This window comes from Podarcis gaigeae (assembly GCF_964106915.1).
Source record: "Podarcis gaigeae genome assembly, chromosome: 3".
Taxonomy (NCBI): domain Eukaryota; kingdom Metazoa; phylum Chordata; class Lepidosauria; order Squamata; family Lacertidae; genus Podarcis; species Podarcis gaigeae.
In genome coordinates this window covers 39,716,681-39,838,576 of record NC_139680.1, presented here as the reverse complement: position 1 = coordinate 39,838,576, position 121,896 = coordinate 39,716,681, and the positions used below count along the sequence as shown (strand labels likewise).

General features: G+C 40.3%; 2 protein-coding genes across 10 annotated transcripts; one reads left to right on the top strand and one right to left on the bottom strand.

Annotated features, from left to right (window-relative positions):
• Nucleotides 1-18,850: 18,850 nt before the first annotated feature.
• On the top strand, nucleotides 18,851-82,126 carry PHIP (PHIP subunit of CUL4-Ring ligase complex). 9 transcript variants are annotated; one of them, XM_083729730.1, is made up of 40 exons: nucleotides 18,851-19,610; nucleotides 19,746-19,804; nucleotides 19,911-19,940; nucleotides 20,144-20,203; nucleotides 34,342-34,492; nucleotides 34,578-34,676; nucleotides 35,380-35,540; nucleotides 38,634-38,855; nucleotides 39,309-39,409; nucleotides 42,367-42,437; nucleotides 42,945-43,045; nucleotides 43,136-43,176; nucleotides 44,052-44,150; nucleotides 44,811-44,964; nucleotides 45,531-45,665; nucleotides 49,416-49,544; nucleotides 49,851-50,076; nucleotides 50,402-50,527; nucleotides 51,531-51,714; nucleotides 52,556-52,676; nucleotides 53,514-53,654; nucleotides 54,098-54,174; nucleotides 55,808-56,039; nucleotides 59,030-59,149; nucleotides 61,399-61,506; nucleotides 62,074-62,198; nucleotides 62,668-62,750; nucleotides 64,267-64,378; nucleotides 64,577-64,638; nucleotides 66,624-66,779; nucleotides 67,200-67,320; nucleotides 68,412-68,537; nucleotides 69,702-69,774; nucleotides 70,903-70,953; nucleotides 71,334-71,483; nucleotides 71,874-72,026; nucleotides 72,644-72,807; nucleotides 73,573-73,832; nucleotides 74,738-74,899; nucleotides 75,227-82,126. In XM_083729730.1, the coding sequence occupies exons 1-40, from the start codon at nucleotides 19,538-19,540 to the stop codon at nucleotides 75,898-75,900; spliced, it is 5,493 nt and encodes a 1,830-aa protein (XP_083585856.1). In that variant the 5' UTR covers nucleotides 18,851-19,537; the 3' UTR covers nucleotides 75,901-82,126. The 9 variants fall into 9 exon arrangements, with proteins under 9 accessions (XP_083585856.1, XP_083585852.1, XP_083585857.1 ...); XM_083729726.1 differs by having other exon boundaries at nucleotides 64,577-64,689; XM_083729731.1 differs by having other exon boundaries at nucleotides 52,553-52,676; nucleotides 73,573-73,823.
• Nucleotides 82,127-82,654: 528 nt separating this feature from the next.
• On the bottom strand, nucleotides 82,655-88,052 carry IRAK1BP1 (interleukin 1 receptor associated kinase 1 binding protein 1). Its single transcript, XM_083730835.1, has 4 exons — nucleotides 87,714-88,052; nucleotides 86,996-87,061; nucleotides 86,051-86,181; nucleotides 82,655-84,138 (listed from the first exon to the last, which is right to left on the bottom strand). Exons 1-4 carry the CDS (start codon nucleotides 87,984-87,986, stop codon nucleotides 83,856-83,858), a joined length of 753 nt encoding a protein of 250 aa, XP_083586961.1. The 5' UTR covers nucleotides 87,987-88,052; the 3' UTR covers nucleotides 82,655-83,855.
• Between the last annotated feature and the right edge of the window lie 33,844 nt (nucleotides 88,053-121,896).

Sequence of the window (121,896 nt, the reverse complement as noted above, 5' to 3'; positions counted from 1 at the left end):
ATTTATTGCCCAGCCCTTAATGCTGTTCTACCGACTGAAAATGGAGTGAGCAGAGATTGCCTTGACCAAGAGTTTGGAAAAGTATTCATGTGCTGGACAAATTAGGAATTAAATCTAGTCAGAAATCATAGCCTTCTAACCTTTTTGTGTCTCTGCTTTAATTTAGCTTAGAGCAGGTATGTTCAAATGGGTTATCCCCCCCCCCCAAGCAAGTCCATTTGGATTGCAGGAACCAAATGCTTCAGCTGTGAAACGCTAACTTAAAAGTGCCTGGTGCCTTAAGAGTGAATTCAGTTTGAAATAATATGTAAACCTCATTTAAAGTACTTCCTTTCCTGGAAATGCTATCTTGCCTTGAAGAGAATATGTAGGAGGCAAGGTCAAAGGGAAAGTGATAGGATGTACTCTGCATGGGTGAATATGTTCTCATCCATGCTTTTCTGTAAAACTTTGCAGTCTCTGTTTATGTTATGTCTGTTATAGCTTCTTCCCTAGATCAACATGATATATTGCTGTTACATAGATTTGTGGTGTGACCACACTTGAAAAACTACAGTTCTGGTCACCACATCTCAGAAAAAGCTATTGCAGAGCTGAAAAATATACAGAGAATAGCAAGCAAAATTAACCAGTGGCTAAAGTGAACTTCCACTATGTGGAAAGATTACAACAATTTCAGCTTTTTAGTTTGGAAAAGATACAGGGAATTTTTTCTCCCTTGGTATTAAAACCGAAGGTCATCCAGTGAAGCCAGATATTGGAAGATTCAGGGAAGACAAAAGGAAATATTTATTTACACAAATCTTTCTTTAAACTCTGTAATTTGCTACCACAAAATGCAGTAATGACTACCAACTTGGATGGCTTTCAAACCATTATACTTTTATTTTGTTTTACACTGTTTAGGTCACTGCAACGTAAGGAGCAGCTCTTGGTGTTTGCAGAATCTGAGTAATATTTAATTAAAGGTTTTATACCGTTAGCAATACTTTCAGACAATTTAACAAAAGCAAGATACAACACCGAAGTAAAAATAAAGCATAGTTTATATGTTAAAATAGCACTCAGTGACGAAAAGATTGTGCAGCTGGTGTCAAACAAACATGTCTTGAAAGGGAATTTGATAGACTGAGCACCACAACTAACAAGGCCTTCTCCGGGTGCCACCCACCTGATTTCACTAGTAAGGTGAATAAACCTCCCTCTCTAAAGTGGAAAAACATTGTCCATAGGACCATACTACCTAAATAGTGCTGAGAGAAATGAGGAAGAGGATGGTAACCCCCAAGATAAAATGGAGAACCCAGACCTTGGGATTAGGCACTTAAGAGTGCTAACTCAACACAACCTAGTAAGAGATGCCTTCCTGAAGGTGTCAGTACCCTCCAGGAGCCTCTGATGACTAGCATACAATCAAACATAACTGCATGAGTGCTAGTTAGTGCATGAAGGGATTAAGACTACAGAGCTGGATTCCTAGACTCAACTAGGTCACGCCCCCCTTCTCTGATGAGAGAGAAAGCCTTTCCTTCCTGTTCCTTCTCTCTCTATGTCATCTAAGTGACCAAGGAAGACTTGTCTAAGCAAGCACCAAGCTTGAACATGTGTTTGAAGCTATCTCTCTGTATTTTTGACCCAAGCATATTCTGCCTGTATTCTCCATTGCTGCTGCTTCGAGAAATGCATGAATTTGACCTTTGGAAAATTTTGTAAGTAAAGCATTTAAAACTTATTTAGCAGTGTGTGAGCTGTTCATTGCAAGAGGGGTAGAAATAGGAGCACTGTTTCGAAGCAGACTAAACGGGATAAAAGGGTCTAACAACCTATAGTCCCAGTTTAAACTCACAAAAGTTTAGCAGCAGTAAACTCTGCTACTGCCCCATGTTTTGAATCGAGGCACCCAACCGATCCATTTATTATACTATTCACTCCACACACGTGGGTCACGGGGATTCATCTTTTTCCTTCCAAAGATAACAAATTAATATCTTTGAATTGAAGCGAGGTGTAAATTGTACTTGGAGCAGACTCGTTTAAATTAGAGGGGTTTTAATCAATCACGAGCAACCAGAGTCATACTAATCCGCACTGGATTCAATCCATTGTGAGTAAGGAAAAAATATTGGTATCAGCTTTTCAAACAAGTAAGATTTAGTGGCTGTGTTTCAATGTACTATGAAACAATGATACTATGTGTAAGGAACAGAGCTGGAAATTGTCAGTGCTTTTTCTGGGAGTAGAGCTTACATTATTCTGTAGAAGTAATATGCACACACAATATTTTGTTGCATGGGAAATGAAGAAAGCTGCTGTATTTTGCTCATCCCCACCCTGCTTCCCAAATCCCTGGCTGTGGTGTTATGGGAACATGAACACACCAGACCCGCACCCTATCAGCTGCCTTCCTAATAAGGGAGCAGGTGCTGTTTATCTGCCTTCGCTTTTGTATCTCTGCTTTCCTGTCTGAAATAAGTCTCTAGCCAGACACATTAGTGTTTTTACCCTGGAACTCCCTAGGGAATGGAAGTTTTGAGTGTGACTGCTTCCTCATCGATGGTATAGCCTATTTTTAACTTAATGAAAGATGGACAAACATAAGAAACAAAAAAAAACACTGCAGCATTTTTGTGTGTGCTGAGTAGAGTGTGCCTTTCCACTTGCTTCTGTATCAGAGTATTGCTTAGATGTACATAGATGCTTCTTCTTAGGGTATGTCCTTCAGACCAGCTGTTTTGTATGTTACCAAAGATCATGCAAGGAGCTGGTGCAGCCCGCTCTGCATCCTAATCTTCAACCATTATCAGACTTTTCTAATTTTTTAAAAAAGATTTTAAGTAGGGATTCATGCCAACAGAGTTGTGTCAACGTCAACCTTGTCCCTCTCACTCCCTCTCTTTGAAAATCGTGGTTCAGGAGAGAAAAAGTGAAAACCAATTAATACATACTTTACAAGTGGCTTCAGACTAAAGGAAGCAATCAACTTTGCTGCTGGTCCACTCATATTGCACCATCGTCTCCTGCTGCTTACTGGTAAAATATGCATTTGCACATCCTTGAACTACTGCACACATATGACTGAGCTGTGCTTCCCATGGAAATGCATGGAGGTATTAAGGACCCAGGTTCTTCATGTTAACAAAACACAGGGGTCCCCACAGCAAACCCGATCCCTGTGTTACATATAACAGCTTTCTCCTTTGGAGAAGACTGCACAATAGGTCCAACATACCCTGCTGGCTTTCCAATTGCGTAGCCCAGAGCTTTCCAAACTGTGTTTTGCAACATGTCAGTGTGTTGGCTGCAGTTTGTAGGCGTGTCATGTGAACGCTCCCGTGTTCCTCCTGGAGCTAGAAATGGGTTAGTTTAACCTCCGGTTTGCTAGTAAAACTGAATTACTGTGTGGCTAAATGATGCATGTATAAAAAGTGTGTCACCAACATGAGAAGTTTGGAAAGCTGATGCAGGCCCTCTGTTGCCCCTGCCATTTTACAAGAGCTATTTACAACAAAATTGATTCCTCCATTGCGTGTCCTTTTTTTCTGATTTTGCCCTGCTAGTGCTAGTAGTTCTTTAAACATCGAAGGAGGAACTTCAAATAACAATGTACAAAATGTGACTGATTTGGGACACCTAAAATGTTACGATTTACAATTTTTTTGCACAACTGTAAGATTCTATCACATTTGTAAACACAAATTGAGGTAAGTACAGTTCTTGAAACCAGAAGTTCCAGAAAACCTTTATCTGGCCTTGACTTTCTTGAGAAGTCTGTTTAGTAAAGTAGGTTTTTATATTATTTTGTTAATAAGTAGTTTAATATATTTTTCATATTTTAAAAGGGAAAAAAATTAAGGATTCAGAACTACTTGAAAACATAGTTTTATTGCATAATGATGTGCACCAGTAGCCTGGACAATTTCTGACTTTGAATACACACAATAAGGCCTCCTTATTTCAGAAGACCAGTGTCAGGTAATTTGGATCCTACTATAAATGATGGATTCTAGAAAACTCATTCTGATATGTGATTTTGAAGCCAAGTATTATGAAAAGCTGTACTCTAAAGGTTAGATAGCAGGGGAATCTATACTCCTGCATCACAGACACTGGAAATGGCAGAATCTTGTAATTTGTATTCTTAACTAGAAATCAAGAAAAATCACAGCTTCTTGTTACCAAGATTGAAAGTGCAGCAATGGAAAGTGAAGTAAATCACAATTTTCTGGATCCAAGAGGGCAGCTTAAGTATGTCATGGAGCAGCTGATCAACATTACATAATTCTGAGTATGATCTCCAAAACAGACAAGATAACTTTTGACTTCTGCTTTGAAATGCCATAGAGTCCTTATGCAGCTCAGGTGGTTAGAAACCATTCTGCCCCTCTCCTGCCCCCAAAATCCCCCTGTACCTTAAAAAAAGAAGTTGCCTGTTTATCACAAAGGCAAGCTAAGTGGCATCACAAAACACTACTGAAAAATGAACTATTGTATAGGAGGCGAGGGCTGATCTGTGAAGGAGGCAGGCTAGATGTTGGACTCCAAACCCCTACTGACCTTTTCCTGGCCAATTGGCTATACAGTGGTACCTTGGGTTACAGATGCTTCGAGTTACAGACACTTCAGGTTACAGACTCTGCTAACCCAGAAATAGTACCTTGGGTTAAGAACTTTGCTTCAAGATGAGAACAGAAATCGCACTGCAGCGGCGTGGCGGTGGTGGGAGGCCCCATTGGCTAAAGTGGTACCTCAGGTTAAGAACGGACCTCCAGAACGAATTAAGTTCTTAACCTGAGGTACCACCGTATTGATTAACTGTCCTTGCTGTAGGATGGCAACTAGTGTGGAGGTTGTAGTAGTTGCAGACAGTAGCAAGTTGGATATGTAGTGTGGATGCGGCTTGAAAAGGAGATACATTTTGGGGTTTAGAATAGTGGGCTGTGGCTGCAGTAAGAATGGATAGATTACTCTGCAGCAAAAAATTAACACAGTCAATAGAATTTTGAACAGCTGAGGTTATACTAATCCTTTTGTACATCTGCGAACAAAATACCCAGGGGATTAAATATTGAATGGAGACAAACCTTTGCAGTTCTAGATTCTCTCTCTTTCTCCTACCTGAAATTTGCTGTCAGAGTTTGAGCACCCCGTTATATTTTTCAACAAACCATGTAGCTGATGGTTGTGTGTAGTTAGTGAGAGATATTTAAGGCCAGTGAAGAAGTGGGATATTTAGAACAACTAATTGTACACAAATGGCCCCTTTATACTTTGCTATGAAAGTAGAAGTGGGATTGTTCTAAATATCCCACTTCTTCACTGGCCTTAAATATCTCTCACTAACTACACCCACTTTGGCGCATGTGGCGCTGTGGTCTAAACCACTGAACCTCTTGGGCTTGCCAGTCAGAAGGTTGGCGGTTCGAATCCCCACGATGGGGTGAGCTCCCGTTGCTCGGTCCCAGCTCCTGCCAACCTAGCAGTTTGAAAGCACGCCAAAAAATGCAAGCAGATAACTAGGTACCGCTCTGGTGGGAAGGTAAACAGCGTTTCCATGCGCTGCTCTGGTTTTGGTGTTCTGTTGTGCTGGTCACATGACCTGGAAAAACTGTCTGCGGATAAACGCTGGTTCCCTCGGCCTGTAAAGCAAGATGAGTGCTGCAACCCCAGAGTTGTCTGCGACTGGACTTAACTCTCAGGGGTCCTTCCCCTTTTTATATCAAAGTTTACCAGGCTTGTGTGTTGAGCACACTGCTTTATGGTAGTGAGATGTGGGCAACTTAACACCCAGCAGGAGTGATGCCTTAATGCCTTCCTCATGCACTGCATCAGGAAGATTTTGGGCATCACGTGGCAGGACAGTCTGAAACAAAGATGTGCTCTCCCAAGCGCACATTCCCAGATGTTTGCATTTCAGTCTCAGTGACATCTATGCTTGCTTGGTCATGTCTACAGAATGGAAGATTGCAGGATCCCCAAGAACATGCTCTACGGAGAGCTGGCTTCAGGTACCAGGTCCATTGGCAGACCAACTCCGATGTCTGCAAATGTGACATGAAGGCTAGCAACCTTAATTTGACCGTGTGGGAATCCCTTGTAGATGACCGCAGAGTCTGGTGACAATCAGCCACGTTGTGTAAACACAGCAGTAACCAGAGGAGGAATGACCACTGGGAGGAGCGCAGAAAGAAGAAATGCCATGGTACACATGCACTAGCAGAACCGGACAGCTTCATCTGCCCCAGCTGCAACAATACATGTCTCTCCTGTATTGGTCTCTACAGCCACAGCAGGTGGATAACAGCTTGACTTCACCCCCAAAGGCACACACCTCCACTGTCTCCGGAGAAGAGACGGATGCCAGCAATATCAGTTTACGTCTGCTGTTTTTACTTTATTTATATTCTACAACAGCAATGGCTTTTCTTTTACAGCTCCGTATTTCACCCATATGGTGAAATGAGTTTCGTTATGAGTTTTTACATAATCATTGAACCTTTAATAATTTTTAAAATGTCTGTAACTATTACTTTATTGGCATTTAATTAGAGGGAAATGGAAAACACAATCAAAGCTGGTATACCTATAGCATACTACAATGTAAAAGAAAACTCTATTTTACATTAAGCTAAAGTACCCTAATTTAAGTTGAATAAACACTTCCTTTGCACATTTACTTGGAAGCAGATCCTACTGAAATTAATGGGGCTTTCTTCTGAGTAATTAGGTTTATGTTTGGATACAAATCCCATTGACGAGCCATCCAGCTTAAGTTCTTATTAGCAGTAGTAACTAAACGTGTCACTGGTTTATGTAGACTGCATTAAAAAACACCATCCATTTTTCATGGACTGCATCACCAGCCCTACAGTCCTCATCTGTATTTTGTTTCTTCGTCAAATGAAACGGTTAATCTCTGAGCAGCAACATGCATAGGTCACTAAGCAGTATGGCAGGCTTCTACGTATGATGATTTCATCAAAAGGCAGGGTAAAAATTTTGTTTAAGCATTCTTCAGCTGTTCAGAACTGTTTGTTTCTATTACGATGAAATGATAACTTAAAAGTAGTGTAGTGTTTGTGTTCAGTTTATTTCCCAAAAGCTACCTTCCATTTAGCAGAATTTCTTATATATTCTATTACCTTCATATTGTCTTTAAAGCTGTTTTGACACTTTTGGCGCTTTTGCCTGTGTAAATTTCTTGACCCCCCCCCCCCCAAGAGCTAAAGGCTTATCTCCTGCATCTCTCTTTGCAGTGCCACTTTAAAAGGCGTCAAGTAGTAGGACAGAGTGGGAGCTGATCTGAATCAATGCTTTTAACTTTTCAGTACAGATGGACTGCCAAAGGCTTCTCAGCCTTACTGTCTGAATCAACCTGTTTTACACACTTTGCCATCCACCTTCAATAGCAGCTATCTTTAGAAGGAACTTCCTATTACAATTAGACAGATCTAGGGGGCTGGGATGTTGACTGAAATATTTACAACCAAAGCAATCCTGTGCAAGAGGAGAAGTGGAAGGCTTGCTGGGAACTTCCTGTTGCACTACTTGGGGAAGAGCTGTGCTGAAGGGGGTTGGTTCAAACACCTGGGCCGCATTCCCAGTTCTTACCTGCTGATTGGGTTGAGACTGCCTATGTCAGAGGGGTTGCCATTTTGGGGGCCCAAGGAGACAGGGACAAGAGGCCCTGGTATGCTTTTGTTGCTAGACAGCCTTAATGAAAAGACTGAGGAGCACCCGAAAGAGAGTCTGGGACCATGGTTCTCAATGGGCGTGGTGTGCCACACAGGAGAGGATGGCAAGAGTGGTGGGAAGATTCAAGGACAATCAAAGCAACATTTAAACATTTCAGTGTAGTGTAGTATTGTATAAAAATAACTTTATTTGCAGAATATGGATATGTTTTCAAAATGAGAGCAAGAGCATCAAATGATACTGAGGACTAATAAATAATAATAATATGCTAGTTAATATGCTAATTAATATGCTAGTATGATTTATCGACTACTTTTAAAATGAGGCTGCATTTTAAATTGCATTTTAACCTGTATTTTAAATTGGTTTTTTCTTTTCTTTTTCTTTTCCGCCTATTATGTTTTTACTGTGATGTTATTGGTGTTAGCCGCCCTGAGCCCGGATCTGACTGGAGAGGGTGGGGTATGAATAAAATTTATTATTATTATTATTATTATTATTATTATTATTATGATCCAGAATCACTGTTCGAACATAGTACTAGAGACCAGCATTGTCTATTCTTCTACATTACCAGAAGTAATGTATTTAGTGTTAACTCCGGAAGTGTATACTCGATTCTGACCAAATCAAGCCTCCTGGTGTATATTGTGCTCTAGTTTGGAGGCTTAGTACCCACCCCTTATGCTGTCATGACTTAGCTGAATAGAGGTCAGGTGAGCGACACAGCCTCAATACTGTCCTCTACTTTCTAATGCTAGAGGTGCAGCCCTGGCCTTTTATATGGCAAGTCAGCTGTAGCTAATGTGTCACGTTATTTCACGTATAGTGCTGTATTGCCAGAGCAGACTGTGATGACTGAGATGCTGCTATGTTGCCGAACATAAATAACTATGTAATTCCTATCATCACACACTCTATTATCTACTGCACAACAGCAACATTTGCTGGTGGTGTTAAGACACATTCTGCTGTGATCTCACCAGCCAACTAGGGACACAAATATCGTGGCAGTGCTTTGACTCTGCGCAACCTAAAAGATGACCAGTAGACTGGATTTTAATTCAGGAATAATTTCAGCAGCCCACCTGCTGCCAATAGAGCTGACATTTCTAAAATAAAGCTCTGCCTCAAAATAATGTTTTGTTTTAGACGGCACTAGGACTATATGATATATAACAAAGGGATTATTATACTTTTACTTTTCAGGGCAAGCACAGAAGAAAAGCCTCACTCAGCAGGTTTCTTCACATTAACTACCTTTTGGACAGAAACCTGCAGCGAAGCTTGCAAAAAACACTTAATACATAATTTACTATTGAATGAATGCACCGATTTGGGTGTTCTAATTAGAGCATTTACTATACAGCAGTGGTGCAGGTAGATAATTTCGGAACCTGGACTTAATGGTCTTACAAGCTACCCTCCCCCTTTAGATGGCCACATGTATTACCTCAGTTGTGAAACAGAATTAACATTTCTCTCCCCATCGCCTCAGGTCATTCTATGCTTTACAGCTGCTTCTATATTCCTGATACGTGAGATTGAAACACAGACAGCCCCAATTTAAACAAGAAATATTCTGAGCAGGTGTAGTTTCATGTTTTAAACTCAGTTAAATAATAGGATCATCGTGACTATGGGAATAAAATGGAGTTTGCTTCTGTTGCCCTGCTGCTACGCACATTTTTTGTGAATGCATATCACTTTGCTGTGGGAAATATCTGTGTGTGTATAAAATAAATAATAATAAAGGTCTAGAACTCTGTAGACATACGCACTGTATTTACTTGAATGTAATGCACACCTTTTTTGGCCAAATTATGTCACAGAAATTAGAGTGCACATTAGATTTGATGGTGCATTTACATTTGCTAGTAAATACTTCTTTGGTTTCAAGGTTTTGAAAATTGAGGTGCACATTAGAGTCACATAAATACGGTATTAAAAAGAAAGGATATTGCAACAGTCAGCATCAGCACCATGCTGGTCCAGGTACTGACACCAGGCCTGTTTGCTGCTCCTATCACCTACCACTCACTAGTTGTTGTCTGCAGCTGAAATACTAAGAAATACAACAACTGATTATCAAATTAAACAAACACTACATTTCAATCTTTGGAAAGCAGACCATAGAGGTATGCATTTTTTAAAAAATATTACTGTTTATTCATCTATGCAGATAGAAGTGTGTTGTGCTGTGTGTGTGTGTGTGTGTGTGTGCGCGCGCGCACGTGGTTGGGGGGGGCCAAGGAAGTGCTTTCCACTATGAAAACCCAGTATCCATTCCACAAAAGATGTATTGATTAATTTATTATTTTAGGAATTTATACCCCAACTTTTTCATAAATATGTTTGGCTTCCAGGATAACAACAATAATTTATTTGCTTTAAAATGCTTTTTTACCAATAATAATAATAATAATAATAATAATAAATCACGGTAAATGCAGCAGGAACAAAGTCAGGAAAGGCTCAATATGCTGGTATTAATTGCCAGGCAAAGCCTAGAATAGGAAGTAGTCATTCAGCAAGTGCCAGTAATGAAGGAAAAGTAGACGCCTTATCTCAGAAGGGGAGCTTTTCTATAAACCATGTGCAATAACAGAAAACATCCACCACTTTATTGTTGCAAATAGACCTCCACTGACTGTGGAACAAACAGGAGGGCCTCATTTGACAATCTTAGTTGGGAGAAGGCATTCCCTTAGAGAACCTGGTCAAAAGTTGCTTACGACTTTATAGATAAATATCAAAACCTTAAACCTGGCCCAGTAGCATACTAAAACCAGTTCAATTTTAAAATAAATAAATAAATGGTATCGCAAATTTGCAATAAATTGCCCCAATTAGAAAGCTAGCCATTGCATTCTGCACTAACTGCAGTTTCTTGACTATCGACTAGCGTTAACAGCAGCCCCACCACAAATACAATTAAATCAACCCAAGAATGGCAAAATTAAGGAGGCAAAGATAGTAGCTAAAACAATTAAAAAATGCATTGCAATGAATGCATTTGCATAACAGGTGAATATAAAATGCAGTGAACAGGCAAATAAGTGCTGCATTAAAAAAATACTTTTAATTAAAGATTTTCGTTTACAAAAGCACATGCACTGTCACTTTCTTCAGGTTTTTTCTACAATTAGTTACATTTGCTGTGAGACATTGACGTTAGATGCAGTATAGGGTTGGGAAGAAAGGGGAGGGGGGACAGGATGAGAGAGGGGGTAGGGTGGTAAAATTTGTGTTCTTTTACTTAGTGTATGTGTGGGGGTTTTGGGTCAGCATCACTTGGGTGGGCTTTTTTTCTATTCGCTTATGTTTCCTTGGTGGTGAGAGGTTGAGGTGGACAACCAGTTGTTTTTCATTGGCTACAGTGGGATTTGTTTGTGCATTTGTCAGGGGGAGTTTTCTTGGATTAAGTTAGCCCTACTGAATCGTATGCTGTCGGTGGGTTCATGCTGTTGTCTTGTTGGGCTGTGTGTAAGTGCTGCATTTTGACTAATAACTAATCAAGGATGTTATTAGCAGGAGGCATAGCTGCTCAGGAGCCCTTCACATGCAAGCAAAATTGGCTGCTGCACATTACTGCACAGACACTGTATCAGGAAGTGTAGCCAGCCTTGTAAGTTCACATACATTGCATGCACATATGTGCACATTAAAAACGTGTGAGCTGCCCATCAGAATTTTTCATAATTTCCTTGCTTTATTTCACTCACATGAGATGCTGACCGTACCTGCTTTGTGGTAGTTTGTCACATCAATATATGTGTTTACTTTGCCCACCACCACTTAAATACTGTATTTAATTGGCAATTAATATGCTGAATTTTTACTATATTAATCAGTAGGTGCAAATGTTAAACAGCGAGGCTGAGGCTTAAACACACAGTTCTTTTTAAAGCTATTTTGGTTCTAGTGTAACTGTAACAGAGAATGAAAAAGGATATTCTGAGTGATCAAAAATGAATGTCAGCTTTTCCTTAATCCACTGTGTGCTCTCACAGTTCCTTCAATATCTCAAAAAGGCCCCTTCATTTATATCAATTTGAAATTTAAGTTTAAATTATTTTGTTGAAAGTCACGATGATTAATCGACTAAAAGGTTTAAATCGGTAGATAGCCCCACTTATAATATGTAAGCAAAACAATTCAACAGCTGCAAGAGCCAATTCCCAAGAGACAAGACTGTGAAAGCAGACAATATACTGTTCTAACCAAGTAGGAATAATTGATCCTTCCCCCATATATCTTATTGTGACAAATGGAATGTGTTTGTACATTATGTGTTTTACATGTACATTAAACAGACATATGATGTAAGGAAACTGTATGCTTGAATGCATAGTGAATAACTGATTTGGAAGTAGCTCATTTAGAGAATGCAAAAACAATAAATATGCGATAAAAGCTTTAGAAATATATTTGAATTCTTAATGGCTTTCAAAGAACTTCTGTTAGATATAACCAGTTCATATTAGTTTTATAAATACTTGATTTAGTATCAATTGTAAATAGAAATATAAACATTGAACTACCTTAAAATACCGTACCTACAAATAAAGGAACAATCAGTAGACCTTCCGAGTCACCAAATTAATCATTCTTGAAAGATATTGTTATAACTTTGATAAAGGAAATCTGCAGTAAAATATTATTCTATTCTTCCTTAATTAAGTTGCTTCCTAGCAATGTGATGCTTCAGAAAAAAGTACTTTCGCATCAGGAAAGGCTTGCATTATGTCCACAGAAAACTTTACTAATCTTGTGTGCCTAAACTCAGTTGGTAGTAGTTTGCAGCCTTATCAAGCTTTTATGAATATATATGATGCTGCCTTATACAAAGTCTTTGGGGCTTTTAAATCTGAAAAAGGCAAGTAAAATACAGGCATATAAAATTATACACATTGGCAGAAAGTAGAATGTGAATGTTTTCTTCTTCTCCTAATACTAGAACTAGGTAAAGGTAAAGGGACCCCTGACCATTAGGTCCAGTCGTGGCTGACTCTGGGGTTGCGGCGCTCATCTCGCTTTACTGGTCGAGGGAGCCGGCGTACAGCTTCCAGGTCATGTGGCCAGCATGACTAAGCCGCTTCTGGCGAACCAGAGCAGCACACGGAAATGCCGTTTACCTTCCCACCGGAGCGGTACCTACCGGTATTTAGCTACTTGCACTTTGAATTGCTTTCAAACTGGTAGGTTGGCAGAAGCAGGGATCGAGCAACAGGAGCTCACTCTGTCGCAGGGATTAGAACCGCCAACCTTCTGATCGGCAAGTCCTAGTCTCAGTGGTTTAACCCACAGCGCCACCTGCGTCCCTACTAGAACTAGGGCTCATCAAATGAAGATGAATGTGCAAAAGGAGGCATTTCCTCACAAAGCATGCAATTAAAAATACAGAAATTTCTTTCACAACATGTAGTGGTGGCCACAACTTGGAGGGCTTTAAAATTCATGCATAAGACTATCAAAGGCTACTAGTCATGATGGCTATGTACTACCCCCAGTGTCAGAGGAAGTATGTCTCTGAATCCAAGTTGCTGGGAACACAAGAGGGAAGAGTGCTGTTGCAGTCATGTCCTCCTGCTTATGGGCTTTCCCTAGTTATCTGGTTGGTTACAGTGAGAACAGGGTGCTGGACAAGGTGGTTTTGCTCTGATACCAAAGGACTCTCGATATATTCTGAAGCCAGGTTATAGGTCTCGCTAGCTCTAGGCAACCTAATGTGACAGTGGATGGGTCTTTTCGATTGTTGTTACCTGAGAGCCTTTAACTGGAAAGGTTAGGGATTGAACTTGCAACATTCCATGCACACCATATACACCTTAACACTGTTTAATCCTTTCTCTAGAAAGCTCCCCATCTGATACCCAGAGGATTCTTAATAACCATAGGAGACTAGATAAATGGTTATTTACAGAATTTAAAAAGGAATGGCATATGTTGGAAAGATACACAACAGCAAGGTTTTGGATGACCAAGGTTTATGATTCTGGGAACAAGTGCTCCTTCTCTGCCTCACCCCTCAAATCCTGGCTCATTATCTTGGCTTGTTAACTGACAGTAAACCAGAACCATCCTGTTCAGATATAATGGGAACTTGGGCTTACAGGAAGCCAAGAATAAAGCTGTTGTGTGAATGGAAGAACATTTGATCCAAATTCTCATTCCTGGCTTCATAAACCATGGTTCATCAACTTAAGAAATAGCTTGAACGCTGCCAGCAAATGGTAGTTTAAGATGATGCTAGTGATGTATCTTAAAATGAAATATCTAACGTAAGGAGGCTTAGACTTGAATAACTGTGTAGTATACAGTAGGCATACACTTCTATGTAACTTCTCCCCATGGGCTTATTATTGATTTTAGATTGTAGCAACTGATGACATTTGTAAAAGGAGAATGAAATATCATGCAATTCCACTCCATACCACCACATATTATTGTTAAAACTGTTCTACAGGGCAAGTCGCTCATCTGACCAATGTCTTGAAAGAAGCAACATATTACAAGTGCCCTGACTTAGTAACCCCTCAATCCATGTGGAACCCATCTTCCAAGAACTGTTTCCTCACTCTCTACAGATTCGTAGCAGATTCATTTGTGTGTATAAAAATTAACACTACTCAGTTATCCTCTCACATCCTACAGTTTAGGGACTGCACAAGGGTAAGGTAACACTTCAAAAATGTAACATTTAGCTGATCAGCTGTTTAGAAAGAGACAGAGGGTGCTTAATGCAGTCCTCCTGTCCACCAAACAGCCAATTTGGGGGACTCCCCCTCCCCACACCACCTTTGTATCAGGGCACTGGTTCTGAGCTGTTGATTAAAGGCTATGAAGTTCATTGAAAAAAAAAATGTTTGCAAGACATCTCAACTACAGACATCACCCCTCACATATATTTTCAGCACTAGTTCCCACTATAGAATGTGACAATTTAGGATAACTTTAATTCCCTGACTATGTTTCAGGCCTTTGATTGTGCAACAAACAAATTCAAGAATCTACCCTCACATATTCTCAGTGTATTAGCCCTGGCAACTTGCCCATTGTACTTGTTCCTCATTACTAAAACTGCAAGTTGAAAAGTACAAAACAGGCAAGGCAAGAGATGTATTGCTCTGGGTTTTTGCAGAAATGTATTTGTGTAGTCATTTTAAACAACTTTTCACAACATTCCTCATTTCACCACTTTCCTCAACAGGGTGTGTGCCAGCAAAAACATTTATGCAAATATATTGATAATGCACTATACGTGGGTCTGAAAATGGTACTGTATAACTTGAATTATCAATCCATATTCATTAGAGGTCTTTTACTCATACTGTGTTCTACTAGTATGTTAGTTGTGATAAATATGTAGAAACATTGCTATTTCCTTTCAAAAAGAAAATATTTCCTGCTATTTGATTGTAACAGTATGTTTAGATCCAAATGTGTTGTTCCACAAGCAGAAAGCATTTTCTGCTCACGGAAGGGCTATTTCTGACTTAGCATTATGTGACAGAAAGTGCAACACAGTTAGTGCAAATCATTGCACAGCCACTTGTGAAAGACAGTTTGCTATATCTCTCTGGTTTCCATTGGTTGGCATTAGAGATAGCATGAGCGTCGCTCTTGACTTCTATGAATGGAAGGGGGAATTTGATTCTTAAGGATTCCTTAAACCTCTGCTCCAGAGGATTGTGAAACCTTTCAAAAAGCATGGAAGGTGGCTCAGGTTGACTGCAGAAGGAGGGAGAAGTAGGTGAAAATCACATTTCCCCCCTTTACATTTGCAAGAGCCTCTAGTAGAATAAAGGCCCTTGCAGATGTGGAAGGGCACCTTTGCATCTAGCTCCAAATCTTCCAGAAATGCTTATAAGTTTAAATCACACATTTGGAAATCAAGCCCTAATGGATAAGGTGTGAGAAGCTCCCCATTGCAAAGCAAACCTTAATGGCTGGGGTGCAAAGAGTTCTGCATTGCAGAGTGAATATTGCAATGTAGAAATATTTGCACCCTAGCTCTTAGAGCTTGCTTTGCAGTGGGGAACACCTCTTAAACAACATGGGGCCCCCCTATCTCCCTATAATTGATCATATGCCTAGATGCAACACTTATACACTACAGTATGGACCATACTTCATTTGCATACTGTGGTGTACCTCCAGGTACTTTGTTCCATGAAGTTTTCAAACAGTTCATGAAACAATAATAAGCATAGTTGTTCCACTCATGTTTCTTTGGATCCATCCCCCAAAGTGTTTCTCAGCCTTAATAAAAACATTTTCCTTTGGGGCAATGCCCTTGATGTTTCTCACAATTTCCTGTCTTACTGAAAGAAATGTACATACAATGATATGCAGTTAATAATATCTATTTCTAATATTCCAGAAATACTACGGTCAGTGTTATCTACATTTGTTTTAGTTACAGCAAATATTTTTATTGTCAAATATTTTTCTAAAGAAGGAAAGAGTTTCATAAACTGCTACTAAAGGTTTTTCAATTTCTCTGTAAAAATGGTGTTGCATCTACCATGGGGAAAACAAATCTTTGTAAGTTTCCTGAAACTCAGCAATCCTACAGTAATGAAAGACATGCCAAACATTCATTTTCAGAAAGTTAAATTAAAACCATGTTACTACCACGTAATTATAACATGATTTTGTAAAATTAAAACCATAACGTCACTAGTTAGACTACATCGTTACATATTTTAAATAGCTATTTTATTCTGAAAAGGGGAATCTTACTTGTGTAGGACAAATCTCATTATAACAGAAGCACAAAGAACCTATTACATCTCAATGAAAGTGGAACTAAAATATTTCTCTTTAAGGATAATGCAACTCGACACAAATGCAGGAATTTCAAAATATACTACTGGAGACCGTGTGAGAGACTTCAGGAATACATTTTTCTAGCAAAGAAAACAATAACATTACTGGGACTTAGCACAATGCACTGCTGAGATATGACTGATAATAAGCTGTTACAATTAAAAGAACGAACAAACCTCAACATCCTCTATTCTAAATGTACAATACCAAAATAATTCTAAGACTTCTGTAGAAGAAAAAAAACAACTTGCATGCAAAACAAAATCCAATGATCTTATTGCAGAGAAATAATTTTAAAATGATAGAACTGCACCTTCTGCTTGTATTTTTAGTGTGCTATACTGGTGATTATAGAAATGTCAGTGTTTTTGCATGTGAATTCAATCAACAGAATTACTGTGGGATATATAATACAAAAAAGGAAAGCCTTTATAGTCACAATCATCTTTCTTCTAATTAAAAACTAATTTCTTTCAGAGTAAGTAACATTGAAATACTGATCCTAATATCAATAGATCATAATTTATATAAATACCTTAGCTATATTTGTACACATATAAGCAACCATAAAAAGAGCAGGATAAACTTGCAAATCTTATTAGCACTGCCTATTAAGGTCTTTATTCACATTCTACATCTTAAATATAAGGCTCCAGAGTAACTGAAAAATATAGTACTTTATTAAAAGATTGATTAAATTAAAACCATACAATTCTAAAATAAAAGTATCAGGTTCAAATGGGGGCCACAAAAATAGTAGGAAAATGAAATGGTGAAGATGCTAAAACAGAAAAGCTTGTAATACAAAATCACTTCAGTTCTAACTTAATATTAATCCTGTATTAATTTGTTACTCATCTCAGGATGACATGTGTACCTTCTAGATATCAATAATTCCAGAAATAACATTTTCCAGATATATGGTTTCCTTTTTGTGATAGGATGCAAAAGACTACTGTAGCAATTGCTCTTGCAAGTTTACTCAGAAGGAAGACCCACCGAGTTTAATAGGGCTTATTTCAGGGTAAGTTGGTGTAGGATTACAGTCTTACTACAGTTCCAGTTTTGTGCTGAAATAAGCATATATGCAGCCTCTTTTGTGAGCTGGGGCCTTAATAACTTGACACTTAAAAAATCATTAATACAACATATTATATAATTATTTACTTGAAAACTACATACCTTATTTTAGTTCAAAGCTGCAACTTTGGAGAGAGGAAATCATTTTAGGTTAGCATAGTTCGAGCATCTCTAGAACATATCACTGTAGCTTTACTGTATTTGATGAGCAGTTTTTAACTGATTTGCACTAATTGCTTAAATGGCCGCTTTTTCTTTCTTTTTTGAAATACAAAAATTGCCCTATGCCCAACTTTCAATCCCAAAACACTGATATATTACATAACAAATGCTGACCAGTTTACTCTGATAAAATTCAAACTGTAACACATCATGCCTCTAAAGACACTTCCCTAAGATGGAAATAAACACTTTAGGCAGGTGAGCCCTGTTCATTACCTAAATACAGCATGAAACACAATATGTAAATGTAACCATTAATCATGTGATAACCCTTCTGTATGTTATCGATCCAGCTGTAAATTACCTTAAGTCCAGCCATAGGTTGCATCCATTTTCATCCTTTTCACTTGTCTGCTTTCATAATATTGCTGTCTTAACCCGCCGTCTCCCACTATCTAAGTAATAAACCAGGGCAAACGCAAATGTTGACATTGCACCTTTTAATAACACCAGGAAGTCATTTCATGCTCCTCTTTAAGCCAGAGGGAGAGAGTCAATAACAAAGGAAAAGCTGTAGAGACAAGGCGTATGAAAAATATATATACATTTTTATTTCTTCCTTACACACACATACATATATACACACGCTCGCCCACCCCTAATGAGTAACACTTAGGAAAGAGAAAGAAAACAAACCAAAACCACGCATGACATTGCAACTTACAAGCAGATGGGAATCTGTAGCATTTAAAGGCGACAAGGAGGCATGTGGAAGAAGAGAGAAAGCCTGGAGAGGACGGGCCCGACCTGCTCACCCCCCTCCCCCAGCAGGCCCTGGCACGGCGAGGGCCGAGAGGAGCCTCTCACGCCCGCCTCGCCCAGTGGGGCCTGCGGTCCCTGGGGGCATTTTTTTTTGCCTCATTCGGTTCCTAGTTCGGCTACATTGAAACTGAGCAACTTCCAGCGCCACCGCCGCCAAAGGGCCTCTCGCGCACAACCCTCCCCCCCCCCCGCCTTCCATCGCTCCTCCCGCCTCCGCGCGCGCCGTATCCCTCCGCCGCCGAGGCCTCCCAACCCTTCTCTACAGAGAAAGCGCCTTTCAGCCGAAGCTGCCCGCCCACCCATCCACACCCCGCCTCTGCCAGCTCGCTCCGACATCTTCGCTCGGCTTTCCCCCCACTAGTCCGGAGCGAGCTTCAGCTCGAGCGCGTTGTTTTGTGTGGGGAGGGGAAGGAGGAGGGGGGAAAAGAGAGGCAGGGCTCTCTAGGGCGGGGATGGCAATACCACCACCACCCAAGCCCGGGGAAGGCGACCTGAAGGAAAGGGAGTGAAGGGGGTTGAAGGAGGGGGGGCGTGTGCGTGTTTGTGTGTGTGCGCGCGCCCGCCCTGAGGGGAGGGGGGCCGGGACTCTTTGTCTCGGCGGAGGGATCGCGTTCTCTACTCCGCCCGCTCTCTCGCTCGCTTGCGCCCGAAGCTGGCTGGCTGGCTGGCTGGCTGACGAGAGCGGCAGCAGCAGCAGCAGCAGCGCTTGGGTTGGCGGCGGGTTTTGCTGCGAGTTGTTGTTTCCTCCTCCTCCTCCTCCTGCTGCTGCCGCCGCTGCGACTGCCGCCCGGGGCTTGAATGGTGGAGCCGAGCGCCTCGCTGCTGCGGCTGTTGCCGCCGAACAAACAGTGACAGCTCCCGGGCGAGCGCCGTCGTCTTCTTCGGCTCGCAGGGCCCCGCCGCCGGGGGAGCTCGGCCTCAGCCAGCCGGGCTCCTCTCGCTCGCCATGTCCGGGGACGGCGGCGGCGGAGGCGGCGGGAGCAACAACAGCGGCAGGCACACGGCGGAGCTGCGAGCGGGTAAGTGAGGGGCCGGGCTGCCGCCGCCTCCTCCTCCTCCTCCAAGGCCGTGTTTCTCTCCCCCCCCCCTCTCACGGCGCGTGTTCGCCTTTCTCAACCCCCCCGTTTTCGCCCTTCTTCCCACCCCCCCTGCAGAGCTCTATTTCCTCATCGCCCGCTTTCTGGAGAACGGACCCTGCGAGGAAGCGGCTCAGGTAAGCGCGCTGGCGCCGGGGTCTGGGCCTGCGGGGTGGGCTGCCGCCGCCGCCGCCTCCGGCTTCTGACGGCCCTCCTTCCGCTCCTCTTTTGTTGCTCCCGCAGGTCCTGATCCGAGAAGTCGCCGAGAAGGAGGTAAGCGCTGCGAGCGCCTTCCAGCCCGGCGCTCTCCATCCGCCTCAGCGCCGGCGGCTGCAACGGCCTCGCCTCCTCCCCTCCCCTTTCCTCCGCCATCCCGGGCGGGCGGGCGCTGCTGGGGCGTCGGGAGGGGGGTGGGGTGGGGGGGCGGCTAGTAGCCCTCGGTGACCGGGTGTGTGTGTCTTTTTTTCTCCCCCCAGTTGCTGCCTAAGCGCACGGACTGGACGGGGAAGGAGCATCCCAGGAGCTACGAGAGCCTAGTAAGAGAAGCGGCCGGTCGGCGTGGTTGCGATGTGATGTACTAGGGAAAGTTTGTGAGCAGCCCTTTAAAAATTGAATTTCCCGCAATTTTTTTTTAAAAGCAACTTAAGAAAAAATAGGGGCCAGTTTTTAAGCTCCCGGTTTTTGCTTCCTGGACGTGGCGGTGTGTGTTGTTTATAGGAAAGCAGATGGTGCCTCCGAAGTCAGAAATCTGGGGTCCCCGAGTTAGGGTAAATAATAATAATCCTACTAATGCGAGAGCCCTAGAGTCACTATGCTAGAAATAAAGGTACGTCATGGATGTTGTGCGGGGAAAGCGAGAGAACAGGGAGGGGAGGAGCGAGCAGGAACTGCTTGCGAGAGACAGGCAGGCCTGTAGGAGATGGGGGCGCTCTATTCCATGCAGTCTCGCTTCACATACACAATGGGGCTGAGCAGATATTGAGCAACTGTAAGCAGGCTTTATTCAGGGAAGCCCCACAACTTCCTTAAGCTTTTATCTTTTGCTTGGAACATAACTAATAAAAGCTGCTTTGTGGTTGTAGTCTCAGTCAGTATATGCATACAGTAACCTGCTGTTTGTGTCCGAGTTCTGGTAATGTGGAATTTCAGAGCAGAACGTTAGTTTTAAATAGAGACCTGTTAGGCAGTGGCAACTTTGTGGACTAGTGTGCTGTTTTATTGAACAATTATTGTGCGTTCATATATCACTTTGGTTGCAGAATTTGTTTTTTTCTGTCCTTCATGTCATTCTGCTTGTCAGTTTTAGGTGGGCTTTGTTTTCTACTCTTGATTGAAGGAGTGCTTGCTTTAAAACAAGTCAGGCTAAACTAGAAGAGGCACTCAGATCTGGGGGTTTTTTTGGGAGGAAGTTCAAAGTAGGGACGCAGGTGGCGCTGTGGGTTAAAGCCTCAGCGCCTAGGACTTGCCGATTGAAAGGTCGGCGGTTCGAATCCCTGCGGCGGGGTGCGCTCCCGCTGCTCGGTCCCAGCGCCTGCCAACCTAGCAGTTCGAAAGCACCTCCGGGTGCAAGTAGATAAATAGGGACCGCTTACCAGCGGGAAGGTAAACGGCGTTTCCGTGTGCGGCTCTGGCTCGCCAGATGCAGCTTTGTCACGCTGGCCACGTGACCCGGAAGTGTCTCCGGACAGTGCTGGCCCCTGGCCTCTTAAGTGAGATGGGCGCACAACCCCAGAGTCTGTCAAGACTGGCCCGTACGGGCAGGGGTACCTTTACCTTTACCTTTACCTTCAAAGTAGCATTTAAGATGCCTGCAGGATATATTTTACTGCCCACCCTTTTCAGGCCAAGGAGCAGGTGGGTGAAGAGTTGTAGATCAGGAAAACAATACAGAGGTGAGAAGAGCTGAACATCTTTTCTAGCAATTTCACTCCTTCACATAGCTGCTTGTAAAATGTGTGAGAGAGAAATCTGTGAGAAATTTGATCATTTAGCCTTCAGTGGTTTTACTAGTTGTGTCTAAATCAACATTTCTCAAACTTCTAATAGTTAGGACACACTTTTTATGAGCTAAAATTCAAATTGTGCCATCATTTGTACACTCCCCAAACCATACTTTCATAGTATATTGGAATAAGAATTATCCACTTAAAGAACTGTTCATCTTGTGTGTTTATTTGAGTGAGTGATGTGGCCATGCCTCCCTGACTGAAAGCAAACAGGGCCAGAACAGTGACTCATACAGGACAGGCACAGCTAGCTGCAACATCCAAGGGCAGGTAGTTCTGCTTTGTTTCTCAGCAGGAGTGACTGAATGATAATCACACCCAAAATTTCCAGTGCCCAGTGAAGTCTTTATTACAAGGGCATAAGGCCAAAGCAGTGAATTATGCAGAGTTGCAGTGGTCTGCCTCTTTTCTGAGTGGGTACTATTGGCTCACAGAAGCTTTTAAAGTATTTTTGACATTCTAACAGTTTCTCATGCAATGTGAGTTTTGGCATGGTCCTGAATATTTTTAATATGCTAGTAGTTTAGATCAATAAGCTGGAAATGTTTAGTGAACGATAAATGACTGTTAAACTACTACAGTTGGAATGTTCTTCTTTATACATCCATTGCAGCATGTGAGTGATATCCCTGGAGAGATAGCTCACGAGTGCTTATGTTTTCCAGTGTTGTTAATACTTGAATGAGGCACAAAGGCACATGGAAGGCAGCAGTGTCTTTGGAAAGTAAAGTTTATGTATAATCACTTTATTTTTTTAAAAAAATAAACAAGTGTGAAGTCCTGGATATTTTTTGAATTGTTGGCTCCTGCCCCCCCCCCCCCCAAGATATGAAGTCAGAAATGTCTCTAGGCTCCTGGTTACCAGTACAACAGCAGACTTTTATAACAGCACAACATGATTTGAGGTCATGTTTGTAAAGTTCACTTTTAACAAATTCCTAAAGTGCTTTGACTTGACACTGAAAGAAGAGGTGAGGTGAGGAATCATAGGAGTGGGCTCCTGATAGACATTGCATTGATTTTTTTTTTTAATAGAATGATCTTATATTTATTTTAAATTGAGTGATACAGAAGCAAGGATGAAGTTAGCCTTTCCTTATAAATCTGATACACACATTACTAATCACATGAATTCTTGCTAGCCTGTCTGTTTGTATATACTACACACTAATTTCTGTCATATTAACTGCTTGAAGAAAGATAAATAATCAGACCTTAAAATTAAAAAAATAAAACCCCTTCCTTCTCTCACAAGAGTTATTCTTAACTGTAGCAGGCAGCCTGACAAGTAAGTGTTGTCAACTCAAATGAATAAATTCAGTAGTCATTGGGATTGGAATCCTGTTACTCATTTGGAGACTTCCTAAGCAGCATCAGACACCATTCACAGTAATGCTTATTTAATCTTCATTAGACCTGAATTGTGATGTGCCACTTCCTTGTCCTCTCACCCTAAGCTTATTCCTGGACCCCTAAGGTTTTGGGTGATGTTGTCCACCTTCAAACCATAGCTCTGTGGGTAAAGCTAAAGCATGTAGCTTAAGGCCTCAGGTTCGTGTGTGTCTGGAGACAAATCTTGAAGACACTGGAGGGAGCTATGCTGGTCAGTATGTTTGGATTTAACAAGTGATCCAACACAGTACTATTGACTCCTTACACCATTAGTCCCTTTCTTCCTCATCTTTCCACTGTTGTCCACTTGTGTACTCTTTTGGTTAATTTATTGTACATGGCTATCATTTTCTAAAGGTTCTAGATTCAGGTAGGTAGCCGTGTTGGTCTGATGCAGTAGAAATATATATTAAAAAATAAAAAAATTGTCCAGTAGCACCTTAGAGACCAACTAAGTTTGTTCTTGGTATAAGCTTTCGTGTGCATGTGCACGTCTTCAGATACAATGAAACAGAAGTCACCAGACCTTTATATATAGTGAGAGGGTGGGGAGGGGCATTACTCAGAAGGGTGGTGGGAATGGGTGATTGGCTGATAGGTGTGGTAAACCTGTTGGTCTTACAGGAAAAAGCAAGGGATGAGATGGCCAAAAATAGCTTTATCATGTATAATGAAATAAGAATCCAATGTCTCTATCCAGACCAGGTCTCTTCATTAGTTTTCTAAAGTTGCTGCCTTCATGGCATAGTGGACCCCTGCTGTTAATTCTTGGTTGCTGAATGAACAACACTGCATGTTTTATTGAGCATATGGTCAGTAATACCAGAAGTGGCTATTGGGGACTGCTTAGCCATTTTTTTTAGAGTCTTCCGTCTACTCAATTCAGTCACTGGGTTACTGATCGCTGCACTTCTGTGTTGCATTTTGAACATATTAGATGTGTGTTTTAAGTATAAAACATGTGTTCTGGGTGCCTTTAACCAAGTATCCCCTCCTTCTCAAGTGTTAATGTATGTTCACATTCTCAAGGTGATGGCTATTAGTAGTTTCGCTTCTCCATCTGCGCTTTCCGCAGTCCTTTTTGAAAGTCCAAACTTAGGTTATTTGATGCTGTTTGTACAAGGGATAGTAGAGATGCCTTTTGGGTTGGTTGTATCTATGGGGTGGAGTACTTGGTCCTCTCATGGTAATTTATGCTGTCCTTCCTTCTTTTTCTGAAGCCTCCCAGGGGCTTGTGGTGGTTTGTCTATGGAACTTTTTTTTACTCACTGTTTTATTTTTATGGTTGCAGTTTGTTTTTTATGAACTGCTGTGAGATCTTCATATGCCTTAAGTTGTGTGCATGGTTTGTGGTGCAGAATTGCATTGTTGCAGTTGCAAAATTGGAGTTTTTAGTAGCTGTTCATGTCTGCAAAGTGGAGAAGATAACACTGTGTCCATTTCTCATCACCTGTTTGTCTTCCACTCAGTGATCCTGTTGTGTATTTCTTGTTGCTTGCATTCAGTATTCACGATCAATTTTTCCATAATGTTGCAGAGTGTGGAGCAGAGTAGTGATATGTGTGTTCCCCATCCTCCAGCTGCAATTCAGATGTGACTGTGCAGCGTTGACTTATCGTGGCAATGTGTGCTGGCATTTGTTTTTAGTTGTGGTGCTTCATAAATATGTGTTACCTCTTGATAAAACATGGCTTCTATTTCCATAGCAGAAGCATTGTAAGATACATTGTAAGATACATTGAATCTGCAAGAACTGAAGTTGAGTAGGGATCTATGTAAAGTTTATGCAATAGAAATCCAGACCTGTTAGATGCTCAAAAAGGGATGCGCAGAATTGAACTGTGATATACTTTTTTTGTGAAATGTTACTAGACTTGGGAATTACTTGCTAGCATGCTTTTAATGTGCCACTTAATGTATTGGATTCCTATTGCTCACTGAGGTTTCTGAGTACTTCTGCAGTTTTCCTGTTCTTCCGTAAACTGGAAGGATATGTTTAGTTGTATGAAAAAATAGGTAAGTGTAAGAACATAAGAAGCCCTGCTGGTTCAAAGACCCATCTAGTCCAGGACCCTGTTCACATAGTAGCCAACGGGATTCCTGTGGGAAGCCTGCAGCAACACTTCTGCCACTTGTATTCCCCGTCAACTGGCATTCAGAGGCCTGCCACCTCCGATACTAGAGAAAAAAAATTCAATCTTGGGAATGCCAATGATTTAAATAACTATCTGATAAAGCTACATGTCCCAAGTGTAGAATGCAAATCTAGACACTGCCAAATGCTTCTAAACATTGCTTCCCTAACTTGGTCGCCAAATGGTCATTCATTCAATGGAAGGCAAAGATGGGATCTGTTTGTGTAGACTGGGGACCCTTATTGTGAGTACAGATTCTTGGTTGTATAGCCTTTTTTTGACTTTCTGCTAAAAATGTGAAAGTTAGGCGCACTCTGGCAGGTTCAATACTGCTCCCCCCAACCATGTTTTGGTAGAATGTGTGGCTGGAACATGTAAAGAAGCTGTCTGAAAAATGTAATCACACATCAGAAACCATTCAGTTTACATGCATTGTATTCATTCATTATGTTATTAATTTATTTTATGAAACAATGCCTTTTTAGAAATGGATTTTTTCTGTCAGAAAAATATATCAGTGGACAATTTTCTGGCACACATCTGTAAGTATAGTAAGAATTAAATTAGACTCTTGGCAGTGGTAAATGCACTTGCTAATTGTGCTAGCACAACATTGAGGATGATTCATATATGACCCTTACTATGATAGGTGTAGAGTTGTGTTGGGAAATAAATATTTGTTTAGAAGTTCGCGATAGTTGCTTTTCTGTCTGTGCTATAAGATTGCTTAGGGGAAGAAAAAGTTATAGCATTTGGCATTCTTGTTATGACGTAGCTGGCATAGTATTTTCTAGCTGTATATATTCTGCATACTGGATTGGAGCCAGATTAATTTATTTGCACTTTGATTTTGAGTGAGAGTGTCAAGTATTTCTCAGAAAGCATATACAGAACAGGAAAAGATATGGAAAAAGACACCTAAGCTGATTTAATGACTGGAGCACTTCCTTTGCAATGAAGTACTAAAGCAGTTGCATTTCCTTGTTGAGAAAAAAGAGAGCGTGAGGGAATAAGGAAGTTGGTAACATTTTCTTCTTTTAGATTGACGCTGGTAGCTTCGAGGTTAAGGACTTTCTCAGTGGTAGCAACTGAGGATGATATTGGTAATAACAAGCTGCAGAAAGTTTTTGAAAATTGCATGTGCTATTGCATGGTTTATTTTCCTACTATCTATTATGTTTTTAAATGGATTGAATTGTTCATTGTTTATATCTTTATAAAAAAGATTTTTTTAAAAAAAACTGTGGCCTCTTGAATATCTGAGTAGACCAGAAAATAGAATATGAAATAATGTTAAAAATGCTTTTATTTACACTTACCAAAGCTGCCCTTTCAACTTTTCTGTTGTGAAGCTCTGCATATCACACTGCTGGGCACATTTACTTGCATACCCACACTACATCATACCTCATACAGAAGCTCTTGAGTTGTCCTGTTCTTCCAGGTCTTGTTTACAGCTCCTCTCATGTTGATTATTATAGCTGCGAAAGTTCCTAAGCCCATGTTGGGATGCCTCACTTTGTCCCTACTTTCCAGTAAGTATTATAACCCTAGTTATATTTCTGGACCAGTCCAGACCAGAGTCTATTGTCCTGCATTCTATTTAAAGTAGTGACCAGCTGCATGGTTTGCAGCCTACTCTCCTATTAGTTGCTGCCTATAAAATGGGGATTCAGTTTATCACAATTATAATCCCTTTAGAGGTATTAACCACAGATTTGTGTGATCCCTTATACTGTCATCTAAAGCTAGTGACAACCATCATATTTTATGTGTGTTATACTTAGTCTTTCTTAACTTTTACTTCTAGATTTGTGTCTCTGTTTACCTTAAAATCATATTGAGTTTGTTTTTGTTTTCCCCTAAACCTTTTTCTGATTCCATCTGTTTGGAAGCATCTTTTCACTTTTTGGTTTTAATGCTTTTAGTGGCTGTGCTTGGTTATCATAGGAATGAGCCACACTGAGCTTTAAACTTGTGTGCTCCCTCTCCTTTGGCATGGCTCTAAGGAAGCTTTTGCTTCCATTTTTGATTACTTACTACTTGTCATTATGTCTAAATCCTAAACTTTTGTTAATCTTAACTATGGTTTGTTGCTTCAAACTATGCATACACCAGAGCCATGTTTTCATTTACTCATGGTTTTCTTGTTTCTTTAATTGTCTGTTGCTATTACTTTAATTTCTCCTGGCAACCTAGCTGTTTGAAAGCACATCAAAGTGCAAGTAGATAAATAGGTACCGCTCCGGCGGGAAGGTAAACTGCATTTCCGGGCGCTGCTCTGGTTCGCCAGAAGCGGCTTAGTCATGCTGGCCACATGACCCAGAAGCTGTACGCTGGCTCCTTTGGCCAATAAAGCGAGATGAGCGCAGCAACCCCAGAGTCGGTCACGACTGGACCTAATGGTCAGCGGTCCCTTTACCTTTACCATTACTTTAATTTACAAATTCTAGGGAGTAAAAACTACATTTAAAAAACAACTAGTTTAACTACTTAAAATAAGTTTAAACTGGTTTAGATTCATTGTTGCAAATTCAGGAATTACAACAAAAGTTTGTTGTTAAAAGCAGTTTGGGTGAGAGCTAATAACTGCAGGAAGCTCCTCTGCCACCACCAGTTCATGCTTGCTGAGAAGCTACTTGCAAATGTTGGAGAACCAGGAGCTATAATCAGAAGCATCAGTTGCAGAAATCCTGGTGCATGCACAAAAGTGCTTGAGGGGATGTATGGGGATATTTAGATGCTGTTGTTATTTGCACACTTGTAATACAGTACCACATTTTCAAGAATGAATTGAGTGCTTAGAAGGAGAATGAATTTCATCCCTCCAGATGATAGTTCCAATTGCGGTTATACCTTTCTCATGCAAACTAATTTATATCAGTTACGTTTATTTTTATGATTATGTGTGCATCTCCCCCATAGTAAAAAATATTTTTACCTTTATTGACAAGGAAATAATACTTTTGAACCTCCACCCATGAAAGACCTATGCATTTGTGGTGCTTGCTTTGTCTAGATCAGGCAAAGGCAACCTTTGGCCCTCTAGATGTTTTGGACTACAGTTCCCATCATTCCTGACCACTGGTCCTGTTAGCTAGGGATCATGGGAGTTGTAAGCCAAAACATCTGGATGGCCGAAGATTGCCTTTGCCTGGTCTAGATGTTTTGATGCTTGAATTGTCACACTCTTTGGGAACCTGATCAGTGTTACAAATTTGTATCCTGTCTTCCTGACAATAAGACTTCTAAGTTATCTGAAAGTAGATGAAAACTGATATATATTAACAAATTAATAAGATTGTTTAAAGAGGAAGGACTGACTTATCTTTAAAAAGGAAGAGGAGAACAGTGATGGCACATATTCTCTTCCTAGGCCTTAGATGTTGCCACTTCTGTGTCTGTTTCAACTGCTGTTCTCTGAGGGTTCCATGGAAACCATAGAGGATAATAGACCCCTCCCTTGTTTGTTACCTATAAATCAGGGCCAGGGAGTACCAGATGTTTCAGTCCCCAAAAGAATAGAGCATCTTCTCACATGGGCAGCTGGACAATCAGCAACTCCTAGCGTTTTCTGATAATGGGGGCCTGATGAAGGTTCTGGGGGGGACGGTGATGGAAAATGTCCTGTCTCTGAGCTTTGCTACTGATGCTGTGATTCTTTCAACTGCTGCTTTTAAAAGTTCCATGTTGACACTATGGGTGAACAACACCTCTCCTCAAAAAAGTATGCTACCTTATAACCCATGATCAGCTACTGCCAGATAGATTAGTAATCATCTGATGTTGCAGCTCCAGACTTGCTATAATTTAGTTCACTCTAATGGTGCAGTATTTTTACCCTGATTCCTTCAGTTCCCCTAGTCACTGGCAAATGGGTACTGATTATAATTTTCATGGGGCACATGACTGAGTTCTTCCCTCCAGCCCCAAAGAATTTTTTTCCACCCAGGATTACCTTCACAGCTAAAGAAAGGATCAAAATTCTTCCCTGCAGGGAAGCAGTTGAATTGGTAGCAAGTACTTTTTAACTCTACAATTTTTATTTGAAGTATTTTGGGATGTCTAACCTCAGAAGTTCAGGATGGTGTCATTGGATACAGCCTTTCTCTCATACTGGTTGGAACATGGTTCCCTTCAGGTAATTGATCATGCCTGATTCTCATGGCAATAGCCTCAGTCACAGCAACAGGCTTTGCCTCAGTTGCCCTTTCAGGCTGAGAGCATGGACAGAATTCATGATGAATAGATTAATCAGATGATGCTCAGTCATGCACATTGTCCTTCTGCACAGCTCAAATTACCACCCATGTCTATGGATCTGTGGAGGAGGAGGATGGATCCAGCTGGCTGGCTAACTGGATCCAGAGGCTGATAGCTTGTGAACTGACACAACAGCTAAGACTTCCTTTCTGTTCACCTGTTGTGGTGCTTCTTTCTGGAGATGATTTGGCCATCATGAGGCCCCTTTTATGTCTTTGCAAAAGCTATTCGACTGTGGGATCAGTTTTCCATCTTGTGAGTGCTCTTGGCAAGGTACTCTGCGAGTCCTGTTTGCTCCACAGATTTCTTTGGCGGTGGTCATCACATGATGCTCATCAAGGTTGGGGAGTAGGTTGTGGGAAACTCATCATTTCTTCTTTGTGGTATGAGGCCCTTGAAATGTCCATAGTCTTCCACGCATTTTGGCCAGCAACCATTCCCAGAATAAGTAATTAGAGAAGTATGGAATCAGGTCTCTTGCCTCTGAACTTTAGCATAGCAGTGGGGCGTACACAGTGGCATCATTCCTACAGCAGTTGATCTCTGGGAGAGGATGATGATCTCGCAGGCTTCTTGGTCAGATGGGATGCTGATTGCACTGTGGTCCAATACTTGTTCCACTTCTGGGGATCTCTACCTCTGCTAACAACGAGTACCTCTAAATCTGTTGCTGAGCAACCATAGGTTGTTGGAGAATGCATTTCTTTTCAGGTGGGATGAATATTTCCTTTCATACTATCTTGCTGATAACAAGGACCATCATAAAGATAAGATGGACAAGATAGACTGCATTCTTTCCAAGACCGCCATGGTTACTACTGTTTGCTGGACTTTTCAGACCTTTCTCCTTCAGATTAAGAGCAGACTTTCCTTCCCAACAATGTCAGATCTCAAGAGGATAGTCTATCAGGTCTTTCGGATGAGACTGAGGGGCACACAAACAGCTCATGTGGTCTTCTCTAAGGATCTCGCCTGACAAGGACCCGAGGGATGCTCTGGAAGAACAACAACCCTACAGAGAACTCCTTTACACCTGGGACCTGGAAGAACTCTGTTTCATTGCTGATTAAGCAGAAGTTTGTTTTTTGTTTTTTGCAGTTTTTCAAAGGGGCAGGGGAAACCTTAGGAGACGTGGAAGTTTATGCAGTATTTTCTTATAAAACAAAACTTCTCTGCTTTAACAAAATAAAATGTATCATAACTTAGAATGTAAAATTGCACCATTTAATATATTTTTTATGAAATTTAAAATGGTGAACTGCGAATATCCCAAGTTTTAGTCTGTTTCTGTGGTTGGTGCTCAGTTCTTACTCAAACTTCCAGATTTTTCCTTTCAGGCTCTGGAACCCATAGTTCCTGTTCCACCTTTTTCCTGACCTTTTTTAAAATCATCCAGCAGGCCAGGGCAGTAAGTTACTTGTTTCCCAGTTTGTAGCCAGGTGTCTGTCACAGTCATTTTGAGGGAAAAGGTGGAAGGGACCATCTTTGAAAGCATTTCACTCATTCTAAAAGAAAAACATATTTCATAGGACACTCACCCACAATGTTCTCCCCACATTTCCCCTGGAAACATTTAAAATTTATTTTGGAGGGGAAATAATTCTTCCCTACTCTGTATCTCCGCCCCCCCCAACATGGGTCTTGAGGTCTCTAACTTGACCTCTTTGGGCCTGGAGTATTTGCTGCATATGCTAGAGGGTCTTCAGAGCAGGTCAGCAGCTTTTAGCCAGGATTTCTCAGTGGATCCTTTAAGTTCAGAAGCATTATGGCACTCAGTATCAGGGTTGGGGGGAGGCAGGAGAAGGCTGCTCCTAACCCTAATGTTTCACTCATCTTTCACCTTCCGGGTTTCAGAGATTGCATTTCTGAAAGCTGAAGCAAACTGTCACCTATTGACGAGGAACCGTAATGAAGGCTACTCAAGTTCTTGTTCATCAGATCCTTGACCAAGTTTTTTAAACAAGTTTTTGTGTTTCTTCAACCTCTAACAAGAGTGCTGCTGTTGAGTTCCCCATGACTCTCTATGACTTTCTTCAGAATGCTAAGCTGTAAAGGGCTCATAGAGGCCAATTTTGTTACCCCAACATTTTGCACCCCCCCATTTGACACTCTTTCCATAGTTTCTGGTGCATACTGAGTGTGCTCAGTCCTCATTCTGTTCTTGTGAGCTTTCCCTCTTGTACCTTCTGCAATCATGCTACATCTTCACCCATTTCCCCCCTCAGTGTCTCCAATTTGCCTCCATTGCTGTAGGTATGGTTTTTCTATTGGAGGGATAATAGACCTTTTTGAAGCCATGCTAATGATCTTGGAGCGGTGAATTTCATAGTTCCATCATGCGTTTTATGTAAAAGTTTTTTATTTTTGCCTGTTCTGAATGTACTACCAGTATGTTCTGTTGGGTGGCCCTGAGATCAAGTATTAGGAGAGAGGACAAAATCATTTCTCTATCAGCTTTTTCTACACTGCATAAGTTTATGCAACTGTCACACCTCACTTCTTAATCCTCCCAAACTAAAACACTGTAGCTCTTCCTTACAGGGGTGATGCTTTAACCTCTTATTTTGGTCACTGTTTTCCACATTTCATTGTAAAAGATGGTACTGGAAAAATCTAACATCTGACATGCTATTTTAAGAACAGTAACTACTCTTTATGTATTGTTTTAGTTCAATTTGCATTTACTTTTTGAGGATTATCTTAAATATGTTTTTAATGTTTCATATTTTATCAGTATTTTAATTTGTGTGGGTCGCTTATGTCTCTGGGTGAAAAGCGGAATATAAATATAATAATTATAATATTATTAGTTACTAGTGTCCTTTTTCTTGCTTGTTAATACTAAAGTAAGGCTCTAGAGGAATACATTAAAAATACATTCCCCCCCCCCTTATTCGGGGCCTTACTTTCTTGCTTCTAAAATTTTGCTTACATATTGACTGACAAGCCTCATTCACAATCACAAAGGCATTTATATATATATGATAGAAAAGTTGAATTAAAAGAAAAGGGAGAAACCTTTAAAATTTTCTCTAGACTGGTAGTGAGAAAAGCAAATAGAAGCTATAACTGGTAGTGAGAAAAAGCAAATAGAAGTAATTTTTCACTTCTAGAACTTTGGTTTTGATTGATTGTTATGCAAAGTGTGGCCAGAGCTTGTTGCAAATTTAATTTAATTTCTTACTAAAAAGTTAGTGATGTCATTTAAATCCAGCAGTTTGTGTTAATTCAAATCATGCCCCAATTGGTTTTTATCCATTCACTTCGGTGAGTACAGCAAAATATTCTCCTGTGCACTATATAAGTATGAAAGGGGGAGGTGTGCCACCTTTTTCTTTTTCTTTTATAAAAAATAGTCTGTTAGATGTATCGTTCTGCAGCAGTTGACAAAAGTGCAGTGAGAAAAACACTACCACACCCATCTACAAAGGCAAGGTAGGGGGAGGGAGGACCCTTTAAAAACAAAAATCAGCTTTTTTTAAAAAAAGATTATCTTTTGTGCAACTACTTCAGTGAGAAGGGAGAAAGCTGGGTTGCTTGTTACTGATTACGTCATAAATTGTCTCCTGTAGATTGATGAACTTGGATAATGACATTTTCATGTGGCAATTAAAATAATAATGAACATTTTTATCTGGGGAGGAGTACTGCATTTTCCTGCATTTTGAATATAATAACCTTGTAACTTAAGTGCTATTGAGAGAAAAGACATGCAGATGTGCACACAAATTAGAAAAAATATTCTTTTAATATATAATAAACTAGTCATCTGGGAAAACCCGTTGTTAAAAAGAGTATCATCACAATTGATACTGTTTGAGTATTTGAACAAGAAGTGCATGAATTGCATGATGGGGTCCATACTGAGAGGGAAAATACAGTACGGAAAAGCTTCCCTGCTGAGATATAAAGAGTACACAGTTCTGTCTTTGCAGATCCAAATTTGGCTGCATTTGCATGTAATGGTAAGCCAGGGTTTCTGGCTTATTGTGGTATACTATAAATAAACAGTGTGCTAATTCACACTGTGCGATCACTCCTGCTTTGCTTCTCCTCTGGTGCAGTAAACAATCTAGGAAGCCTTGGCTTTCCATTATTTCCAAACCCAAGGATCTTGGTTTGTTTCTCCCTAATAAGTCATGATCTATAAGTTAGCAACAAACCCATGGCTTAAGATTTGACGAGAAACAAACTGCAATCCCTGGTTTGGTAGAACTGACTTTGGTAACTGCTCTTAGTTTGTAGAGAAACAGACCACAAGCCTGGGTTCGGACAGCATTACAAACCAGACTGTGAGGCAGCCAGAGTAAGGGAGGTTCAAGGGAACTTCAGTGTGCTCTAGCACAGTGTTTCCCAACCTTGTGCCTCCAGATGTTTTTGGCCTACAACTCCCATCATCCCTAGCTAGCAAGACCAGTGGTCAGGGATGATGGGAGTTGTAGGCCAAAAACATCTGGAGGCACAAGGTTGGGAAACACTGCGCATATTAAATGAATCAGGCCTATGTATGTGCAGTGTTTTAACTATCAAAACACTTTAATGTTAATGCTAAATACTATTACTAAAATATGTCATCTTGTTTTCAAATTGACTCATTATGATACTGCATATTCAATGCTATTTCTGTAGTGATTCAAATAATTTTGTTTTCAAATTCATAAATATTTTAAACATGAGGTTAGGGAAATAATCAGTCTAGATTTTATTTGTGTGTGCATGTGAGTCCTTTAAATACTGCTTTCATTGCTGTGTATACTAGAAATCATAGAAGCATTTCAGGTGTCAAATACTGTCCCCTTTTCAAAACATCACCCCCCGATAGTTTTCTAAATTAACAGAAGAGTATTGGATATTTAACTCCTGGTTTCTTCTTAACAGGTAAAATACTACAGACACTTGGCACCTGATCACCTGCTTCAGATATGCCATCGACTAGGACCACTTCTAGAGCAAGAAATTCCTCAGAGCGTTCCAGGAGTCCAAACATTATTAGGAGCTGGAAGACAGTCTTTGCTTCGCACAAGTAAAAGTATGGTTCCCCCACCCCCCAAATGACTTGAACACTTATTTTGTTATGTTTCTATGTTTATGTTTTATTTTATATAATCAAATAGGTTGCAAGCATGTGGTGTGGAAGGGATCTGCTCTTGCTGCATTGCACTGTGGAAGACCTCCAGAGTCACCAGTAAACTATGGCAGTCCACCTAGTATAGGTAAGAGTCTTACTAAATAAGTGTGTAACACTGCTAGTGCAGCAGTTGGATTTATGTCTGTAAGGTTTGGTGGATATTTGTTGCTGTGGTGTGTGTTACTTCTACCACTTAGAATTCTTCTGTATGTTAGTGCTAGTGCTCATAAATCTTGGTATGATGTCGATTTCAGGCTTTAGGAAGGCATCTACATATTCAAAATAGCTGATTAGATGCCTTTGTTTGTAACCATCACATCCCAGTGTCTGGGAGACTTCAGCACTGACTGAAACCTGCCAGACATTTGATTATAGTGTACATCTAATGAACATCTAATCCTGCGCCTACAGGATTATTTCTGCATGCATGCTGTCTCTTTACACTCTTCTTTTTTTGCCCATCAGTCTAGGTAGCAAGTCCAAATTGCTTCCCTCTCTTGTAGTTAGTAGTTTCTGTGCAAGAAGGTACTTGGGAGCTTGGAGAAGATGACATGTTTTCAAGTTAGTATAGAAAATGGCCAAGAGGAAGTCATAATCTTTTTCTTCCCATATTTGTTGTCCTCCTATTGAATAGTAACAGTGAAAGAATTGGGGGACCACTGGTGGTCAACTTTTTACTATCAAAAAAGGAACCATTTAGGAACCATTTTTGTATTGTTTTAGGAATGGTATTTGCCTCTTTCTGGACTCTTTCCTGACTGACATACAAAATGCTTTTTTTTTAATAGCTGAAACTCTCTTTTCAAGAAAACTAAATGGAAAATACAGGCTTGAACAACTTGTTCCAACTGCTGTTTATCAACATATGAAAATGCACAAGCGAATCCTAGGACATTTGTCTTCGGTATATTGTGTAACGTTTGACCGAACAGGCAGACGGATATTCACTGTAAGTGCAAATTCATGAAAACGTGCATAGTCATGAAAATGTTTAAATATATCTTTAAAGATGATGTACTGTACACATTACTATGATGCAAAGCAGGTAGGTTATGGCAAAAGGTTAATTCATCTCGTTAAACACAAAATTTCTACATTTCTCTCATGGTGCTCTTGAAGGGGGTGGTGCGGTTCTGTGGAGCCTCTTCTGAGGTGCTGGTCTGAGCAGTCCTATTTCAGGATGAATGTATAATAAATAACAATAAATATTTTTTTTTATTTATATCCCGCCCTCCCCAGCCGAAGCTGGGCTCAGGGCGGCTAACAACAATAAAATAATACAACATGTAATACTTTCTGTGGTGGTACAGGCCAGTCTCATAGTCTTCTTTTGACAAGAAGAGCTGCTTTCTTTGGAAATAGTTTCGAAAAACAATATTTTACCTGGATATAAGCAGAGGGACATTTTGGAAGCAGGAACTTCCCGCTGGAGGCAGGAAATTAATAATGAACTTAACTGAGGGAGGGGACTCCATGGTCTGTTTCTGCTTGCTTTTCTATGATGTTTATTTCTTCTGTCACATGTGCCCTTGGTTGCATTTTCTTCCTCTTCCTTTTCTGAGTGGATGAAAGGTAGGGCGCTGAGGGCCTTCTGATGGTTCCCTCACTGTGGGAAGCAAAGCTACAGGGAACCAGGCAGAGGGCCTTCTCGGTAGTGGAACGCCCTGTGGAACGCCGTCTCATCAGATGTCAAAGAAATAAGCAACTATCTGACGTTTAGAAGACATCTGAAGGCAGCCTTGTTTAGGGAAGTTTTTAATGTCTGACGTTTTAATGTATTTTTAATCTTTTTTTGGAAGCTGCCCAGGGTGGCTGAGGAAATAGCCGGATGGACGGAGTATAAGTAATAAAATTATTATTATTATTCTGCTTCTGGCTTTAGCAATTAATTTAGGTGAAAAATGGTATCATTTTTCTGTTTGTGTGTTTTCTCACTGCAGTTGCAGTTCAGACTTTTGACTCTAGGAGAGGAACATTTGGCGAGTCATCTTCCCACTCCAAAGTATCGTAGCTTTGTTATTTCACTTTCCTCTTTATCACCTAGGATCAACCTGGGGTTAGTGAAGGTGATAATGATGGACTTTCTGTGTTTTTCTCCACCTGTGTACCTTGTGTTGTTCTGGATAGGAAAGATTAAAGGTTGATTGGAAGTGACTGGAGGATAACACAGAATAATTCCCATTTCAGTTGGATGTAGTAGGTATCCTCCTGCTGCTTGGAAGGCAGGAAACCACATATCATAAGTTTGCTGAGTCTTCATTTCATTTCTTGATTCAGAACAATCCAATTTCCTCTCCTCCACTGTGTTTATTTCTCAAGCTCAGAGAAATGTGTTTTCCCCCTTGTATTATTCTATTTTTCCTGCCATTTTTGTCTTTGCCTCTTCTCCGCTGTTGGTGATGTCTATCATTTTTTATGTAAAAAAGAAGAGAGAGATTGTTCTATTCCTATGCCTTTCTCCTCTCAGACTTGCCCCTTGCCTTCCTGCTGCTCAACTCTTGGCAAGGGAAGCGCCTAAGGCTACCTCTTCTGTTAAGCATATCTTAGTGGTCAAAACCAAGTGGGCTGTCTGAGCAATGGTGCAGTGAAATTTCCACTGACTTCCTCACCCATTGTACTTGTCTCCTGGAAGGGCTTCAGCTATCCTGGCTGTAGATGCAACTAGAGCATTGATTTCTGCCATTTCTCCTTTCCCTCTCCAATTGACAACTCTGGTGTCTTCCCTGCTCCCCACAAAAGCAGCTAATACTGTCTCCTGCCCCTTTGTCTTCCACTCTTTGCCCCGCAGGCCTTAACTGAATTGCTTGTAACTGTGCAGTGCCTTATATGAACCAGCAGAGGGTGCAGGATCCCAACAACTTGATTGAAAAATACAATTGGATAGTGGGGGGGACTGATTCTTAATGCAGCTCTTGTTGTAGGTGCCATGCAGAGTGTTTGGATAAAACATTGGAACATTGATGCCACTTCTAGGTCTAATATAGCAACAATCCTAGTGGAAGATTGCAGCATTTCCTACCTGCATGGCAAGATAAAATGCAAGATTGCTGGAAAAGGTTAAAATAGTGGTGGCAATATTTGTATTAGTAACTTTAAACTATGGGTTCAACTTCCCCTGCCCCCAGACACAGTCATGGCTATATGCACTTTGCATTTCTCTCTCTGTTCCTCCCCCCAATGTTTGGAGTTTTGGGGGAAGGCTTAGGTGGGCTTGAGCCCTTTTGTTCTGGTGATCATGATAATTGGTGATGGTTGTGGTGGCAATTGCAGTTGCTTCCTGTTTGCTTATTCTGCTCTAGTGAACAGAGTGCCGTGCTGGAAGTTGTTTATGTATGGGGTCACTGGGAAAGAGGTAGTCTACTCTCCCCTCTCGATAGGCCCGTATAGGTGTCACTGAACTTCCTTTCATACATTCCCTTATTAAGAGAATTTGCTGTCAGACTTAATGTTGTAATGCTTAGATCTCAGTGAAAGTGATAATTAAATGTAGGCAATCAGACTAAAAGGATTTTGGTTTTTCTTTTTCTCCATGAATTACCTATGCCAGCGCTCGTACACTGAGAACTTGTAAGCGATACTAGGGATAAGAAGTCTTTCTTAACACAATGCTGTAAATAGTTCCTAAAGGCTTATTTTAACAGAAATGCTGGCATTTAATGCAGTGTTTGGAATTCAATTTAATTGCGTTAATTCTGTAGCTTTGCTATCATATCATTAATGTTTTGCTCTTTCTTAATTTTTAGCATGTGTAACTTTTGCAGTTGTTGAAATATATATGTCTGTTTTGCTGTAGAAGGAAGGTGTGTGATGCTATTGGGCAGGGAAGGGAGGAGAAGTTCACATTTGGTACAATGACTGAATAGGAATCAGAAGCAAACTTCCTTGCAGAAGGGGTTGCTTGGATCCAAATGAGTGTATATTAGGGTCCCTATTAGGATCCATATGAAATCTGTATTGGATTCTCATAAACTAGCTAACCTCATAAACTAGCTAAGTGCCATGAGCTTCAATTGGGCAGTAATTGTGGTTAATCTGTTTTAAGGGTTCTGATGATTGTCTTGTGAAAATCTGGGCGACAGATGATGGAAGGTTGCTTGCTACTTTAAGAGGACATGCAGCAGAAATATCGGACATGGCTGTTAATTATGAGAATACCATGATTGCTGCAGGGAGCTGTGACAAAATGATCAGAGTGTGGTGTCTCCGAACATGCGCCCCTTTGGCAGTTTTGCAAGGCCACAGTGCATCCATAACATCACTACAGGTAACAGTTTGCTTCCTTCTATGGCATGATTTGAGTATTATTAATGTTATCTTCTCACTTGTGGAAATCTATGACACTTGACTTAAACAAGGCAGGGCTGCTCAGTCAGATATCAAATGCCTAGACAAATGTTTATGTGTGAATTGATAAGTGGGTTATTTTGCATTCCTGTTTGAAACAGTATAGGTTTTAACTGTTCTGAACAAAGACAATGGCAGGCAAGAAGGAATATTATTTGTGATTTTGTGTATGTGTGTGCGTACGTGTGTGCGTGCGTTCTTCTGCCTGCAGTGAAGAGCTTTCTGACAGACTTATGCATGTGGCTGATTAAGTAACTTTTTATAGAAGTGGTAATTATGATAGAAATTTCACTTTATACTGAATCATTTGGATCACTTGTTTTCACTGTTTGCAAAAAATCAAGAATTATAAATAGCTTTATTTGTTTTGCAGTTTTCACCACTATGCAGCGGCTCAAAGCGATACCTGTCTTCAACTGGGGCAGATGGCACTATTTGCTTTTGGTTATGGGATGCTGGTACACTTAAAATAAAGTTAGTTTCTCTCTTGTATGGTATTAAGCACACTATGGAATTAAACATTGCAGTTGATAATGGGTGGCTTTTGGAGGTTATGGGCTATTATTATTGTTGCTGTTGTTAAAATTTATATACTGCCCTTCACCTGAGGGTCATAGGGTGGTCATACCCCCTCTCAGTTTAAAAGGCCATAGATTGTTTAAATAGCCAAAGACCTTGGAGAAGGAGGTTTTTGCCTGGTGTCTAAAGAAGGCACCAGGGAAGCTTCCCTAGGGAGAGCATTCCACAAACAGGAAGCCACTGGAGAAAGCCCATTCTTGTGTTGTCAGCCTTCAGACCTCTTGTGGAGGAGACACACAAAGAAGGGCTTCAGATGATGATTGCAGCGTCTGGGTCGGTTCATGTTGGAAGAGGTGATCCTTAAGGTATTGTGGTCCTGAGCCATTTAAGGCTGTGTAGGTCAAAGCCAGTACTTTGAATTGTGCCCAGAAACTAATTGGCAGCCATTGAAGTCGGATCAGGATTGGTGCAGTATCCTCAAACTATCCTGCGTTGGTGAGCATTTCTTATTCTCTCCCCTCCCCCCAAACTCTCCAGAGGTGGTTTTGTGTGTGCATTGGGGTCTGGAGGGGACAGGAGAAGTAGAGGAAGCTCCATAGAATTCTGCCCTAGGTTGTTTCTGTGTGGGTTGGTGCTAATATTATAATTTATATTGCTTTCTATATATCATAAAATGTAGCAGAGGATTCATACTAGCATAACAGAAAAATCCTATGCCTCTTCATTCATAAGTAAGCTACATTGTCTTCAGTGAGGCATGCTTCTTGGTTGATGTTCTTAGGATTATAGACTTACAGTTTATTCTTATTCAAGTCCCATTGAGTTTAATTAAACTTCTAGTTAAGTATGTGTAGGATTGCTGCCTAAGCCATGAATCTTCAGTGTTAGCGTTCAAAAGTCTCCTCCCATTACTACATTTGAAGTGATGGTGCAGCATTTAAACACAGTCTGTTTACTATTTTACTAATTTCAGTTACAGCATCTTTTTTATTATAAAAACGTTTCAAAATGTCTGAGATGAATGTAAACATCCATGTTAAGGCTACTAATGTAACCTCTTTGGTAAATCAATGACTCTACTGGATGTCTTTGTGACATTGGGTGATTAACAGATGGGCAGCCTTAGACACCTGTCAAATTGGGCCATGAGGGAGGAAGATAAGAATCTAGCCCTTTGGCCACATTCAGTTCTCCACCCTCATTGTATGTGTCTACATTTTCATAGAGCAAAATGTAGGTAGGTAGCACGGGCATAGGTTTTAGATAGTGCTTCTATGCTGTATGACAGATCTGTTTAATTGCAAATCAATACATTTTTTAACCACTATAGTATGTGTTCTTATACAGGAAATACTCTTAATGAAACTGACTTCAATAGGCCACTGATTCATGTTAGCAACTCTTGATTGGCTTTCTCCTATATTAGAGCATAAGAAAGGATGGGATTCTTGATTTGTTTATTGAAATACTCGGAGAATGTGCCTGGGATATATACCCGGGATTCACAATGTGGCTGTAGCTCTAGGGCATGTACCCACTGTGTGTTTGGAGACTTGTCTCCCTGTCACATCTTTCATATTTATTGCAACAAACACCAATGTACCTGTAGTGCAGGGGAAAGTTTGAAATTGCTCTAGGCAAAGAGTAGACAGTTTATGAAATGACTTTGTAGTCCTTTCAAAAAGAAATAAAAAGGCATGGCTCTGGAAAATATGTTTTCCAGACCCAACACACAGATGTGGTTTCTAATGCATCACAGCCTTTATTTTATTACTAAGAAGTACTGTTCAGATCCCTGTAAAAGGAACTAAAACGTATACTGTTATAAAAACCTGTCTTCAGTAAGATTTTATTTTGCTTTTCTGTTACAATGGAGTTTGCTTCATTATCCTAATTTGAATCCTACAATATTGCCCAGGGAATATAATTAAAGAAGATTTCCTACATGTTGTCCAGGCCTAGGGCTTGTGTCTAGATTTAGTATCAGAAAACACCCTAGCTACTTCCATCATTATAAAGCATCATAATAATAATTTAATGAAATCTTGGATTCTGATGCACAGCATGGTGATTTTTGCAATTATGAAATGAATCAGACTCTGATTTATAACAAGCACTTGGTGAAATACTGCAAGGAAAAAACCATGCCATCATTGATTTTTTTAAAACTCTCCCCTACTCCTGCCCCCTATAATAACATTGCATGGAGTTGGTTGCTGATTGCAACCTCTTTCTCAGAGATCACTAATAAACTAAAAACAGATTAAAATATGCACCAGCATTCTCAATATCTGGGTAGACTTATCTAAACAAAAATGTTTTGTACAAAGAGTACAGTGAAGGTGCATGCCTGATATCAGTAGCCAAGGAGTTCCAAAGTAAATATGCCAGTTCTGCAAATTGAAGCTGCTGAGTAGGTGTATATGGGGTAAGGAGGTCTCACAGGTAAAGTGGCCCCAAGTTGTTAAGGGCTTTATATACTAGCAGTAACACCTTGAACTTGGCCTGGTAGCAAACTGGCAACTGGTGCAGGTCTCTTGAACACAGGTGCTATATGCTGACAGGTCTCATTCCTGCTGCAGTGTTCTGCTTTAGCTGCAGCTTCTGGATCAAGAACATGGGAAACCCCACAATGAGTCTTGAAATTACCAATCCTTTAACTTTTGGGGCTCGACTTTCCCTGTCTAGGAATAGCTGTAGCTGTTGAACCAATTGCAGGTAGTTCTAGCCACTGAGGCAACCTGAGCTTCCAGTGACAGAATATATCTTAGCCTAAGAGAGTAGGATGAACTCTATTTTAGTTAAGTCTTCCTTCTCATTTAGATTAATGCCTTTATTTATGAGCTACTGACTAATTCAGTTGCTGTCTTAGATTCTGTTCATGCTTTTAACTGTGTGTTTTAACCTTGCAGTCCAAGACCAACAAAGTTTACAGAGCGTCCAAGACCTGGAGTCCAAATGATCTGCTCATCTTTTAGTGCTGGTAAAGTGCTCCTCCTCTCAAACCCCGTATTATTGACATATTCATAACTTTTAAAAATGTAGCAGTAGAATTTGCTAAGTAGCATCCTTATGCTGAGTTCTAGATGTCTGAATTGTAAACAGTAAGCAAAGGATTTGTTGAAGGCCATCTTGTAAGGAGAGCAGTGTCTGAGAAAGACTTGTGATTTTCCATTAAGTGGCAACGTTCTTAAATGATACATAAATGATATACTGTACCTTTATCCTCTTCTGCCTATGAAAGCTTAATTACTAAAATATGTGCTCAGGTGAAGTATCTAATAATTGTGTCTAGAAACATTGAATCTCAATATAGATTTGGATAGTGGTTGAGTAAAAGTATTATTGTTTTGGTGTTAAGATTTTTTTGTCCAATGATCATTACACTGGAGCAGACATTGGGAAGTGAGATGGAAGATTGTCAGATTGAGAAATGGAATATTATGATGATGATGATGACGATGATGATGATACTTTTTGTTTTCTTTAGGTGGAATGTTTCTGGCCACTGGAAGTACAGATCACATCATTAGGGTTTATTACTTTGGATCAGGTCAGCCAGAGAAGATATCAGAGTTGGAGTTTCATACTGTAAATACCTCCTCAAAATTGCTTAGCTATTTGTTTGAAGTACTTTGGCATCTTGTAGTCATGATGTTAATTTTTTTCTTGTTCACACAGGACAAAGTGGACAGCATTCAGTTTTCTAACACTAGTAATCGGTAAGCAACTTAACCATTTGTGTATATCATAAGGAATGCCTATCAAATTTGACCCCTATAGAACCAAAATCATTTCCCACCCATGGCCTAAGGATATGGCAAGCTGAAAGGGTGTGTGTGCTGGTGAGCAGGGGGAGAATGGTTTTGATAAGGAGTAACAGGAGGGGATGGTTTTGGCAAGGTGATCGGGGGTGGATAGGTGGGTTTGGCAAACAAAGTGAGCAGCCCTTAGAAGATAAAATATATACTGGGGAGGGGAAAATGCTTTAAAAAATATTTGCTCCATCACCATGTGATGGTTTTTTAAAAAAACTCTTGCATAATCCTGACCTTGTGTTCTGCAGGCTTCTGTTCTGCCTCTACTTGATTCCTCTCTTCCAGCTGAGTTATCCAGCAATTCTTTCTCCTTAGTGCCCTTTTTGCTTGGTGCCTGACCATTACCTGTGCTGCCTGAATCCAATGGTAGCTGTAGTCCAACAGCGCCTAGAGGGCACCAGCATTGGCTTCACCTGCTTCAGATTATATATAGGTTGGAAGCTTTGGCATTGGGCTCAGGTTGTTGGTTAATAAAAGTTGGGCTGCAATCCTAAGCACATTTCCCAGGGAGTAAGTTCCAGTAAATCCATTGGACTTTGCTGAGCATTGGTCTACTTCTGAGTAGGCGTGTATAGGATTGCAGTATTGTTCTCGTTACACAGCACTTTGTGTATGTGCTGCAGATTCCATCTAACATTGTTAGTCAAGAATTCAAGAAACCATAAATAGACTAGTGCACTTAAAAGTATTACTAGATTGCAATATGATCTGTAGAGAAAGCATTGCAAAAAACTGTTTTGCTTGTGAAAGACAATAAAAGGCATTTTTCTCTTTGTTAGATTTGTCAGTGGAAGTCGTGATGGCACAGCACGCATCTGGATGTTCAAAAGAAGGGAGTGGAAGAGTATTTTGTTAGATATGGCTACCCGGCCTGCAGGGTAAGCCATTTTGATCTTATTTATGTTTAGGTATCATCTACTGTAGTAAGGGGTTCAGGGGTACCCAGCATTATGCAGATGTTTCGTGTGCAGAAATTCCCAGGCTCAATGCTCTCATCCCCATTTAGAAGGCATGAGCTATTTTCATCACATAGTTCCTTTCAGTCCTGCTAGGGACCTTTTGGGCTTTTTGTAAATTTCAATGCAGATCCAGCACTTCTGTAGTAATACCTCAAAATACACCGAGAGCACCAATGTAGGCAATCTTTAGTTTTTAGAACTGCTACGGATGGGAACAGTCTACCTGAAACTGGTGGGTATTGGAATCAATTAAGTGGAGTTATGGTCTGGCAGTGAAATCCATCTCTAGGTTTCTTGTTTTTCCCAGGCCAAGGAATAATGGCACTTCTGAGAATGCTGGTGGTCATTGATTTACCTTCTCACTGTTCAAGCAACAGAGATAATAATTTTCAGCCACCTGTGTTTTTTTAATGTTCAACTTTATTATGCAGTCTCTTTGCATCTAGTACCTAGTGACTGTGTGAAAGGATCATGACAACTTTCAAGTTGACCAAATCTCTAAAAATAATCTTTGCACTCCTGAAAAATTGACAGTTTCTGATTAACATTTTTATATGCTATTTTGTTCATTAATTGTAGACAAACATTACAAGGAGTAGAAGACAAAATCACAAAGCTGAAAGTTACAATGGTGGCTTGGGACCGTCATGACAACTCTGTTATTACTGCAGTTAATAACATGACTTTGAAAGTCTGGAACTCTTTTACTGGGCAACTTATTCATGTCCTAATGGTAAGGAAAATAAAGTAACATTCCTCTTTATATAGCATTGCTGTGGCTTCCTACTGAAATTCTTCTGTTGTATATACATTTTTAATTGTTTCAGATTGTTTAAAATATTGATTGTGCAAGATAGGAGAACAAATTTTTGGAGCGTGGAAGCGTTGGAAATATTATAGATTCTAATGGACTGGTTTGCATGTAATACTAAACTATGGTTTAGTGTTATGTAGTTGAGCTTCAGTGAGTGCCTCTCTATTTCATCCACTTTTTGTATGGCCAGGAAGAAAACTGCTTCTGAGATCACTCTCAGTTTCAAACAAATTGGATTTAATAATAATAGATAAGAATCTATTATTAGTTGCTAAACAAGCCAACTTTATAACAGGATTCCTGGTTTTTACGTAATGCTAAATCAGGATTCTTTGAAATGGTAAGGAATCTCATCATGGCCATGATGAAAATGTCATTGTATGGGATTTGGCGAAGTGAATGCTTGGAACTTGCTACATGTTAAATAATTGGATTTAACATGTTCGGTTTAGTTAATTTGTTTTCTATTCTTTTTTAAATATCAGGGTCACGAGGATGAGGTATTTGTACTTGAGAGTCACCCTTTTGATCCTAGAGTTCTCTTCTCTGCTGGCCATGATGGAAATGTCATAGTATGGGATTTGACAAAGGGAGTAAAGATCCGATCTTACTTCAACATGGTAAATAATTCGGTTACTTATATTAAAAAGGATGTTATAGAAGCTCATTTTGCCTTTTATAATTGAAATCAAGTATGTGGTATATACTTATTATAGATGCATCCATAATAAAGACAGATTAGTAATGTGAACACTATTGTGCTGATACTTTACATTTTTCTAGACTTATTAATGTATGTACATTGGATAGGTGATTTAAAAACTAATTGCTGCTTAGTCACTTAAATCTGAAACCAAGAATATGGTGTTGATCCACTTTATTCATTATCACAATTACATCTCAACTGGAGCACCTATTCATCACTTGAGGATTTTTTTCCAGTCAGGATTGTTTGATGATGTTGTGTCAGCCCATCACTAGTCTGTCCAAATCTGGTCCATAGTTGGATCAGGTTTGGGCAAACTTAAGTAATTAGGAACATGACTTGAACATGACTTGAAAGATTAGATTTTATAGAAAGAGAATGAAGAGCAGTATCCCCTGATGGAATTCATAGAGGTTTTGGGGCCTGGTGATGATCACATGTAACAGCACAAATGTGCAGATTGATGTTGGTGACATGGTGCTATATCTAGATCATTAAGCAGAAATTAAACCAGCGTTTCTGAGTTGAGGTGTAACAGGAAACATTTGCTGTGATATTGGAAGTGAGGAGTGCAAAGAGGAGGGAGCTGCAGCTTATTTTCCTGATATCATTAAGTAAACTGGGCCTCTGCCCAATCTTGCAAATGGAAATGTAGTATATAAGATAGCATGTTGAAATGAGTTGGTCTCATGTCATTCAGGCATACCAAGAAGGTATATACAGTCGTACCTTGGAAGTCGAACAGAATCTGTTCCGGAAGTCAGTTCGACTTCTAAAGCATGGCTTCTTATTGGCTGCAGGAAGCTCTTGCAGCCAATTGGAAGTCACGGAAGTCCCATTGGACATTGGGCTTCCAAAAATAGTTCGCAAACCTGAACAGTCATTTCTAGGTTTGCGGCGTTCAGGATCCAAAATGTTTGAGAACTAAGCTGTTCGAAAACCAAGGTACGACTGTACCAGATGAACAAAGAAGCTCACTAAGATGCTTACCTGCTCAATGGACCAAGATACAAATGAGCCTTTTGGCCATGCTCACGTGCTCTTCCCTTCTTGCTGTGCCTAAATGCAAAACAGACACTAAACATAGTTTTCTATTCTGTGCAAACTGGGAAATGGTGGTTACCAGCTTTGGAACAAACCAGGATCATAAATCTAATTCAGAACATGGTTTAAGATCCTGGGTTGTTCTGAAACTGGTAGTCATAGTTTCCCAGTTCAGACAAAGCAAGAAGCAATTATTGTTTTGGTATTTCCTGGTTTAATTATGGCTCGCATGAAGGGGCTGTGTACACTGACAAAGGGGTTGTTGATATCTTCGTTTATTTAGCAGAAGTATGATCATCTGAATGTGGCTGTGGTCCAGTTGCCTGGAACAGTTATTCTTTGCCAATAGCTATTTATAAAATTGCTGTATGAAGGAATTGGGACCACTTCCTTTATACCTTGTAACAGGAACATTGTTTGTATACAGTTGCTGCTTTGAACATGACAATTAAGGGGAATCCTTCACATACTAATATTACTCATTTCTAAACTCTGTGGTGAAATCCAACTTTAAAAGAGCACTTGAGATTTATTGAAATGTTATAATTGAATTCTTTTTGCCTAGACTCTCTTTGGATAGTATGATACTATCTACTAATTCAGAGCAAATGGGTTCTTGTAAACTGTAAATCAAGCAGAGATTAAGGTTTGTGATACTCGTGATTATTCCACATCTCATGCTCATTCAGTAAATCCCTTGCATTTTTCAGTTGTTGTCTCTTGCTGAAGATAGTGTTGTATAAAAGAATAGATAAAACTGAGCCAGTGCAAACCAAAAGTTGCCTCGTGATCTTTTAGGGTGCTTCTGTTAGTAGTTGTGGTTATCACACACCATTTTGCTGTTAAGTGTAGCAGACGACTATCCAGGTTGTTGAAAATCTAGTCTTAATTTTAAAATTAAGTATTTCACATCTCTACTGCTGTTCAGTACTTCCAGCACACCTTTTCAGCATCTGCCACTTTTCCAACCCTAAGCCTGCACTATTAATTAGATTCCCCTTATTGGGGATTAGATCCTGTTGAAATCAGGACTTTCTTTCAAGTAAACATGTATAGGATCAGGCTCTGAATGTTGTGTTAAGAAAAACTACTAAACTGGTAGTCAGATGACTATTCTACGTAAACTAATTCTGTTTAACAGATTTGTAGACAAACTTGTAAGTCTTATAGCACTGAACGTTTGAATAGCAACTGACGTGAGATACAAGGCTGTATCCATCGCAGGCATTGTTAGCACAAATGCATTTTTGAGCTTGTGCTGTGGAACTTTCTCTCTTCCCATGATACAAAAGGGTCCAACCTCCTTTCTCTTTGATATCAAAGACTAAAAATTGTACCAATAGAGAGCTTGAGTTGATACAAAATTTATGTAGCTATCTTTAATAAAGGTTGCTTATCCTATTCAACAACCCCTTCTTTGACTCCTTTCCGGATAGAATAGTAAATGCTTTTCTCCTGTTGTTTTGAAGTAAATTCTATTTGGACTAAATGGAATTTACTGTCAGGTAATATGTTTATTACTATGACTTCTTGTTTACTGATTCTGAAGCACATCTAGAATTTTGAAGAGCATGGAGTTACACCATAATCTCTGGGCCCGCTATGCTGTATACACTAATCAAGACAACCTCTGTACCTTATTTTCTTGATGAGAAATAGGACTATTTATCATTCTCTTTCTTCAGAGAATGCAAGGTTCAGCTAGCTCTTATTTGTGGAAGGGAACCCCATTTCCTCGCTTGCCTTGCCATGGTTAGGTGAAAGTGTTTTGCGCTTAAGTGCCACTGAAATTATTTTGCAACTGGGAATATTGGTAGAGTACATAGGGCATGAAAGTTCAGAGTGGTGATTGGTCACCTGTGCTTGGTTGACAGGTTTCAGGGAAAAACAAAAACCCATTTGTTCTGGATTAATGGAAGTGGAAAACCTGAAAATGAGTATCAGGTAAATTCTTTTAAAAAATATTTGCAGTTCTTTATATGAGTTGCAATCAATCAAATACGGTGTTCAGGTTGGAAGTAAAAAGCAACTAGTTCAAATATCCTTATTGCAGTGGCAACAATTGGGCAAGTGCTTTAAATATACGGAATTCATTGTGTTTTGCAAGAAGGGCCAAGAACTAATTTAGCACTTAGTCATGAAATGAGACCAAAGGGCAACTGTCAAATACTTTTGTTCCCATGTTGTAAACTAATTTTTATTGCAGCTTTTAATGATAGTTACATTAATAGCCTGATCCTAAACATGTTTACTTAGAAGTATCTTCAAATGCGACTTGCTTCCTAACAATAGAATATTAGGATTACAGCTTTGTCTTTATTGATAATATAGTGGAGGAAAATGTATATCCTCCTTAAAAATAACTATATGAAAGACAGTTTAAACTTAGTTGAGTAACCTTATATTTTTTCTTAAAATGTCAGAAGGCAGGAAATGTAGTATTGTTTAATGAATGGTATATTTGACTTTGCTTACAAGTGATATAAAAAAATAAACCACGCTGAATGTAATTTTCATCTAACAGCATATTTCCTTTTAAAAATAGGTTTGTCATGTGTTTGAAAATAATATGACAACTTTGGTTAGAAGTTTGTTGATATTGTGTGTTGTTGTATTTTAGATTGAAGGACAAGGGCATGGGGCAGTGTTTGACTGCAAGTGTTCTCCTGATGGCCAGCATTTTGCCTGTACAGACTCTCACGGTCATCTTCTGATCTTTGGATTTGGCTCCAGTAGCAAATATGACAAGGTATTGTGCAGAAAACAGTTTAAATTTGTTTCAGTTGTAGCTTTTGTACAGGATCTATAACTTACCATGGCCATCCAAACTGACTCTGGTTTATATCCAGATACTCCTGCATTTATGTAGCTTTTCCTGTTTCCTATTTAAATAGCTTTTCCTATTTGTACCTAAATAGGAACACAAGTGTTTCTGTAGCTTGCTAGTGCTTTATGGCTCTTCTGAAGTTGACTCTTAAAATAATAATAGGAAAGAGCTGCAAATAACAATGAAATACTAGTTTTGTCTATAATTTAAAATTTGATTTATTTACAGATAGCAGATCAGATGTTCTTTCACAGTGATTATCGGCCTCTCATCCGTGATGCCAACAACTTTGTGTTGGATGAACAGACACAACAAGCACCACACCTCATGCCTCCACCCTTTTTAGTTGATGTTGATGGTAACCCTCATCCATCAAGATACCAGAGATTAGTTCCAGGACGTGAAAACTGTAGAGAGGAGCAACTTATTCCCCAGATGGGGGTAACTTCTTCAGGTATCAACAACTTCAACTTGACATGGGCCTTTGAAGTTTTATTTGAGTATGCAGTATTCAACAGGATTTCCAAGGAAGATGTCTTAGCACTGTTACCAGACTAAATGCACAGAGTGGTGTGCATATGGGAAAAGCAATGAGTTAATGTTAATTGTTTTCCAGCATTATTATTAATTATCACTAATAAAGGAGCAATTTCACGTTCATAACCTCCAACTACCTTTAATGCAAAGGGGAATCACTTGCTAATATTCCAATACTTCTAATAGTTATTGAGAAATTATGGATCAGCTAAAGAACTAAATTCAAATTCTGCTTTTCATAGGACTGAACCAGGTTTTGAGTCAGCAAGTTAGCCCCTTGGACAGCATGATACAGAGACTTCAACAAGAGCAAGATCAAAGGCGATCAGGAGAGGCTGGAACTAGCAACACTAACAGAGTTGGCCGGGGTAAAATAACTCCTTATTTAAATAGCCAAATAAGCAGGATCTGACTTGCCTCCATTCAGTATATCACATTTATGGAAAGAGGGCACTTGAGCACAACAATAATGTCTTTCATCACTTTACAGTAATAAAATGCATTTGTTTTTAAACCAAGGAACTTCATCAAATTGCAACTAGCAGGAAAGCTTAAGGGAGTTACACAAGCTGTCTTCAGACATTAAAATAAGGAGTGGAGTGAACTCACGCGGAGGGTAGTACGGATGAGCACTCAAGTTTCATGCCATGTTGCCATGACTGTTTGCAGCAGAGAGCCTTCTGCTCGTGAAGGTTCCCCATGCATTTTAGATCCCTGGAAAATAAAAATTTGCATTGTGTGGGGAGTCTCTTGTACAAGAGTAATACAGAATAGTACAGGAGGTTCTGTGCTTCAGATTTTCACAATCTAGAGGGGGCAGCAGAAGTAGGGTGCTAATTTCTGCTGGCTCCCTTCATGTGTTCAATCATTGTAACACCTGAAGAAGGCAATAGTGGCACCCATTTTACAGTTTACAGCCTTAATTAGTTGAATATAGTGGACTTACAGTAGTGCTTTATATGAGGGGTTAATTCAGATTGCCAAGCTACCTAACTATATTTAGAAATTGTATTTTTAATCTACATGTAATTTTCTTGCTTGGGATCCTGAGTTGTATTTCTGTGAACAGAACAAATATTCTGTCTGTGGAAGGGGTTCAGTTTCAGCAAAGGATCTTGAGCTGGGAAGGTGATTTTTCCTGATTCTCTCGTATGGCTTTCAGTACCACTTTTCACACTCTTCTGGGGGGGTTCCCAAATCTCTGTAGCCAACTTTTGAGCTGGACTGTGGGGAGATGGGAAAATCCCCCTTTCTGCCAGCAGTAACATGCTGTGAGTGAGTTTGTTCACAGGAATTAGGTTCTAAGCCATTAATTTTATGCATCTGATTCCCTCAGAACTGTCTCTGAAAATATTGTTTTTCATTTCAAAGGCTCTGTAAACTCTACCTCTGAGGTACATTCACCACCAAATGTGGGGTTAAGACGCAGTGGACAAATTGAAGGAGTGCGGCAGATGCATAGCAATGCACCAAGAAGTGAGATAGCTACTGAGAGAGACCTAGTGGCATGGAGTCGAAGGGTTGTGGTACCAGAGCTGTCAACAGGAGTAGCTAGGTAAATTCAAGTATCTTGGTATCAAGTTGCTAAGTTTGAATAGCTAGGCTTACAATTAACCTTGGAAGTTATTTGTACATATTTCATTTAAAAGCCCCAAACTGGTATCAGTTTTCATAGGATGCTTTTGCTTTTCTTTTAAATCCATATAACAAGCAGTATTCCCAAATTTATTATTGGAGGAATGGCTGCAGATACAGAATCTCTTCTTTCACTTGCTGTGCCTGGAGTATATCTATTATACCCTTAGTGGTCACCTTTAAAACAAAAAAACCTATCACCCATGTTGGTTCCGGAGAATCTGCACCATTAGGGTCCTGAACATCTAGCCTTGAATTAATCATTATTTATATTTTACTGTATCTATTCAATGTTGCAGAAAGAGATATTCTATGGTACTGTTAAAAGTTCATCTTTATGACACGGGGGGGGGGGATCACCTATTTTTAAAATATGGGTTAATTTTAAAATGTGGGTTAATTCTGTGAGCCAGAAGTTGGCATGCATTCCTTGGACTTAACATTTTAGAACTCTAAAATGTTCATTACAAAATTGTTCAGTTTTGTGAATATGAATAAATGTGTGTACAGATCTATCATCTTTTTCACCTTTTGAGGGGATTAAAATTTTTGGTATGCTATTTTAAAACTGCAGAAGGAGTTGTTGATTTATGTTGGCATAACTACTTTGGAGTCCTACGTTGTCAAACATGGAACATATTGAAGTGTGTGGGCACATGGCCTCTTCTCCAGAAATTGCATGCACCTTGTAATTCTACTTCATGTAGAATTATACTGTAAAATACGTGCACATTAGTATCTAAATTTCTCTTTTGTAGTAGGCAGGAGGAATGGAGAACAGCAAAGGGAGAAGAAGAAATCAAGTTATACAGGTCAGAAGAGAAAAGAAAACACATTATCCCTCATGTTCCTAGAGAGAATAAAATACCATCTTTACCTAAGGTAAGCAGTGGACCATTGTCTCTAATGCAGTCCCTCATGAAAGGTACAGCCCTCAACAGAATTACTTGCAACTAAGCCTCATTGCAATCAGTAGGAATTATTGCTGGGTAGACTCAAATATAATTGGGATAGAAGTCTGATATAAGGTAGAACAGGATTTCAACCATAGCAAGGCAGATCTTCGGGAAAGCTGAGGGTATATGGGATAGTAGGGCATGGCTTTTTAGGGGTGATTTTTTTTTTTTTGCAAATTTCTTCTATGAAGGGGGTCTTTAAAATATGCTTTTGGTGTGAGGAATTCAAATCTGGTTATTTTTGATGAAGAAGCACATAAATTGCTTTTGGAAAACCAAATAATTTTAATTTTATTTTCTGAAAATTTAACTACATGTGAATGCTAAATAATATTAATATATAATATAACTGCAAGTACTTGGAAATTATTTTTACTGATTTCTGTCCACTTCTACACACATTTTACTTACCAAGCAAAACTAAATTATATTAATTTAACAAAAATATTTTTGAATTTCCAAGTCGGGTTACCACTTTTTAGTACCTCTCATTTTTTGAATTTGAAAGTTGAAAAATTCAACATGCCCTAGGATGTTGTAGCAGTATGTGAGCTGGATTAGTTGCTCCAAGCAGAACCCTACATTAGTATACTTAGATAAAATGTTGCAGTTGCTTCATCCTGATCTTCTATATCATAAAAACCATATAAAGATAAATCTGTTCAAAAATTCAATCTACATGTTAAGATCGTTCATCAAAAAGAATTTGGAAACAGTGACTTCTTGTGTATCTTCTTGTAATGGCCATTTTGTGTCTTCCTAGAATCATTCTCATGATCATCTGTTAGATGTTGGTGATTCAAAAAAGCAACAGGCCAACCAACATAACTACCGTACTAGATATGCACTGGAAGAAACTGCCAGGCCAAATGAAGATGCGGAAAAAGGAAGCAGTTCCTCAGAAGTAAGACACTGAATCATATTTTATGGGACGGTGACAGTAGCATTCATTCAGGTTTATGTTGGTGGTGGGTCAACATTTTTGTGTGACATTTAAGTTGCATGCATCAAAATTGACATACTTGCTATAGCAAGGCAGTGCTGCAGTGTGGAGGGCTCCTGCTCATCATGTCCAGCAGCCAGGCCCTTCTTCCAGGAAACAGCATGTGGGTGGGGGAGTGCAGGGAGTAGTAGATGAAAATTGGAGAGGGATCTACAGCAAAGGGACCTCTGCTGGAAGCTAATTCTGCCTTTGTGAACAGAAGGAGCCCTTTGCTCACAGGGGACAAGTCTAGACCCAACCCAACTAATATTTCTTAGAAGAAATATTATTGGACACACACACACACATATATAATATATGATGTTTGTATTATGTGGATAAACATTATATTCCCTTGCTCTTAGGAGGGAGAAGTAGTTGTTGCAAGTGGAGGAACATCTGAAGACGAGAGGAAAGCATGGCACAGTGATGGCAGTTCTAGGTAAGAGACTGAATATAAAGGTCCATAAAGGCTGTTAAATGCGCGTGTACGCACTCTCTCTATATATAGCATAAAGGAAAGAAAGAAATTTAAGAAGGGAAATAAAAACAATGAGATTAAGAAAGATGAATTGACAAACAGTTATGGAATGCAAAAAAAGAAAAGAAAAGAAAAGAAAAGAAAATACTTAGGCTGGGATCCAAGCTGCTGTACATGCACAGGGGATTTTCGTTCTCCCCTTTTAAGCACCAGTCTATTCCATACTTTGAAACCCACTCTTAAGTTAGTGAGATGCTCTAGGGTAGCAGTCCCATATCCCTTGCATAAATAGTTCAAGTATTTCTAGGTCCCAGCTATAGTCTATAAAATTTTCTTGTCTAAGCTAAAGCAAAACTTGAACACTGAGAATGGATTTCCTCTAGTTTGAATAGTTTAAGATAGACATTGAAGAAACATGCGTAAATATATTTTGGTCTAGAGGATAACTTTAGTTTAAGTAAATGAAGGAACTGGAAATTTGTCAAAAAAATATTCTGTATTGATATTTTTGCAAAGTCTATATACTTGGGTCACTAGATAAAGGCAAAGCATTGTTGAGAGAATGCACAAAATGTAAGAAATCATTTAAATAACAGAAGAGGCAGTGTAACAGTGATTAAAAACAGTACTTCATGGGCGTATATTTTGAGGCATTCAGTAGGACAATTATTCTTAAATGTTTAATAACAGAAGTATATTTAAAGAGATTGGAAAAGTAGTTCTGCAGTTTTGCAAGTGACTGATTTCATGTGTTACACAGAATGGTAACCTGAACCTAGTTAGTATAAACTAGAAAACAGGAAATTTTAAAACATTAGAAATGTTACTTTAGGTACAGTAAATGTTAACCTATTTTTTCAAGCTTATATTTGTATTTGGGACCCAAAGCTAACTGCTATGTTGGAAATAAGATCAAATATGTGTTAATTGGAATATTTAATGAAAGTTTCATAATTTGGTAGTTTTTATTTTAAAAATTCATTCTAATCTTGTATACCTGTTTTTATGCTTAGGATTATGTTGTATGAAATCCCATCTGTTCACCCTTTAGTGATCCATTCAGGAAATGCATGTAGAGTCAATCAATTCTTCTTCTAGTAAAGGTGGGGTAGGAAACACTTAAATCTTCCAATAATAATAATAATAATAACCCCAGCCACTCTGGGCAGCTTCCAACAAAATATTAAAATACAGTGGTCTGTTAAACACTAAAAGCATCCCTAAACAGGGCTGCCTTCAGATGTCTTCTAAAAGTCTGGTAGTTGTTCTTCTCTTTGACATCTGGTGGAAGGGCATTCTACAGGGTGGGTGCCACTACCGAGAAGGCCCTCTGCCTGGTTCTCTGTAACTTGGCTTCTCGCAGCAAGGGAACCGCCAGAAGGTCCCTGGCGCTGGACCTTAGTGTCGGGGCAGAACGATGAAGGTGGAGACACTCCTTCAGGTATACTTCAGGTCTGCACCAAGACTTTGAATTGTGCTCAGAAATGTACTGGGAGCCAGTGTAGCTCTCTAGATTTTAAGTCCTAGCTGGAAAGTTATTTTTGTGTGTGTTAAGCGTGCGTAAATTTATTATTGGTTTGTTTTTTTCTTCTAGTGACTATTCTAGTGATTATTCGGACTGGACAGCAGATGCTGGAATTAATCTGCAACCACCAAAGAAAGTTCCTAAAATTAAGACTAAGAAAGCAGAAAGCAGCTCAGAAGATGAGGAAGGTCCTGAAAAACAGAGGCAAAAGCAAATCAGAAAGGAAAGAAAAAAAGATACTGAATACAAAGATGGTCCAACATCACCAAAGAAAAGGAAACCCAAAGAGAGAAAGCAAAAGGTTGTATTATAGTAGTAGAACATTAGCTAATATAAACATACTTCTGATTAGCAGTAATATTACTTTAATTGTTGTCAATATTGATTCCTATGAATGGCAGTTATAATTTTAAGGCACCCACCACACTACATTAATGTACTTACATGTTTCTGAACTTGAAAGTGCTACTTTCTTTTTTACTTTGCAAGAGTTTTGAAGTCTTGCATGTGTTAAATACACAGGAGAGGAATCCTTTCATCAACAGAAGAGAATCTCTTTGATCCAACCCATTAGTAGAGTGGTTTTGTTCTCATGCAGTGTGACTTTCATTTAGATTAAATGTAGTGATGGTACCTGTCCTCGTGCATTTTGAATGCACCTTTTTTTTAATCATTCACCTGTGGAATGCTTTATGGATTATGTTAATCCATTGTCATAGAGGACAGCCACATAAAAGCTGTTTGGGGACTTGGAACAACAACCCTGGTTGTATTCCTGTATTTCTTCTGTGTTTTCTACTACTTTGTAGGGCTTTTCCAGATATTGTTTTGGCTATCAAGTTGCTCCTCTGTTCCTGTAAGAAAGAAGGACATTTCTGTAAAACCCCTTCTCTATTTGTAGCCCTCTGTACCATATCCCACACTGTTCATTAGGGCTTCCCAATCCCAGAGCAGATTTCTGAAGTAGCAGAATGCATAAAGGGAATAGGGAGGCAGGAAAGCTCTGTTCTGTGAAAGTAAATTCTGTTCTGTTCATAGATGTATGTTTGGATCCGAGCCAATGTTTTTCTGCAGCAGTTCCCTACTTGTTGATTAATTGTACAGGATCCTGAGTACCTGTGGGGGGGCGGGGGCGGGGACTGCCATCCCTTGAATGGCAAAATCCTAACCTGTTTCACATATAATGCTAAACTATGGTGTGCTGGTGTGTAGAATATTTATATCCATTTTCTAACAGAAAATTACTCCGTATGATTTAATGTTATTTGCCCAAGCCTCAGTCCAACCCCCTGCAATGCAGGAATATGCATGTCAGGACTGGTCGTTGTCCTCTTCAGATCACCATACGAACGCTTCTTGTTCTTTTATAACTTTTTATTGATTATTAACAAAACAATCTTATAAACGGTTCTTAAATATCATTCCTCAGAGTCACTTCTTTCAGATACCTTCTGAGCTCTGCTTCTCCATGACCAGCCACCCTCAAAATGTTGAACGCACCCTTCCCTTCGTTTTCCCGCTCTTTTTTCTAACCTCCTGGCTAGAGCTGGCCTGTATCTCCCCTCCTCCGAATCTGAGCTAGAACTGAACCCTTGCCTTTCCTGGGAACAGCCGGTCCCTCCCTGTTGTTCCTCCTGTTCTCTTCTATTAGCTTCACTGCTCCCCTCCCCCCTTGGGAAATGCTTTCTCCCTCTGAGAAACTGGAGACTTCTAACTCTTCCCTGACAATGCAGCTCTCCCATATGGGAATCAAACTTGCAACCTTGACATTATCAGCACCATGCTCTAACCAACTGAGCTATCCAGGCTAACTGTAGCTTCTTATGACATCCAAACCAGGACAAATGGCAGTTAGTCTTAGGTATGATTAGTGGAAATGAACCAAATTGATTTATGAAGCTGACTTGTTTTCACTAACTACAATATAGTTAAGATTAACCACAACTGAGTTTGGATGGAGGCTAAATTGTGGCTAATTTAAAGCAGAAGCTTCCGATTTCCAAACCAGAGACTGAATTGCAGGGTTGGTCTATATATCAGATTGGAGACAACTTGCAAAGTAACTAATCTCCATTTACTGGTCCCACTGCTTCAGTCTTCATGGCTTCATTAATTCTTTTCATGAAAATTGTGGGGACCCACCATTAAAAAATAGCAGTTGGTAAAAATCATACTCTGCAGTAAGGATGTGAAGATGGTGACTATCTTTTGAAAATTTACTTTGAAGACCTCAATTAGGCTTTATTTTAATAATGTGGATATGAGCACAACCAAGGTAAATTCAAGCTTATAGAAGATTTTGATACTGTGTGTTTATATTCTAATAGACTTGCTTTCTACTTTCCAACTGTATTCCACAAAGCAACTCCAAACATTAAGGAAAAATAATGGATACATTGAAAACCATGTACTTAAAACAAACAAACAAGCAGCTGAGCTGGAAAAGGATTAGCCACTTAACATAAGCTTTCCCTTTTACCCTCTCCCTCCTGGAATCCTTTCCAGACCATAGTTGCTGTTAATGGCTGCATAGCGTGAGAGAGAGCAGTGTAGCTAGAGCAGCATTGCATTTGGACGTTTTTTAAATTAATGAAAAACATTTTGGGTGGTTTCCCAAACCACACAATTGAATTTATTTCAAACCAGATAGTTAGAAAATACAGATTCTGTAAATAACAATTTTGATGCAGTAAGAAGATTCTCTCTGCATTACAGAGAGCTGTTTCTTCATCTCTGCACTTTTCTATATATCCACCCATTGAAAAAAGTTAGCTCTTGCAACAGAGCTAAATTATGCAGATGGAGTCTGGGTCGATTCTTAGTGGCAACCAGTGGATCAGTGGGATTAAGCAAATGAACTGCAAATTGAGGTATAGCAGAAGTGGTTGAGTTGCATTACAGTAGGCTTCCCACAAAGCACCCACCCACTTGTGCCTTCCCATGGTCCAGGCAATATATACCCTCCATGCACACACAGGAACAGATGTGCTAGTAAATACACAATCTTTCATTTTCAGAGTTCTATCACAGTCTAGCATAAGAAGCAGGACCCATGGTGGGAGTCCTATGTAGACAAGGGGTGTGTCAGGTTTGCTCCTGTTACAAACATTCTCCTATTTCGTCCGCCCCCCCCCCCCCCCCCGGATGGCTAACCATAATATTTCAAATTAAATATATTTTTCAGTAATTCTTTAGACTTTTAATGATGCCTCAAATACAGTTGTTGTTTTTTTGTTTTTTATATAAAAAATGCTAGAGATTAATTCAGATTTATTGTGGGGTTTCTTTTAGAGGTTGGCTGTGGGAGTGTTGGCAGAAAATGGCTTGACATTGGAAGAATGGCTGCCTTCTGTGTGGATCACAGACCTTGTTCCTCGCCGATGCCCATTTGTACCACAAATGGGAGATGAGGTACGTTAAAAAATTTCTTCCCCCCCCCTTTATTCATTCTGTGCTCTGTCTAGGTATTCTTGTTTTATTGTATTAGTCTATTTTCAGAGTAATTAAAACAAAAACAAAGCAGAACACTGGAATAACCCAGAACAGTGGTGCTTGTTTTTAAAATACCAGTTATCTCTACTTGTCACTGTTGAGTGATGCAAACAGTATAAGAGGAATGCATTGCAATTCATAGAGAAGGAAAACTATATATGTGATGCTTGTCTCTTAGGCCTGTATACTCTTCAGTCCACAAGATGTGTGAACCTTGCAAATCATTGCAGTGGTGAGGTGTGCAGAGTTAAGAGAGCATTTCTCCCCCTCCCTTATTTCTTCTCCCTTGGCAGGCTGCTGGGGCAGAGCTTTTTGAGAGCTCCTTTTATGGGAGCCATCATTAGAGTTGCCAATAACCCCTCTTTTGTTACAGTGCAGAAATTTTGGTTGGGTAGAGTTATTGATAAATTCAGCTAGCTCACACCATCTATATATAGTGCCAAATGTCTGATACCTAAAGCAAATTTACTCAGTTCATTATAGCTTCTATTACAGAAACATTTGTCTCTGGTGGCATGAGGGAAGGACATCCAACAATCCTTAGATTTGCACCCAGTATAATAGGGTCTTCAGGATAAGAAATTAGACTGATCTGCTCTCTATAAAGTTAGTAAGACTTGTTACAATAGATTCTTGGCAGAGAAGGGAAAACATGGTGTGGGAGAAAACATTCTACCTTACAGGATTGTTTAGTCCTTGATTCTCCAACAATTTTCAGCCTAGAAAACTGGGTCAGCCAGAAGAAATTATAGGTGTGGTGTGCTTGTTGATTGTACGGACCATATTTATGGAAGATCGCAATTCTGGCAGGCTTATCTGAGCTTAGGTTTTCCTCCCAAAGTTTTGTGGTGTGTGGATTCCAGTGGCCCTGTAGCCATGGCAAGAGGGCATGGTGTTTCAGCATCACACCATAAACTGAATCAGCCCTTTTGCTCAGAAACTGGAAAACTGTTTTGTTTAGGAGAGCTCAGGTGCTACAATGGTTAGAGTGTCAGAGTAGGATTTGGGAGAGAAAGGTTCAAAATTTCTACTTGGCTGTGAAGGTTGCTGGGTGACCTTAGGCCTGCTGCATACTTCCCCATCAGGTGTTGTTGGGATAATATGAGGAGACCAAGAGCCCTGTATGCCACCTTGAGTTCCTTAGATGAAAGATGGATGTAATAAATAAAATTCCAGGTGTTATCTTATTCTAATGTTATAAAATAGGAGCAGGTAGTGCTGTGGTCTAAGCCACTGAGCCTCTTGGGCTTGCCTGTTGGAAGGTCGGCGGTTTGAATTCACATGATGGAGTCAGCTCCCGTTGCTCTATCCCATCTTCTGCCAACCTAGCAGATTGAAAGCATACCAGTGCAAGTAGATAAATAGGTATTGCTGTGGCAGGAAGGTAAATGATGTTTCTGTGTGCTCTGGCACTTGTCACGGTGTCCTGTTGCGCCAGAAGCAGTGTAGTCATGCTGGCCACATGACCTGGAAAGCTGTCTGGACAAACGCTGGTTCCCTTGCCCTGAAGTGAGATGAGCGCTGCACCCCATAGTCGCCTTTAACAGTCCTGGGGTTCTTACCTCTTTTCTTTTCCCCCCTGAATGTTATAAACTTGCACTGTGGTGTATTAAAAGCTTCAGAATGTTTAAACTGATTATTAGTGTTGAATTCTGTTTTTAAATATAGCTGCGAGCCTTATTAGCCACTTCACTGGTTTCTTATTATGTGCAATAATGAGAAAAGCATAGCATGACTATTTTGCTATTGTAAGCTAGGTAGAACCCAAAATGTACACATTTCATAAATGTATAAAAATATTATGGGTGCTTGCTGAGAGCAGGCACTTCTCAAAGATGATACAGAAACATGTACAAAGCAACCACTTCATGTTGTGTGGAAAAGGCTAGCGGGAGTAGAAACAGAATTGTAGCAGAGGACATGACTGGAACAGTGAAAACGAGGTAAGGGAAGAGGTGGCCGCTGGTCAGGAAGTAGAAATGACAAATAGCATGTCCTCTGATATTTAAGTATGTGTTATGCGGCTGGGTAAATGGACTTCCAAGTTTTAAAAAGAAGAGAATTTCAAGAAAAATATCTCTAGACATTTAATGTTTTTGAATCAACAACTTTTTCACACATCAAGTCGGGTGGCATTTTTTTAAAAAAGTCTCTGTTCTGTTCTTAAGGTATATTATTTCCGACAAGGCCATGAAGCATATGTTTTAATGGCAAAGAAGAACAAAATATATAGCATTAATCCAAAAAAACAGCCATGGCATAAGATGGAACTACGGGTATGTCTCTTCTGTTTCCCCCTATAATTTCTGTACGTATTTATCTTGGAGTAACTCCCCTAAACTCAGAAGGCAAGGTGGCATTCTTTATCCTTGAAACTCTCCTATCTTGTGTGCATTTCCCTCCATCCCTTGCTGCCATTGACTGTTCCTAACGTCTTGTAAGTTGAGTGCAATTTCAGTGTTTTGTGGTCATGACAGCAAAGGATAAATATATTGCCAAATGAAGAGTAGCTGTTAGCATGGTCCTATTTCTTATGTTTTTGTATAATGTTTGTATATTAAGTTTCTGTATAATTTATACACCACATTGCCTTCTCCTCAGCCCCCTCTCATGTACTGTAGTATTTGAATCACATTCTCTATCGTCTTTAGACACTGAAGTAATGTACAACATTAAATACATTTAAAAATTACTAAAAAGTAGACTCCATTTCACTTCAAAATACAAGGAAATATATGGTAAAGCTTAGAACTCCCAGACTACTTTTGCTGTTATATGCTAACTCTTTCTGTTGTATTTTCTTAGTTTACTTAATGCAAGGCTTTTTTTTTTGTCTCCATCAGGAACAAGAACTCATGAAAATAGTTGGAATAAAATATGAAGTTGGGCTACCTACACTTTGCTGCCTTAAACTTGCTTTTCTTGACCCAGATACTGGTAAATTGACCGGAGGATCTTTTACAATGAAGTAAGGGCCACTGTTCACATACGGCTGTTGTAATATTTGTGGCTAAATAAGTGTTTGTAATATGCTCGCAGTGGATCTAAATTAAAAGGTCCTTATAAAATGAAGCTTAAAAGGGCTTCCTAAGTAACTTTCAAAGCTTTGAACTTCTGAAAGAAATTCATTCTTCCCTTTCTTTCACCTGTTGAAAATAGAAATCAAGAGAAGATAAGAGAGCAGTAATGGGCTATACTTCTGTGTGCACGCCTTCATTTTAACCAGCCCCCCCCCCCCCACTTCCCAGCAATTCAGTGTTAATTTGGTCTTCTACCAAACTTCTACTTTATCCCTTAAAGGGGGGGACGACGACACTGAAGTTCTTCTACAAAGTCTACTAAATCTTTACTTGGAATTGATATGTTCTCAAATACTTTCAGCAATGAAATAACAATCACCTTTCTCAATATTTTTGTTTTATTTTGGTTATATCCAGGTATCATGACATGCCAGATGTTATCGATTTCCTAGTCTTAAGGCAGCAGTTTGATGATGCAAAACACAGACGCTGGAACATAGGTAAGTACCTTTAATACAATCACGGTATCAGTAATTTTGGGAGGTGTTAATTATAATTCTGAGCATTAAATATAAATATGGATTATTTACTCAAACCTGCTAAGCTTTCTGCTTTGAACTAGAGATACCAGACTTAATGTATTTTCCCAATTTTGCGTTCACTTTTTTAAGGAAGGTAAAAGCTGAGCTGACTAGGTCAACGCAGAAAACTGTGGCAACATGGCTTTTATTCAGCTAATTAAAGGCCTGCAAAGCCTGAGCTCCTTGATTAAGAACAGAAGTCCTTTCAACCAAGATCGCAGATTTTTGGGTGGATGAGTGAAACAGGAAGCCATATAGATTCACATTAAAACAAGTTGCCTCACCTGTATTTTAGAAGCAACAATAATTGAAAGCAATTATTAAAGCAGAAAATTTTAAAAATTCGTTTCTATACTATACAGTTGACCATAGGATTATGATAAATCTTTTATTTCTTGACAATACTAATGAATATTAGTATTGATGAGTAATACTAACATAGATAACATTCAAAATCAATATTACTTTTGCAATACAGTTGGGTATGAAAAACTAAAAAAACAACAACCCTGAAGAGAATTTAAACATTTTTGTTTTAGTATATTTTTAGGAGTATGTTCTGAATGAATAAGCTATTGTCTGCCTTGTCTTCTCCTAAACAAAAAAATTCCTTCCAGTAGCACCTTAGAGACCAACTAAGTTAGTTCTTGGTATGAGCTTTCGTGTGCATGCACACGAAAGCTCATACCAAGAACTAACTTAGTTGGTCTCTAAGGTGCTACTGGAAGGAATTTTTTTGTTTTGACTATGGCAGACCAACACGGCTACCTATCTGTAACTTGTCTTCTCCTGTAATTGTAAGTCAAGAAATGGGATTTCAGGGCCCATTTTTTATCCCTGGACCAACAGTGTCTGCTGAACAGATAGCTAGTGTTGTCAATACTGATCACATACAGGGGAGGGGAGAGAGGACTGAATGGAGAGGAGTCAGCCCTCGCCCTCTAAGCCTGGTGAACAGAGCTGGCTAAAGCCCACATGCAGGATGCAGATCTGTATTTGAACTGTTCATGTCCCATATGTTGAGAAAATGAATGCTGTAGTAGGAGGAAGGAATATGGGCCAAATTTATGGCGGCCTTCTTTATATCTGGAAACAGACTGCTTCTGTCATACAGTCTCAACATGAGATTAAAGGATGTGACACAGACCTGTTTAATAACAAAAGAGCCTCTGTGGCATCTTACCTTTGGGAGTATTTTGCAGCCCGCTGAAATGAATCTTCTTTTGTCAAGCTTATCTGGTTGTAATGGTGTCATTAGAGAGCTGAAGCTTTATGCAGTCCTGCTAATGGAAAGTTGTCAGGGTGTTGCATCTTCTTGTTTGTTCAATAGTTGGCAAAAGCTACCTCTAATAATACTGGTCATGATTATAAGGAACTGTTAAGATACAGTTCTATCCCTTCTGGAGTAAAGACGTGACTTTGTATTTTTGTCCAGGTGATCGATTTAGATCAGTAATTGATGATGCTTGGTGGTTCGGAACAATAGAAAGCCAAGAACCTCTTCAGCCTGATTATCCTGACAGCTTGTTTCAGTGCTACAATGTCTGGTTAGTAGCTTTTACTTTATACATGGGGTTTTATTTTTCTCTTTTTGTTTTTAACCTCATGTGTGTTTAATCATTAGCTGGTACGTTTGCTACCTGCATTTTGTTGAAAATATTTCTGGGGTAAAGTGTTGATCATCTACATATTCAGATAAGTAATAGTAACTTTAACTTGATTGCAATTTTCTCTCTCTCTTGAAGTTGGGACAATGGAGATGCTGAGAAAATGAGTCCTTGGGATATGGAGCCTATACCAAACAATGGTATGTGTCTACTTTCCCCTAGATGTACAGAAAGGAGACAGAACTTACTATGTACGTATGTGATGAACTATAAAGAAGTTACGCTGATTATGCTATAAAAGAAGGGAAAACGAATCAATTTCTTTATTACATTAATAAAATGTCTGTGAACTAACTAGTTACCTGTTTTAAGAAAATTGAACATTGCATTTTGGTTGCCTGGTTTTCAGAAATTGATACAAAATTTTGTTGTTAAACTACTTGGAAGCAAACATTTTGCAAAGACTCCAAAACTTGTCCTTCTACTGCCTTGCTGGGGTCAATTCCCAAGGCCAGAGTTCATAACACTGCTGGATTCACTGTAATTCACTGGATTCACTGCTGGATTCACCTTGCTCTGTTAGGTTCAACAGATATTGATATATAAATTGTTTAAGTTTAACACTTTAGGAGTATTATGATGATTGTTCCTACTCATGAGTGGTAAAGTGGAAGAATGAAAACTCTCCCAATTAATTTGTTTATGTAGGTCAGGTGTGGGAACCTCTGGCCCTTCAAATGTTGCTGAACTACAGCTCACATTAACGTTAGCCATTGGCCATGGTTGCTTTGGCTGATGTGAGCTGTAGTTAAATGCTTGAAGGGCCAAAAATCCCCCACTTTGGTGTTGGTGATCACTTGAAATACAGCTGTATGGAGACAGCGGCACTTGGCAAACTATTTGGGTCCCCAACCCTCCAGAGCTGATTGGATAAGAGCTGCAAGGGAGACGGGGATCCTGTTCCACTGATGGAAATCTGTCTGCTCAGCAATGCTTTTGGATACAACTTTCAGTCAGTCACTATATTTGTATTCTGTTCTTCTATATAAGTACACCCAAAAGCAATTCACAGAAAAGTATGAAAAACAAAGGGAAATTGTAAGTGACCCGGAACTGGTCTGTGACCGTAATAATAAAATTCTACTCTATTCTAAATAAACACCAGCAATACATTGTTATACATGTCATTTCCTATACAATACAAATAACATTAAAATACTTAATTTAAAGAATCTCCATCAATGTAAACAATTCACAATTCATTACGAACAGGAAGAGAGAAAAGAAGTGCTAGTCACCTCATCAACAGAGCAACTAAATAACTTTCTGTCTTGCTTCCAACCTTGGAGCTTGGGAAAGGGGCAGGAATCACTATGCAACTCCTAGAATGTACCCCACCCATCTCCATAGCTCCAAAGGTGGAAGGAATGCTGATCACTTGCCATGTTGACTACAGTGAGAAGGAAAGTAGAAACTTCATAAACTGCTTGCTATATGGAACAGCCTCTACTTTTATAAAGAAAAGCTTTGACCATTAAATGTTGGAATTGTCAAGGTTACAAAGTGGTTTAGTGGTTTACAAAACGCTTTAGTGTACCCTAGTGCTAGGAGAGACCCTAACCATAAGTTTCTTTTGCGCCTTCTAACATTATTCTTCAAACTTAGCTACTTAAGATTCTAATTTTAGTTGGGTCTCATTTTAGCTCTTCCTTAGAAATCCTAAATGTTTAATGCCAGACTCCAGACTGGTTAACAAGAATGTTTATCATTATATTTGTGTGACGTGGAGATGAATTCATTTACATGCTGACCTCAATCAAGAAGATTTGCAATACTGTAAAAGTAATTAGATATATTAAAAATGTAGATGTGTAGCTCGAATGTATATAGCCTCCCACCCCTTAAGGATAGATTGTTTCATTTCATTCTTTAAACAAAAAAAATCCTAGCTAGCTATGACTCTGTATAAGCATGTTAATAATGGAAGATGCTCTGTAACGCAGAAGTAAGTATTTGTTTTTCTTCCAAATGCATTTATAATATTCCACAATCAGTTAGTTGCTCTTAAAAACAATAGTGGGCTGTGAATTGTTTATACCATTGTGTTTATATATATAGGTATGCAATTTCTTAAGTTGCAAGGATAATTATATCAGCTATTATGTTCATTTTGTGTCTCTTTCAGCTGTGTTTCCAGAGGAGCTTGGAACTAGTGTTCCTTTAACTAATATTGAAAGCAGATCATTAATCTACAAGCCTTTGGAAGGAGAGTGGGGTTCCAGGACTCGTGATGATGAATGTGAAAGAATAATTTCAGGGATAAACCAGCTGATGACTTTAGGTAATGTTTAATGTGAAAGAAGGGGGGGAAAGTGTTTGTTTTTTCATTTCTATCCATTAAGATAGTCTCACATTCCTGCATATTTTTAATTTGGCCTTCTGTATTAAAATTCTTCTCAAAACACATACTGAAATTAAAGTTTTTCAGTCCACTTCATCTGTGGCAATCATTTCTATGCCGGAAAATGGCATGCATGAGATGGACTTTGGAGAAAATATTTTTGTGTGTGTTCGTCATAGAATACAAATATTCAGTACCTTACAAGTAAAAAAAAAAGTCACTTCTACTTCACATTCTTATTGAAAGACTTGTAGAATTCCCTCTTTAGCTAGGCACTCTCTCACTCAAATTACTGCTGCACATTAAGAAAATTGCTTCCCTATCACTAATGTAGTAATGACATCTTTGTTTTGTGTTTAGATATTGCTTCTGCTTTTGTGGCTCCTGTGGATTTCCAAGCTTATCCAATGTATTGCACTGTCGTTGCATATCCTACTGATCTTAGTACAATTAAACAGAGGCTGGAAAACAGGTTTTACAGGTTTGTTTTAAGTTTATTTTATTGTTGGTGTTTCCAAAAATGTTTGTGATTTTATATATGTTAGGGTAATTTCCTGGGCAGCTTTTGCTTCTAGCTGAGCTGTGTACAGCACAGATCAATTACTGTGATGTACAATGAAATGTCAAACTGTTGTATAAGACTTTCTTGTCCTATGGTTAAATCTTGCAATGCTCCAGCCCACTGTACCTTGATGTGGATTGCCTCTTGTCTAAAGGAAATCCTAAATGGCTTATGGGTCCCTTCTTTTCTTAACTGTTTTTCTAACTGAGCAAGTACTTACGTTAAAGCTGCTGTTCCTCTTGGAACTGCTTAAAAGGAAGCCTACAGGAGGTATTTTTGATTATAAGATCATAATTTTATCTCTTTGAGCCTCCTGTCATAACCCAAGGAACCAGAACCAACCAACACAGTATTCTGTGATTTCTTTTATCTAGGCCAGCTGCACTGTTTTCTGGTCCATTTCTGGGACTAATTCAGAGTGTTGGCATTGATCTTTAAAACTCTTTATGGCTTGGACCCAGGGTAATTGTAGGGCTGCCTTATGCCAGATATACGTACCTATACATTTGCAGTGGAGGGCCTGCCGTGAGTGCTGCCGCCATCTGAGATAAGGTGGGCAGCTACCAGAGCGAAGGCTCTCTCAGTGGTGGTGCCCCAGTTATGGAAGACCTGTCCCCAATTTGATCCATTAAAATATGTAATGACTCCACCTAGTGGTCAAAAGCAGGAAGTAGGTAGGTCCCATAATTCAGTTTGTTCCTGCCTTGACTGAAGCAGTCATGTATTAAGCTCTCATTTTTTTCTTCTCGTCAGGATGGTTTTATATTTCTGACAATTTGTCCATATTATTAATGTAGCCCTACTTTGAGAAATGTGTATCCCGAAAATTGTTCCAGAAGCGGCCCTCTTTAGGAGATTTTGGGGATGTGGGAGGGACAGAGAGGAAGGGCTATCAGAAATTTGCTTGTAAAACACTGAACATCACTCTTCGTTTCCAGGTCTTTACATATTTTGAACAAAATTTCAAAAGTTATTTTTTCTGTGATATGCATGTGTTCTTTATTTCAAAGGCGACTTTCTTCACTTATGTGGGAAGTTCGGTATATCGAATATAATACACAGACGTTCAATGAACCAGGAAGTCCCATAGTTAAATCTGCCAAATTTGTCACAGATCTGCTGCTGCACTTCATAAAGTAAGCTAATGAACAGACTCACAGTGCATATTGTGGAAATAGCATAAACCAGAGGAATTCTTTACATGCTTTTAATCTATAGTGAATGTTATTTATATTTACAATGGGTAAGAGTGAACTATTAATTGTTATTGTGAATAAGAGAATTCATTTTTTTTAGCAATTACCACTCTTCCAGAAACAACTTTATCCATGGAAGTAGTGTGTTGTAAATTCCTTTGTGGACTCATTTAACCTTGTTCTCATTACTGGAAGGCAAGGAATTGGGAATACAGTACGATCGCATCTTATGCGTGATTAATTTGTGTGATATCAACTTTGTGTGGTTGAAAGCCGGGTAGTTGAAATCCTGAAAATTAATTGCTGAAAGCTTAGAGGCTGCTTATGCGTAGGGTTTTCCTGTTTTGTTTTGTTTTTGAGTAGAAGTGGCTTTGGATAGAGAGGCAGGAAAAATATAATCTGAGAAAGATACAAAGAAAGACAATGCTTTATACTAGGCATATTCTTTTACATGTTTAGAGGAGAGAACATTGTTAGTTAACATTACCATTTAAACAGTAGGAAGGTTGATATTTAAAATCTTCCTAATGTTGGGCAGTATTCCATGCTCCCATTCTGCTAGCGCAAAAGCCTTGTGATAGCAGAATGGAACTTTCTCTCCTCTGCCTCTCAGCTCCATGCACACCCTCAAAATCAGCTCTGGAAAGTTGAGGAAACTTCTTCAGAAGATTGGGGAGAGGAGAGGGAATGGAAGCATTGCACCAGGGAACTCTTCTGGCATTACTTTGGCTATAATCCAATAACATGAAACAATACAATTCTGTATTGTATAGACATTTAGATCCTGATTTGGTTTACCATGAGCGTAAGGGTTCCGTCCATTAATAGAAGGGACTCTAATCCAATGGAGGCTCCCACTGGTGGAAGGGAGAGGGAAAACTATCTTCAGTTCCACCTCCAGCCCCCAGTGCTGTCTCCTAGACCTAGGCTACTCTAGTGGGTCACCCAGTGAGCAAGGAGCTGCAGTGGAAAAAAAGAATCAGCCAAAATTGCTTCCTCCCACCAGCGAGTATCCTGTAACTGGATTTCTGCTCAGGATCCAAGTTACTCTGTGCATCTGTGGCTGCAAATAAGCTTATTAATGCAAAGTGTTTTATTGAACAGAGATCAGGCTTGTTATGACATAATCCCACTGTATAATGCCATGAAGAAAAAAGTCCTGTCTGATTCAGAGGAGGTAAGCTAACTCAATATGTCATGCATTTCTTTAGAAAGTAGTTACATATATTATTTAAAGTATTTTTTTGCCCAAATTTAGCTTTCAGAGAGGGGTTCTGCAATGAGAATCAAATTCCTTCTAGTTCAAGCTCCTCATGTTCTTTACAGGAAGGGTGGTTTTTAGTCCCTAATTTATTTGAAGTAATATTTATGTGCTTTATTCATTGCAACAACAATTTACTTGTTATGTGAATTATGAGTGAACATTATTTCTACATACAAGCTCCATGAAAGTCTATGCATCACACACATGTACACACCTCTGTCCCCAAATATAATGCAATTCTAGTAAAATCAAGTATTTAAGCCTTAAGCATTCTGTATGCAGAGAATTTCATTGCAGGTGTGTAGCTTCCACAGAATCCCTGTCCTTAGAGCCACTGCTGTTGTTTTGATGATATGCTGGTACAAAGCTATATACTTTTGCCAGCTCTCTCACATCCAGAGCATAGTGTGCAACATAAAACCCAGTTGACTGTGTCCATAGAGTGCATTTTTGGATAAAAGTTGGATTCTAGTTTACAAAGAATACCTGTGTAACTCAAGCTAGGAAGATAAATTATTGCCTGGTTCTTTATGTTAGTATAAGAAAATGTTAATCAGATCCATAAAGTCTGATAGAATGTAATTTAAAACTGTCCGTGTGTGTGTGTGTGTGTGTGTGTGTGTGTGTTTTAAACAGTCACTATTTTAAAATTTGAGATTCTGGAAAATGCATCTCTATCTCAATACGAGCGTCATAGGGTACTCCTTGTATATAATAAAGTTTGTGCTTATTCCCCCCCCCCCCAGTGGCTCTAGTAATAACTTTACAGGTATTTGTGGGTCTTGTATCACACACTGAACTTCATGGAGGCAAGGAAACGACTGGAAGACTGGAACTAGTAGCAGCAGTAACAAGCATAGGCAGTGCCTGTGGCTGCTGTTTACAAATGCTGGCTTCTTAAAGTGTAAAAATATTTTCAGACTTACAGGTTCTTAATAGAAAGGAAGTAGAAGTAAATAAATACGAAGTAGTACCAAAGTTAAGTATATTTCAAATGCTTAGTATTTCTGCATCATGTGATGAATATTTTATTGCCCAAAGGAAGAAGAGAAAGACATTAACATGCCAGGCACTTCTACTAGAAAGAGGAAGGTAATATTTGTTTTACATCATTGATTTCTGCTTTGGTTATGTGTGAAGTGGGAACAAACAAATTTAAATAAGGCCTCTTTGATTATGTGTATCTTCATGTTTAATATTACTGATTATTTCAATAAATGTTGAAACTATTGATTTTCCAAATGGTGGGGGCCACCATCAGCCCATGGCTTCCTTCTCCTCATTTTTACCAGATAGATGTTAAAAATTGACCGGGTTCAATTCAAGTAACAGTGCAAGGCCTCAAAATTTGAGAGAGGTTACAGAATATTTTTTCCCTTCAGCATTTTTCCCAAAGGGGATAATCAGTTTTCTCTTTAATTTGCAAGAACAGCTACTTATTTGATAAGCCATATTCAATATTGCTGTTCCAGGATCATCAGCCCAAGCGGAGGTTACGTAATAGAGCTCAATCATATGATATTCAGGCTTGGAAGAGGCAGTGCCAGGAATTGCTGAATCTAATTTTTCAGTGTGAGGATTCTGAACCTTTTCGCCAACCAGTGGATCTTCTTGAATATCCAGTGAGTGTTTTGAAAATATGATGATGTTCTTCTGAAACATTCACCTTAGAAAACTGAAGTGGAAGAATAATGATAAACATTTTATTAAGTAAAAGACAATGATGTAGAGTTTTCAGCAAAATATTATTCTCTGTCTCTCTTATAGGTGTGGTTGTATTTGGTATTTCATGCATTCTGTTTTTTGAGGCTGTTCATCTGCTATACATCTGATTTGTGGTACATTCAGAAATTTTAGGCCTTTTTCCATTGGGGGATTTTGCTTAAAAGACAGTATAAGATTTATGGTTTTCCATACAGGCTTATGCAGTTATTTTCTGCTTTTTCAGTAATTAGTAATATAACATTAGATTGTTGAAATCAGTTCATTAATGTTTCTAAACATTTCTAAAGGATTACAGAGACATCATTGATACGCCAATGGATTTTGCCACAGTTCGGGAAACACTAGAAGCAGGGAACTATGAATCGCCAATGGAATTGTGTAAAGATGTGAGACTAATCTTCAGCAACTCCAAAGTGTATACACCGTGCAAAAGATCAAGAGTATGGCTTTGCAATTTATTTCTAGATGTGTATTTATTTCTAGATGTTCTTTAAATGTTGTGTTTGTTGCTAGAGAAGTGGAATGTGTAATTGATTTTAATATGGACAACAAAACACATCTCAGACTATATTTAAATATATTGTTGGTGTTACCTGAAATAATACCTTATTTTGGGTCTTGTGTCTGTTCATGGATAATCCTGATACAATTCAACGGATCCTTATTCCCCTCTGTCTACCTTTTTTCTCTGCACTTCGCCATGCAGACAAGCAATGTGATGGGAAGGAACAATAGTGTAGATGTGAAGTCTGTGGCCCCTCTCCTGTCCTCATCCAGTGTTCCCTCTATTCGTGTTGGCTGCTTACATTCTGACCAAAAGCACCTGTGGAGAGTACAAGGCTGGGTGAAGAACTGTGCACATTCCTTCTAATGTTCCCATTGCGGTGCATGGGAAACAGAGAATGTGATGCTGTGGAGCCTTATGGGGATCTTCTGTGCAGTTGATCTTGCTTCATGTGTCTACTGATTTGTGTAAACTACTATGGGCAGAAATTAAAATGTGAGACAAACTGTTCAATATTTTTGTCATATTAATACACTTTAATATTTTTAATAGATTTACAGCATGAGCCTGCGCCTGTCTGCCTTCTTTGAAGAACACATTAGTTCCATCTTATCAGATTACAAATCAGCCTTGCGTTTTCATAAAAGAAGCACAATTAAAAAGATAAAGAAGAAAAGAAGCAGAAGCAGTTCCCTTTCTAGTAGTGTTGCATCAAGGTATGATAGAGTTATTCTTTCTTCCAAGTGCAATATTTGAATGTTTTACATTGGTGTGGCAGCACTTGTGGCTACCTTTTATTAATATTTTACACTGCATAAAAATATATTTCCTAGCTTACTCCCATGAACAGGCCCAGGGCTAGCTTTGATTCTTCCAGTCCACTTGTCTAAGCTGCCACTATCATACATGAGGCCACCTGACCCCTTGGTGTAGGAGTTGTTTTCTCCCTGCGCCCCACCCACACCCCAGCATCTGAGAGAATACAGTTAATCCAGTAAATTTACTAACCATAAGGGGATACTTGCAGACCAGTACTTAAGCTGTGGTTAAAACCTAAAGCCAACTAAAAAGATACTTAATAACCTAGACATTAAAAACGTCTTAGCTTGATAAGCTTTAGACATCAGACTCATTGGCTAATGGAGAACATTCTAGAGTCAGAGAACCACAACATACAATGCCTTTTCCCAGTTTGCCACCCACCTAATTTTCAGCTGCAGAAGCAATCAATTTCTACTGAGAATTCTAAGACCTGGGCAGGTTCATGTGGGATCCTTGGATACCTGTGGCCCTAGCCATTTAGGCCTTTAAAGGTTACAATCAACATTTGAATTGCTGAAGAGGCATTGAGAGAGATGTGTGGGAGAATTGGACCACATAAAGACTGGCTCATGGATGAAATTAGTTGATAACCAGGGCCTATTGCTATTGCTTTACACTATAAAATAGCATGAGTTGTCAGACTTGTCATCTGTTTGTAGTCCGGACAGGAAACGAAAAATAATAAAACCACAGCTGAAAGCTGAACCCCCTGCTACACCTTTGCCCTCTGCACCGTCACGTTCAACATCCCTGAGAAACACTGCTGCTCAGATGAATGGAAAAGCAGATGTGGCTTTGGTCCGAACAAGGAGTACAAGGGCAGTAGCAGAAATGGCTATTAATGAACAACCATCTACTTCTTCAGGAGGAAAGCCTACAACTGTGAAACCTAGTGCTACTGTTACATCAGGTAAATCAGGTGGGTAAACTTATTAATAAGTGGCACAGATCTGGAACCTAAAATATAATGGCTTCCGCTGTAGATGCAACATCACATTTATATGTTTGTATTCAGATTAGGAAGATTAGGAATGCAATCCTAAATGGAGTGGGGTTGGGGGTGCAAAGGGGCAATTTTACTGCCGCTTCCAAAGGCCTGCTAGCGGGGGAGGTGGGGGGGCAACTTGCCTTTTTCCCTTCACAATGTAAAATTTTCATTCCTGACTCCTTTCCCATTGCAGATTCCAATGGAGGCAAATTTAGTTAAGTCAGCTGCAGGCTTGTTGTAGAGAGAGGGCTTGATTCCAGCATTTCTCTAATGAATGTAGGGGCTTCGGATACTACCCACCACCAATACAGAGAGCCACGTCTCCTTCCAGACCCCATGCAGTCAGCAGATGTGGGGGTTGTGTAAATCATGGAAGTACCGTATTTTTCATCCCATAGGACGCATCTAGTTTTTTGGGGAGGGAAATAAAGGAAAAAAATCTCCATGCTGTGGATGTCTGCCCGGCGCGAGGGTTCCCAGGCTTGCTGATAGTTTCCTGAAGCCTGGAGAGCGAGAGGGGTCGGTGCGCACTGATCCCTCTCGCTCTCCAAGCTTCAGCGAAAGCCTGTATTCGCCCCATAGGACGCAGGACGCACACAGATTTCCCCTTCATTTTTGGAGGGGGAAAAGTGCGTCCTATAGGGCGAAAAATACGGTATAGAAAACCATAGACTGAGGATAAATGAGTAAAATAATCTTAAATAGAGCCCTTCAACAATGTTTTGTTGAAAATATATTTCAGAAGAAATAAGGTATGTATTTATTTGACCAACAAATACATAGTAATTGAAAATCTTGTTTAAAACTTAACTCTTGCTCTCTCTGTTGTCTCCCAGTATTAGAGGATTCCACCAAACATTCCAAGAACCAGAATATTTTATTAGTCCATAATCAAACCAATTCTGCTCATAACACTAGGAATAATACTGCAAGAGAAAATGTGGAGAAGGATAAACAAATTAAACGTAAACCAAAATCTTCCACTCTCAGCCCACAAGGTAAGCTTCTTATATTTTTAAATGTTGGTTATTATGGAATATATAATAACTGGTGCTTCAGTTTTAGATTAAAAGTAATTCCCACCAAGTAATCACTAAGTAATTTATAAGGCAAGTTTTTAGCTTATCAGTTTACAGCCCTGATTAATACTAGAAATTTTTTTGGTATTTTTGGTGTGTTTAATCATTCAGATGAGTCTAATTTGTATGCAACTAAATTGAGGCCTGATTGGTCCCATACTTAGGATTGCTCTGCACTTAATTTTTTATTTGTTTGCAAAGGAGATGGGTAATGCAAGTCACTGACATGTTACTCTGTCTTTATAGCAGATTGCAAGAATAATGTCATGCCTTTGGCATCAGGAAGCATACAGGTAAACGGACATGGGGGACAGTCTTCAAAGCCTATGTTTAAGAGGGGTCCTGGACGGAAACCCAAGATTGAAACAAACAACAATAGTTGTGAAGTGGTGCACAAGAAAAGAGGGAGGAAACCAAAAAGCCTATTACTTGCTCAGCAAAAGAATTTAGGGCAGAACACAATCCAGACTACTAAAGACTTAACAACAACAACAACAGCAACAACAACAACAGAGGAAGCATCCGTTTCCACTGCATGCAATTCTCTCTCTGAAAATAATGTGAAGGAAGACTTGTTGCAAAGAAAAGGGCGTGGAGGCAGAAAGCCTAAAAGAAAGCTAGAGGCACAAGAGCCAGGATTAGAACTTACGTTTTCTGCAGATCCTAAGATTCAGACGAGAAGCAAGAGAAAAAAGACAGATGAACCTATTGAAGAAGAGCATGAAGAACTGAAAGATTCTGAACCCCACATGAGAACTAGAAATCAGGGTAGGAGGACAGCTTTTTACAATGAAGATGACTCGGAGGAGGAGCAAAGACAACTATTGTTTGAAGACACCTCTTTGACTTTTGGGACATCTAGCAGAGGCAGAGTCCGCAAGTTGACTGAAAAAGCAAAGGCTAATCTCATTGGTTGGTAACCAGCATTTAAAAATGCTAATAAACAGGTACAGCTGAGGAAGTGGTAAAACTAAGGATATCTGCTTTCTGCTGCTATTTACAAATGAGAATACGTTCTGATTTGGAAAAAGTATAGCAAAAACAAACTGAACCATTTCTTTGAAAGAAGTATGTATTTTAAACTTTTGCTATTTATTGCCCTCCAAGTAGGTTATACATTTCAATTCACTTTGTTCAGTTGGTATTGAAGATTGTATAAATGGAAATTCTTGATTTGCAGAAATGTTACTGTAATTTTGGACAGTCAGTAACCTCTATTTGATTAAAATTGATAGAATTTTTAATGTAACAGACTGAGAACAGAACTCCTATTTTTGAATGAGCAAGGTACAGTACATTTGTATAGAGTGTAGTATCTGTGTTTTGCAGGACATTAGCAGAGTGTGGCAGTAAATGCCATTGAGAACAAATGCAAAATTCCAAACATTGCTAATACGATGTTTAATTTCAGTAGTAATTGGGCACACAGCTTTGTACAAACAAACCTAGTGCAGCTTGTTGGTTTATCTAGGTTCAGCCAGAGAGGAAAATCACACTATGTAGATATATATATCCACATTGGAAAAAGTTTGACTAATATGTCTAATTTTTCAGACCTTCATTCTCGTATCAATCAAATCTCTGTTTATTGTGCCAAAGACTGAAAACCGGTGCAGTAGAAAAGTTTTTAGTGTCAGTGCAGCATACATTTTCCAATTATGCTTATGAATCTATGTTCTAAATATACACTGTTCTGAAAAATTATCTCTACTGGTACTTTGTAGTAAAAACAATTAATGCACTGGTGGGATCCTTAGGCAAAATGTATAATTGGGTTAAAGGATTCAAGGAAACTGCAGGAAAAGTGTGAGATTCTTATGTTTACGATGCGATCAGATTGATTGTTTATACAAATTGTGTTAAAACTGACTAAAATTTTAAAAAGTGTCTGTGTATGTATATATTATGTACCCAAGCACATAAATATATACAATATTACCCAGGAATAATTTTTTTCAGGACTTTTTAGATAATACTAGATAAAATTTTAAAATGTCATACTTTTATTTTAAGGGGAAGATTGGTTATTTTCAATTATTAAAGATAAAAAGGCCAAATCACTTTTTATGCAATCATGTTTTATACAGTGTTCTCATTGCACATTGTTTTTCTGCACTTTTTACAGTGTACTTATCAAGCTGACATAAGTCAATATATACACCCTAAAGGAAAATCCCACTTAATGATTGTGCCTTGTAGTCTATTATTTTGTGCATCTTTAGTAAACTTAAGTTGTCTATTGTAAATGACTATATGACTTAGGGGAATGTATTGCTGTATGTACTGCTATGGAAAAAGAAACAGTTATTTATTTGTTTATGGTACATTTACTTATTTTATACCTTTAAAACAAAGTTTGTATTAAAACAAACTTTAATACAATTTCAATTGTTTGAAAGTATAGTCCAATTTAAAAGAAAACAAAATACATCTTTAAACAGTTGCATGGTACAAAAATGTAACCACACTTTTCATTGAACACTCTTTGGGAGAAGTAAGCCTCAATCTAGAGATGCAGATGTATACATACCTGTTCAAAAGATAATTGGTGCCGGCAGCCTAGCTGCTTGGATGGTAAGGATCTAAATATAACCTCCCATGCTTCCACTGGTGTGTGTGGGGGAATGTTAAAGGGGCTGCTTTTCCACCTCTCCAAACAAATTATTGGCTCTACCATGTTGACAAAACACAGCTAAACCTTCAGTTACGTGAATATAATACTGGTAACAACACACACAAAACGTCAGGCTGTTTGTGACTACGTAACTTCTTTTTCAAAAACAACTCAACATGTAATACACAATATCACAAGGTGTAATTCCATAAATCAAGAGAACATATTCTGATAAATTAAAGTCCAATGGATGGTCAGGAGAGACAGTCCATTCAGTTGTAAATTTGGCAAACAGGCAATAACCACGATATGGTATGCTTATCCTTTGGTGTTCCACATCTCACCGCTTTCAGGATTTTAGCGTTCTAGTATTCCTTACATGCAGATAGCAGATGGAAAACTTGAAAGCATGGCACAACAAGGATTCAGGGATAATACCTTGTTTCGCCCCATCAGGCTTTGTCAGCCATACATACTCATAACTCTACCTATTATGTTCCATGTTTTCGGCACACAAGAATATGAGTACGCACGGCTGATGAAGCCAGATTGGGCGAAACAAGGTATTATCCCGGAATCCTTGTCATGCCATACTTTCTAGCTTTCCATCTGATACCTACATGTAAGGAACACTAGAACACTAGAATCCTCAAAGCAGCGAGATGTGGAACAACACAGGATAAGCATACCATATCGTGGTTATTGCCTGTTTGCCAAATTAATAACTGAATGGACTGTCTCTCCTGACCATCCATTGGACTTTAATTTATCAGAATATGTTCTGTTGATTTATGGAATTACACCTTATGATATTGTATATTACATGTTGAATTGTTTTTGAAAAAGAAGTTACATAGTCACAAACCAGTATTATATTCATGTAACCTAAAGTTTAGCTGTGTTTTGCCAACATGGTAGAGCCAATAATCTGTTTGGAGAGGTGATAAAGCAGCCCCTTTAACATTTTTCCCCCATCAGGGGAAGCCTGGGAGGTTATATTCAGATCCTTACCCTCCAAACAGCTAGGTTAACGGCACCAGTTATCTTATGTTTTGTGTGTGTCTACCATTTTGGCAGCATTGACAGTCTGTGTTAATATGTAGTTTCCAGTCCGGGTTTGAGGACTGCAGGTGGAAGCAACTTCAGGAACTATGTATGCAACACAGCTTTGTATGCAACTTGATACTCAATTCATTAGTGCACATATGTTGCTCACAGTTGATGGCATCTGAGGTTCAAGATTAATATGCATCTTTCATCCGTTTGTGTCCATGGCAATTGGTTCTTAAAATGCATTTCTGATTTTATCGCAAATACTCATAAACATAAAGATAATTCACTTTTATTTGAAATAGACTAATCGACGTTATGATCAGGCCAGTTTAGAATGTTTGGAGGCAGGGAAGATTCTGTTTTGGTTGGTTAGTTGCCATCACCATCTCCTCTAAATAACCCATATTGGTTTGGCTTTTAAGAAAATATCTTCAACTAAGAGTATTTGCCAAATCATGATTTACAGTAGAATAATAAATTCTATTGGCACTAGTCCTCCTTGGATACCTATTTTCATTAGCATATTATAATTATGGGATTTGGGACACTGACTTATGTTTTTAAACATGCATTCTTACTAATATTGCAGACATTAAACATAAAAATATTTCAGCAGCCTATGTACAGTGATAGTTCATTTCACAATGGAAGCATTGCAATAGATTTATCTGGTCCATTTAAGAATTTCACTGTTGATGAAGGCAATCAATTTCAAATGTGTGATTTCCTTTTGTTATCTGCATTGTTATATAAAAGAAATTGGCAAAGCAAACATGAAACCCCATTACTGTAAGTTACTCCTTTTATAACTATGTCCCACTTGGCATATATTTATGTATATACTTGTATACATCAAGTATGTGTATGTAACGTTGGAGAATGGAATAGTACACATCACCATCATAGTGTCTGAAAATTACACATTTCAGAACAAAAGAACCAAGTCTTATTTGCAGTACACAAATGTATTGTTCCCCATTCATGAATAATTTTGTACTAAGAATTCACAAGCTTATTTTTTTCTAACATTATTTTGGTAATACATTTGTGTAGAAACACTTAAAACTGTAATTGTGCTAGATATACTATATAGGTGCTTTAAATTGCATTGGTTTGACTTAAATTACTGTCATTGGTTAGATTTGACTGATTTGCAAAAAATTTATTGTACCAACACAGAAGAGCTTTTGATTTAGCACATTTTAATATAAGCAATAAATACTGGTTCACTAACTTTTGGAGGGGGAAACCATAATGAAATGTGTTATGGATAAAACTATTGAGAGCAAAGTAATATTTATTTTATGGCACATTTACATGGAAAATACTATGTAGACACTCTTTCTGTTGGTAATTACAGATATTCACACAAGCAATTATCTTACAAACTTGGCAGTAATGAAAACAAATGTAAAATGCAGTCTACTGATACAGCTTCTGATACAGAGCGGTCCATTAGTTCCATAATGCTGAACATTAAATTACTTCAATATTAACCAGTGGTTACTATACAGCGATGTCTGATAGCAGCACATTCCATTTTCTTTGATTGGGAAATAAGTTCATTTTCACTCCAGTAATCAATCCCTTGTTTGCCTAAACGGGTTTGAAATTTAATTGTTTCCCAGGGATTAAGCTTGAATTACATTGGTATAATACTGGGTACTGAAGAAATGATCTTTATCATTGTGGTATGAGTAGCGATGCAGCTTTACAAAACCCGTCTTCCTATAGTACTGCTGTGATGTAAACTCGCACAAAATTATTCGTACCATACTGTCAATTTTTCCATGTGTTGTTTAATACTTTATCTTAGTTTGGATTGATCTTTGTAAAATACCGATTCAAAAGCATGTAGTACTTCTCAACGTTTAAAAATGAATGGGGACATAGTTTCAGTACATAAGTCATGTGCTGTGTTACGACTCTGTGAAATACCAATTTGAGCTTTCAGTTTCATGAGCTTCAGTACATCTAAAGTGATATTAAGACCCCAACCAGAACTCCATACACACAGCTCTTAGTGTGTTGATTTCTGCAAAGAGCTGATCCTACTGTGCTGAAGAATCTGGATCCTTTGCTTTGAAGCAAGAGCTCCTGGTGGTCTATTTAATGAAAGCATAAGGCCACAATCCAGTCGTGCCTTGCATCCTCAGGGCATGCAGGAGTTTCCTGCCATCCATCTCACCCACACCGGCCATCAGACTTCCCACAACTGGAGAGGTGCACTTGTGGGACAGCTGTGTCCTAGTGTGTGTAAGGGACCGACTGGATTGAGCCTTGTTGTACATTTTGATGTATCAATCTTGCATTTCATGTTCTTGGACCTAAGCATTCATCTGATAAAAGGGCTGTTCAGTTTCTGCTGTAAATAATGTACATATGTTTATAATTCAAAAAAGATGTACATTTCATATATAGTGGCCAAGTCTGAAAATTATTTCTAATATAACAAAATCTGGTATTGTGTTATTTTTAATGTTCTAACTTTACATATTACTCTTGGAATAATGGTGAAGCAGAAAATTATTTTGTCGCTCTCATTTTCCCATTTAGTTCACAACCTTTTGGAATAAAAGGTACCCTCTGTTTCAGGAAGGTTACATTTATTTCAGGATATTTTTTGTTAAAGTACCGTAGATGTGAGATGGCATTTTGAAGATGGAAATAGCATAATATTTGCTGTTAAAGACCAAACCCCAAATCTGCCTTTTTTAAAGGGTAAATAATTTAAGGAGCTATTTATATGAAAAATCATTTTTCTTTTGATACCAAAAAGGGAGCCAAATGCTGAATATTTGAATTTTAAATAAATGCAGATAATTGCTTCAGGATATGGTATAAATTTTTGTTCATGATATAATTAGTGCTGGAAATTACTACCCCTTTAAAGATACAGCACCAAACTTCTACACTTTCACATAAGACATTTAACATGGTATATTTATCTCAGATGCATGTTTTAAAAAGGATAGGCTATTGACACACATTTTGAAGTTACATTTTTGGACCATTACACTGCAAAAATTGAAAAGAAAGTTGAGTGAATACCTTAAATCCTGCCACTTAATGTTGAAACATATAATGTAGTGTAACTTAAGGAAATTGTCTGGAACATCTAATTTTGAAACTGACACATTTTAAAGCTTTGCTTACTTTGTACAGTATGGTGTAAATCCCAAAAATGTTCATGTAACCAACATACAGTTTTACAAGTTTAGGTTTTATCAAGGTTATTTTCTTTCTCTTCTGCTTTATCAAGTTATAAAGTGCAGTCTCACACCAGGATGAGCAGTGCCCTTTCTTTTTGTACATATTGATCGAAACTTTTATTGTTATGTGAAACACTTACGTTGGTTTTGATGAATAATACTTGGAATCCTTTTATACAAACTAGAATGTATGTGTATGAATTACTGTCACTGCAATGTAGTAACTACAAACCTATTTTTAAATAAATAGAAAACTCGTTTTTCTAAGCTGCTTTGCTTTGGTTATTAAACTAATATAAATGTGTGAAGTACACAAGTTGTGTCTAAAAACTTTCACCATACTGCAGTCCTATGTTGACCCAAAAATAAGCCCCATCAAGTTCAATGAGTCTTAGTTCCAGGTAAGTTTCTACAGGACTGCAACCTCAATGACTTAAATATAAAGGATATTGATTGGCAACAAGAGCAATTTAGTTTCTTAACACAAATGCTCTAATGGAACTGGTAAATTTTACTACCATCATTACATGTGTGAGACAGCCTTACAAATTCTATTATCTAGAGATGTGTGATCAACTTTCTTTCTGAAGGCACTTATTCTTAACAGGTGCATAGGCAGGTATGATACTATAATATAAAATGGACATTGTGTTGGGCTAGGAGAATGAAAAACATCTGCATCATTTCCTTGTTAGGAAAAGCTGTCCCGTCCCCATAACCTTGCTTCTTTACATTAGCAAAGCCAGAATAAATTCCACAAAAATAGCAAACTGCAGATTAAGTACAAAGTACAGGTTGGAAAGTTAGAATTTTATTAAATTGGAGTTAAGAAACTATAGGCAGAGTTGTAAGTTCTATCCTTTTTGTTTAAACTGCATTCCTTAATCTGTGAAACTATTCAAGCAGAAACCGCTCGACACCTTGCCTAGTCTCACCACCAACACCCCAAAATTAGCAAGTTTTTCCAGCAACAATGCAGTTTTACAGTATGTCCATCTCTTATTCATAATTTCTTAACTCAGACTGGTTATATTCAAGAAATTTCTCATGTGAGGCAGTAAATGCACATCCTTATATTTGAAGGCCAGGAGCTTCTGGCATCCAAGGAATTTCTCCCCTGATAAAACTACTCTCAGCAGAGATTTCTTGAACCACACTGACAATGTAGCATTTCACCAAATGCAATTTGTCCAGTGTAAAACACTGAAAAAAAGTGGTTTCTGTCATCAGCCATTAAGAAAAACCAAGTGGCCTTTATACAATTCTTTAAACTTGGGAGTAACTGGATATCTGGACAAAACTGTTGCCCCACATACAAAGGTCTGAAAGACCTATGTGAAGAAAGCATGCTTCCATTCATTTGCAAATCTGAAAATAATCCACATGTACAAAGAGCTCCTGTTTCCTGTTGTAGGAGACAACTTCCAAGTTTACCTCTCTTAAGTTATCAAGCAAAAACTTTAAACTTCCTTGCTCCAGAAACACGCTAGAAGGGCAGACCAGTTTCTTAAAAACTAGTTCATTTAGTGTTTTCACAGTATATTTTAGTTTCAAATATTCGTGATTTCACTTAAAGTGTGCAGTGCCTTGGAACGTAACCCCTGTGTAAATTGGGAGTTGCCTGTATTTACATTATTCTAAACAGTATATTAAAAATGTACTATCTATGGCTTTCACATTCACTAGGTTGATTCCAAAGTTTGTTTTATTCATGGAAGGAGGTGCTGATAATGGAAAGTGTCTTCTATGAACACGAGGGCTTCTTCATGGCAAGAAGTTTTCTTCGAAGAAATGAAACATAAATTGGGATCCAAGCCACAGCTTGCGTCCAAGTGCGGAGAATTACAACCCGTGCTACAATTTCATGGAATCGTTTAAAAAGTGAACAAACATCAGAGTCACTTTAACATTTTGATTAAGGAAAAGCTAGTTAAGCTTCCCAAGACTAATGTTCTTCCCAAAGGAAAACACAATGATTCAGGACTTCAGTAATAAATCAGTTTACATTTATGTGAGCTGCTTGTTTTCTCTTCCTTTCCCCCTTTATTTCAAAAACAGCATATACCCTTGAGGAAACATAGATGGTGGCACTCTGGAGTCTCTGTTGCAAACCCAGTGAGTCTGGGGTGTTGACCAAGTGATTTTCGAGGTGGCCCTCCCACTCTTTCACTTCCTCTTCCCTTATTAGCAAAGGCTTCCCAAGGGGCTGGCCAAGCAACTGGCAAACTTCTTGAGCTTTTTGCCGGGCACTCCCAACAGCAGCAAGACAAACCTGACGTCTGCAAAAAAAACCAAAGACAAATGGGAAGATTTAGCTAATTAAAGCAACAAAAAGGGAGTGTGTCAATTAAAACCATTAACCAATGTAGTACCTACTTTTGAGCACTGCATACTCTGCTTTTCAATGAGAAAGACCTTCACAAAGCAACTAACAGTACAATCCTATATAGGTCTATCTCATTGAGATTAATTCCAGGTATCAGTGTAGGATTTCAGCCTCTATATATTCAGCAATGTTATCCCCTCCCCCATTTTATGACATTTAAAATTTATGCAACGTAAACAACTAAATTAACCCCCTTCTCCCACTCTATGTCAGATTGGAAATCCAAGGGAAGTTTGTCAAAGGCTGAAAAAGGCAAATAAAGTTCTGATCTCACAGAAAACAGAGTTAATTTGTCTTTTCTTTCCAGAGCAAAGAGCAAAAACCAGCTCATTGTGTCCAGAGTGAGGTGTATGCTGGTGGTGGAACCTCCCATGTTCTGATATGTTAACAGTTAATAAACATGTAACAAACTAATGGGAAAGTATTTATTTTTATCCTACGGGCAACGTTTAACTTTTGTGTAGTTATGCATGAAAAGTTAGCTGCCCAACCCTTTGATACCATTGATCTATATTCACTCTTTGAAAGTTTTACTAACTTCATGCTTTCACAGACCCTGCTGCTGCAGTAAAACTGCTTAATAGTTCTTTATACTTCAGATCTGAATCAAGGTCTATACAGTGGTACCTCGGGTTAGGTACTTAATTCGTTCCAGAGGTCCGTTCTTAACCAGAAGACCACTTTAGCCAATGGGGCCTCCCGCTTCCGCTGCGCCGCCGCTGCACAATTTCTGTTCTCACCCTGAAGCAAAGTTCTTAACCCGAGGTACTATTTCTGGGTTAGCGGAGTCTGTAATCTGAAGCGTATGTAACCCGAGGTACCACTGTATATACACTGTCATTTCAACCTTTCCATACCAGAGAGGCAAAACTCTGAAACTAAGCCAAAATATATGTGATTGCATTTATTTTCATTCATCTCTTCTTAGACTGGCTTCCTCCTCCTCCTAGGCTGCAATCCTGTTCCCCCTTTCCTGGGAGTACAGTGGAACCTCGGGTTACGAACGTGACCCGTGCGGGTGGCACATTCGCAATCAGCATGGCAGCGCCTGCGCACGCGTGTATTGCAATTCGGTTCTTCTGCTCATAGCGTGATTTAGTGGTTTTGCACATGCGCGAGTGCTGAAACCCGGAAGTAACCTGTTCCGGTACTTCTGGGGTCGGCGCGATCCATAACCCAGAAATGCACAACCCGCAGTGTTCACAACCCGAGGTATTGACTGTACAGGATTTCACGGTTATTCATGTACCAGCATTGGGGTGCTTGACTGAATGATTTGTCATCTTAATGATACATTCCAATTTAAAACCTTCATAAAATTATAGAGCCTTGTTTTGCTTTTTTGTCTACTTTAATATTGTATCAACCTCTTTCATGGGGGATTTGCTCCTGCCATGGCTTGGCTTAGTGCTTCTGGTCTGCTTCTCTCCGAGTCACAAGTAGCAATCAAGGTTTGTTCTTGGTTTACTGTTCATGGTTTATTTGGGGAAAACAAAAGATGAGCTTGGATTCTTACATAATACAGCTTGTTTTCCAGCAACGGGACAAAAGTAAAACACCTGCAGTTTCCAACTGTGTGCACTAGCACATTCACTTTAAACCATCATTTATTTTAATGATGGTTTACTATTATGTAGGAGCCATATCTATACGAACATGTGTATTCCATCAGCTGTTTTCTTGGACTGGGCAACAAAATAGAAGCTTTGGCTACTTATTAGAGAATAGATTTCCAGAGGCATGGCACTGGTAAATCAAGCTAGCGAGAACTAACTTTCTGGTAAAAGGAGGAGGACATAACTTACCGAAGGGCATCTACTGCCTCCACTGTATGGTAAAAGTGAGGTGGGCTGATGATAACAGAGCTACCTAGCTTCTCAACAAGGAAGTTACAAACATCTTGCATTTTGCCGAAATCACTGAATGTAATGCAGACCTATATGGGAATGTAAAAATTTGCAAGCCTTTTTAGTACCTTAGCTAAAAATTGGCTAAAGATGAATAATACAAAATCAATTATAATATGCATTTTGTACAAAGCTAAATTAGATTATACTTTCATTTATATGCTACCTCTGTACAGAGGAAGTTTTGCTCAATGTGGCTTACATAGCTTTCAGCAATACATGAAAAATACTCATATCTGTATGCTTATTATTATATGGAATTAAAGCAGACAATTTTTGTAAATTCAAGTTTTTAGAATGACAATCGTTTTGTAGAACCAACTACGGAGAAGCAATGAATTTGCAGAATTGGAAAGACATTCAGGAAATTACTATTAACCCCTGGTTTATAACCGCATATCAACATGCTCCTAATATTTTAAGACAATTCAATCCTGCATAAGAAGTCCCGTTGTGTTAGGGATGGAGTATGCAGAAAAGCATATTAGGACATAGTTTCACATTTCTTGTTTAATGCTCAAGATACATATAAAACAATGTTACCGTATTTTTCGCCCTATAAGACGCACCAGACCACAAGACGCACCTAGTTTTTGGAGGAGGAAAACAAGAAAAAAAATATTCTGAATCTCAGAAGCCAGAACAGTAAGAGGGATCACTGTGCAGTGAAAGCAGCGATCCCTCTTGCTGTTATGGCTTCTGAGATAGCTGTGCAGCCTGCATTCGCTCCATAAGACGCACACACAATTCCCCTTACTTTTTAGGAGGGAAAAAGTGAGTCTAATAGAGCAAAAAATACGGTATTTGAGACACATGACCAATACTCATACTTAAGACACTTGCCTCTGCTTCCATCTTATACACATTGTCTATTCTACTAAAGTTCTTTGTCACAGTCATGTCGTTCTCCTAGGGAAAAAGAAACAGCTTTAAGTACAAAGGTAAAGAAGAGAATGCTTTTCGGTGACATTATGGTTGCTTAACTAGTACTAAGCAACGCAGCAGAGTTCAAGGTACACTATTTCAAGGTAAAAATAAATAATAAATCCAGCTTAGCATAGATGAGTAAATCTTATCTTCACCCACAATTACTGTATCAAATACTATTCTGGACTGTTAACCCAACCTAAGTAGAGCATGAAATCATTTATCATCCAGCCTGCTACTCCATAAATATATCTTGTTGCATCAAATACAGAGAACAATTTTTAAAACCTGGTTGCCATTTAAGCAACCTGTGTGCAGCCTTGAGTTCACTGACAGCAGGTCAGGACAGAAATGCAGCAAATACACAATCGGGAAATACACAATGATCTTGGGCTTTAACCAAGGGTTTCTTCTCTAGCCTAATCATCCCACTGCGCTGGTTTTGCTTGTCTAGTGGTGTTGAGGATATGTCTAGGGGTCCAAGCGGCCCACCCCTCCCACCAAACTATAAGAAAGAGCGAAAGCTTTTCCGGTGCAGAAGGTGGTGATGATGTGGTGTAGCCACAGAGAAAGCCGTTGAGCTGCGAGCATGCGCGAGAGGTGGGTCGGCTCTCCTCCTCGCCCTCCAACCCACCGAGATTCCTCCGCGCTGCCGGGCGCTCTGGGCGACATAATCCAGCCTCCGAGTGACGCTGCTTCGCGCCGCTCCGGCCTCCCCTTTCTTGCTCTTCAGGTAAACGGTGACTTTCGCCCGGTCCGGCCTAGCGCTGAGCTCCGAGGTGCCGCTGACGTGAACTTCCCTCCCCGGCGGCCTCGGGACTTCATTCTCCCGGCTGTTGTCCCCCCCGGCGGGCGGAGGGACCAGCTCGGCAAACACCCGGGCTGGAGAAAGCGGCGGTAACGGCATCCCGAGGGAGTTGAAGGAAGGAGACCGCTAAGGCGCCATGGCAACGGAGCCCTCCGCGCCCAAAGCATCACGGGGGATGTAGTTCTGGACGCGGCCTGGTCACGTGGCCTATCTGGCGCCCTCCGTCGGGAGACGCTCCTCGGTGCTTGGGAGCGCGGCGTCCCAGGGTTCGTAGCGCCGTCTTCCCGTTCACGTGACGCCCGCCGAGGTGCGCTGCTTTGTTTTGCCGAGGGAACCTGCTGCCTTGTTCAGTTTGGGCGCTCGGAGCTTGGGCGCTTCGAAGCAGCGAGTTCCCTTAAGCAGCTAAATCGAGTTTTTTAAAAAAAATTCTCTCTCTCTCTACGTGGAGTGTCCTTAGAGAATAAGTTGGTAGTTTTCTCTCCAAGCAGCGTTAGCTCGATTCCAAGGAAAGCAACACGGGAGAAAACTCACCTGCACAGGAGCCCGCTAGTTTAGGCTACACATGCAACCTTTCACATATTGAACTTAATCGGCGACGTTTTAGAAATGAAAATATCAAGCATATATTAAGCATGTTTGCCTACTTACGTGCTGGAAAAGCCCGTCTATCTGTATGAGGCTTGTTACGCATAAGATTAAACCAGCTCTGTATTTTCACATGGAGTGAACTGAAATACAGTGGTACCTCGGGTTACAGACGCTTCAGGTTACAGACGCTTCAGGTTACAGACTCCACTAACCCAGAAATAGTACCTCGGGTTAAGAACTTTGCTTCAGGATAAGAACAGAAATCGGGCTCCGGCGGCGCGGCAGCAGCAGGAGGTCCCATTAGCTGAAGTGGTGCTTGAGGTTAAGAACATTTTCAGGTTAAGAATGGACCTCCAGAACGAATTAAGTACTTAACCCGAGGTACCACTGTAAAAACTCAGTCATTTCATTCAGGTGCAGCTCCAAGGACCTTCTGGTGATTCCCTCCCTGCGAGAAGTGAGGCTACAGGGAACCAGGCAGAGGGCCTTCTTGGTAGTGGCACCCGCCCTGTGGAATGCCCTCCCATCAGCTGTCAAGAAAATAAGCAGCTATTTGACTTTTAGAAGACATCTTAAGGCAGCCCTGTTTAGGGAAGCTTTTAATGTTTGATTTTTTATTGTGCTTTTAATATTCTGCTGGGAGCCGCCCAGAATGCCTGGGGAAATCCAGCCAGATGTACTGAATTAGGCACTAGTTCTAACCCCACTTACCTGACAGTGAATCCCACTGACTTCAATAGGACTTCTACAAAGATGTGTTTAGGATACTTCTGTTAGAATCTTTTGAAATTTGAAAAAGCGTATTTTCAAGTTGCTTTTACAAGCAGATCCTAAACGTAAGCATCGGCTCCAGCAGGAGGAAGTACGGATATAAAATGTAATTATTATTATTAATAAGAATAAATGAGCACAAGTGCAGTCTAATAAAGCCCTCCTTGCTAGTTAAACCCACAGAAACCTGGTTTGCGCAGTTTCTCCTCAAATCAGTTTGTGGTGGAAGAGAGGGCCTCACGTCAGTCTTGCATTATGAATGTAGGACCTGTAGGATGATTTTGTTGGGCATGTGCATTGGGAAGCTTTTACTAATGGAAAGTAATCTCTTCCATTTCTTCATTCAGCTGGGCTGTCCGGTACTTTAGAAATACATATATACATCTCAATTAATGACCAGATTTTGCTGTTGGGGGCAACTTTGAAACACCTGACTCTGGTGCTTCCAGTAGCAGATTCAGCAGTCACTCACATGCTACAGACAGACAAGGAGAATGCTTATCCAATGTGCAGTGCTCATTTGATTGCACTGTCATTTAGAGTGATCACTGAAGTGTGTTTAAGAAGAAGAGATTGTAGTTCATTTCAGTAAAATCAATACAAATCTGACCTGCATTTTGCTTTGGGGATAAGAAAATGCCTGAGAATGTTTGCGACCAGCATATTAAAGAAAAAATGAGCTAGTTTGTGATTGTTTGGAAATAATAACAAGATTGCAATTGCAGAGATGTCCTGAATGTGAAGCTTTGTTGACTTTGTTATACTGAGGACCTGAGCTTTGTTGTGCTTTCAGCTTTAATTACTATGAATCACCGCAGCCAAATGGATTTTATTTTCACTTTATTCTTATCAAAAGACCCTTGACTGAAAATTTGTTTCTCGGCATACTTACTAGAAAGGGTTGTTGCAGGGAATAATTTGTTATTTTTACCACTGCACACATTAGATCCCAGGCTAAGGACATGTATCAGATTGTTATCTAGCTTAGTAAATACAAATTCAAAGTATAAAAATCTTTTAAAAATATATCATTTAAAAAGTATCCAAACGTTTCAGTTATTTAATTTTTTAAATTTATGTTAGTGCAATAAAATAAATTATTTTATTGTACATTGTTCAATAAATAATTTCCAAGTAAATCATTTTATTGTGCATTTTATTGTGCATTGTGTTCACAATGTTATTGGGGCGGTTACACACAATCTGGCATTCAGTACTATTTGCACATGCAAAAGTTTTGAGATAAACATACTGCTTCATTCTAATTAGTGCATGTCCTGTAGCTTCCTGCTAAAACTCGTCCTCTCCCCCCAAAAAACACATTCCAGGGTGTTTGTTTTGTCCCACTTTTTTGTGCTATAGTGCATTGGAAGAACATATCGGAACTAATGAAGTGGAATTAAGTCCTGGCAGTCCCGAATAAATCCACCACTAATGCACTATTATTGTATCAATAACAACTTGTAGAATATACCTGGAAAAAAATTTGCAATCTGGATGAACCCTACAAACAATTTCAGGAGTGGTATGATAGCCAGATATTGATGCATTTTATTTTGAATCTTGTGCATAATGTGCTCCACAACTGTGATTTTATTGTCTCTATGAGCTTTGAATTTACTTTTGAGTCTGACTGTCCACAAAGGACAAAGTATACTTCTGGCGCTTGCACTCGTCCCAGAAGAATAGGGAGGACAGAAGTTGGGCACTGTAAATTTGGAAGACGAGAATCTTCCAGTATCATATATACCTTCAACTCACCTTGTTTGAGAAGGTGGCTAGTGTCACTGCATGCAACAGGAAAGCTCTTGTATCTTTAATAGCTATGGTGAAGAAACAGGCTATTGTGTCATACTGCCATACATTTTGAAAAAAGATGCAGCTGCTGTAATTCCCTCTTAAATTGTAGAATTGGAAGGGACCCCAAGAGTCATCTACTCCAATTGCCTGCAGTGCAGGAGTCCAGCCCACGTCCTTCCCTGGGTGGGCTCAAACCACCAACCTTCTGGCTAACAACCAGACACTGACCATTTGTGCCACAGTACAGAAGACCTGTCCTGTCACTTATCTGGTCACCCTAAAAACAACTGACTAGGATGGGGAAATAAAGTTCATTATATGCAATGGCAAGAAATCACATAAGGTGGCAGTAAGAGACTACGAAATATCCAGTCTTTCAGAGTGACATATTTCAGTAATTCATTATTCACTGAAAGCAAATGAGGGCAGAGCTATACCAAACACTGAAAGCATATACAACACACATTTAAAGGACATGACTTCTCCCAAAGAATAATGGGAGCTACAATTCCCAGCCCCCTCAACAAACTAACGTTCCCAGGATCCTTTTAAATGTTTCAAAGATTTTTTCTTAATTTTTCTGTGTTAAGTGTGCATTCAGTAGTTTACCTCCTTTGTAATGTTTCATTTTGAAATCTTTATGATAATATTTTAGTTTCCTGTAAAGCATGTCGCTTTGAGGGTATACTTTATATCTGATTTTCTTCAGTAAAGTTTTATTCTGGATTGCTGTATTCAATGTTTTAATGTGTTGTAAACTGCTTCGTGATTTCCCCCCTCTAAAATATTAAGTGGTCTAGAAATGAAATGAATAATAGCAATAATAATACACCTGAACCCAGGCTCGTCTCCCCCAGACAAACTTGTCTCCCCCAGGAGAGCCAGTGTGGTGTAGTGGTTAGGAGCAATGGACTCGTAATCTGGTGAACCAGGTTAGCTTCCCCGCTCCTCCACATGCAGCTGCTGGGTGACCTTGGGCTAGTCACACTTCTCTGAAGTCTCTCAGCCCCACTCACCTCACAGAGTGTTTGTTGTGGGGGAGGAAGGGAAAGGAGAATGTTAGCCTCTTTGAGACTCCTTAGGGTAGTGATAAAGAGGGATATCAAATTCAAATCCAAACTGCAAGCCTCCATACAGATGTGATGCTGAACCAAACCACGGCTTAGCCCTGGGTTAAGGCAGCAGCAAGATTGTGGGGAAAGTGCTATGGCCATGATTGGCAGTTTGAGAACCTGCTTGTTTGCACTAAGGCATGGTTTGGTTTAGTATGCTGTCCAGACATTATTTACCTGTAATTCAGTGAGATACAAATGATGAGACCTGTTTGCTCAAATAGCTGAATATGACATACATTTACATACCTGATAACAGCACAGCAGGGAGGCAAATCAGTTATTTATATATGCAGACATTTTATTCTAGCCTCTCGTGCAAAGTCACTGGAAACCACTTCAAGCCGATCTGATAGGGACAGAGCAGAACAAGCAATCGAGCAGGAGAGGTCTACATTGCTCCATAGAAAATCACAATTTAATTGATTTCCAAGAGCTTATCTCATGCCGCTTTTTAACAAGACTGAACCTGTCACCTACCACGACAGGAAAAACTCTGTATGAAATATGTCAAAGAGAGATTGCAGTAAGAGGCCTCATAGTGATTTCTTTAAATCTCAGGGCATAGATGTCGCTTTTCCAGGATACGGATTCTTCCCAACAGGTGAAAATTATACCACAATATCCCTGAGTTCTGTGCAAACTACTTTTACACAGGGATATTGATCATGGCCATGTGAGAAAGGCTTATGCCTGTGTAACAATTAAGTCGCAATATGAGAAAACTAAACTCAAGAGAGTGATATTTGAAAAAGTGTGACCATGATAGTGTGTAAAATGGTGAGAGCCGCATTGCAGGCCAAAACCCCTAATAATTCATTTCTGGAAAATGCTAGAGCTCCTAAATCAACACATTCTGGGTTAAAGCTTGAATGTGAAGAAATGTACAAGTTTCAAGGCATTCTTTTTACACATTGGAGGGCACTGCAAACTGAATCTAGGTTCTGAGCCCTGTATGAGAATCAAGTCCATTGAGAGGGCCAATTCATGCATAAAAGCCAAAAGCCAAAGGGTGTATTTTTAGTATGCAGAGACTCAATAGAAATGTTTTTTTAAAAATGTTCGCGAGAGATAAACCCATTCTCTATTGTGCATAGATGTGGAGTCTTTTGCTATGTACAGAGCTACCAAGAAGGTAAGAGAAACTGGCTATCCATTCATATCCATAATAGCAACTGAAATGAAAACTTTTTAATTGAAGGTGATGGTTCCATGCCCTGGTCTATTCCATACGTATCTCTGGACATTGGAGCTTTATTCTCCTCCGCTGAGCCCTAAGGTTATATTGAAGGCCAGTCCACAGACTCCCTGAGGAGAGATCCCAAGCCCTGAAAACCCCATTACCTCAAAGGAGTCAACAGTTGCAGAAGAAGGCAGTGAATGACTGGCTATGCCTGCTATGAAACTCAGCCAGTTGCTCCAGGATCTGAGACAATGGGATGTTTCGCTTCAGCTTCAGGAGCACTGTCCATGGTGCTGGAGTCACACCTTGATCTCTGTCCATGGTTCTGACTTTTGTGTTGCCCTGTCTGTCTAAGGAACCAGAAAGTACTGACTCCTCCCCTTGCTCGAACCATTGCCTCCCTTTGGTGGGACATTGGGACACTGCCAGTGTGAAACTCCAGAGTAACTCATGGATAAAAACAATTGATTATTATATAAAAACCTGTGTATGTCTATAGCAATAACAGACATCCACATCTGCTTATTTTACAGTAGGAAAAGGAACAGGGTTTTAAGCTGCCTTGGCTACGTTTAGACTGCCAGGGTGCGGAGAAATACAAGGCAAAGCATCAGACCAAAAACAGAGAACGGTCAGGGACAGTCTTCCAACTGAGTTATCATCATTGGCAAAGGAAATAATGGGATACCAGACTGTCACAAATTTATTAGTAAATATTTAGAACCTGATCTAAACAAAGTTAAGCACTTTAATTTTATTTTGGCTGTGCTCATTTAACTTTGACTTTCTTAGATTTTCTTTCTTTTCTTCTGAGTTCAGGTATGGAGAGCCTTTGGCCTTCCAGATGTCACTGAACTACAGCTCCTACCATCCCTAGTCATGGGTCATGCTTGCTGGAGCTGATGGGAGTTGCAGTTCAACAACACATAGAGGGCCAAAAGTTCCCGCCCCTGCTGTAAAGTGCTGACAAGCCGTTTTACACTTATGTTTTTATGCAAATAAAGTTCTATCAGAGTAAAACTGCTTAATGCCTAAAAACCAAATTTCTCTCCCAGAAATGTAATGTGACACTGAATAATATTAAATCCCTTTCTTCCCTGCCTTTGCCTTTATAAGCCTTTTAAAATAATGTAATTGGTCTCGGCTATCTGATACTTGCTTATGCAAACGTCAGTTGAAATAATTGAGCTGAAGTTTCCATCTGGTCCTCTTTATAAAAGATTTGTGCAGTTGAATTTTTGTTGAGTGGCAAAATAGACTTGGTAGAGTGGTAAGGCCTCAAGGAGACAAAAAGTTCATCAAATAGTAAAATTGTTCTCATGCTGCACCATTTTGGACTACATGGAAAGGAATGCAAACTATCACGCTACACACAGAAAATTAGCCATGTTAGGGAGAAAATCAAATGATGTGCTTTCGCCCTGACACCACTAGTTTTCTAGGGAAATATGTGGGGTTTTTTTTGTATATGCTGTGTTTTACCTGCAGCCCTGTGACAGGCCACAAGAGTAGCTGGTAAACTGTCTAGATCAGGGGTAGGAAACCTAAGGCCCGGGGGCCGGATCCGGCCCAATTGCCTTCTCAATCCGGCCCGCAGGCGGTCCGGGAATCAGCGTGTTTTTACATGAATAGAATGTGTGCTTTCATTTAAAATGCATCTCTGGGTTATTTGTGGGGCATAGGAATTGGTTCATTTTTTTCCCTTTCCAAAATATAGTCTGACCCCCCACAAGGTCTATGGGAAAATTGGCTGGCCCCCTGCTGAAAAAGTTTGCTGACCCCTGGTCTAGAATAGGGGTAGGGAATTGCATGAGGCCCTCCAGATCTCTCTGTCCAGTCCTTGGGCCACATCCCTCATTAGCTCTCATGAGCTTTTGCCCGACTGGAATGTGTCTTTGAGTTCTGATAATACCTTTTGCTTGCCGGATGGAAAGAGGTGTGTGTGCAACAGGGATGGAGTGAAATTCAATTCAGTTCGTACATAAAGGCAAATCTATAAAAATTGCTTTCCCCAAAACGGTATCAAAATGGAAACCCAGCTAGCCTCGGAAATTCACACTTATCTGAATTATGCAAAGCAGTTTTCCAACCCATGTTTGCAAAAATGCATATATTAGAGGAAAGTGTACATACAGATTAACTGGGCAAAAACAACAACATACAAAACCGCATTTCATTTTTTTGCAAGAATGTGAACACTGCATACAAAAATGTGACATGGGAAATTCACACAAAAATGCTGGTGCGTGTTTGTGAGGATTTAAAAGTAATCACAAATTGCTGCAGAAATGTAGGGAACTGAATTTAAGATTGGAAAAATGAGAAGCAGAAACAAAATGGACATACGTGGCCTCAGATATGCTGCCATGTACCTCATGTTGCATGACATTTTAATGTGATTTGCAAGAGTAGTTCTGAAGTTCCCAGCAAGATCTTTACTCTGCAGATTCCATCTTAAGGTGAATTAAAGACCAAGCTTTCTCTTCTCCACTCATCTATTATGGTCCGTCAGAGCCAAGCAGTGAGGAACACCCAGCTCCAGGCAGTTGTAGGTAGAAAGTTGTTATCAAAACATGATGTGAGCATTGGTAAATCCAAGGACTTACTATCATGTGCACCCAGAATTTAATCTAATAAAAGGGGTGTTTTCAGGGGTATGCTTGCACCACTTATCTAGCACAACATGGTCCTACATAGTTGTTTCAAGATTCCTAAATTACAGTTATATTGTTTTTGTGTGTGTTTTAAACCATTTAATTTTCTGGTTTTCAGATTTGCAGGGGGGCGGGAATTGTGAAGACAATCTTGTTTGGGGACACATTGGAAAATAAAAGGAAAAGAAGTGATCATTCAATAAGCGCAATGATATGACAGATATGCAAATAGACATGATTTTAAACAGATAATGCTAATAAACTTGGATGCACGCTTAGATTTCACTGAATGGCACTGTGGTCCTTGGAAGTGAAGATCGGCCAATTATGCAAGACGCTGTGGGTTAAAGCCTCAGCACCTAGGGCTTGCCGATCGAAAGGTCGGCGGTTCGAATCCCCGCAGCGGAGTGCGCTCCCGTTGCTCGGTCCCAGCGCCTGCCAACCTAGCAGTTCGAAAGCACCCCCGGGTGCAAGTAGATAAATAGGGACCGCTTACTAGCGGGAAGGTAAACGGCGTTTCCGTGTGCAGCTCTGGCTCGCCAGAGCAGCGATGTCACGCTGGCCATGTGACCCGGAAGTGTCTTCGGACAGCGCTGGCCCCTGGCCTCTTGAGTGAGATGGGCGCACAACCCCAGAGTCTGGCAAGACTGGCCCGTACGGGCAGGGGTACCTTTACCTTTACCTTTAGTATGTACAGGAAAGAGGACAGATGGCAGGAGTTTTAAGTGCAAGTTTTCTTTATGTAGCTATCATCGCCTTCTCTCTAGAAGATATTTTGAATCCCTTGCACCTGTTCTCTTACCCCCAACCCTACTTAAAAAATTCTGTTTATAAATAAATCAACATTGGCTTGACTCAGCTGTTCAAAATTCGCCAGCTAACTTTCTGTGTCACCTGAGATGAATATTGTAAAGCATTTTTTTTCTATTGAGCTTATGCTGGGTAATGCATTTCATGCCTGAAAGAAGTGTGTGTGTGTGTTACACTTCAAGTGTATTTTTGGCATTTTAAAATGTAAAAATACACAGGGAACTTATGGGATATCTAGCATGAAAATGCCATTTGCTGCTCAGTCCTAAGAGATGCTGCACTCAGGGTTGGGTGCAAGGGTATCAGAACCTTACGCTAGTGGCTCCCAAAATATGCTCCTGTGGAACATGGGCTTTCCATGTGCAGGACCAAAATGCCCTGGAATATCTCTCTCTCTCTCTCTCTCTCTCTCTGTGTGTGTGTGTGAGAGAGAGAGAGACAGAGAGAGAGAGAGACAGAGAGAGAGAGAGAGAGAGAGAGAGAGAGAGAGAGAGAGAGAGAGAGACAGACAGACAGACAGGCAGACAGACAGAGACAGAGAAAAACTGTTAAGGGAAGAATGGATTCTTGGATTCTTGCTGTGACTCGTGTGGGAAACCATCACTCATCAGTGCTTTCTGATACTTTGTCCTGCCTCCACCACTGAGTATGGTCAATGGCTTAGGAGAACAGGCAGACTATGGGTGCTCAAACTTTTAAAATGAATAGCATTTGTGAACAAGGAATAGCCATTCTCTAGAATCTAGAAAATATATACTAATCGTCTCTCCCAGTGTTCACACATAATTTTGCAAAATGCAAATTTCTCAGAATAACAGAATCATTAATGTGAGAAGTCGTTCGGGGAAACAAACAGACAAAGGACTTCAATATAAGGTTAACCCTTTTATTAGTTGCGTTTGCAAAGGCGGACCCTCCGTACCCGTAGATACGAAGAGCCTCGATCAGGCATAAGCGCAGCAGTTTTATCCCTACAGCTGCCGCCCCTCTTTCAGAGGCTTGGCTTACAATCTACTTATCAGAGTTCAACACATTTCTAATACATTGTCCACTCTACACTAACCACTTCATCTATTATCAGATATGGGCCTACGCCCCTTGGATTTCTTTATCCTGTGTACGCAGCTCATGGGGACTTTCCAGACTGAGTTTGAGGCACACCCTTGCTTGTAATTTTTCCTTTATTTCTTAATCTCACAATCCCCCCTCTTTGATACCTTGCCTCAAACTCACGTAGCTGCTCCCAGTGATTTCTCTCCTCCTCATCCGTCGGTATGGGTTTGTATCTCATTGCCATTAGTTGAGTGGTTACATGCCGCTGGGCTATTAGGGAGAGTGAGTTGTTAATAGTCTTAACGAAAATGGGCAATACACAGGGGATTAGTACGCATCCAGCGGCTATTAACCCAATTAAAGCTACAATGGCTTGTAATCCAGGTAATTTTGGAAACCATGAGCTGAATAATTCCTTGAAGTTAAGGCCTTCCCATGTTTGCACAGGAACATGCGCTAACTTTATCATTCGGTCAGCTATATTTTTTTACTACCCTTCCGCTATCATCTATTTCAATGCAACAATTTGTTAGATTAAATTTTCCACAAACCCCGCCTTCTTTCGCTAATAAATAATCGAGCGCTAATCTGTTTTGCATAATATAGGTACGGCTTTTTGCACTTTCCTTAGCGAGTTTTGTTAAAGCGGCAGCGGTTTCATTAGTTATAATTTCTACTACAGCTTGTAAGCGAATAATACGATTTAATAGATAAATTGGGTCCCTCCCAAAAGATCCCGCTGTTCCATCATTAGCCCAAGTCGCGGGACCATAATATTGAATTATTCTTTCGGGGGGCCACTCATTATCCTGCCATGTCCCTATGTGAATCGCCCTCTTTCTCCTGGGCCCAATTTCTTCATATACAGGCATACCCAGCTTAGCTTTCGTCTCTAAAGGGAGTAAGAAGAAGCTGGGTCGAAGGGTGGTCAATACACAGGACCCTACCCAATTTAGAGGCAGCCTGTTATATGCATACCCCCCACATGCCCAATAAAATCCATCTGGGGTTGTCCATTCCTTCGAGGTGTTTTGGGTGTACTGGAGAAAGGTCATGTTAATCATGTTAGCTAATGCAGGTGGCCATTCTCTGGTATTGTTATCTGAACTCCACCATTGCTTATCATTCCACTGTCCCACACAAGGGGTATCTCCCACCTTGGTGCTCCCCTCTGTACTTGGCGCGTTCCTGACAAAGCATTCCATTCCCACCAGGTTATTTGATATTTGCCAGACCTCATTGCCTGGATGATGGTATGTGTATTTCTTTTCATTTCTCCAGACCTCAGTGTAATTTACCTCGTGAGCCACCCAAGGCCATTGGTCTCCCATGTTTGTCCCTCCACACACGAAACAATTCCTCACAGTTAACTCTTTGGCGATGGTCTCAGCCAGGCTTAAAAACATGTTATGGGCTCTTGAGGGTAGGGGTAAGTTGTTTAACTGCTGTATTTCTTCCTCGAAGCTCTCATATACTGAAATGGGCTTTTTGCTAACTCTTGTGGTATGTATTTTTATGACCAGATACCCATAAGGATCCCTTCCGGTTCCATCTATCCCTAAACCAAAATGAATATATTTGGGGCTAGTGGAAGGACGTTCCTTAGCCCATAAACATACAGGGTTGCATTTCCCCCTTTATATCCATATACATATATGCTGGACGTAATGGGTCCCACTGCTAGGGGCTCGTAACATTCTGTCTTATTTTCTCTAGTTTTGTATCTAAAATATTGGGTCTGATTATGGACACAGGGATCTAATTTTTTCACACATTCTGGAGCAACGTTGTAATACATTAGAGTTCGTGTAATCATAGTCCCAGTCTTAGTAGTCTGGATGCACTGGTCACAATTCTGAATTTCTTTGGCCATGACACCCCTTAACATAATCAACAGGCCAATTCCCATCACTACTTTCTTTACTCCCTCCCTTGTCATTGTTTCTGTCTTAATTGGTCCACTGCTTGCACCACTGTAGGGGTTCTAGTCAGACTACAATGGACCTCTCCTTCTAAGGTGATTGTGCAATATTGGATAATTATGTCCTCTATGAAGATTATGTTACATAACCTTGTACAATGCACGCATAATATACAACACTCACAATGGACACAACAACAACATTCATAGAAGCACTTGCAATCACAGAATAGGCACATTAAGGTCAGCGTTTGAGTCCTCTCTGGTTCCTGGTTCCCTGATTGGTAAGCGTCACCTTTAGTGGGTTGTCTGAATCAACAGATACCCTCCAATCTTGCGGAGCTTTCTTGACCCTATGATAGTGAGTCCACCCGTGCTCTCTGGTCCTTACTGCAGATTTGGTGGTAAGCAGTACCTGGAACGGACCTTCCCAAGCAGGTTGTAGCTTCTCCGCCTTCCACGCTTTTATCAGGACCCGGTCACCAGGCTGAAATGTGTGCTGATGTTCCAATAGTGGAGGACGCTGGACCAAAACGCCACGTCTATGAAGAGACAACAAAGACTGGGAGAGTGACCGCAAATATTTTCTTAGGAACAAATCTTTAAATTCTACCAGGGGCTGACCCAGCTGGGCTAGGTATGGTCTTCCCATCACCAATTCGAAGGGGGAGATTCCCAGGTCCTTTCTTGGTGCTATTCGTATTCTTAACAAAGCCAGGGGAAGGTTTTTCGTCCAGGGTAGCCCATTTTCCAAGTATAATTTAGTTAAGTGTTTTTTAATTTCTGCGTTCGCCCTTTCTACCTTCCCACTGCTTTCAGGATGCCATGGTGTGTGGAGGTCCCATTTAATTCCCAGGGCTGCCATCACTTCTTGTAACACTTTCTGGGTAAAGTGTGTACCTCTATCTGAATCTATGGCCTCGATTATACCATACCGGGGAACGATATGTTCTAGAACAGCCTTAGTAACCACTTGTGCCGTCACCTTCCTGCTAGGGAAAGACTCTATCCACCCCGTGAGATGATCCTTGAACACCAATAAATATTTCTGCCCCCCCCTTCGGGTAGTTCAGTGAAATCTACCTGCACTCTTTGGAAAGGCCATACTGCTAACGGCCTCCCTCCTCTCTCAGTTGTTTTGGCCCTGGTCTTGTTTACTTTTTGACATATCAAACATTTCCAGGCTATGGCATGTGCCATAGGCCACATGTCCTTACTCCAATATAGGGGTTTTACCATATTGATCATTGCTTCTGTCCCGAAGTGCCCACCCTCATGCACCTTTTCTAGGATCCCCATCATTATAGCTTTTGGTATTACCACTTGCCCTGCTGGGGTTTCCCATCCATTATCCCTCTGTTTCCATCCCTCCTTCTTCATGTAATCAATTTCTTGGGGGGTAAAAACCAGGTTTTCTGTGTCCGCTTTGGTCAAGACAGGTACTTTCAAACTATACTGTTGAACCAGTGCGGCTCTAGGGATGCCCTTGGCGGCTTCCTTCGCTCTCAAATCAGCCCACCTGTTTCCTACTTCTTCGGGACTCGTTCCTTTGGTGTGGGCTGAAATATGAACCACTGTCACCTTTTCTGGTCCAGTAAGGGCATTCAATAGCCTTTCTAGCAATGCCATGTGCTCTATTTGTTTTCCATATGCCTTAATATATCCCCGGTCCCGCCAAGTTCTACCAAAAGTATGTACCACCCCCCATGCGTAGCGGGAGTCTGTCCATATGGTTACCTCTAAGCCCCTTGCCAGCTCGAGAGCCCGTGTCAGGGCCATGATTTCACATTTCTGAGCCGACCAGGTTGCCAGCAAAGCCCCGCTTTCGAGAATTTCCCCATCTTCTTTAACTATAGCGTATCCTGATTTTCTCCTCCCTTCTTCAACATAACTAGAACCATCAGTGTACCATCTTTCTCCTTCCGCCAGGGGCACTTCTGACAAATCTTCCCGGACTTTTGACATTAATTGTATAGTACTCATACAGTCATGTTCATCTGGCTCCCACTCTTTTCTTTCCCCGATCAGAAACTCAGCTGGATTTAAATTTTGGTCGGTTCCCAGAGTAATATTGGGGCTTGTCCTCAAAATAGTTTCATATTTTACTAAGCGACCGTCCGTCATCCAGGTGGAGGCTGCCCCCATCATCACAGTAGATATTTGATGTGGGCTATGAACTATTAGGGCCCCACCAAAAGTCACTTTTCTACTCTCAACCACCAATACAGCCGCTGCTGCCACCGCCTGGATGCAGGTGGGCCATGCCCGTACTACTGGTTCCAAGGTTTTGCTAAGATATGCAACTGGCTGATATCGCCCCCCTCTCTTTTGGGCCAAGACCCCTACAGCAGTCTGGGAACCGATCGTTACATACAAGTGGAACGGTTGCTGAAGATTGGGCAGTGCTAAGACCGGGGCCCCGATCAGAGTCCTTTTTATTTCTTCCCATTTTAATCCATCCTCCTGTTCCCATGTTACCTTTTCGTCCCCAATGAGTTTTTGATTTAAAAATTGAACCAATTTTGCATATTGGTCTATCCACAATCTACAATATCCCAGTAGTCCTAACATCCTCCTCACGTCTGTTTTATTTCTTGGGGGTTGCAGTTCCAAAATTCCCTTGACTCTCTCTGGGTCTAGTTTTCTTGTTCCTCCCTCCAACAGATGCCCTAAATATTTTACTTTCTTTTGCACGAACTGCAGTTTTTCCTTTGACACTTTTACTCCTAATTTTCCCAACCAGTTCAATAATCTTATAGAATCCTGCCTCACTTCTTTTTCTTTCTCTTATTTTCTATAAGGTACTTTTTCAATTGTGTCATCCAATACCTTTCAGTCTCCCCCTCAGGGTTCCAGTTGTACATTTTGTCCGACCCTATAGGGTATTTTGGCCAAATCACCCTACAGAAGTTAATCATAGTCACTTTTGACAAACCAACTGTATATTGTCTCATATAATCCTCATTCCATTGTATTAATACTTGCCCTAATGGATTATTAGGGTCTATAGGACCCTTCACATTTATCTCCTTCTGTCTCTTACTCTGACCCTTACCCATGGTTTACAATGTCTCCAACTTCACTTTCTATCACAATCACACGGAATCGCCTGGCCGCTTCCCTCGCGGGATAGACGGAACCGCAAGCTAATCCTCTCGTCAGGGCAGAGCCCTGATCCACACTCACGCGTCCATATGGAACCTCTCTTTCACTCAAGAGACGAGTCTCTCACCCCCGCCCCGTAACACAGTTTACAAAAATTCTCACGTCTACTCACCCAATACAGTCCAGCGCCGCTTCTCGCGACTAGTGAACAGGCGGGCGTCCCCGCTGGGCTCTCGCGGTCCCTGACCGCTGATAATCGAGACTGTCTCTCCCACCTATATTGAGTCCTGTCTTAGCCCTTGTGGATTGCTATGAACAAATCCCGGCCCCGAGCCACTCCGAAAGGACGGAGGGGCGCCTGCCCGGGGTCCGAGTATCGCTTGAGCCACCCATCAAGGGCCCCACGTTGGGCGCCAGAATTGTGAGAAGTCGTTCGTGGAAACAAACAGACAAAGGACTTCAATATAAGGTTAACCCTTTTATTAGTCGCGTTTGCAAAGGCGGACCCTCCGTACCCGTAGATACGAAGAGCCTCGATCAGGCATAAGCGCAGCAGTTTTATCCCTACAGCTGCCGCCCCTCTTTCAGAGGCTTGGCTTACAATCTACTTATCAGAGTTCAACACATTTCTAATACATTGTCCACTCTACACTAACCACTTCATCTATTATCAGATATGGGCCTACGCCCCTTGGATTTCTTTATCCTGTGTACGCAGCTCATGGGGACTTTCCAGACTGAGTTTGAGGCACACCCTTGCTTGTAATTTTTCCTTTATTTCTTAATCTCACATTAACATAAAAATAGACAATATCTGTGATCATTATAACCAATTTGCAAACTTTAACAAAGAACAGATGGTAAGGGAGAGGACACTATGGATAAGGGGGTTTCAAATAAGTTTTCAAATCTATATATCTCAGGTTCTGTGAGATGTTGTTTTTTATTTCATTTGGTTGTTCTTATGTCCATTTGTTTCCTAAGGAAACAAAGAAACCAGCAAAATGGCTGGTGCTGAAATGGACACTTTTTTCTTGTTCTCTAACTGTGTCATACTGTACTTAAAATGATCAACGCCTGCATTATTCTGTAATTTGTGTTAAATGCAAGAATTTTGGGAGTACAGAGAATCTTGCCTCAGTGGGTGGATTAGATTGACACTGAAGCCTTCCAGCCTGTACTTTTATGCAAAGTTAAGTTTTGTTGAAAATAATCTGCATATTAGTCATGGCAAATCAGGTTTAAGACAACTTTCCTCAATACCCAGAAGTTAATACTTAGCATTTTATGGCTGCTGATGTCTTCAAAGCACTGCATGGCATTAACTAATTAATTCATTCACAAGCACTTAAAAGAAATTCATCAAGAAAATTTGAGAAGTGTGAAATAGGAACAGTGAGTACCAGAGGTGATATTTCAACCTGGATTATTTGGGGGGGGGGGGAAAGAAAGCACTCAAAGTGAAACATTTCATCGTTATAAAATTGCTACCAAAAGAAAAATTAATTCCTGTCAGAGCTTTCCATAATACCTAACACTTAGTGCAGGGTATTAATTTTGGATCTAGATTGATCTGTGAGATATAAAGATTCCTCAACAGAAGGTCATGGCAATTCATTTATACTTGAAGGGCATCTATCAGTGTGGGATCTACATTAACATTTTTTTGAGTGGTATTCAATTACGTTTCACTAGGAGAAGACTCACTGAAATTAACAAACATGACTAAGTTAGGTTCATTAATTTCAGTGGGTTGCTTTGCATAGAAGTTATTTTATTATTATTAGACTTTACTGGCATAGGTTTAAACAATAAAATCACAAAATCATCCAAATATGTTGATAATCCAAACACATACAGTATATAAAAGGCTAGATAGCCACCAGTGAATAAACCAGGCAACTTTAGCTTTAAAGATCTCGGCTAAATACTCAAAAACAATCTCGGTAGTTTCGGGAGTATCATTCCTCAACAAATATTGGATTACAGACTCTTCGTAAACTGATATTTTAAGCTGTAAGGGAGTCACTAGGAGATCTCTGCGAAGGGTGTTGAGAAGAGGGCAGCCCAAAATTATGTGATGTATTGTATCTGGCGTTTTCTTATAACAGGAGCAGAATCTGTTCTGGAAGGGGATTTTTTTGAAAGCTTCCGAACAAAACAGATGAGGGGGATGCATTTAGATGAGCTACCATAAAAGCTCTGCAATGCGATGGAGTATCTAAATCATAAAAGAAATTAGGCATTGCACCATGGTGCGGCTGCACTGAGCAGGGCACAATGACTTTAAGCGACCTCTATCAAATACTTTAAGCAACCTCTCTTTGTTTATTTTAAAGTGCTATTTAAAAACAGGGCTGGGGACCTATGGCCATCTAAATGTTGCTGGAACTTCAATGCCCATCTGCCCCAGCCAATATGGCCCATAGCCAGGTATGGTCGCTACAGTCCAGCAAAATCTGGAAAGCCACAGCATCCCAATCCCTGATTTGACAGATGTGAGGTGCTATCTTAAATGTGTCTATTCAGGAATAAACCACATCGAGTTCAATGGGATTTACTCCCAGATAAGTGGGTCTAGGACTGCAACTTAAAACACACACTTTTGTATCCTGGAATATCCTGGCAAGATGCCAACAGAGAGATTTTTTGAAAGCATTGACGTTTAATATCAGTTAGGTGAGGAGATGTACTCTTTCATGATACTTCACACTGAAATCTTGGTGCTTTTGATGGTCCTGAAAACAATGGATTGTATTGCAAGGTAAGGCCTGCCCTATCTCTCTCTGTCATAGCTAAGCTATGAATTGATGTGCTTTCTTTAATGCACTTTTCTTCTTGTGCTTAGGAAGAATAATATCTGTTCTGCTGTGCTATGCCAAAATTGCACTGAAACAGCTGTCTCTCCTTCGCTGGCCTAACCTTTTAATCAAAAGGATTGCAGACTTTAGTATAACTAATTAGAGTTTAATGTCTACCATGTCAGGATCTTTCCAAGCCGCAGACTAATTTATTTATGCTCATATGACTTTAAATATTTTAGGAGAGATGTCTTTCTTCTGTTTAAATACCGTTTTGGAAAGTTAGGGAACTGACTCAGCAGATGTTTGAAATGTATGGTGCTGCTTAGCAAGTTAGCAACCAGGGTCCTAAGCCTTGGAGATCTGCCCTTTTCTAAGCAGATCCTCTCAGATGGTCTTCTCCAAAATTTCCTTCTGCTCATATGCACATATACAGAGAGTGGTTGATCCTTTAAAATGAAATGCTGTATCCTTTAACCCTTTTGTTGTTCAAATCACAAAACATGTCTATAGACAAATGGTTTGGGGCATGGATATTTCGACCACTGATACAGGGTCACATTTTTACCATTTCTGTTAAACACTCTGGGTAAACTCTACAAACCAGCCTTGGGGAACATTTCTCATGCTGAGGGCTATATTAACGTGTAGAAAGCAGGTGGGGGCCATATACACACAAACGCAGCCATAAACTGTTACGTTGTGGGTGAACATATCAGACGACACAGCGATTCTTCAAACAGCTCTTGTTTATTCAGAGGCCAGAACAGAACTGAGCTGAAAGGCTCACTCAGCCTGCTTATATAGAGCTCCAGTACCACGTTACTGTAACAACTTTCTAAAACTATCCAATCACTGAACGTCACTTTCGATCCTTCATTTGCATAACTACCTACAGTATCCCTCTGCTGGCCCAGGGTGAGAACTTCAGTACATAACATAAACCCTTAGCACAGATACAATCACATGGACTGTAGATTCACGGTAACTCAAATTTCTCAAGTAACTCAAGATTCACGGTAACTCAAGATTCACGGTAACTCAAATTTCACCTTTTATTTTCTCCATAGACTTTTTCTTTTACAAAGCTTGCCAAACAAACCTCTCAAACAGCCTTTATTTGTCCTGAATGTGCAAAAGGCAAAAGGAACTCCGTAATCCCAACAGAAGTATGCAAGTAAGGTCAATACACAGCTAAGTAACAAGCCCTGCTTTACAGCTATTTAAAGCCTCAACCTTCAAAATGTGCAGATGATCCTGAAAATTGCATGCACAGAGTTACAAAATGTGTGGGCTGCTTTTTACGTATTTGCAAGGAACACAGGCCTGCTGAAGATCCCCACTTCATGCTTTAATCTTCGTTCCTCCATATTCTTATGGATGCAGGAATGCAAGTTACATCATCAAAGCCCTTTCCTCATCCTACTGAATAACTGGTAGGCCTGTCACCTGACACTCCCTCAAATGCCTACTTACAGCTGAGGATTACCTTTCATGTGTCTGGTGAAGTGAGATTATGTCATACTAAATGTGTCAAGGTATCACAAGGCTCCTTCTAAATTTGACTGTGCACCTTAAACAAATAGGTAGTTTTATAAGGATGCGGGTGGCGCTGTGGACTAAACAACTGAGCCTCTTGGGCTTGCTGATTAGAAGGTTGGTGGTTCAAAACCCCACAGTGGGCTGAGCGCCTGTTGCTCTTTCCCAGCTCCTGCCAACCTAGCAGTTCAAAAGCATGCCAGTGCTAGTAGATAAATGGGTACTGCTGTGGTGGGAAGGTAAACGGCGTTTCCATGCACTCTGGTTTCCATCACGGTGTCCCGTTGCACCAGAAACGGTTTAGTCATGCTGACCACATGACCCAGAAAGCTGTTTGCGGACAATTGCTGGCTCCCTCATCCTGAAAGCAAGATGAGCACCGCAACCCCATAGTTGCCTTTGACTGGACTTAACCATCCAGTGGTCCTTTACCTTTTACCTTCTATACCATACCTGTCTCAAACTTCAAGGTTCTGCTCCCTTGCTCCATCCCAACTCCCTTCTTTGCCCTGGACACCAGCAGTTAAATTTCCCCCCACGTAACCCTAGGAGAACAGAGGGATACACGCGTGATAAAACATTGAGACTCATACCATTCAAGTCCTCTTCTTAATCCCATGAACTATAGCAAGAACTGTAAAATCATTCTAGGTTTCACATCACACACTATTATCTTGTATTTTTTAAATACAGGATAGGTTACACAGGATCAAAATAATACAATATAGAATCAGAAAACTAGTCTGAAAGATCAGTGGTAATTAAGACAAGAGGCAGTTTAAAAACCTGGAAAACCTTCTCTTAAACCAGAGGTTATTTTGGGATTCAGACAAGGCAAGGGGCATACTGGGTCTGTTCCTTGATCAAGATTTTATTTACAGGCAGGATGAGAAAACAAAGCAAGAAACAAAGCAAAAGCTCTGTCAGGGGTAAACTGTTCCCGGGATCCTTTGAGGGAAGCAATGTGCTTTAAATGCGCTTTAAACGCATGGTGCTTTAAATAAATGGTGTGGTTGTGACCTGGATGGACCTGTGATCATTGCTTTAAGTATCTGTAGGGATTTCCACTTTCTTTCTAAGAGACAACAAGAAGGGGACACCCAGCAGCACAGTAAAGGCCACAGTAAATAAAAAATCTCTGGAATTTTTGTACAACAACTCTCTAGAGACCGTCTTGCATGCTGTGATGGTCAGATGCATCACACCTTTAGAGAAAGAGGAGGAAACTGCCCTCAGGTCTGCCATGGTCCCTTTTAGCTTAGCCCCAAGAGAGGGCTTTAAGAAAGAGAACAAGACTCTTAGAGGGGGGTCGACTCACACAGCCTGTTCATCTGCAGAACATGGCGCAAATGACTTTCCCTGTTATGAAACGGGAATCCCTCACATTTCTTTTCACACCCTCTAGTGTAAAATGCTTTATCTAAGTAGCGGCAGAGTGTGAGGGAGGGTTTCTCTTGAGACAGAGCCTGTGTTCCTCAGCTAAAGAGCAGTGGGCAGAAATGACACTGATTGCATTTTCTTGTTCTGTTTTAGGTTAGAGCACCTTAACTGTTCTGGCAATTTCTGAAGTCAATGGCGCCGGTGTTTGTTTACGGCCTTTTGCAAAGGACTTGATGTTCAAGGCGATGCCTCATTTCTGTCTCTTCGTCTTCTTCTAATATAAGCAAACATCATCTTTCAGTAGATCTCAGAGGACCCCTTTAGATGGCATATTTCCCCACGGACATCTCATGAAGCTATACTTTCCCATTGGAATCTGAATTTTCTTATATACAGGGCCCAGCCACTGCTCGCAGGGTGTGATGGGCTCCTTGTAGACATTTAGAAACAAAAGTTCTACCCATACATGAAATGAAATCTAAGGCCAACGTTTGGGACTTCAACTGCACCAGTTGCCCTTAGCCGGGGGGGGGGGGGGAGAGAAAAAGGGTAAATAATTCATGTTCCTTTCAAACAACAACAACAATTTATTATTTGTACCCCTTCCATGAAGGTAACCAGCCTTAAGAGTCTTGTATACTTTTACCTGAACAGCTTCTAAGGCAGCCAGATTGTAAGAACAGACTGTGTATTTATTTTTAATCTTTTGGCTACATATCGGGTGGTGGTGGGGAGCATGTTAGATTAATTTTAATATATAGTAGATATATGTAGCCATAAATAATGTCATCCCCTAATAAATGAGCAAATGAAGCAGAAGGCTTTAAACAAATAAATACAAAGAGGAGACTGCTTAATTAGTGCAGAAGCTGAGAATTTTTATTGCTTTTTAAGCTCAATTGAAAGAACAGGGGTTTGATGCCACAACAACAAAATAATTCAAATTATAAAGGGGGGAATTAGCATGTTGGCTTGCTAAAAGCTGCGAACTAAAGATGAGGAAGGAGATAAAATGATGAGGTGGCAGCCTTTAAATAAAAAGTAGGAAGCATTAAGGAAGCTTTTAAAGAAGAAGAAAAGAAAAAAATGTTTTTATTCTCTTAGAAGAATTCAAACCAACTTTTTTATTTTTATGGATAGTGACACTTTGCTGTTCTTACAGATGACGAAGCAGCTGCTCTTCCTGTCTGCGCCAAAGAGGTTACCCTTCTGGTATCAAGATGATATTTGTCCCCTCCCTGTTCTTGGTTTACTGCCATTACACCCACTCCCCCACTCCCTGAATAGTATTAATGCTTACAAAAAGAGATAGCAAAGGACAAAAAGTACTGTTCTCATGGCAGTAACACAGCACCCCAACCCTTTGCCATAATCATGAACGCACACAAAATACACACAGAGCATGCTCTCTGCCTCTGTTATGCTTCATTCTTGTTTCATAGGCTGAGTTCACAAGCACAAATGAGACAAGCTGTGGGTGCTACTCAGTAGCAGCCTTTCTTTCTGAACTCGGTGTGCATGTTTTTAACCTAATCTACAGCTGCATTTGGGGCTACACAGGTCTAACTTGAGCTAGATACTCTGAACAGTATCAGTTAATCAGCCTTTGGTGGGAAGCGAATAAATCCAGACCCTCACACTTTCTCCAGAACAGCTGGTTCAGAGCACCTAGCTAACTGATCAAGCTAAGGTCTGACAGTCATTTGCAAATACGGTAAATATAGTGGCACCTCGGGTTACACTCTGCTAATCTGGAAGTAATACCTCAGGTTAAGAACTTTACCTCAGGATGAGAACAGAAATCGCGCGGTGGCAGCGGTAGGCCCCATTAGCTAAAGTGACACCTCAGGTTAAGAACAGTTTCAGGTTAAGAACGGACCTCTGGAACCAGTGGCGTAGTGTGGGGGGTGCAGGGGGCCCCGGCCGCACCGGGTGCAACATCTGGGGGTTAGGGTTAGGGGGTGCAAATCCACGGGTTAGGGGGTGCAAATCCACGGGTTAGGGGGTGCAAATTACTTGCCGTGCCCCAGGTGCTGACAACCCACACTACGCCACTGTCTGGAACAAATTAAGTTTGTAACCAGAGGTACCATTGTACATGGAAGCAGGAATCGATCAATCTATCAGTTTGGGTTTCTCATTTTTTCCAGGCTGAAATTCTGTTCTCCACATTTCTGGAGCAATTTTTGCCATTTTGATTTTTGCGCATGAAATTTCAACAGCATTTTGTGGCAGATTTCCCCAAGTACGCATTTTTTGTATGCAGTTTTTATTAATATGCACATTTTTGCTAGCCATTTCCCCATACGTACTGTATTGTTGTATACTCATCAGGCCCCTATGTGCATGGCCAGCAGAGGACAGGGCCAATATGTGGGGGGAGGGCAGTGGGTGAGACGAGCCTCTGCAGCCCATCAACCCCCTCATGCTTTGGGTGAATGCATGAGGGTGTGTGAGTCACATGTAATTTCCCCCCATGTGTTACTTATGCATTCAAAAGTTATGATTGTGGACTCTTATTAACCCCCACCCCAAATATGCTCAATTCCAACATGCATCTCTGCACTTGAGTCACACCGCAAATTATTATGATGTGATACAAAATGCCATGTGGAGACATCTCCATAGGATAATGAAGCGGTGAGAAGTGTGTACCTAAGGAATACCCCTCTCTCCTTCAAGACACTACATATGCTTAGCAGCTTGCATAAAAAAAATAAATTGGGAGAACAGCTGTTGCAAATGGACATGTCTGTGAAAATGTAGCTCTAAAGAAATCTTTCATGATTGGGCCCCAACAGTGCTTTCCCCCCTAGAACAGGGGTCAGCAAACCTTTTAAGCAGGGGACCAGGCCACTATCCCTCAGACCTTGGGGGGGGGGCTGGACTATATTTTGGAAAAAAATATGAACGTATTTCTATGCCCCACAAATAACCCAGAGATGAATTTTAAATAAAAGGACACATTCTACTCATGTAAAAACACGCTGATTCCTGGACAGTCTGCAGGCCGGATTTAGAAGGCGATTGGGCTGGATCCAGCCCCTGGGCCTTAGTTTGCCTACCCATGCTCTAGAAAAATAGGTGCTGCTACTCACAATGAAGTTGTTACAGTAAGTGTCAGATATTTTAATAACAGAAAAAGAGGTGCTGGTACTGCGTACCCTCGAGTACCCCCTGGAAACAACAACAACACTGGGCCCCAATAATGAAGAAGTAGTATGTTAACTTTTAGACATGTACACTTTCATCTTACAGAAAGGAAGGAAGAAAAGGAAGAGAAACTTCTAACAATGAGGGAAGAGGGTGGATGATGCCCAACGTTGATGTTGGAGATAAGCAGTGTCCAGTGCACAGCGGAATGATGAAAAGTACGTGCCAACATGCTCTATATTACTTTATTTACACTTCAAAGCTGGTAATTTACAGAAAAACATCTTCCCTCTGCCGGAGCAGAGAAAGGCATCCTCTCTCCTCTAAAGCACGGAGAGAATCACACTGAACTGCAAAGAACAGTGAAAAACAGGAAACCAGTGTACGTCACATCCAGTCTCCTTTCCCGTGAGAAAACCCAACAGCGCTTGACTGTGGAATGTAAACATTGTCTTGTGACAAGCACTTCGCTGCTCAGTGAAGGAAGCAGAAACCAACATCTGAAACCCATTGTCAGATGTCAATCCATACAGGAAATGACATCACAGGAGGGTTAGCATCCTACTAAACAGGAGCCTTTCGGTGCTGTGTTTTCTTTTTAAATGCCACATATTTCCCAGAGCTTTGAGGCCATTTCTAGTGATGAAATCGCCTCACTGTTGCCGCTAACGAAGAAAACCTTGAGGAACAAAACCTCCAACTTTTCACCTGCTTAACTAGAGAATTAACTTAAATCTGCGAAAGCCCCACAGATGGATCCCAAGCACAGCACAGTTAACACGTTGATGGCCTTTATGGATTATGGAGATGCATTTCCATGAATAAAAACACTTTATCTCATTCTTGCCTCTGCCAAATGTAATAAATTGCAGCTGAAAAGCATTGAATCACAGCGGCCTGTGATTAGCACGTAGCATGGTTTGCATTTTGATGCGGCAGTCAGTCTGAATTAAACTCAGCCATGCACAGACATGCCACCAACAGCTCAGCAGCTACCCTCTCCCCACGTTTCTCAGGTGGAGCAGCTATGTGGGAAGGGCCAAAGCACAGGGGTAGAACATCTGCTTTGCATGTGGCAAGTCCCTGGTTCAATCCCTGGCATCTCCAAGTAGGGCTGGGAAGATCTTGGTCTGAAACCCTGGAGAAATCTGCTGCTGCCAGTTACTTAGGCCAGGGATAGCCAAGGTGGTTTCCTACAGATGCTCTTGGATTCCAACTCTCACCAGGCCCAGCCAAGATGGCTGCTGGTCAGAGATGATTGGAGTCCTAGTCCAGCAATATCTGGAGAGCACCACGTTGGCCAAGCTAGGTGGGCCAATGGTCTGGCTCAGCATAAGGCAGATTTCTATATTCCCATGATGCCCCAGGTTCCATATTTCTAACTGGGGCACCAGGCTGGCAAGGTAAATGGATGTACTCTTCCTAAAATACTCTGAGGTGAGGATTTTGCACCCAGGCTTTGGGACCTGCCTGTGGTTTGGGGGGCTAAAGTCTTGCTTGTTCTTCTTTGCAGGTAAAAGCTGACTGCATGAGCAGCCATCTTTGAAAATTATTGCCTTTGGGGACAGATGTCTTTGGTAGCTATTCCCCCTCCTCCAAAATGTTCCACTTTCATTTCATGTTGTAGGCGCCTTGACCCTATTAGGCAACATCAGGACCAGCCCTATCATTTGACAAAGTGGGGCAGGTTTCTTAGGTTGCAGAGTGGGGAGAAGGGAAAAGTAGCAAGGTGTTGGTTGGACAGAGCTGTGTGGGCCTTCTGGTCTACCCTGCAGCCCTAAGCTAACCTGCTACCCTTAGGTATGGAATAGGGTGTTATCCCATCACCAGTGTTGAAGTAACATTCACCTGTCAGTCCAGGTGGCATTTTTATGTGCAATGTCTGTGTGTTTGGCACCTCAGGTAGCAAAAGGGTATTGCTTTCTTGCCCTTGGCAGCATACACATCTAGACCTAGACACCTGAAACAACATGTCTATGTCCCTTAAAAACTTGCCCCTGGTGTTTAGCTTCACACATGGAGAACCTTTGATGTTTTTTTAATCAATCAACAACCTGCATCAAACCCAGTGGATTGTGTGGTACCACAGTCCCATGGGAAGATGGGCCATATGTTCGAATATCATCCAAATAATACTTTGGCGAATCCTGAGTAGACACATCTAACCTTCATGCCCTGCTTCAGGCACAGGAGATTCATCTTGTTCTGTTTCCTGCTCCCTACCTTGTTTTTGCATAGCACCAGGTTCGCCATCCCTTCTGTAACAACAACAACAAAAAAAACTTATTTTAACACCTGATTTTAGTTCATTGCTGCCCACCACCACACACATGGCAAAAATCTATGGTAGAATATAGACATAATTTTAAAATGTCTATCCTGCCTTTCCTCCCAAAGGAGCCCAGGGCAGCAATTATAGGATAAATATTGTCGAGAGTTTAGCTGGTGTCTCCTCTTTGTCCTCTCCTGCTCCTGCTGAAAGGATATGTTCCACTTTTCTTTTTATAATCTTGCTAGTCAGATGATAGAATCCTCAGAGTATTTTAAAATGTCAAGTGCTCTATGTAGCTTTGTTTGTTTTAAAGTTATATTCTTAGGAGAGCAGCGTCCTGAAACTTGATAAAATGTTTACCACTTTTAACTCTTGCATTTCCAGCTTGCATTTCTAACTTAGTTATCGCAAACCTATAAAGTCAGCATATTCCAGTTCGGAGGGCTGGTGTGGCTGACGACTGAAACCCTTTGAATGAGCGAACGAGCAGGTGGGTGTCATGGACTGGCAGGATGATGGGGAGGAGGAAGAGGATCCAGGTGAGGGGTGTAGCCAAGACTGGGACACCCCGGGGCAAACAGGGGCTGGGGAAGGAAGTACTCACAGCGTGGTGGAAGATGGCAAGAAGATGGGGGTCAATGCTCAGGAACCAGAGCAGCAGGACCCATCACCAGAGCCAGAGGGACCCTTGTCTCCATGAACACGGTGGGGTCTGAGATGTAGGGAGCTTCATGGTTGAAAACTTTATATTACAAATCTGTTTTAAATATGCATTTGTTCACAATGTTTATTGCGCTTTGTTATGATTACCTTTAAACCAAAACTGTTTCTATATATTTTAATTCACTCTGCTAGCTTCTTATACAACATGTGGAACATGTAATGTACTTATACAGAAACATTCTTTTCGCACTATCCATATGCCAAACGATGATTGCTGTGATTATCATATTTTTAATCACTAGATACCGAGCCATTCCCCATCAGGTTTTATAAGACATAAAAACACACACACACACACACACACACACACACGAAAAAGCTATAACCGATACCAAGAATTAAACAGTGTTGTTGGGCATAAGGGTTCTAAAATATATCATCTTGCATGCAAAAGCATCCTCTGATAGTAAAAATGGCATGAAATTAAAGAGAAATCAACAAATTGCTTTCCTCATTCTGGCAAACTTAGACTTACAGGGAGAAAATACATTAACATTTTCCCTCTCTAAATGAAGTCACTAAAATGCTATTTATGAATAATAATTGGTATATTTGCATACAAAGCTAACTGCAGAGTAGGGGGAAAAGTTTGCATTTGCATATTTCTTCTTGTAAAGTTAAAGAATAAGGACAACTGTTCCCAACATCAGTGCTCGATATCTGGTATACTTAACGTTCCTTTTCAAAGGAATGAGTAGGCCAATCTGCAGTGCAGTTAAGTCTGAGGGATGTGGGTTATGCAGATTTGGTCTAACTGAAGTATTTTGTCTCGGTCCATAGAACCACAAGGCTGCCTCTTACAATGCTAGCCAAAGTAGAACCAGAAGCCTTTGATGTTGCCCCCTAAAAAGTCATCCACAGAGTTGGGGGCTTCTGCCTGTAATAGTTCCAGTCACCTCCTCCTAGGAGAGGATGGTACACCTGCACCTTGGAGACAGCTGATGGATTGTTGGATAAGAGATCTCTGCTTTGCCTTCCCCTCCTCCAATGGATAAATATGCATCAACATATAAATCGCAATATTTGGCCTGGATTTGTTTCATTTTAATTTATATTTTTATCTCACAATTTCTCTAAGGAACCTGGCATAGTGCACATGAGGTGTGGTGAAACTTTGACCCTCCACATGTTGCTTAATGCCAATTTCCATCATCCCTGGGGCTGATGGGAGTTGCAGTTCAGCAACAACTGGAGGACCTAAGGTTCCCCACACCTGATATACATGGTACCTGCCTATTTTACTCTCTTAACAAACCTGTGATGTTGGTTAGGCTGAGAGACAGTGGCCCAGAATCACGTAGTGAGTATTATGCCCAAGTGGGGATCTGAACCTTGGCTTCTCTGGTCTAATCCCAACACTCTAGTGACTGTTTCATCACTTGCCATCCTGGGAAGTGGAAAATCAAATCCACTATCATCTGGCAACAGCATAAAGTAAGCCACAGCCTAATCAAACACAATGTACCGTGTTATGAACAGGGACTTTATTTACACAGATTCATCATTAACGTCATTTAGCAGTTTGGGTGCTGGTAGCGGTAATGGTAATAAGGATGCCAATAGGGTTTTAATTCAGTTTTAATTTGATTATTAGCTTTATCGTGCAGTTTTAACAGTGGGAAAAGGAGGGTGCCTATGCATTTCAAATCTGGCCTAGTTGTCACGGAGGAGACCAACTCAGCAAATTTATATGGCTTGTGCGCACACAGTCCAGTTAAAGCGCATGGCTTCTGCCAAAGAAGCCTGGGAACTGCTGTTTGTTAAGGTTGCTGGCAATTGTAGTTCTGGGGTATGTAAACTACATTTCCCAGAATTCTTTGTGCGACATGCTTTCAATGTTGGTGCAAACGCAGCCCTATGTGAACCCTAGCTTCCATTTGTGAATGGAAGATAGGACTACAGATGAGGCAGAGCACAGAACAATATCTGGCTTTCCCCCACAAGGCCCGTTTAAACTGGTTTCAGAATTTAGCTGGCAGCCAGTGCACAATAATGGTTAGACTGAACTTTCCAAACTGTGTGTCGAGACATGTTAGTGTGTTGACTGCAGTGTGTAGGTGTGTTGCACGAACGCACCCTGTGCTCCTCCTGGGGCTGGAAGGGGTTAGTTTAACCTTCGGTTTGTTGGTAAAACTGAATTACTGCATCATGGAATGATGCAAAACTGAATTACTGTGTCATGAAATGATGCATGTCCAAAAAGTATGTAACAAACTTAATGTTTGGAAAGCTCTGGGCTAGACTGTCAGGCTAGGACTCGCGCAGACCCAGACTCGAATCCCCACTCAACCATGAAGTTCCCTGGGTGACCTTGGGCTCACCGTCCCACACTTCGTCATACCTTATGGTGTTTCGGTGTGGTTAGAATTTGTGTGCAAGAGAGAGAAAAATGAAAGCATGTATTCTTTTTTAAAAAATGAGTGGAATATAAACAAATGTTCACATCTTCAGCCTTTTGCATCTTCAGGGCAGCTCTACATGCGAAATTTTAGGGTGCACTTTTTGGTTTGATACTTTCCCTCCCCCACCTGCCCAGTAAGGTACAAACACAGCTGTTTTTTTTTAAAGGAACTTTCCTCCACAACATTCCAGCCCAAAGTTGTAGAAATGTTTCCTCCTCTATCCTGCAAGTGTGGATAGTGGAGATCACCACAGAGGGGGAAGAAGCCACACGGCATGCAGAAAGATTCCCATCTGCCCGACAGTATCTTAAAAAGCAGAGACATCACCTTGCTGACAAAGGCCCGTATAGTTAAAGCCATGGTTTTCCCAGTAGTGATGTGTGGAAGTGAGAGCTGGACCATAAAGAAGGCTGATTGCCGAAGAATTGATGCTTTTCAATTATGGTGCTGGAGGAGACTCTTGAGAGTCCCATGGACTGCAAGAAGGTCAAACCTATCCATTCTGAAGGAAATCAGCCCTGAGTGCTCACTGGAAGGACAGATTGTGAAGCTGAGGCTCCAATACTTTGGCCACCTCATGAGAAGAGAAGACTCCCTGGAAAAGACCCTGATGTTGGGAAAGATGGAGGGCACAAGGGGACAACAGAGGACGAGATGGTTGGACAGTGTTCTCGAAGCTACCAACATGAGTTTGACCAAACTGCGGGAGGCAGTGGAAGACAGGAGTGCCTGGCGTGCTCTGGTCCATGGAGTCATGAAGAGTCGGACACAACTAAATGACTAAACGACAACAACAACAACAACAACAAAAGGCAGTGATAACAACAACAACAACAACAACAACAAAAGGCAGTGATAAAGGCTCTTATAATGACACACACCTTTATGATTGTGTCTAGTTACAGGAACAGGGTAATAGGGACCTTCTGCCAGGTTGTTTGAATGAAATAGACACATTTCTCTGGACTGTGGTTTGAATTAGAAAGGGTTATTTTCCACATTACATGCCTCATTAAGCATATTCATACAGAAAACATTTACAGGCCGATTCTTACTATCATTTGGGAAAATAGCTTCTGTCTGTGTGAGACCCTTTCTGCCCTTTACATTTTACTGCTGTTGTCATCATCACAGCAGGTCTCCAGTATGGTGGAAAGGAAACGGCAAACTGCATTGTGAAATCCATCCCGATTGTGAGAGTATTAAAAACAGCGTGAATGGCACCCAAGTGAAGAGGTTCGCATGGTTAAAATGTCCACTGTTTGGTTGCATCCTGTGACAAGCGGCAGCAACTTGGACATTAACCTTTAATTCCTTTAAGATATCTCATAACACAGCCCACTCAAAATTAACGTTTTAAAAGGGCAGAATAAATATTAGAAAAACCCTTTAACGTCTGACAAAGAAATACTATAGACAAGAAAAGAATATCTTATAAAGACGGCAGGGGTGTTGCTAGGTATTTAAAAGCATGCAGGGCACAGGCCTGTGACAAAGATTTGCAAAAAATAAATAAATGCATATGCTAATTTAGATGCATGCATGCCTTTGGGAAATTAAGCTGGCGTCCCACCAACACTGTGCATTGTAGTCTGCCTAGTTGCCATATAGGCAAAGTTTTTTTTTAATGGGTGAAGATGAGAGGCAGGAGATTTGGGACCTACTGTAAAAGACTTAAGTATTGCTCAGGTCTCCTAGCCACCCCCTGATGAGTACTTGTAACCAGGCAATGTAGCAGCAGGTCATAGTTGAGGTTCATACTCTGTTCCTCAGTGTTTCCTTGGAGCATGGAAATCCCTGGAGAACAGTCAAAAGTGAAGGAAATATGGGAAGGCTTAAAACTAGCCTGAAGAGCAGAGAAGCCTGGAGGAAGCAGCTGTTGAGGTAGATGATTAGGAGAAACTTCACATCACTGACTAACACATGTAAAGGAGGCTCCAATACCTTTCTATGTAAGAAAGCAAAGCTGCTTGGGGAGATGAGAATTCACAGTGGAGAAGCATCAGGGAGACGATGCTTCACCCTTTCCCTACCTGTTGTTTGCCCCCCACAGCCAGGACTAGGCACTGATGAAATAGAGTAGAGTAGGCCCTCCAGGTATTGCTGGACTCCAACTCCCATCAGTTCTACCCAGGATAGCTAATGGTTAGGGGTAATGGGAAGTGAAGTACAGCAAAATCTAGAGGACTACAAGTTCCCACACTGATACTGTTGTCTAAAAAAGATGTGGGAAAGTACAGAAAGAGGACATTTTGGGAGGTCAGAATTATGATAGCAGAAGGATGAGCATTTAAAAACTATTCAGTTTGAGTGACATTTTAGCCTGTTTCCTTTCTTCAGAAGAGATTCCTTAATGATCATTTTTATTATCTGTCCAGGAACTCAGGATGCCTTGGGCTATAAATATGAATGTATTATGAATGACTTGGTTTCAGAGATCCCATGAGTGGAATTCCGCTTGTGCAATACAGTGGTACCTCAGGTTAAGTACTTAATTTGTTCCAGAGGTTTGTACTTAACCTGAAACTGTTCTTAACTTGAAGCACCACTTTAGCTAACGGGGCCTCCTGCTGCTGCCGCGCTGCCGGACCACGATTTCTGTTCTCATCCTGAAGCAAAGTTCTTAACCTGAAGCACTATTTCTGGGTTAGCGGAGTCTGTAACCTGAAGCGTATGTAACCACTGTATTTCATTGCTGGCTGAAGGGGAAAGAAGGTGATTTTGGTTGCTTTTCCCCTTCCTTTATGCCCACCTGCAGCTTTGCTCGGAAGGGTTGAGGGGTCCCTCCAAAATAGTGGGAGGGGGGAATGGGAGCCAGGGAAAATCACCATGTCCTCTACCCCAGTGGGAGCCTTGAGTGGGCCCAAGACCTTTCTGTGGGTGGTAGAGCAAGACTAGATCCAAGTTATTACTGTTTTTGTTTATGGTGTTATTGGGATAACACACACCATGATGTACATTTGTAGTAATATGAGGTTTCCCAAGAGGATCTCATTGTTACTATCCGGTGCTTTTTTCTGGGGGTATGCAGGGGTACACATACCCTTAAACATTTTGTGAATCACGTTTGGCCTCATTGAGGGGCAGTATTTCAATATGAGTAGGAATATGAGAGCACCCCTAAACATTTTTAAAGAAAAAAAAGCACTGTTCCTATGAGAAAGCACAAAGGATGGGAAGAGGGGAAAGAAGAATGTGGTAAAAGAAATTATAGTACTTACTTCCAACTGTCAACATGCTTGTGGAGAAACATTTCTCTCAGATTCCCAGAGGACAGGGACATTTCTATATTGGATGTATTTGGGGGTTTAATGTGACAGGTTGACACCACCAAGTGAGTGGAAATACAACATTGCCCAAAGGACTCTTGTCAAAGCAATACTAATTATCCCCCCTCACACTCCATTTTGCACCATTTCCATGATGACATGGACAGGCTATTGTCTTGCTTGAATTAGTAATATACCTGCCTGACAATCTGACAGATGTACAGAATGCAGTACACGGGGCCTGTAGCTGCCGTGCCCACACACAATATATCCTCCTGGGGATGCAGAAGTATTCTTCATGTGTGAGACACCCTAGAATAAGAACTGATGAGGGAGGAGCCAAAGAAAGAGGACTTTCTTCACTTCTCATTTCGCCCATAGAGATAGCTTGTGCTCATGGAATTATGTTGTTTTAACTCTCCTGATTTCTAGAGTCTAGAGCAGGTGGGGGCAACCTGTGGCCCTCCAGATGTTGCTGAACAGCAACTCCCAATTTTTCTGACCATTGGCCATGCTGGCTGGGGCTGGTGGGAGTCTTAGAACCACGGAATTGTAGAGTTGGAAGGGTACACAAGGGTCCTCTACTCCAACTCCTTGCAATGCAGGAATCTTTTGCCCCACATGGGGCTCAAACCCACAACCCTGAGATTAATAGTCTCATGCTCTACCAACTGAGCTATTGGAGTCCATGTTATATGGCTTTTGCTGGCGGCCTCCATTTTGTGTCCAGAAGTGAACCAAAGATGAATTTATCTAAAGTGGGTGATACTAGGAACTGATCGCCTCCAAACACCTTGACCTTATGTGCAATCTTGTATCTTATGGTCTCTGTGCCTGACTTTCTTGTCAACTAGGTCATGAGGAGGAACAAAAGTCCATTTATCCTTAGGAGGTTAGGTTGCAATAATAGCAATAATATAATAACTGTTTAGTAAACAAAAATGCACCAGGTATGGGCTTTGAAACATGAAGCCTCCATTTTAGACCCCATGGAGAGGCTCTTTCAAGTGAAGGTACTCCTAGCAGGGAGTACGGTGAGGCATGATAGCCGAGCCCCTTTTGAAAAGGAACATATTAGAGAATGGATCCTTTGGTAGTCTCATATCATATTTGCCTGAGAGTCACATTAATTCACACAAACTATATACTTCCCATTACCAAACATCTTTAAAAAGCAGCAACATGCCCAATGGAAACTCTTACTCAGGTTATAGCCACTAAAGCATAGGCCTGGTCCTCCCACTAAGCAGAGCAAGACATCTGCCTCAAACAACTGATTTTGGGCCTGTGAAAGAGCAGCTAATTGTTAGTTAATTACATAATTACTGCATTGTTCATTCCTAGGGAGATTTTTCTGCCTCAGGTGACAAAATATATTGGCTGGCTTTGGGTACTGTGGGGGTATGTGTCATTTACCAGCCACCTCAGGCAGCAAAATGTCTTGGCCCTGAACACAGGTTCTCTCCCCTCTCA

Excerpts from the sequence above, each read along its gene's own strand:
- PHIP (XM_083729723.1), top strand. The coding sequence starts at position 19,538 with ATGTCCGGGGACGGCGGCGGCGGAGGCGGCGGGAGCAACAACAGCGGC. Across the intron at positions 56,040-59,029 it reads CCAAAGAGAGAAAGCAAAAG|AGGTTGGCTGTGGGAGTGTT; the intron begins GTTGTATTATAG and ends GGTTTCTTTTAG. Across the intron at positions 67,321-68,411 it reads CTGGAAAACAGGTTTTACAG|GCGACTTTCTTCACTTATGT; the intron begins GTTTGTTTTAAG and ends TTTATTTCAAAG.
- IRAK1BP1 (XM_083730835.1), bottom strand. The coding sequence starts at position 87,986 with ATGCCGTTACCGCCGCTTTCTCCAGCCCGGGTGTTTGCCGAGCTGGTC. Across the intron at positions 87,062-87,713 it reads GGCAGCGCGGAGGAATCTCG|GAGAACGACATGACTGTGAC; the intron begins GTGGGTTGGAGG and ends CTTTTTCCCTAG. Across the intron at positions 84,139-86,050 it reads GAGGCAGTAGATGCCCTTCG|ACGTCAGGTTTGTCTTGCTG; the intron begins GTAAGTTATGTC and ends TTTTTTTTGCAG.